Source organism: Vigna angularis, chromosome 5, assembly GCF_016808095.1.
Source record: "Vigna angularis cultivar LongXiaoDou No.4 chromosome 5, ASM1680809v1, whole genome shotgun sequence".
Lineage (NCBI taxonomy): Eukaryota > Viridiplantae > Streptophyta > Magnoliopsida > Fabales > Fabaceae > Vigna > Vigna angularis.
Window position 1 is genome coordinate 8,418,603 of NC_068974.1, and position 144,179 is coordinate 8,562,781.

The 144,179-nt window shown below is 34.9% G+C and overlaps 4 protein-coding genes across 9 annotated transcripts; 1 reads left to right on the forward strand and 3 right to left on the reverse strand.

The window, feature by feature from the left end:
- The first annotated feature begins 9,762 nt into the window (after window positions 1-9,762).
- LOC108339861 (uncharacterized) lies at window positions 9,763-16,683 on the forward strand. The gene is made up of 7 exons (XM_017577080.2): window positions 9,763-10,110; window positions 11,334-11,417; window positions 13,874-14,014; window positions 14,600-14,665; window positions 14,880-15,047; window positions 15,876-16,208; window positions 16,346-16,683. Exons 1-7 carry the CDS (start codon window positions 9,781-9,783, stop codon window positions 16,457-16,459), a joined length of 1,236 nt encoding a protein of 411 aa, XP_017432569.2. The 5' UTR covers window positions 9,763-9,780; the 3' UTR covers window positions 16,460-16,683.
- Window positions 16,684-25,580: 8,897 nt separating this feature from the next.
- LOC108338891 (histone H4) lies at window positions 25,581-26,147 on the reverse strand. The gene has a single exon (XM_017575956.2). The coding sequence runs from the start codon at window positions 26,055-26,057 to the stop codon at window positions 25,746-25,748; it is 312 nt and encodes a 103-aa protein (XP_017431445.1). The 5' UTR covers window positions 26,058-26,147; the 3' UTR covers window positions 25,581-25,745.
- Window positions 26,148-32,827: 6,680 nt separating this feature from the next.
- Window positions 32,828-64,550, reverse strand: LOC108339166 (uncharacterized). Of its 5 annotated transcripts, none has more exons than XM_052877809.1 (21): window positions 64,392-64,550; window positions 63,718-63,863; window positions 62,159-62,215; window positions 56,516-56,543; window positions 56,295-56,417; window positions 45,269-45,380; window positions 44,954-44,991; window positions 44,759-44,812; window positions 44,615-44,683; window positions 44,364-44,480; window positions 44,167-44,235; window positions 38,573-38,652; window positions 38,167-38,295; window positions 37,601-37,868; window positions 37,156-37,245; window positions 36,904-37,071; window positions 36,538-36,665; window positions 36,339-36,471; window positions 35,760-35,884; window positions 35,486-35,656; window positions 32,828-33,137 (listed from the first exon to the last, which is right to left on the reverse strand). In XM_052877809.1, exons 2-21 carry the CDS (start codon window positions 63,810-63,812, stop codon window positions 33,098-33,100), a joined length of 2,094 nt encoding a protein of 697 aa, XP_052733769.1. In that variant the 5' UTR covers window positions 63,813-63,863; window positions 64,392-64,550; the 3' UTR covers window positions 32,828-33,097. The 5 variants fall into 5 exon arrangements, 4 of the variants coding, with proteins under 4 accessions (XP_052733769.1, XP_052733768.1, XP_052733770.1 ...); XM_052877808.1 differs by having other exon boundaries at window positions 37,156-37,248; XM_052877810.1 differs by lacking the exon at window positions 64,392-64,550 and adding an exon at window positions 63,473-63,519 and having other exon boundaries at window positions 37,156-37,248; window positions 63,718-63,852.
- Window positions 64,551-109,957: 45,407 nt separating this feature from the next.
- Window positions 109,958-121,970, reverse strand: LOC108340324 (universal stress protein PHOS34). 2 transcript variants are annotated; one of them, XR_001833205.2, is made up of 3 exons: window positions 121,096-121,970; window positions 110,524-110,568; window positions 109,958-110,278 (listed from the first exon to the last, which is right to left on the reverse strand). XR_001833205.2 is itself a non-coding variant. In XM_017577617.2 (3 exons), the coding sequence occupies exons 1-2, from the start codon at window positions 121,846-121,848 to the stop codon at window positions 110,561-110,563; spliced, it is 735 nt and encodes a 244-aa protein (XP_017433106.1). In that variant the 5' UTR covers window positions 121,849-121,968; the 3' UTR covers window positions 109,958-110,278; window positions 110,524-110,560. The 2 variants fall into 2 exon arrangements, 1 of the variants encoding a protein (XP_017433106.1); XM_017577617.2 differs by having other exon boundaries at window positions 121,122-121,968.
- Window positions 121,971-144,179: the final 22,209 nt, after the last annotated feature.

The window sequence follows — 144,179 nt, forward strand, 5'->3', positions numbered from 1 at the left end:
CCCACTGTCTAAAAGTCAGCCTAATCCAACAATGAACGACTTCACAATGATGAAAATACTATGCGGGTTTTATGTTATGCGGGAATTACTTCTTCTCCTCCTTTCTCTGTCACTTGGTTTTTCTCTTTCTTTAAATGACTCTAATGTGCCCTACTAATTTGACCTATCTCCACTAGAACAAAGTGAGACATAATGGTCCATATTATTTGACCTATTTTCCACATAGGAAGGAAGCTCAATAACCCAACACTTACAACATATATTTGCATGGAAACCCCCAAGCATCATAACTTTGTTCTCCCTTAGCATCAAACCCTTTGTTGGGATAACCCAACAAATCATACATAATACATTCATAATGAAAACTTATCACAAATATTACATAAACCCTATGCCCATTCATACACAAACTCTTACCCAACAATAACCACAGATAATCATAATCATATACACATGTATGAAAACAAGGATTAGTAATCAAGATAACAAGAACACATATAACATACAACCATAAACAAACAAAGGTAAGATTCTTCATACCTTGGTCAATCATAAGGCTTTATCTACAATCCTAAAACACCACAAATCTTCCTTTACACTAAGAGTTTCCGGTCACTCTCTCCTTTTCTTCCCAAACATCAATCTCCTCTCTTCCTTTGTTTTCTCTCTTCAATTTAAAGTTTTTTACGGTTTCTAAACACCAAACCACCCCTTAATTAATTTCTGCACCAATTAAATAAAGGTAAAAGGTCCTCTTGTCCTTAGTCAAAAATATAAAAATAAAGAAATAACATGATATGATCATAGATGGGGCAAGAATGTACAGTTTTAAGAGTGACAAGAAGCATAAAAAGAAATAACATAGGTTTTCTTAGGCTTGTATTTTGCCTATTCTAGTTTCTAGTTTCTTTCTCTTTGTTTGGTTGTAAAGACGCTTATATATTCTTCTTTTCTTTAAGGTGTAAGCAATGTGGGGCTTTACATAGCTTAGACTTAAAAGAAAAAAGAATAAATAAGTCTATTCTCCTTTAACTTGGTTGTAGTGCAAGTTAGCTCGTGTATAGTTTTAGTTTTGATCTTTAGACTAGTTAGGTAGCTTATATATCCTTAAAAAGTTAAAGAATTAAGAAGTATGGGACTTAAAACAACCTTGGGAGCTGTTGTCCAGACTTGAAGGCCTTCAAGTCCCGTATCCTTTAGTTTTCTCCATCTACTTCATCTTCTAGTGCTATATGAGCAACCTAAGGTCTCCTTTGTACATGCACCTTGAACACCTTCAAATTTGAATATAAAGAGTGTTTTGCATTTAATTGCATTACTTCTTTGACATAGAATTTTGTTTCTTAGTCTAATTTTGGGTCTTATCTTGTGAAGAACAAGTGGCGATCCTCCTTGGCATTTATCTTGGATCCTTTCAAGTGGCATGCCTTCCAATTCATAAGTTTCCTCTCCTTTCTCTCTTACATTTGTAGTCTTTTAATTCCATTTCTTAATTGTTCTTGTTTAGTTCTTAGGCTTATTTCTATCTAAGCATGTTGTTCCATATCATATGGTATCTAGAGCCTTAGGTTTAATCAATTTAGGAATGCATGTTAGCTAAAAAAAGCCTTTGTTTTCATTCTGCTGGCGCTCAGCACCATTTCCAACGCGCACGTTGATTGTAGTCCAGCAATGTTTGTGCATAACTTGCACATTTCAAGTCCTATTTAAGTAAAAAAAAAAATTGTAGTTTTGTTTACATGTTAGGAACAATATCCCGTCCTTATTTCACTTTAATTCCATCGTTTCCTATGTTCAATTGGTGATACTTCATTCCATACTCCACTATTTGCTTGTTGTTTGGGTTATTCCTAATCTATTTGTTGTATTTGCTTGTTGTTTTGTGTGTTTGTTGGCTGGAGTTTGGCTTCTGGATGTTATTCCTCATCAAGAACACCTTAAGAGTGATGTAAATACTTCAATTAAGTGCCTAGAAGTGGTCCAAAAGCTACTATCCAGATGCTACAAACATAACCTTCCAACACAAGTAACAAGCACCTCTTGGAAGTCTTCAACAAGTAGGCTTCTAATTCTTTTTGTTTGCCTTTCCAGCTATTATTTTTTCTCTTGGTTGGTCTGTCTAGAGTCCTTATTGACTGTTTAACCTTTGATTTGAGTCATATGTGATTCCTCTTTAGGAGTTTTCTAGCAATTTTATCTTGAACTGCACTTTCTAGAGTCCTTTGCATCATTGCTCTTGTATGATGAATTGAGATGGATCAAACAAGGATTTAAGTGTGTATGCTTTGCTTATATGTTCTGCACTAGTAGAGGTCTTAAAAAAACATAAAATTAGTTTTGTTCAAACACACATAATCAAATTTTGAGTGCTTTGCCAAAACATATAGCTTCAGCAATTTGCAAAAAAAAAGAAGTAAAATCACCAATCTATTTTGTGCTTGCTGTTTTGAATGTGGCTAAGGCACTCTTCCAATTGTGTGTGTGTGTGTGTGTTTTAACATCTTAATTTGAGCCTCTATTATCATCATTTTATAGAATATATTAGTTTGAAGCATGCCAAATTATTTCTACTCAATATTAGATCTTTCTCTTCATGTATGCATAGAATTTTTGGTGTGATTGCCTCTTGTTTGTGTGTAATCTTTTGCTGCAGTGTTTTTTCATATTTGCCTTTGTTTTGATTACTTCGTTTTCCTTGTTGTTTTGTCTCTTGTAGTCCTCTAGTTTACTACCATTTTTCTGTGCCAATTTTTCTTGCTTTCCTAGGTTTCTTTTACATCATTTGTCTAGTAGTTTTCACTTGATTTTTTGGCCTCTTGAAGTGTGTGTCTCTTAGCTTGTGTCCTTGTATTTGTTGAGGTTGATTATACATCCTTTCACTTGTATTTTCCACTAATTAAGTGCTCTGAATTGTGACTTTGAGACATCCTTCTATCTTGAGTGAAGATTGCAAGTGAGTTGGAGTGGTCCTTTCTTTCTTCTAGCCAAAACCGTGAACAAACACTAAGGAGAGTGTTGTTGTTTTTTATGTGTTTTAGCTATTTTTCTAACCTTTTTGTTTGTGAGTTTTGCTTCTATTTTGTGTAGTAAATATGTCTACAAGTTCAATTTTTCCCCAAGGTAGATAACACTCATGGAAGCACATCTAGCAAATTGGACATGAAGAAAGCCTTCAAGCAAATCCAAAAGCAACTTGATGTTCTCAGCAACAATATGGATAAGGCGTTCAAGTTGAAGGGACAACAAGAAGAGCACAAGGTTTCTTCTCATACGCTTAAACCGTCCAAGAAGCACCATGAGGATCGTCCTAGTGGAAATCCAATGATGCCGCTTCCCAAGCTCAAATTGTCTTCCTTTCAAGGAGAAGAAGATCCCTCCATTTGTTTAGATTGGAGAGCTAAAGTAGATAAAAAAATTTCTTTGTATAATGTAGATGAAGCATTTCATGTAAAGTTAGCTTGTTTAGCTTTAGAAGGATATGCTAAACAATGGCTAAATCGGAGAAACTTGACCACCATGGGCTTACCAGCGAGCACATGGGAACTTTTTAAGCATATTATAATCTATCGCTTCGTACCTCCTCACTACGTTAGGGAACTCTTGGTTAAGCTCCAACGACTTAAGCAAGGTACACGAAGTGTGGAGGAATATGCACGGGAGCTTGAAGTGCTGATGCATCGTACTAACACCATTAAAAATGAACACAAAAATAACAAGGTTTATTAGTGGACTTAATAGAAACATTCAAGATCTAATTGAATTCCATAATGATGAGAATTTGGATGTAGTGGTTCATCGGGCCATGAAAGTAGAGAAGCAACTCTTGCAAAAAGAAGATTTTCGTAACAAATTTTCAAACTCTTCATGAGATGCTTTCTACAAATCCTCATTATCAAAGGATAAAGCCAAGGATGTTTCTAAGGAGCCTACTAATAAATTTTGTCCTCATTATTCTTCTAACCATCCTTCTTCCCAACCTAAATCCCCTTATAGACCAAGTCATATTAAATGTTTTAAATTCTTAGGACATGGTCATATAGTTTCTGCCTGCCTCAACAAAAAGGCAACATGCATTGAGGGTGAGGGTGAAGCAATAGTCACTAATGAGTCTACCTCTTCCTCATCCCAAATTTATAGCTCTTCTTCCTCATTAAGTGAAGAAAAAGATAAGGTTATGCTTAATTATTTAAATGAAGTTCTTCAAGATTGAAAAGAGGAGAGAGTAAAAGAAGAGAGGAAAGAAAGAGAAGAGAGGGCAAAAGCAAAAAATGAGAGGAAAGAAATAGAGGAAAGAGCAAAGAAAGAAAAAGAAGAACTTGTGAAAGAAAAGGAGAAGGCAAAAGTGTTGGTACCAGCAATCGGTATCGTTGAGTCGCGCAGCGGAATAAAATAGCATAAAGCGTGTTCGGTCAATTTAAAAAATGGTTCCTTTAATTTTCTTATAAAATTTTTAACAAACAGTTGATGTACAAAAAATGTAAAGAGTATAGTGAGTATAAAAATCACAAATGATTTTTATCCTAGTTCGAATAAAAAGATTCTACGTCCAGTCGTTAATCACTATGAATAGTGATTAACCTTTTTCACTAAAAATTAGTTTTACAGTTTGTACAAATCACAAGATAATGAATGGAGATTAAGAAACGAGAACACCTTTCGTTCGACAAACGAACTGAACAAATCTTCCTTCGACAAACAAACCGGAAGCAACTTCCTTCGACAAACGAACCAGAAGCAAGAACACTCAGCCAACTTGAAGAGAACAACTCCGACCTTTGACACACAAAGCGCGAGCTTCTCCTTTTCACAAGACTTGACAATGAGCACGAACTAGCACTTGAGAACTTCCTCAGACTGCATTGTATTCTCAAAATCACATAGATTCCCTTTTTACTCATAGAGAGCTTCCCTTAAGCACACAACTCTAATACTCTTAAAATGAAAAGTTGTTTTTTAAGAGTTGTGGAAAATACTATTTTTAAGCCCAGGTTCGTGCAGAGTCAAAAACTAAATTGACATCTCCTAACTACCAATGATAATCGATTATTGTAAGTGATAATCGATTATCTCCGAGACTTGGAACAGTTAGGATATTAACTCTTCAACTGGTCGACTCTAGTTCTTCACCTCCTTCCACTGTTCGGTTTTGAGCCCTCACAACCTTCTGTCGTTTGGCTCTATTCCTCACTGCCTTCCATCGCTCAACTCGACCCCCCTTATCACCTTCTGTCGTTCAGCTTGGTTCCTCACATCTTTCCATCGTTCGGTGCTTAATACTCGGTCTCGGTCATACCTCACTTGGTCTAAGTCATACCTTTCTTGGTCTCGGTCATGCCCTCCACCGCTCGGTCTGAACTGCTCGGTCTCGGTCATGCTCTCCACCGCTCGGTCCTCTTTCTTCTCTCTCACAACTTTCCACCGCTCGGCTCAATTCTCGTATTTCCACTCGTTCGGTCTTTAACTGTGTTCGGCCTTCATTTGTTAGAAAGCATTCGTCCTTTTAACTGCTACACGTTTTTCGGTTTTCCTCGCAAACCAACATACAAGAATGCTTTTAAACTTAATACAACAAGGGTCTTCATATTCACTATGTAACATCATCAAAATCATTATCTTTAAGTCACCAATGCTCCTCATTGGTAACAAAAAGTCTTAGATACAAAGGAAGTGTTATTGAAGGCACCTTCCACTCCCATCATTATAAAGGATTCCAGCTATTGGAGGGGAGTTTTACAATCCTTCCACTTTTCTCCCATTATTAAGCTTTCTTCCTTTCCTAAACTCTTTTATGAAAATATCCCACCTCTCTCATCCCTTATTTCCACTTCTTCACACACCATTCCAAACCACATCTTGAGTTAATGTTTTCTTTTTTACCCTTAACTCAAGACAAAGTAAACATTTTTCTAAAGAAGGATTCCTAGTTTTCATCAAGCAAATAAATCCAATTTCAAATAAGCCTTCTTATAATATTTCTTTTCTATATACGTTGTTTGGAAAACATTAATTCATTCACAATATGTCTTATGCTTTTTGCAGGTTAACATTTGATCTAGGAGTTCCTTTAGTTTATAAAAGAAATAAGTCATTAATCTCACTTTTTTGCAGGTTTTTTTCAAGATTCGAGGTTGAATCCTCTCCAACCTTGGGTGATTATATGATCATAGATGGGGCAAGAATGAAGAGTTTTAAGAGTGACAAGAAGTATAAAAAGAAATAGCATAAGTTTTCTTATGCTTGTATTTTGCATATTCTAGTTTCTAGTTTCTTTAAGGTGTAACCAATGTGGGGACTTCACATAGCTTAGACTTAAAAGAAAGAAGAATAAATAAGTCTCTTCTCCTTTCAGTTGCTTGTAGTGCAAGTTAGCTCATGTATAGTTTTAGTTTTGATCTTTACACTAGTTAGGTAGCTTATATACCCTTAAGAAGTTAAAGAATTAAGAAATATGGGACTTAAAACAACCTTGGGAGCTGTTGTCCAGACTTGAAGACCTTCAAGTCCCGTATCTTTTAGTTTTCTCCATCTACTTAATCTTCTAGTGTTATATGAGCAACCTGAGGTCTCCTTTGTACATGCACCTTGAACACCTTCAAATTTGAATATAAAGAGTGTTTTGCCTTCAATTGCATTACTTCTTTGAGATAAAATTCTTTCTCTTAGTTTAATTTTGGATCTTATCTTGTGAAGAACAAGTGGCGATCCTCCTTGGCATTTATCTTGGATCCTTTCAACTGGCATGCCTTCCAATTTGTAGGTTTTCTCTCATTTCTCTCTTACATTTGTAGTCTTTTAGTTCCATTTCTTAATTGTTCCTGTTTAGTTCTTAGGCTTATTTCTATCTAGGCATGTTATTCCATATCATAACTTAACAATCATGTTCTAACAAAAATATACACTCAAAAACACTAATTTCCAAAAAAAACCCAAAGTCTCAAAACTATTTTATTTTAAAATCCTTATTTTTCTGGATCTTACACTTTCTCATTCTTTTACTTTCTAATGTGTCAATTTTCGTAGTTCCACTCAAACAAAATAATCAATTCACATTATAATTTTATACATACTAGGATAAATTTTTTACTATTAATTTCACTATTATGAACTGATAATATTATTATTGAATATTTGTATTTTAACATTTGAACGCTTTATTATATATATTATTAATATTTTTCTTTATACTATGATAAGTCTACCTTTTTGAAATAAACAATAATTACCTTAAAAAATTTCCAAGAAATATTATTTTGACTATTATGATAAGATAGATCATTTTTCAAGTACCATTTTAAATTTTATTTATACATAATTACATTTTAACATTTTAATTTTTATTTATGTATAATTAGTATCTTTATTCATACTATTATACACTAGTACAATAAAGGGAAACGACACGGTTATTTTCGGTTATACGCAGTGGTTCATGAATCGAGGTATATACAGGCGAGGTAAAAAGGGTATTCTTTTTGCCTCGGTTCAGAACCGAGGTAGTATGTGGGGGTATTTTACCTTGGTTGGTTTCGAACAAAGGCGGTAGATGCCTTTTTTTTTCTTCAGAAAATGGGTTTTTTTTGCCTCACTTGGTTTTGAATAGAGGCGGTAGATGTTTTTTTTTAAAAAAAATGGGATCTTTTGCTTATTCAAAATCAATTCTTTTTCATCTCCAATGGACAATGGAGGCGGCAACGAAACAGATGAAGGCGGCAATGAACGACCGAAGGCAGCGACAGACAGTTTAAAGCGGTGACGAACAACCAGTGGTTGTGGCGAACGGTAGGTGGCGACAACGAACAACGTTCGCACAAGAGAAATAGGGGGAGCAAGGTTCGTGCGAGAGCAATGGAGGCCACAAACCAAGAGCTTCGCTTGAGAGAGCGAATGGCTACGCGAGATAGAAGAAGGAACATTAGGTTAAAATTTCTTACGACGACGGCTAGTGGTGGAGGCAGCGGTGACGCCTAGTGGTGGAGGCAGTGGTGGTGGCTAGTGGTGGAGGCAGCGGCGGTAGAGCGGCAAGGAAAACCTATTCGCGTGAGATGGGAAGTTATTGTTCGCGCTGCTCTTAAACGGAAGAAGAAGAGTGAAAATGTGTGTGTTGTGTTATGGTTCTGGAATATAACTATCGAAGAGGCTATTACCTCAGTTATAAAAAAAAACCGATGCGTAAACCTTCCAGAAAAAATTTAAAATAAAATTGTAAATGGAAAATTTAAAAATACTAACTATAGGCCTCGGTTCGTAGTTAAACCGAGGCATAAAGGGCCTATGATATCAGTTAAAATGGAACCGAGGCAGTAGAAGTTGAAAAATAGGATATGAAACGTTCAAAATCAGAGGTTGTCATTTTTTGGCAGGACATACTGCTTCGGTTGGTCAGAGAACCAAGGCAATAGGCCTATTTCAAAAAAGTTGTCAGAGTTTTTCGCCTCGATTGGTCAGAGAACCGAGACAGTAGGCCTATTTCAAAAAAGTTGTTAGAGTTTTTTCGCCTCGGTTGGTTAGAGAACCGAGGTAGTAGACCTATTTCAAAAAAACTGTCAGAGTTTTTCGCCTCAGTTGGTTAGAGAACTGATGTAGTAGGCCTATTTCAAAAAAATTGTCAGAGTTTTTCGCCTTGGTTGGTCAGAGAACCGAGACAGTAGGCCTATTTCAGAAAGACAGTCAGAGTTTTTCGCTTCGGGTTGTCAGAGAACAGAGGCAGTAGGCCTATTTCAAAAAAGTTGTTAGGTAAAATGTCTGATTTGCATGAGATCAGCAGGATTTTTTGCCTCGGTTGGTCAGAGAATCGAGACAATATACACCTTTAGGCATCGGTTCACACTGAAACGAGATATATAGTGTCACCAAAATTACGAAATTACCACCGTGTTTCTATTCGTTTCGGTTTTTTTGAAACCGAAGCCTAATTTAAAAAGCTCTTTATTTACTATGGATAATAATATTTCTACTCCTTTTTATGACCGTAAACACTTGTTTATGAAAAAGTAACTTAAACATTTTATTTGATTTCAAATTAAATTTAGACCATAGCATTTAACGTGTATTTGTTTTAAGGTGCCACACTGTACACACGCTAATATAAGGATTGATTTGAGGTTGTGTGAGCTCACTCTTTCGGTGGTTGGGAAATGATTTGTGAGCTATGATTTAAGTGAGAAACATTCACTCATATATAAGATTTTTTAGGAAATACTATTCAGATTATGCACAAAGTCAAAAATAACCTTATTTGGATGCATTTATTTGACATAAAAAATGAGGGACTAGATTCTGGGTGTAGTGGAAGGCGATGAATGCATTCTGGGTGTAAAGAAAATAATACTTGCACAGCCTTACAAAACTTACAGCCATTTTACTATCTATTTTAAAATAAAATAAAACAAATCTAATCAAAATATTATTATTTAAATGACTAAATGAATTTTAAGTTGGTAAATAATTTAAGTTGTCAATTATAAGTTGTTAAATGGGTATATTTTGTTTGGGGATGTGAAACATAACATCACCATAGTATTTAAAAATATGTAATTAATTTTTTTTCCTTAAATTCCCTTTTAATTTTAATTTTATCTTCCCAATTTTAACTTTTTTATTTATAAATACAAATTTTAGTTTAGTTTTAATATCATTTCCATTATTTACATTTAAAATTTAAAATTATATAATTTGTTTTCAAGGGAAATAGGCACATAAATACCAATTTGAAATAAAAGTAAAATGAATTAGTCCAAGTAATAGGCGCGTATATTTAGTGCTACTGATATCTGCAATTTGATGCACTCTTTTAACAGGCGTGAAGGTTTCATTTGGGACAAGGAAATGGCAGCATGGCATTTCCTCAAACAGTTAACATGCATAGTCGGTGCTCATTCTCCCACCCTTTCCCGCCGCCTCATACACTACTCATCCGTCGTTCCCTTTCTCTCCATCCATCACAAAAATGTTGGGTACCAATGCCTTCCCCATTTCCGTGTCAATTTTCGTGCCGCAGTTACGAATGCGAAGTTTTCCGCAGCTTCTTCTTCCCCAACTACATGGGACACGTCGTTGACTCCACCGGCTCCTTATACTTCCGTTCTGATTCACTGCCCCAAAGACAGTGCAGTAAGCTTCTTTCTCAGTTTAGCTTGTTCCTTTTCTCTTTCAACACTGTAAGTCATTGTTTGTATAACATCAGTGGAATAATAAAATATTTTTTTGAGTTAAAAATAATTTTAGAAACTCTGCTGTACTGGTTTCTTTAAAAGTTAATTTTTAATTTATGTCTAAGCTAATTTTAGTTTAGATTTAAAGGATCGATTTAGTCCTTAAACATGTAAACTTGTAACTATTTAGTCAGTGAGAACCACAAATCTGAGTATTAGTCTTTTAACGTGTACAAAGTATGAATTGATTCGTAACCTTTAAAACTTAGGCAAATTGATCCTTAAAATATATGATGTGCCGAAGTAGTTCTTGAACATTGCAGAAAAAAAAAAAAAGAGATGGACATAAAGAGATGACTGTGAGATTATATACAAATAAGATACTTTTATTGATAAGTCTTTTAAAGTGATATTAAAAATAAATCTGTAAGAACTTGATTTAAAACTGACAATATCTTACTAGTATGGAGATCTATATGTATATATTGAACCTTTCTGCCCTATTTTCGCATGTTATACATTCAAGGACAAGATAGGATATTAGTTTTATTAAGATTAAATTGTCACCGATTTACACATCATGGACCTAATGACCATTTACGAACTTATGATTGTAATTTGTTTTAATTATCCTTTTTATTTTCTCTATGCTAGAGTCTTTACGAAGATTTTTATTAAATAAGACTTAATCAAGTATCGTTCAACTACATGTCCACTTTATTTATATTTAGAAAATAGATTCAATATATTAAATAGAGAAAATTTGGAATCTTTTGACAATAAAGATATAATATAAGATTAAATAAAAAGGTATGATGTAGATATTCCTGATTATAAAGGATTTGCGTTTTATTTCTATAATTATAACTCTCTCTTTCGAGTTGGATAGTATAAAAGTTGTATGTGCTCAAGAATTGAGGCAAACGATATAGGATTTCCCAACAATTCTGTACGTTGATAAGCTGATAAGATTTATTTATTTTTACTGAATCCCACAAAATTGATATATGAATGACTAATTTGGATTGGACTAGGAAGCTGCAATGTATTTGTGGTCTATGAGGAAGGAAGTGTCCACTAGACTTCAATAACATATTTAGGTTCATTTTGAACATACTTTTGCATAAATTTTCTCTTATCTTGCAAATATGGTTGACCACCCTTCCACTTTGTGCTATCAAGGATATGCTTTCTGAAGCCCTTTTAAGCTTTGGTGCAAGTTCGGTTAGCATGGATCAAGATGATGTCTCTCAAAGTACGGATGAGGTAAACTTGCTCATTTTTTGTTATAGTTAGTTTCTTATTGTAATTTTCTTTCCTTTTAATTTTTGTTGGGTGCTTTAGTGGTATTAAATTTGTTTGTTTTATTTGTTTCAATTCCAACTTAATTGTAGTTATGTTTATGATTGTGTTAGGAATCTCACATTAAGTATAATAAGCTACTTGTGTTAGAATAACTGCACCTATGTATCATAATTAAGCCTACTTAAAGGTAGTGTGCTAGTCTTTATGTGTAGTATCTTAAAGGTAGTGTGCTAGTCTTTATGTGTAGTATCTATAGTAGTCCTTAGGTCTGCATCTAGGTATATAGGGCATATCCTTAATCTTCCATGTACTTTTGTATCAGAACTTTATTATAAATAGATGAAAGTGAGAGGGATCAATTAAGTCTTCTGTCTAGTCTCCTTTGTCGACACCTATAGTTGTTATCCACAATTGTTCGATGTCGCTTGTCGTTGTCCATCATTGTTCGACACTGTTTTGCCACTATGTGCAACTGTGCAGTTCCAGCACCATCAACCTCTATTATTAGTCACTATTAGGTCTCAATTTAATTATTTAGATAGACCCTATTTTCGATGACTTTTCTCAAATAGATCTCTTACTTTTTTTTTGTCTCAATTGGGTCCTTATTTTTAAAAAATTTAAGCAATTAGGTCCTTGCTGTTAGTTCCGTACTAACACCATTAAAGAGTGTGTCACGTGTCAGTTCGTGATTTTTTTGAATTTTTTAAACATTTTTAATTATTTTTATTTTTATGTTTTTTATGTTTTTTTTGAAAAATAAAAAATTTGTCACGTGTCAAGCTGACATTTTGTCACGTGGCAATGACAATGTGATGTGGCACTAACAGTGTCACTATCAGGCCACATGTCATTGTATTTATCTCAATTTGGTCTTTTTATTTTTATTTTGTTTTAATTTAGTTCCTATATTTTTATTTTGTCTTAATTTAGTTCTAATTTTTTTAAAAATTAAACAATTTTGTTCATTTTCAAATTCAAACAAAATTTATTTTGTATATAAATCTTTACAAAAAAATTTATACAAATTGATATTTTTTTATTAGAAAAATAAAAAAATTACGAACTAACATATGTCACATTTTTATTTATGTGGTATTAACGAAAATAACTTAATTGTATTAAAGGTCTCAAAACAAAAACTAAATTGAGACAAATAAAAATAAAGAAACTCATTTAGAATTTTTCTGTAAAATTAAACCACAAATGAAATCTTTTAACCTAAATAATATGAATGAACAAACTATAAAAATAGTTTCAATACTTCCTCATCAATTCATAAAAAGTTTTTGGAGTTAAACATTAAGATTTGGAATACATCATCACTAACAATTCACTTGACAGAAACAAATTTAAAGACAAGAATTTGGAAAACGTATGTACCATTATTTCATTTAGTTAAATTTTCTAAAATTATTCGTGTGTAAGTGCAATAACCTACATGCCGATATTTCATTTAGTTTAATTTAATCTTTTAATCATTTAATGCATAGACCAAATTGAAACAAAATAAAAACACAGGGACCAAATTGGAACAAAATAAAAATATAGGGACCAAATTGAGACAAATGCAATGACATGTGGCACTGTCAATGCCACGTCATATTATCAGTGTCAGGTCACTATCATTGTCACGTGATACAATGTCAGCTTGACACAAATTTTTTATTAAAAAAAAAATAAAAAATAAAAAATAAAAATAAAAGTAATTAAAAAAATATTTAAAAAATTTTAAAAAACCACGAGCTTACATGCGACACCTCTTTAAGGATGTTAGTATGGAACTAACAGCAAAAACCTAATTGTTACAATTTTTAAAAAATAAAGATCCAATTGAGACAAAAAAAAAAATAGACCTATTTAATAAAAGTTACCGAAAATAGGGACTATCTGACTAATTAAACCTTAGGTTTCTCTAAAGTATACTTTGTACTTGTGTCATTAAATACACAATTTACAAAAATAGAAAACTCTTTAATCATTACTTCAATGACAATGTCATCAATAATATACACCATTGAATAAATGCATCTTGCCGCCAATCGGTGATATAAGACCAACAGCCAATTGGTAATATAAGACCAAGGGGTCAATCTCACTCTTAATTGTGCCAAATTTCTAAACTGCAGTGCTAAATTTGAAAAGTCAGGCTTTGGAGATTGTTTGAGACTATTCATAGATTTGCAAAGATTGCGTACATGTCTTGGGAGACTTCCCTTGAGCTACAAATCTATGAGATTGTTCCATGTAGACCTTTTCCAAAAGATTTCCATACAGAAAAAATATCTTGGTTATACACTAGGTTGTTTATCACTTGCTAAGAAATTAAATCTCCAACCGTAATCTTTCTAAAAATTATAAATTCCATTTTGACACTAAGCTGTTGCTCACTTGTATTGATGAAATATTTCCTGCAGATTTGCATTAGTTCAATATTTCCTGAAGTTGAGGATATAAATATCAGCATTTTACATGCAGCTGGTTCTATTGGCTTGAAGGAGATACCTAGATATGAAGTTAAAATTTATGAGGAGGATGACTGGATGAGGAGATCTCAGGTCAATCTTTTCTTCTTTTACTCTCTTGTTTTATATAGTCATTGTTTTTCTTGTCGTGCTACTGAAGAGATCAAAACTAATGCATGTGCAAATTCCATTAAAGATGAAATATATATTTATTGCGTTAATTCCACATCTCTGTTGTCTCCTTCTTAGTAATTCTTCTCCTATAGGATGAGGTAAGCTGCCTTCTTCATAAAAGGATGTCTTTGTTTGTTTTTCACTCTGAAAAGTGTTGAAGAAATTTGTCTCCATTTTTTGGTGTTTTCTCAAACAATTATTTGTAGCCATGGCTTACTAAGGGAAAAATCATATAAGTATCCTGTGTAAACCAGAAACTGGCTTTCCTTGAAAAGTTTTAATCTGTGAGAAGGAAAGGAACTATGATATAAAGACCTTTTGCTAATTGCTGAATACTAATTATTTGTTTTTTCTCACACCAGCACTATACTGTTTTCTAACCTTAACATTCTTATGTACGGCATGCTGTAAAAAGGGAAATCGTTGATATTGCTGAAAATTGTCAAATCTATATTTATTATTGAAAATGACTTGGCAAATTCACCTATCTATGGTTATATACAGGAATCACTTCATCCAGTTCAAATTACTCAATGGCTATGGGTGGTGCCTCAGTGGTGTACTCCACCAGTATGACTATCTTAACCTTTCTCTATCTAGTACTCATTATAAACTTAGTATGATTGCTGATATTGCGTTTGGTCTCTCTTAATCTGTTTGTTTTGGTAACTTCTGTCAATATCCTTGTTATATTTTTTGCCTCTGTAAGTTAAATGTTCTGAGAGATAGTGAAGCTGAAAATTGAAAAGGAATTTTCTGATAATGAATCCTAGATTTTGCACAGGATGTTCAAGCAACAAATATAATTGTCAACCCTGGACTAGCTTTTGGAACAGGGGAACACGCCACTACCAAACTCTGTCTATTACTCTTACACGGTTGTATTAAAGGAGGGGAGCACATTCTGGACTATGGTACGGGAACTGGAATTCTTGCTATTGCAGCTCTTAAGGTAGTCAATTGTTAAACTATACTTAAGAATCAAACTATAATGAAAAGAACTATTATGGAAAACATGCTGAGGGTCACACCATAATCATTTGTCCATTGCAACTGTACTTTTCTCCGTTTTTTTTTTCTTTTCCTTTCACTTGGGCTGTAGTTGTTGACTGCTGCTTCTGTGCGAAACCTTAAACTACACAGGACCAGTATTAACAAATTGCGAGTTTTCAGACTATTGGTTGTTTTCTCGTATTTTCATCATAATAAAATGTTTAGACTGTAAATTTTTAGAAACTGCTATATGGCAAATGGCAGGAAGTTACTTAACTTTAAATCCATATAGCATATATGTTAAGATCAGATATGAATACAGGGACACTATGAGCCTAAATATATGAATTGATTTGGCTTGTGAATGATCTTCCATATTCTCTCAACGAATAATATCGTTTTATACTGCGGAAACTTCTTGACGTACAAATTGGGTATCGTCTTAACTGGAAGTAATATTTGTTTCATAAAATGAGAAATAAAAATGCAATTCTGTATTGCTAAAAGTTATGTGCATCCAGTTATCCACGTATTTTGAGTAAGAAAATATGCTTTGATATGTTTCCCATTCTTCCTTTTTAATAACAATACCACCACATCTTTGTCTAGAACTTGTTCGATATATAGTTCCTTGTGCATCGATTATCCAACATCTTCATGTAGTTTTTTCTTTTTCAGATTTAGAAAATACTGCCAAAATCTGTGTAGCAGCTTTTTTATATTGTTTACGTTTTATACATTATAGTTGACTCTTCAATTCCAACTTTGACATCCTATGGTTTACCAGTTTGGAGCTGCCTTCGCTGTTGGAGTTGATGTAGATTCAGAAGCAATTGCATCAGCATCTCAAAACGCTTCTCTGAACAACATCAGACCAGACAAAATGCAACTGCACCTGATTACTAACAAAACCTCTTCATCTTGCAAAGATGACTCGACATTTGGAGTTATGGAGAGGGAAAATACTTACGAGATACAAACAATCACTACTTACTGTGCTAAGTTTGATGTGGTTATTGCAAATATACTCTTAAATCCTTTAATGGATCTTGCCGATCAAATTACCTCTTATGCGAAGCCTGGAGCCGTTGTTGGTCTCTCGGGTGTCTTATCTGAGCAGGTAATTTAATTAAAGCATATCTAATTTTTTATTCAAAATGCTTCATTGTGTTTTTTGTTACTTGGGGTTACTATTTGGGGATATTCCTTCTTAATTCCGTTATGCGCCTGAGGTCCTTGCCCTTGTGTTTTATACAGGTTCAGTACATCATAGAAAGATATTCGCCATTCTTAGAAGACATAAAAGTGTCCAAAATGGATGACTGGGCCTGCGTAAGTGGTAGGAAAAGAATATATATGAATGTGAGATGACTCATTAAGTGAACAATTAGGAGGTTTAGTAGTTCCCAGGCAATCCCTTGTGCAGCTTAATGTCACTGTGTAAAAGTTATCATTGTCATATTTGGTTGTTGTAATTCACTTGCCAAGCAGAAAATTAAAGTGAAGAGGCACTCCAAAGCATAATTCCCTGCCCTAATTCATGATACCCTTCCTTAGCTTATAAATTTATGATTTTCTTGAGCTTATATTTTTTATATCTTTTGAGATTGTACGTAATAGCCTTCTTCTTTTCTCTTCCTACACTAATTTCTTGTACGTAATACACTACGTAATAGCATTATACTGACACTTATTCATTATAATAACTCCTTGATTGTTTGAAAATAATGTATCGTTTCCTGAGGTTGTTGTAAAAGTTAAAAAAGGAGGTATCACATCCACTATGAGGCCATGCATAGGGGATTCCTTCTCATGTGTCATGTGACTTTTTTTTGTGGTTCTTTATTGATCAGAAAACAACAAAAGTGATAAGAAAAAACATATTTGTAGATGAGTTATTCTACACGCATTCACAATATTACAGATCAAATATAAAAAAATAGACGTTAAAATCAAAAAAGATATTCACGGAATGTTCTTCATTTAAAGAAAAGTCTAAAAAGATCGTACAACTTACTTCAAGCAAAGGACTAAAAAGATATGTCTACATTTACAAAGTTAACTTACCCAACGACTGCTGTGAAAAGAAGAAAGAGAAAACACAAGTATCAAGGCTATAAACTTATAAACTTAGTCTAACAAATAAATATTCATGAAGCCTATAAATAGAAAATCTCTCAAGAAGAAAATCAAGAGATAGCTGATAACGGTTGAAAAACCGTTATTTTTATACTTAATTTTGATATTAAGAACACCCTTTTTAACTTAGAAGCTTGCTTGAACTCATGTTTTTGCTTTAGTTTTGTGAATAAGAGAGTTGAAGGTGAATGTAATGGTTTTGTGCTAGATTCCCTTGATTTTGTAGGCTAATTGAATGATTTGAAAGAAGAGTTAAAGTATCGAATGGTTGGAATGCAGAAAAGTCAACCAGAGTGCAGAAAAGTTGCGCTGAGCGGAAAAGGGGCGTTGAGCGCCATTTTTAGTGCCAATTTCTTTTGTTTCGCGCCTAAGCGCCACTGCTGAGCATCATTTAAGTGTCGCACCTACTGCGGAGCGTCATTTTGGCGCTGAGCGCCGGCGACGCGTGTTTTGGGCCAGTTTTCTGCTATTGTTATGATCTGTTTTGGGCCTGGACCCGTTTTCTATTATTTTTCTGCCCTATTTAAAGACCTAGACGTCTTAGGGTTTGTATCTTTTGATGACTTAAGCACAGAAACACACTTTTCACCCCTTGGGGGGTAGATTTGGGGATGGTGACAACTCTCCTCTTCTCTTTATAGGGTTTTTCTATCTCTTCCATTCTTTCATTCCATTATTCATCTAGTTCTTCCATGACAATGGGGAACTAAACCTTATTTGTTGTTGGGATGTAACCTCTTAAACTCTCATGTATTGAATTAATTCTTGATCATATATGCTTTACTTCATTAATTGTTAGGGTTTTTCCTCTACACTCTATGCATGCTTTGTTTAACTCATTCAATTGCATGATCATTGATTTGTCGATATGGACACATACGAGGAAATCTAAAACTGGGGAAATTCTCCCGGAAGCAATATTACCTAGACACAGGAATAGGAGGATCGGTTGCCTTTAAGCTTCTGTGCGAATGTAATGCATGATTAATTGCTAGGGAGACAAGACATTGTGAACTAGTAATTAGGAGTAGGCTTTCTTCACCAAGACATCGGGTTTAAGGTAAATTAGAAAGTGACATTAACATTAATGAAGAAGATGACTTCATATATGCATGAGAGTAAATTAGGTGAAATCTAAACCCAACAACAATATCACCAACTTCATCCATTCATTCTTGTGTTTAGCCTCAATTGATCAAATTGCATTCATGTTTATTTTATTGCATTTGCATTCAAAAACTCCAAAATTTGTTCTTTAGAGTCTTAATTAGTTGAGTAATCACATAATTGCTTAGTGTCGTGAGTCTCTTGGGAAACGATACTTGGTCTTACCATTTATTATTACTTGATACGATTCGATACACTTGCCGAGAGATCTTAACAAGTTTTTGACTCCGTTTTCGGGGATTAAAAATTTGTTTATCAATATCTTAAGAGAATATTCTTAAGAAAGAAGAGCTTACAATGATATATTCATCCTGAAAAGAAGAAAAGAAAGAGTTCGAGAAAAAGAATACATCTAAGCTAAAGAAAATAGAAGAGAAGAGAAAAAGAGAAAAAGATACTCTCAAGCTTCATTTTCATATTGCTTACTATTGTAAGAGATTAAGAGAGAAACATCTATGAGTGTTTAGACTGCTTTTGTTGATGGGGGAGCTATGTGAAAGCTAAACCCAAACCCTTGTGTGTTTTTGATGATGAAAACAACATAAATGTTTCAATAAGTTACTTGCACAACAACAAAAACGTTTTAATATGCATACTTATTGTGTGTGCTTGAACTGTTGGTTTGCATACTTATTGTGGTTATACATGAGTTGTGGTATGCACATTCATGTTTGCACAAAGCATATCTAAATGAAGTAATCGATTACAGTGTTTATGTAATCAGTTAGATTCATCAAATACCAATGCATGTTTAATTGTGGCAAACTACAAGTTTTAACCGATTACACACTAGTGCAGAAATGGCCTTTAACGTCACCCCTTAGATGTCGGATCACACAATATCCAATGTAAAAAATTGATCGGTGGCATTTTGGTAAATAAGTTGGCCTTGGCGACGTTGGTTCATGGGGGGTCCGACGTCTAGACGTCGGTTACAGGTGCATAACTGACGTATATACTTTAAACCACATCAGTTCGTACAATTAGACGCCAAAAAGGGAGTGCCAGAATGTGAAAAGTCATCTTTTTCGCCATTTAGACGTCGGATCCCGCCACACCGACATCTAGATAGTCATTGAGACGTCGGTCCCCCTTACATCCGACGCCTAAATGGCCTGACAAGGTAGGTGAAAAGTTGTTTTGACGTCAGCTCCACTTACATCCAACGTCTATATACACTGAGAATATTAATTTTTAAATCGAATGGACGTCATATTATTGAGGCCCCCGACGTCTAGTCGAGAATAGATGTCGGGCACTAGGGGCACCGACGTCTTGATTCCTGTTAAATTAGAAATCGTGAACCCATGGTTACGCGCACTTCATCATCTTCCTCCTCGCCTTTTCTCTCTGCGACATTGCATTTCCAGGTGCGTTTTAGCCCTTTTGAACCGTTTAAACTTACTTTTACTCCGATTAAATTAGTCTTTGATGGATTATCTTCCATTTGAACCGATTAAAATGAGTTTTCGTTGTGTTTTGCTGTAGTTTTTCTCGTGTCTTTGGGTAACGTAGTAGCACCTTCTCCCTTTGCTAGTTTTCTCGTAAGAAAAGCTTGCGTCTTTTGGATCTCTTATAGCATTTCAACCCAAAACCGAACCTGGGTCCTTGTCTAGTTCTCATGTCACCGTATTCATTGGCGGTTGGAATGGAACTAGGCAAGGATCCAGATTCGGTCTCGGTTGAAATGCCATAAGAGATCCAAAAGACGCAAGCTTTTCTTATGAGGAAACAAGGAAGAAGGTGCTACTATGCTACCTAAAGACACGAGTTGCAGTAGACGTTAGTTAATGCCATGTCTGACGTTTATAGTGCCCTTAGACGTCGGTTTTGGTGTAATTCGACGTCTTTATAGATGTCGGACTCTATAGGTCCGACGTCCCATTAACGTCACCCATAAAGACGTTGGATCGGGGTCTGACGTTAAAAGCACAAAATAACAGACGTCTAAATCCCTTTCTGCACTAGTAACATTATATGTTTAATTGATTAAAACTCATGCCTTTACTTACACCTGTTTGATGAGTGCAGTGATGTGTTTTAAATGAAAATGTTTTCAAAATTTCTTAAGTGTTATACTTAACCCGATTACACAGTTTTCTTAATCGGTTAAATCTTGTGCACACTGAAAATTGTTTTCATGTTAAGTCTTAATTACCATAACGGTCATATTTTGAATTGTTTTGACTTACCATAATTGTGCAATCAATTACATTAAATACGTAATCTGTTAAATTTGTTTTAGTGTAATTCTAGTATAGTAATGTTAATTGCTTAACTGATTACATTAATATTGTAATCGATTAATATGCGTCAGACTTGAGAAAACTATATATTGACGCATAACACTCTACATTGGTAACTTTTGAACATTTGATCTTTAATATTTGACAAAGTGAGTTGAGATAAGATTTTACAGTGTGCTCATTCTCCAAGAATCAAGAGACGTTAGTTTGGTAGATTTAAAGGATTCTTGAAGGAATTGTTGTGTGCTTTCTTTGGCTGATCATCATCCACACTCTTAGGCGTTCTAAAGCAGATCAGTATTGTTTTTGCAATTTATGGATTGTGGTTTCCCTGTTGTCGATGGCCAGGCAGAGAACATGAGGTTCTAGTTTCTTTGAGAAGTGTCTCAAAGGGTCTCTACAAAAATAGGATTGTTCTTTCTATGTTGTATTCTTCTATATTAGATTTAGAGTTGGAGAAGAGATTACATTGAGAGAGGGTCTCTGTAATTCTTGATGTATAACTCAATCTTTATAGTGAAGTGACTTTCAATCTCAGGTTGATTGAAAGGGAATGGATGTAGGCATTGAGGCCGAACCACTATAAAAATCTTGGTGTTTGTCTTTCTATCCCTTATCTCTTTTATTGCATTACAATATTTATTTTTTTGTGTTTCAAGAAAGTTCAAAAGATTTTCAAAGATTTTAAAAAGAACATATTTTTTAATACGAACCAATTCACCTTCCTCCCCCTCTTGGTCAAGAAATAAGGCCTATCCATTTTTACAATTGACATCAGAGCTGGTTTCTCGAAAATTACTCAAAAACTAATCAATTAGATATTCTGTGTAATCAATTATTTTTAAGACAAGAACATCTCGAAAATCTATTCAAGAAGGAGAAAGAAGCACCAACACTCTGAAATCATAAGAAAAAGACCTAAGCATGATGGTCAAATCGAATGCTGCTGAAACATGTGTAAAACAAGGAGAAAAGCAATCAATGTGGTAACTGGACAATGGGTGCTCCAGACGCATGACAGGTGATCCAACCACATTCATCAGCCTATCTCACAAGACAAGCGACCACATCACATATGGAGACAACAATAAGGGTAAAATTGTTGAAATTGGTAAAATTCAAACACCATCCTCATAGGTGATTTAAAATGTTTTGCTTGTTGAAGGCCTAAAACATAATCTTCTTAGTATAAGTCAACTCTGTGATAAAGGGTTAAAAGTTACTTTTGAGCCTAACCATTGTTTTATCTGCAATGATTCAACAAATGAACTCCTACTAATTGAATAAAGGTGTAACAATATCTATATGATTGATTTTAGGAAAACATCCTTTAAATTTGTTATCTGCTTATTGTCTAAAGATGATGATGCTTGGTTGTGGCATAAGAGGCTGGCTCATATTCATATGGCACAATTAAATAAACTTGTCTCTAGGAATCTTGTAATTGGTCTACCAAATATAAAATATGTTTCTGACAAGCTTTGTGATGTTTGTCAAAAGGGAAAACAAACAAAAACATCTTTTAAAACCAAGAGAGAAATGTCTACCACTAGACCTCTTGAGTTGCTTCATATGGATTTGTTTGGTCCCTCAAGAATCAAAAGCATTGGTGGAAATCTTTATGGTTTGGTAATTGTAGATGACTTTTCTAGATATACTTGGACTTTTTTCTCGCTGTCAAAAGTGATACTTTCAGGTTATTCAAGAATTTTGCATCTACGATACAAAATGAAAAAGACCTCAAGATCAAATCAATCAGGAGTGATCATGGCAGGGAATTTCAGAATGAAAATTTTGACAACTACTATGCTGAAATGGGGATATCTCACAACTTCTCTGCTCCTAGAACTCCCTAGTAAAATGGCGTAGTAAAGAGAAAGAATAAAGCCCTGGAGGAGCTTGCACGGACCATGCTAAATGAGAGAGATATGCCTAAATACTTCTGGGTAGATGCAGTCAGTATATCTTATTACGTGCTCAACTGAACAATCATTAGACAAATGTTGAATCTTACACCTTATGAGTTGTTTAAAGGAAGAAAACCCAACATTACACATTTGAGAATCTTTGGTAGCAAGTGCTTTGTGCTCAATAACGGTAAAGATAGTCTTGGTAAATTTGATTCAAAAGTCGACGAGGCTATTTTCATTGGTTATTCACTTTCTCGCAAAGCCTATAGAGTATATAATAAAAGAACCTTATGTGTTGAAGAACAAGAAAGTGACTCTCCAGGGGAAGAACAAGAAAGTGAAGAGATTCAAGAGAATCAAAGTGCAGAGGTCATTGAGAATTCTCCCAGAACTAAGCCAGTGAAGGAATGGAAAACTCCCAAAAACATGTCCACTAACAATATCATTGGTGACATATCTAGGGGTGTGTCTATTAGAACACAGCTCAATCAATTTTGCATGAATGTAACTTTTGTGTCACAGGTTAAGCCCAAGAACATAGATGATGCACTGACATAAGAGAATTGGTTCATGGCAATGCAAGATGAGTTGAATCAATTCAAGAGAAATAATGTTTGGGAACTTGTTCCAAGGGAAAAGACTCAACAAGTCATTGGAACTAAATGAGTTTTTCACAACAAGAGGGATGACTCTGAAGAAATTATTAAGAACAAAGCTAGATTGGTTGCTAAAGGCTACTACTAGGAGGAAGAAATTGATTATGATTAGACATACGCTCTTGTGGCTAGATTGGAAGCAATCCGAATTCTCCTAGCTATTGCATCAATGATGAAGTTCAAGTTATACCAGATGGATGTGAAGATTTCTGAATGGTTATATCAAGAAAGAAGTGTTTGTTGAATAGTCCCCTGGCTTCCAAGACTTTGAGTTTCCCGATCATGTGTTCAAGCTGTGAAAAGCATTGTATGGACTGAAGCAGACACCAAGATCCTGGTATGAGAGGTTGAGTTAATTCGTAATCATGAAAGGTTTCCTAAGGGGTAAAGTTGACTCAACTTTTTTCATTAAAAAGTCTGGAAAAGATCAATTATATATATATATATATATATATATATATATATATATATATATATATATATATATATATATTGATGACATTATATTTGGTTCTACTAATCCACTTCTATCAAAAAATGTACAGAGAGATAATTGGTTCCTTACTATATCTTATTGTTAGTCGTCCTGACATCATGTATAGTGTTTGCCTATGTACTAGGTTTCAATCTAATCCAAAAGAATCACACCTTATTACTGTAAAAAAAAATTAAAATACCTAAAAAGAACTAGAAATCTTAGATTATGGTACCTTAGTCATGCGAATCTATTCTTAGAAGGATACAATGATTTAGATTTTGATGGTTGCAAACTAGATAAGAAAAGGACTAGTGACATATGTCATCTTCTAAGTTGTTCACTAAATTAAAAAAACAAAAAACTTATGAAATTGAAGACACACAACTTGAAAGGATCCAAGCTAAATGTAAAGAAGATCGTTACTTGTTCTTTACAAGACCCAAAAATCAAACTAAGAGATAGATTCTATCTTAAAAGTCAAACTAAAAAATACAATTTAATGCTCTTGTTTTCATTAATAAAAAGTGTATGTTACAAAAAAAAGTCTTAGGTTGCTTACATAGATATAAAAAGAGGAAGTAATTTGAATAAACTAAAAGATATATAACTTAAAAACCTTAAACCTGAAATATAACTTCAGATATATAAGCTACATCATCTTAAATTTAAATATATATATATATATATATATATATATATATATATATATATATATATATATATATAAAAGCTACTTAACTAACTTAAAGATTAAAATTAAAATTATTATTAACTCTTAATCAACTTTTAAATACTTTGAACTTATTGATTTCAATTAATCCTTATTCATGCAATAATAACCCTAACTATATTTATTCTAGAGGATTCTCATAACTTTGGAGACAAATTAATCACTTTAGGACACTTTATATTAAGAAAAAAATACATAAAAACATGAAAATATCACAAATTTTGATCAAAATTAAAAACACCTTATAATTGAAAGGAAAACTAAGGAGAGAAAGAATAAAAATAACTACCAAGTGAAAAACTTTAATTTATACAACTATAAATTAAGTAAATTTGAAATTCAAAATTTATTAAAAAGTATTAAAAGTATTTAGTTGATAATATTTCAAAAGAAAATAAGTCAATATTAATTTTATATTATTACTTATTACATATTATCTATTATAACTAAAAAGAATTGTTTTTAATAACGGTTACATAACCATTTTTGCTATAAAAATTCTACAATTATAATTAAGAAAATTTATACTCACTTTACTCCTTAGATTATATAATTATAATTACCTTTTATAAATACACTTTCTAAATTTAATAACATTTTTTATTTTAATAATAATTAAAAATATTAACTTTTATTTATTACCATAAATAAAAATAGACATGTAATTTTACTAATCATAATATAAATTGAATAAAATAACGATAGGTTAATTGAAAAAAAAATTAACATCCAAATACACTTAAGCCAAACCTATATAAAAGAATTAAGGATAAATCTCTACCATATTGATACATATCTTCCCACCTATATAAAAAAAATCTCTTTCCAATTGCTACATGCCTTTCAAGATAAATCCCTTCAGGATACACATCTCTATTTCAAAAGGGAGAAATCATTCCAAATAACTTCAATAGTGAAGTTCTTATTCCATTACTTATATCACAAATTCCCCGTCACAACCGCCAGAATGAAGTTCTTATTCTTCTATTTCCATCTCAATTAACAGAACAGACTACACAAACCCACATACATCACTAACATTTTCTCTAATTCAAACTCTCAAAGCAATAAATTTATCATTATTTTTTACTCTAATTAACTTCTTCAAATTTTTACCAGATATAAAATTTAGTAAAAATAGAAATACAAAAAGCATTAATAAGAAATGATCCCAACAAAGTTGCTACTACATTCAATTAGTATTCTTCAGTTTTTTCTCTTTAAACATTTTCATTTTAAAGAGAAATGAATAAGTATGTGAACATTCAAAGATGAGTGATTCTCATGTTACAAGAACATTTCAAAGAAAAGGAAATCACGAAAGCATTTGATCAGCCGCCAAAACCATAAAGGGTCCTTCCCTGTCTCTTCAGGGCATACACCACGTCCATGGCCGTAACAGTCTTCCTCCTAGCATGCTCAGTGTAGGTCACAGCATCGCGAATTACGTTCTCCAAGAAAATCTTCAGCACTCCCCTCGTCTCCTCATAAATCAATCCACTGATTCTCTTCACACCACCTCTTCTCGCCAATCGCCTAATTGCCGGTTTCGTTATGCCCTGAATGTTATCGCGAAGCACTTTCCTGTGCCTCTTCGCACCTCCCTTGCCCAATCCCTTTCCTCCCTTGCCACGACCAGACATTTTCGCTTAGAATCAAACTACAGAGAACAAATGCAAAAGGATTTGAAAATTTAGGGTTTTCTTTTGCTTTTAGACTTCGAATGGTCTTTCAAAGGAGATATACGGGTATTTATTGAAGGTGCTTCCAAGTTTTGCATTTTGATCTCCGTCGTTGGCTGGAGAATTGATCGACGGTTCATCTATGCGATCCGTGTACTGCAAATTGGACAATTGTGACACGTTGATGGAAAGGTTTCAACGGCCAGATCTTCAGTTTTAGCGTATGTGCAGATTGGGAATCATAAAAGCAGATGTCAGTATAAATTATTTGTTATTTTAATAAACTCGTAAAATTAATAGCCAATCTTTATAAAAAGATACAAAACCATTGAAAATTTACTTGTTATTCCTCAATTGACAAATAAAAATTCCATGAATACTTTATCAAATAAAATTTATTATGATATTTTTAATAGATATTGTGAACAATATATAAATATCAATATTTAATTATTTATTTGTTGATGATCAGGTAAGAAATATTGGTAGATATTCATTACATGCTAATATGTAATTACGTAAACGTATATAAATGTTTTTTCCGTTCACATTTTCATTACTAATTTTTCCTTTAGATTTTTTAATTATTTTAATCTAATTAATATATTTTTCATAAGAAATACTATTTTCTATTTTTATCTTTTTAATTTTGAATTCAAATAATTATTCATAATAAAAAATTATTTACACAATAAAAAAATATAAATATTATTTATTTTTTAATCATTCTTACAAAAATTGTTTTGTAATTTATTAATAATTTTTATTTAAATAATTAAAAATTATTTTATCTATACTATAGAGAGGATACACATATTTGGTGTACACTTTTACTTTTCCTATTTTATCCTTAATAATATAATTTTTAACTTACTACGTATTTATTCTTTTTCAAGTTATCTTTCATTTCTTCTTTCTCTTTTAAATTTCATTCTTCATTATTATTCACGTGTAAGTAAAAAATATGGGGAAAACATTCATAAATAGAGAATGACATAAATTCAAAACTTAAATTAAAAATGAAATTGAACTTAAATGTAATTTACGGAAAAATTTAAAACTATATGAGCAAAATCGTCTAACAATCCTTATTTTGAAGTTTAACAATAATGTCTAATGAAATAACGTCTACTAAAAAGGAACCGTTTAGCATAACACTAAATGTCATACATGTTTATCAAATCCTAAACTCATGTTACTACAAACAGACTTCGCATAAACGCTATATAGTACACGTATCAAGCTAAACGCTAATGAATGTCTAATGTTTAAATGCATGTACGAATATTATTTTCTTGTCTATTGTGTTGTTTTCTCTCTATTTGTACAAATCATAAAGGACAAAGCTTTGAGGAGCTAGTAGGGATTCTAAAGGTTCATGAATTAAAGCTACAACAAGACAATATGCTGAGAAAAAAAAATGTCCTTAAAGCTCAAAGACCGTCGAGAAGAACTCCCACAAAAGCCTTCAAGGGAGAAGAACCATTAGAGGAATCCAATGATGGAGATGATTCCAATGAAGAAGAAGAAGAAGAACTTGAAATCACAGGGAAATACCAGAAAGGGAAGGTAGGGGATTTGAATAGTGTTTCTAAACTCTTTTCACAAAACAACGCTTAATAACTATTGCAGGGGTTAAACGGTCTGCAATAGCTATTTGACGTTTATATTTTTTAAGTAAGCATTTATGAAAACATTTTAAGCAGATAAAGCAATAACACATGTATTTTATACTGGTTTATTCAATCCTAAGCTACGTTCAGTCTTCCTCAAGAACTATTTAGAGGTTCCACTAATTTTATCCAAGATTACAACCGAGTACAAACCACTTTTGATATACACCGAGTATTCTAACCATGTCTGATCCCCCTAGTCTGTAACATCCCAATTTTTTTCTACACTTAGAGTAACAAATGGTAAAGGATTTTGCTAAAACCATAATGTAATTAAAATTTCCTTTCAATATAGCAATTACAACTTTAAATATTAATAATTCAAATCCAACACAAAAAATAAATATTTCAATACAAATCTTTAATCCCTTTCAAAAAGTAAATAAAACTTTAAATAAACTCCAATTGCAACTCCTCCTTTCTCGACAATTACGTTGCTTCAACATCATCTTCATACCTATCTAAGCTCTCATATAACACATATTATACAATCATCGCTACAGACATAAACAAAACAAACAAATGTATGTGTGAGCTAACAAAATCAACCTTAAAACACCAATACAACACCTATATATCAGATGTTAAGTCTTTATCACAATCTTATCACATCAAATAGTATCAACACATACTAAGACTATGACAATCAATACATTGACCACCCATACCATATAATGAACCGTGATTAACCTATTAGTTTCACACAACATTTCCATTAAAGGCAACGCGTGCCAATACCAACCATCCCCATATACATATGTCTTCTTCCACAACATTTCCATTAAAGGCAACTCGTGCCGATACCAATCATCCCCATATATGTATGTCTTCTTCCATACTTTCCCACACCCTATTTACCAAATTAGAACACTTCGAGTGGTCCTCCACCGTAGCTTCGGACCTATCTCCCATGTTCTTCAAGCTGCTCACATTTAGCTTTATACTCAACATGAGTCGGACCCTACGGGCGAGATATCCCTCCCTTTCTACCCCCTTGCAAGAGGAAAGGGTATCACTCGAATCTCTAATCCCTTCTACCGCCCATCATGGACTAAGAGACCTATCTCTTCCACCGCCTTTTAAAGACGAAGAGATCCACCTTTCTACCTTCTCGTTAGAGGATATGTGACTACCTTACTACACCTTAAATGAGAAAAGATATGACCTTCCCCCACTAGTACAAAAATAGTGTATAACGTTATGCGCTCAACATCCAACCACTGAATAACCAACGTTAAAAATGAGCGGTGACATTTTTGTAAATAAATGCAATTATTAAACGTCGTTTAGAATTGTAATTCGACATAAAAAGGATATAAAACGTCAAATGACTTTTAAATTCGACGCCAAAAGGTTAGTGAATTAAATAAAAATTTGAGCGAGAGATTGAAAATTCATTCACTTTATCTTATCGCGCGATACCCTCTTCTCTTCTCAAACTTTTCTCGAACAAAGTTTGACAAGCATCACATGTAATTTTTCTTTCATTTGATACAAATGCATGTTAATTAACTACTTTATGTATGATTTTTGTTTGTTTTAACCGATTATTTTTGTGCTCTTGTCCTTCATAGGCGCATTTTGTTTTCTCTCTCATTGTGACTAAACTTTATTCCGACGAATCCACCTTTTGAAGGTTAGTTTTCGTTTTCGTTTTGAAGAACTTATTTGTTGAACTTGTTTGTTGTTGTTTTTGTTGAACTTGTTTGTTGTTGTTGTTTAGTTGAACTTGTTTGTTGTTCTTGTTTGATTGAACTTGTTTGTTGTTGGTTATTATTGTTTGTTGTTGATACTACACTACACATTCATAGTTCATGCTTTATAAAATACCAAAAAATGAAATTTGTTGTTTTTATCTTTTTAGGTCTCGTAGAGTTGTAAAAAAGGATCACAATTAATTAAAGAAAACAAAAAAATTTGATTAACGTTGAATATTGACAAAATTCGACGTTAATTTAACGTTGAATTTTTTAAATTCGACGTAAATTTAACGTTGAATTTTTTAAATTCGACGTAAATTTAACGTCTCCTGATATGACATCATTTGTGAATTCGCCGTTAAAAGCCCAAAATATTCAACATTGTACGCGATTTTTGTACTTGTGCCCCCATTAGCGAAGTATAGCTAGAAGACATACTAAGACATAATCATTACCACACCACATGGTTGGTTCACCCCCGTAGTCCTCTCGCCAAGCTAAATAATGATCATGAAAATCCAATACCCCACTTCTCGTAACCTATCCTCTTCCCTTGCCTCGCAAGACTCCCTATTGGGCAACCATACTAGATCACTTCCTACTCTTGACAATTCAAGAGTAGCCCTCTGAGTATCTCACAACTCAAAGTTGGCTCACTCACAAGTATTTACCCTTTAACCAGTTCCAAAATCACTCTAAGAGAGTACTCCCATGTTACCCAATGATGTCTCTAAGCCAAAACAATTCGTTTAATGCTAAGATAGTCATACACCATCAAGAGACACATTCCAAGAAACACACGACTATACACACATCCATATCACCCATTATAATAGATACACGATTTTAATAGTAAATTTTTTTAATTTGTCACATCAATCAAATTCTACACTAATTCTCACAAACTTTACTTCGAAATCCACTCTCACTTACCTCCAAAATCCACTCAAATAAACAACAAAAAATTTACCTTCAAATCCTCTCAAATCCATTCAATCACTCTCCCCCAAATCCATTCAAGTGAACAAAACCTAAGTAATGAATCCTTTTCGAAGAAGCCTATATAAAGAGGATTATATGAAGAGACGATAATCAAGAATTATTCATTGTATTCTCTTACATTGTTTTCTTCAAGCTTACATCGTCTAACACTTGTTCTTTGAAAAAGAAAAGTTCTTTACAAGTTTTCAAAATATCTTTATGTAATTTCATATCCCCTCTACGAGAGTTATCTTTCTGATCTTGTATCTTGAAAAACACTTTGTTGTTTTCATATTCAGAAGTAAATTCAAATACTTGTAAGTTTAACTAAGTGGAGTTAAATAGTCTAGTCATTTAGACTAGTATATACCAAGAGTGGTGATACTCATCTTAACCAATTGGATTAGTTGGAATACCATGAGTGGTTAAACTCGAGTGTAATCTTTTGAGATTAATGGAACTCCTTAAAAGTGTTTAAGGAAGAACTGGACGTAGCTCAAATTGGGAGCGAACCAGTATAAAAACAAGCTTGTCTTCTGCTTTCGTTTTGAAAGGTTTTTTCTAAACACAATTAACACTATTTAAGTGTTTAACACTTATTACAAACCGTTTAACCCGTACAACAGAGTTTAAACACTTACTTGCAAAAAGTTTTAAAAAGCTTATTCAAACCTTCCTCTTCTAGAGTTTTTCCTGCACATAAACAACTTGCACTTGAATAACAACATTTATAAATGTTTGAATTCCATACTTCTGGAATGGTAACTAGTGATTGAGATTTTTTGGAACAAAACTTTATTAATCCTTGTCAGAAACATGTGGGTTAAATTTGTTAAAAAAAAAAGTGATTAAGTAGGTTATAAACTTGGTTAAATAAAGAAAACCACTTGGACTTGAATAACAATGTTTATAAACATTTGATATCCATATTTCAAGAATACGACCTTATTAATCTATACATAGATTTAACCAGAATCATCTAGACTAAATTAGTTTTAACAATGTTTACAAAGTTTTCAAGTCCTTATTGCTTGAATGATTTTCAATTGAAAGATTTATGAATAAGATTTTATTCCAAATAAAATTATGCTAGACATGCCATTACACGAAAATTTTATTAAAAACAATAAAAAAAATACATTAAATCCATAATAAAATTATATTGCACCTTATAGATAAATAATATCTATTATAAAAAAAGTAAAAAAAACTAAATAAATAAATGGATGAAAACCATTTAAATTGTTTGCTATAATTTTCTTCATGAAAAACATTTCAAGCTTTGAACTCCATATGCCTAGAATAAACAACCCTCTCACATTCCAACTTTAGTATTTTTAGAAGTCTTTTGATGGTTTAGTATTAACTCTTCTTGGTTTATCTTTACTGAGTTTCTTAATACATGCATACATTTGCTATGAAAACACTAGGTCAAATAAACTAAAAAGAAGTGGCTAAATATGTAACAAAACTTAGTTAAATCATCATATAACATTGGACAACCACTTTGACTTCAATAACAATGTTTATATAGCTTGCAGATCCTTGTTGCTTGAATGGTTTTCAATGATTGAGTTTCACAAATAAAACTTTATTAATCCATAGATAGATTTGACTCAAAATTGTTGGATTAAATTGATTAAAAAGAGAGTTAAATATGTTATAAACTTAGTTAAATGATCATATTATATTACAACCCCCTAGAATTTAATACATGCATATGTTTGCCCTAAAACACCCGAGTTAAATAAGCTGAAAAAAGTGGTTAAATATATTGTAAATTTGATCAAATATTCATTTAACATTGAACAACCACTTGAACTTCAATAATATTTATAAAGTTTAAATTCCCTGTTACTAGAATGATTTCCAATGATTGAGACTTTTGAGAACAAGACTTTATTACTGCGTACATAGATTTAGCCACAAACACTTGAATTAAATTAAATAAAAAAATCATTAAATATGTTATAAGCTTGATGAATGGTAATATAACTTTAAACAACAACTTCAACCACAATGTTTATATAATTTTGAATTGTGTTGTTTGAATGGTTTTCAATGATGGAATGTTTCAGCAACAAGACTACTAATCAATAGATAAATTTAGCAAGAAACTACTTAATTAAATTAGTTAAAGAAATGGTTAAACATATTACAAACTTGATTAATTAATCATATAATATTGGACAACCACTTAAACTTTAATAACAATGTTTATAAAGTTTTCAATTCTCTCAAATTTTGTCATTGTTTTTAGTCTTCCCATCAACTATTATCCTCAATCTCTCAAAAACCATAAACCACAACTTTAGCCTATGTACACATTATCAGTCGACTAAGTCTCATTTCACTACCTTTTGCCAAAAAAAACAGGTTAAAAATAAACACCAAATATAAATTCAGAAGTAGATGGTCATATGTTGGATCAGCCTCTCAAAATGCAAGGATACAACAGTTAGTAGATCGAAACATTGTATGATGGTACAATTTTGTCGTAAGTAGGAACACACCCTTAGTTATACAACGTGTCACTATTACTATGAGAAAAACTATGAAGTAAACAAGAAGAAAAAAAATATATGTACATTTAATTAGAATAACGTAGAAAGAAAAGCTTCACACAAAAATTAACTTATAACTCCGTTCAAGATGCATTTAGATCCCGTGAGGCTTGGCCTTGCCATCTGTAAAACAAAAACCATATTATTCATAAGCACATTTCATGTCATAGAAGATGTCCAAGTCTTTAATTTGGATGACAAAAATATTCATATCCACATATATTTTGATGATAAAAGTTGCAGTAAATATTTAACAAATTTCCTAAACAGACATCCATTACCCACATACATAGATGTATCTTTACCATGGTATCCACACCCAGAAGTATTTAGTACCCATCAAATTAGATAAACGTTAGTATATTCAAATAATTAAATTAATATTTTAATTAAAAGTTTATATTAGGTGGTCAATGTGAAATTGTAAAAGAGAAATATATAAACTACAATTTGGAAATTTGTTTTACTTCATGTACTTGTTTTCTTGTGTTTTAACAAATTTTATTTAAATTTGTTTTTGAAATCAAATAAACTAATTTGTATTTAAATATATGTTTTGAACTTTTCTTTTGATGATTAAAATGTTCAACAAATGCCCTTGGATATTTGTGGATATCTATGGTTTTGTGTAACACCATCGATAGTTGTCATAGCAGAAACATGATGGTTCTTAACATACAAGACAGGTAGCTAATACCCACTTCCAACAACACTCATTCATTGTCATCCTTAGTCCTAGTGAGGAGGTCTAGTGTGATTGGTTTAACATGATTCATTAGTTATCATAAACTCCTTAAGCTAGATAAAAGCAAAAACTATAAGGGCTTTTTTCTCCAGGACCCTTGCACCAATACTAACATCAAAAAGATTAAAAAATCGTATTTGCTGCACCACTGATAGGATATAAGGTGTATGATAGGATGAAACAAATTAAAAAATTAGTTGTTAGTTGGGTTGTTAGGTTGAATGAGACTTTCTTTATATAGTGGGGGGGGGGTCTTTGTAGGCAGGTTTTTTGGTTGTTTAGAGAATTGTTGACAGGATCATTACCATCCTGTGTGAAGGGAACTTTGGAGGCATTCTGGCTATTCTAGGTGCCTAGAATCAATAATATCAGATCTTCTCAGTGAGCTTTAGTGTTTTACAGTAGTTTTCTTGGGTTCCTTTACCTAGAAACCTAACAACCACACTGCCTTTTTCACCACTGCGACCAATTACACCTTCATTCTGCATCGCCATTTAACTTTTTGAGAGTAGGAAGAAGAGAAATTTGGTCTAGAGAGCTCAATTGGTAATGCATTTTATACATTTTGAAAAGCTTGTTTTGAAAATCTTGTACAGATCTAATGTTCTAGAAAGTTTATTCCAAAAACTTGTTCTAGAAAACTTGTTGCAGAAGGAAGGTATCATAAACATTCTGAAAAGCCTTTTCCAAAAATTTGGAATAGATATGTTTTTAGTTCCCAGACCTCGACACAAAATTGGAATTTATTCGTTCCTATCCCAAACTTTAATACATTTTGGTTTCCAAACTTCAAAAATTAAAGGATATATACCTTTTAACCTAACTATATTTTTTTGGGCTTGTTAAATAGTGTTTTAAGCTGAAGAACATGTCAAAACAGTGTAAACAACTTAAACACTATACTAAAATGTGTTTGGCATGTCAAAAAATTTAATGCAATTGGATTGGTAGGACTACATTTATTCATTTTTAAAGTTTAGAGACCAAACTGTATCAAAGTTTGAGACATGGACAAATTCCAATTTTATTTAAAGTTTAAGGACTACAAACATATTTAATCCAAAAAATTTTGTTCTAGAAAGCTCCTTCTAGAATGTATTTCATGTGTTCCAAAGAGCATGTTCCAAAGGATTTTGAAAGTTCTGAAAGATTTCCAAAATAGATAATTCGAAAGTGACGTTTAAGAAAGGTAAAATGGTCATTTTAAAAATTATGAGGGTGTATGAAGAAAGCCAACTACTAGTCCCAAATGCAAGTAAAAGGGTTCCAACAAAAGAAATATGCCTTAAATACATTTAATCCCTAAAATATACATGCTGTTATAATAATATTTAATATTGAATTTGTCTCTTCGAAAATATTTGACACTAAAAGCAAATAATTTATATATTATAAGGATAACAAAATGAATACTTTAGAGGAGTCAAAATAAAATAACAAGGACCAAAAACAAAATATGACCATATATCAAGATCTACAAACATATTTAGGCCAATAAATATTAATTAAACTGAGAGGAGTCTATTGTCACTCTCATGTATATCTATTGTTTCTTCTAATAAATAACTATTATATAAAATATCCTTTTTTATTAATCAAGAATATAGATTCAAGAAAATATAGAGAAATTATGTAAATGGAGGTGACAATAGACACATGAAAGTTTCAACTCGAGAACTCCTTTCAAATATAAAATAAATCACTATAAATGATAGCTTCCACAAACCTTGAGAGAAGAAATCTTGCGAGGGGACTTAAATTGCTATTTGAATGAATTTCCCTGTTTTGTTTCTTCTTGAGATCTGTCTCTGCATTTCGGGCTTCTTCAGCTGAGTTAGTCGTACTAAGTAATCGGCCAGCCAGTTCTTGCAGGTCCTTCAATGATAATTCCTTTGAACTGCACAAATTGTTCTTCTAGGGGTTATGAATTATGATTGATAAGAAAGAGACATTTAATTTTCCTTTAGAATGCTGCAATGATGATGTAGTAGAATGCAAACCTTGCCAACCGCTGAAGCAAGTTTTTGACAAGAGCATCACAGGATTGGGGCTTTGTCCTCTCCATGTTTAAAAGAGCATTGATAACAATTTGCGCAATTGGCCCTTCTGGATCCTCAGCAATGGCCTACATGGTAACAAAAATGCTATAACAAAATTCATAATAACTAATCAAATCTATTCTAAGTATAATTAAATTGTAAAGATAATTCATTATGGCCAAACCCAGAGATGTTGCTGGCTATTTCATTGCCTTTTCATTTTAATTTTCCTTCTCTTTTCAGATTGCACTACTGTCTATAAGAGTACAAAACTGTTAGTATAGTAATCATTACCATCTTTTTTCACAAAAAGTCAATGGCACATTATAAAATCTTGCGTCATTTCCACAGAAATTAGTGACTCAGTATTTCCAAGGTTTGCAACTAAAAATAAGAATATCAAATACAATTCTAATTCAGAAACCTTGTATCTTTTCCAATTTCAATCAGCATAATGCAAGCAGGTTCATGTGGCATAAACTAAATTCTAACAGGAGAAAGTCATAATTCTGTTAGAATAAATCCCTTGCGTGCATTCACCTCTTTCAATGAAGGAATAAGCAAAACAGATAACGGCGCAGAGGATGAGATTATTTTCGCACTTTCTTCATCATCAATATCATACTGTGATCTTGAAATCCCCTTTTGTGCATCAATGTATTCACGAGATGGTCTGAAAAATTACTGATTTTATATAAACAATGTTTACAAAACACCAGCAATATGGCAATGGAAGTACCTGGAAGAATCAGAGCTGGTTGACATTTGATCTCTCCTGCTTTCTTGTACATCATTGTTGAGTTTCCCCAGTGCAAATCTATCTCGGACATTCATTTTCCTCAATCCACCTTGGATAGCAGCCTTTGCCTAGAAAGAAAAATAGGCAAGAAAAACAACAAATAATTAAACAAAATTACTTTAAATGGGGTTTATGAAACCAATAGACCGTAAATGTAAATGGGTAACGTATAAAATATGTAAACTAGTACTAAATATAATACAGTTTCCAGAAATATACACTACATACAAAGGAAAAAAAACAGATTATCTTGCCACAATTAACATTGAAGTGAAATTCAGAGCTTAGATAAAAAAATAATAGAACCTCAGCCAGATTTGTAGCACTATCTTCAAATGAGGCATTAGAATTTCTGTTATTAAGTCCCAATCGGGACCTTGGTGTCTGTGGAGAATCAGAATCATCGTGCTGATTACGCAAAACCACAGTTCCGCTAGTAGAAACGTCTTCAAAAGAAGCATAGCTGCTGCTAGACTGTGACAATAAAATTTTCAACAAGATTGAAGAGGAATAATAACTAGCCATTTGAAAAATAAAAAATATCAGTGAGAAACATACACGGGAATTTTGGTCACGAAACAGTGATGACTGTGGTGCTTTTGGAGACCGAACAACAACAGTTCCCAATCCATTCCCAAACAACTCATCCTGCTAAACGGCAAGTTCAATATATCAAAATATGTTCAGGTATAAAAGGAAGTTCAGTCAAGTTCATGGGATTTTTGCCATACTTGATGATTGTTAACACTCTTTAAATCCTTACACTGCTCTAAACACTTTAATTTCTGTTTATATGTCTACTATAAGTGAAGGGAAATGGAGAAAGAATTTTTTATCAGCTTCAGCTCAAGATAGTTAAAACTGCAGTGGTTACAACTCACAGCTAAGCATTTTTCATATTTTTAAAAGTTTCTGAAACAAATCAAACGATGCTCACATTCCTTGTGTGTAGATATTTCATTTTATTTGAAAAGGGAAGACCAACATAGTGAGAGTCAATTACATCTTCAAGATGATCATCCAGATGTTCATCATGGTAGGGAATTCCTGAATCTTTTCCAAAAGAAGCCTCTAGCAACTCATTTTTATTGCCAGATCCCACCTGATAGCCACTCTCTGGACTTTTGTTTTGGGTAAGCTGATGATTTGAAACTTCAGTTTTCTTATCTCTAAATTGAGGTGGTCGGGACACACTACGAAAGGTTCCAGTACCCTGAGATCCACTAATGCTGAAGTCCCACCCAGAACTTTTCAGGGTTTTACCTTGGCCACTGCATAGTAGTCAAAGTTAGGAATAAAAAATTGAAAAGAGAAAAAGAAATATATTAAATAGTATGAAAGAACAGGAAATAGGAAAGAAATTTCTCCTGCAAGGGTTTCCCTTCATAAAGGATTTCTCCTTCCTGAAAGAGCCAATTCTCAATTTACAATAATACAAATCTGCATCTCTCCTATCACTCTCCCCCCATTTATATCTAACTAACCCCTTGAACCAACTAACTAATACAATGTCCATTAGAGAATTCACCGTGCAAAACAAAAAGAAGTAACTAAACAATTCTAACCTACCTAGGCTGATTAGTCTCATCACCCCTTAAATCTTTTGCAGCCTTAACAGTATCATATGCCTCCCCCATCCCCCTTGGGGCATTTCTAGGTGGTGCCTCATCTTCCTTTATTTGGAACTTTGGACGCTCCCTGTCATGAAAACACAAAGCATCGTGACAATCATCAGCTGGAAAATAATTGGATTTTGCTTATTTTCTGGTCATGCAAAGTGTTCAAAGAGCATCAGAAAAAAGGGTTTCAATAGTCAGTTCAAAGAGTTCATATTGTGAATTCAAATAAAACTTACTAACAATGAAAAAATAAAAAGGAAAAATAAGAAAAGAGGAGAAAAACTACATAGACAAAAGGGAAAAACAGTAGAACAAAGAACACAAGATATACCAGGGTTGCAAGTAATAATTCATACCTTATTCTCTCCAATAGCTTAGGACTCTTCCTGGCATTCCGAATGAAACGATGTCTGAGAAGCTCTTTAGCACTAGGTCTCTGGAATTAAAGTCATTAAATGGGAGAAAAGTTAGGGAAGATACGGACAAATAGAACCAGAATTATCTATTCTGATATAGGTTCAGAGTACAAAGTGACCAACTATGGAAAAGTCCTATATATATTGAACCACGTTGAAGGAAATAACTTTGAATAGGAAAAATCCAGACAAATAAATACAATTTCCAACCTGTTGTAAATAACATACTATCAAGATAAAAATATTCTCAAAACCACTATAGTAATTAGAAAAAAATATCTTCAAAATCTTCCTATTCATTTTAGCATAATTTATTTATTTATTTTAAAAGATTTGATTATTATTACAAATAGAAATGAAGAGAGTTTAACTGGTGTGAATGTTATCATTAAAATAAATATTTATTTTCTAGCACAGTTCAAGTTTGGATCAATGTTCCTGATCTTAGGAGCGTAGTTTCCAATGCTTTTCTAATAGTTGTTGATGTCATTGTTCGCCATCATTGTTGAATTTATAATGGCATACCCCCTAACCATGACCAAATACATTCAAGAAGAGTTGAAGCCATATGTGGAAGATGGGCCTAGACTCTCTCTTTTGGGCCATCTCAAGCCATCATGAAGATTCTAGTAGAGTAAGAATAATTTTGGACTTTGTATTGTGGGCTAAGTAGTCTAGGATTTATTTGGACTTTAAATTATGGGCCTAGTAGTGTAGAATTTTAATTTGGGCCTTGTATTTTGGGCCAAGTAGAGTAGGGTTTTGACCACCTAAGTCAACAAAGGGAAAAAAGCCCAATATTGACCAAGGTGGGCGTCCAAAGCTAGAGTTGACCAAGGGGTCAACATTTTTGGCCAAGCTTGGAGTACAAGGAGCTTATTTTCGTCCTAGACATGGGTCTCCATCCTATTATAGTTTTTTTCCACCTAGTTAGTGGCCACATGTCACTCTAGGAATGGAGAGTTTTTCCATAAGTAGTGGCCACATGTCACCCTCTCATCTGAGAAGATTTTTGCCATTTGTCTCCACCCTTTCGGAGAGGATTTCTCCTTGCTCTCCAAGCCAACCAAGGTGACTCTTTTAAGTTAAAAGATTCTAGTAGAGTAAGAATAATTTTGGGCCTTGTATTGTGGGCCAAGTAGTCTAAGATTTATTTGAACTTTGTGTTACGGGCATAGTAGTGTAGGATATTAATTTAGGCCTTGTATTTTGGGCCATGTAGAGTAGGGTTTTGACCAACTAAGTCAACAAAGGGCCAAAAGCCCAGTATTGACCAAGGTGGGTGTCCAAAGCTAGAGTTGACCAAGGGGTCAACATGTTTGGCCAAGCTTGGAGTACAAGGAGCTTATTTTTGTCCTAGACATGTGTCTTCATCCTATTGGAGAGTTTTTTCACCTAGTTAGTGGCCACATGTCACTCTAGGAATGGAGAGTTTTTCCATAGGTAGTGGCCACATGTCACCCTCTCATTTGAGAGGATTTTTGCCATTTGTCTCCACCCTTTTGGAGAGGATTTCTCCTTGCTCTCCAAGCCAACCATTGTGACTCTTTTAAGTTAAAAGATTCTAGTAGAGTAAGAACAATTTTGGGCTTTGTATTGTGGCCCAAGTAGTCTAAGATTTATTTGAACTTTGTGTTACGAGCCTAGTAGTGTAGGATTTTAATTTAGGCCTTGTATTTTGGGCCATGTAGAGTAGGGTTTTGACCAACTAAGTCAACAAAGGGCCAAAAGCCCAATATTGACCAAGGTGGGCGTCCAAAGCTAGAGTTGACCAAGGGATCAACATTTTTGGCCAAGCTTGGAGTACAAGGAGCTTATTTTCGTCCTAGACATGTGTCTCCATCCTATTGGAGAGTTTTTCCACCTAGTTAGTGGCCATATGTCACTCTAGGAATGGAGAGTTTTTCCATAGGTAGTGACCACATGTCTCCCTCTCATTTGAGAGGATTTTTGCCATTTGTCTGCACCCTTTTGCAGAGAATTTCTCCTTACTCTCTAAGCCAACCAAGGTGGCTCTTTTAAGTTAAAGTTTCTACCCATTTTGAGACATCTTAGCCTATAAATAGAGGTGTCTCTCTGTCAAAAACCATGATTGGTGTGATAAAAATTGGCATGGTGTATTTTAGGAAGGTTTATATCTGATGTGCTGTATTTTTGTAACAGTTTTGTGCTGCCTATATTAGGTTCATTTATAGCTGATTGATCCCGTAATCATAGGGATTTATTCCTTAGAATTAGCAATCCATATTTCCTAAAATATGCTGCAGACTTATGTATTTATATAGGGGTTAATAACCTCTTGAAATAATAAGAAAGAATTCTATTCCTTCTAAATTTGAGATGGTATCAGAGCTCCCGATCCTTGGGAGTCTCTTGACCGTGTTATTTATCCAAATCGCAGCCTTTATTGCTGCGCCACCGTCAAGCGTTCATTGCTTATCGTCTGCGGCAGTCTTCATTGTTGTGCGACCGTCAAGCCTTTGTTGCTTATCGTAACTGCATCAAGTTATGGCCGAAGCTGGGAACCCGGAAACTGAAAACAGATCCCTGGAAACTGGGGATAGATTCCAGACCACTGGAGAACTGCAGAATATCCATTCTGCGTATCGGTTAACTGGAAAAAACTACCTCAAATGGTCTCAAATCATTAGGACCATCCTGAAAGGAAAAGGAAAGATCAGTCACCTGACTGGTGATGCACCGAGTGGGAGTGATCCCAAATTCAAATCATGGGATGAAGAAGACTCCATGATCATGGCATGGTTGTGGAACTCAATGGTTCCAGAAATCAGTGATACCTACATGTTTCTAAAATCAGCAAGGGAGATCTGGGAGGCAATCGAACAAACTTACTCTAAAGCCAAGGATGCTGCTCAGATTTATGATGTAAAGGTGAAAACCGTGGCTGCCAAACAGGGAAGTAAGTCTGTTACAGAATATGCCAATCAACTTAAATCCTTATGGATGGAATTGGATCACTATCGGGTTATAAAAGCAAAGTGTTCAAAAGACTCAGCAATTCTAAAAGAGTATATTGAACAAGATAGGGTCTATGATTTTTTGGTGGGTTTAAATCCTGAATATGACCATGTCCGAATTCAAATCTTGGGAAAGGAGAAAGTCCCAGGACTTAATGAAGTGGTAGCCATTATCTGGAGTGAAGAAAGCAGGAGAGGGTTGATGCTGGAAACCTCAACCACCGAAAGCTTTGCAATGATAGCTGAAGGAGGAACAATCATGGTTGCCAACCAGAGGAAAAATTGGGAGAAAAGACATGAGGAGATTTGGTGTACCCATTGTAACAAGCCGCACCACACAAGGGAAAAGTGCAGGAAATTACATGTGTTAGATGTTAAGGTGTGTGTTTCTGTTAATTGGGCTTAGCCCATTCTGTATTTAGGGTTTAACCCTTATCTTACATTATAAATAAACTACCCTATGTGTATGCTAAACACATAAGGGAGATTTCTCCTAATCTTCTTCACTATGTGTATGGACAGCCATTTCACTATACTGACAGACTAAAAAAGTCTGAGGTTTGTCACGGACCAGAGATTGCTGACAGAGGAACAATTCAAATGGGCCTGCAAGCTCATTGGTTTTGACTTTGATATTCAGTTCAGGGTTGGCAAGGAAAACCAGGTGGGTGATGCTTTATCCTGCAGATATACTGTTTTATGGCTGTCTCAAGGTTTCAGCCAGAGGAATGGGGATCTTGGGAGGAAGAAAGACAGCAGGATGCAAAACTAGTTTCCCTAATCCAAGAGTTACTGCTGAATCCTAAAGCTCATGAGGGTTATGAACTAAGGAAAGGCAGATTGTTCTACAAGGGCAAATTAGTGCTACCCAAAGCTTCTTGCAGCATTCCTGGCATAATTAAGGAGATGCATGAGTCTCCTTCATGAGGACATAGTGGATATTTTCAAACTTATAAGAGGATAGTCGGGGTCCTCTAATCGGAAGGCATGAAAAGGGATATTAAAGAGGTGGTCCTACAATGTGAGGTGCATCAAAGGAATAAGCCTGAAACTCTAGCTCCTGCAGGCCTATTACAGCCATTGCCTATTCCTAGTCAAGTCTGGTCCGACATTTCTATGGATTTTAGTGGTGGACTGTCTAAGGTACAAGGCAAAAACACAATCCTTCTGGTGGTGGATAGGCTCACTAAATATGTCCATTTCTTGGCCCTGCCTCACCCTTTCACAACAACGAAAGTAGCTCACTTATTCATTAAAGAAATAGTGAAACTCCATGGATTTCCCTACTATAGTCTCCCATAGAGACCATGTCTTCTTAAGTAATTTCTGGTGGGAGTTGTTTAAATAGGCTAGAATAAAGCTTAAGTTTAGCACAGCCTACCACTTCCAATTGGATGGCCAAACAAAGGTGGTAAATCGGTGTTTAGAGACCTATCTACGCTGCATGATAGGAATGCAATCCAGGAAATGGTGCAGTTGTTACCCTGGGCTGAATTTTGGTTTAATACCAACTATAGGGCCTCTGCAAAGACGTCCCCTTTCAAGGCCCTCTATGGCCGTGACCCTGCTTTGCTATTAAAGGGCACAACTATTCCATCTAAGGTGCAAAGTATGAATCAGCTACAATAAAAACAGGATGACTTGTTGAGGGAATTAAAAGGAAACATATGCAAAGCCCAAGAACAAAATCGGGTACAGGCAAGTAAGCATAGTAGAGAGGTGGAGTTTCAAATAGGTGACTGGGTATATCTTAAATTGCAACCTTATCGCTTGACGGCGACTGTTGTAGTGGCAGGGGTGACAAAAAAATTTGTCAAAAGAACTTCAGACTTTAGATACCATATTGAATGTAGTGAAAAACTAGGTATAAGATTAATTTTCTTGTGTAGAAAATACACATTGTATTGTGTTTATAAAAAAGAAAATATGGACTATGCTCAAAATACAAATAATGATATGATAGGTAAGAAATAATAACAGAAAAGATAAAAGATAAGATATCTAATACAAACTAAAGCCTATAACAAAACCAAATCATTAACAATATAAAAAAAATGAAACATGTTGAATATAATAAAACTAGGTATAAAATTAATCTTCCTCATGTAGAAAATGCACATAGGGTAATATAATTATAATAATAGAATGTGGGCTAAGCCCAAACACAAATGAATATATAAAAATAACATAATTAACATAGGAACTATGTTTCCCTAATTAACAATATATCTAACAAAACAATGTGGTTAAGCATATTGTTCTAATTAGAAGAAATATCTATAAAATAATCTTAATTAGAAAAAATATCTCTAGAATCTTCTTAATTAGAGAACATATTTGTAGGATTTTCTAGATTATTTTTCAGTATATTGTTTCCTTATTTTCCTTTTTTTTAGAAGATTAGATTGCTACAAATAGAGGTAAGGAGAATGTAATTGATATGAATGAAAATAATAAAGTTATTCTCTTTTTTAAGTCATACGTATATACTAGTCTAGCGTACAAGCAAAACAGGGAAAGATTGAAAATGAGAGCAAGTAAAACATAGACACTTGCCTCAGCAGGAACCTTTTTCAAGCACAATGACACAAATTCTTTCATATAGCGAGAAAAGTGTTCATCTAGCTGCACAAAAATATCATTAAATGTTAACTCTAAATCGGAGAAAATCATCTCCATTAGGAAAACATTGTGAACTAAAAATACTTAGCAACTTGAAAGACCAATTAATTTGATATAACAAAGCACAGAACTTGTGGTGGATTCTCTCGCGGTATGATGAAAAGCACTCTCATTGGATGAAGATCTGCAAGTGGAGGCTCCCCTTTTGCCATCTCTATTGCAGTAATCCCCAAAGACCAGATATCTGCCTGTATAAACAAGATCCAGAGTGATGTTTCTTCTGGGATAAAGACAAAAACGGAACAGAAAAGAGAATAAAAAGAACTATGATAGGATGGACTCCAAAAATACATTAAATTATTTTTGTAGTAACTGAGGTAACCTTTTCATTATATCCTTCTGAATTTTGAATAACCTCGGGTGCCATCCAAAATGGTGTTCCTACAAAAGTCTGCAGTTATCAAACAATTAGCATATCCAATCAAAAAATTTCACTGAACAACATTAACATTAATTAAATGTTTACCTTTCTCCTTGATATGGTTCTTGTTAACTGTGCAGAAACACCAAAATCGGCAACCTGTAACAAAGCCACAAAAGCACATAGAAATTCATATTCAAATGCATGTTAGCCCACACCTCTAATTATTTTATCTTTCATTCATTAAGTCATTCTGTCTTAAAAGAACTTGTAAATTATAGCCTCCAGAATAAGACATACCTTTACATCACCATTCTCAGTTAATAAAATGTTTGCAGCTGCAAAATTGACATCAAATTCTTCGAATTATAGGGCTAATAAAAAAAAGTGAAGTTCAAGATTATAAAATTTTCAAATATGGAAGAGGGAAAGTAGCTTCAAAGTACAGCATAAACAAGGGAAAGATTCACTCTTGATATTGACATCAAATTCTTTGAATTATAGGGCTAATAAAACACAGTGAAGTCGAAGATTATAAAATTTTCAAATATGGAAGAGGGAAAGTAGCTTCAAAGTACAGTATAAACAAGGGAAAGAGTCAGTGTTGATTGATACCTTTAATGTCTCTATGAATTTTTCCTTCAGTATGTAGGTAATCAATTGCATGAAGTAAATCACGTAGAATGCAAGCAATTGACATTTCATCAAGTGGGGGACCTGATTGCAGCTGCAAAAGAACCATATAGCAGTTTGGCAATTAGCATGAAAAATATACAAAGAATAAAATGAAAAAAACGTTGGGATTAGAGAGTTTAAGAAGAGAGGGAAAATCAAATAAATAAAAACTTTGAATAATATTCTGAGATTGACGTGGAATGTATCAATGCAATCCCAAATACCTAACGGTCCTCTTATAGTTATGATTAAATCCAGTACTATTAGAGATATAGTTTTCTCTGACCATGAAATATCTAGTTTCTTAAGATTATGATGTTAGTTTGTTACATCTAACATTTGTCGCTTAGTAGTTAGTTGGGTAAAAACTGAGCAGCTCTCAGTTAGTGATGATCCTCTGCTCCTGTATACATATACTCATTGCACCCGAGTTTCACGGTCTTTTGTACATTTTATCTTAAGTCATTTTTTTTTTCTGTTATGTGATAAGGTATCAAGCGCGTGTTAATCCTCCCATCCTTTCCCATGGCTTCCGCATGGCAGAATCTTTCTCTGCCTCCTCCACTAGTTATTCCAATACAAGCTACATTGTACAATCATTCTCGGTTAAGACCTGAACAATCTAATATTGTTTAGTAGCATTAGATGACCTTCCGTGTGACATTCTTATATATATGTTAAAAAGGACGAAATAAAATCCTTGCCCAATAACAAAACCTTCTAAATGTCGTCAACATTTAGACAATCCAACGTTTATAGTGTTGATGATAAAGGAATCAATCAAACATGATTGGCTTGTTTCCATTCATAAATCAATCTTTAATGGTAATCACATGACTAGATCTAATTCAATCACTACAATACTGCGACCAATTTTTATTGATGATATCTAAATGATTATTTGCAATGACTATATACCTAAAATATAGAAAGAATTTATACCAATCAAATGAGAACGCTTACCACACAAATGCCAAAAAGGATTATAAATATATTATGATATTATGCATTGCACATTGTTTCCAATTTTATATGGTATCGGTACTGATAGGCCTTGGTTAGTTTACAAAAGGAGAGAAAGAATTAAAGAACCTAACTGTCTTAACAGTTAGGAGGGGGGCCGGAAAGAATTGTATAAATAACCTCTGTTTAGCAGAGGTGGGGTCTTTTTGGAAGTTATTGTACAAACAGGTTCTTTGAACCTTGTGAGGGAGGTTATGCTCCCAGACTATTCTTTGTATAGGCTATCTCTTGAGAAATAACAGAATTCTTTCATTCGTCTCTGCATTCTGTGTGTGTGAGAGTGTTTTGGCTAGGTTTCATACTTAGGAACCTATCAATTTGGTCCGACCTGCCGGATCTGAGGTGAGGTGCATGAGAATTCAATGGAGGGAAGAGTTGTCAGAAGGTTCAATGTGATGGAGGGCCGGTTGGAGACGATAGAGATTGCGGTTGATGAGATTAAGGCGGAAACAGGGGCGTTGCGACAAGATACTATCGCAATACGCCAAGAATTGAAGGAGAACACGAGGATACTGGGGGAAAGAAGTCGACATCAAGACGACCATCAATCGGAGGATAGCCAGGCGTTGGTCAATAAGAATGGAAAGAAACAAGGGGAGGACGAAGGTGGGAGAGGGAGTAGTCGTCCCGAGAGCACGCTCAATTGGAGAAAAAGGGTGGAACTACCCACTTTTGAAGGACCGGATCCCCTCAACTGGATCAATAGAGCAGACAGATTTTTTGTACATCGTTAGCAAAGATATCTTGAGCTTTTCTCCAAAAGGAGGAACACGTTTTGTAAGGTCTTAAAATTTCTAAGACTTCTGGTTCAACAGATTGCCATAGGACAGCACATAGTTGGAAATCAAGTTTCTGCCATTAAGATTTTTCTTCTTCAGGAACGGTGGAAACATCTTGTTCAAGATGGTCATGGTGTCCTTGACCAAGAAACCATAACTCCACAGAAGAAGACCAAGATAGATAATTTTTCCAATTGAGTTTTGCAGAAGTAATGGTTGGAGTAGCAGAGAGAGACGGTGTTCCAAGACCAGCCATCGTAAAACCAAACCAGAAGAGAGGAAAACACCTAAACAGACCAAAGATTGTGGGAAGAAACCCTAAACGGAGCAAACCTCAACGGAACAGAAAATCAATGACCACAATAGACTCAGGAGACGGAGGCGAAACGACCGGCGGTGGCGCGGTGAAGTTCCGACACGGCAGAGGCGACGCGTGAAGCCCACGCGCCCGAGAGAGACCGCACAGAAACGGCGCATGACGGCGCGTCAAGAAGAATATGCGGCGGCGACCACCGGGGATGGGTCGCGCTCTTTGAGGCGCACCGAACCCCTAACTTCGCCGGAGAAAAGGCTGCAACGGCGGCGGCGACGGCGACAGCAGCGACGGACGGCGACGGACGGAGCGGCGACGGACGGCAGAAGGAACGACAGTCGGTGGCTGCAAACCCTAACCTGCTCTGGATACCATGTTAAATTTGGGGAGAGAAAATATAGAGATAGAAGTATTATTCCATTGTGTTGTTTTCCTATTACACCAAATGCTCTATATAAGGAGTAAATAGACCAGCACACAACATCCCAAGACTAACAGTACAATAACACAATACAACCTATTTCAACAGATGCATTGTCCAGAAGAATGGAGGACCAGGGGAAAGGGGAAAAGGAATTAAGGGTAGTGGCTAGACCCTATTGGCAGGATTTTGGGGATATTTTAAAGGAGGTGGAGGAGGATGGTTACTTAAGGAAGGTGGTGGAGGATATTAAGAAGAACCCAGGGCACACTCACCTTTCACTATGGAGAATGAACGGCTGCATTATAAGGGTAGGTTGGTGCTATCAGCTCAATCATCCTAGATTCCAAAACTGCTAGCCGAGTTTCATCTGACCCAAACTGGGGGGCATTCCGGAGTGTACAGGACCTACAAAAGGGTGGCTCAGTCTCTTTATTGGGTGGGAATGAAGAAGGTTGTTACAGACTATGTGGCGGGTTGTTTGGTGTGTCAACAGCACAAGTACCTTGCATCTTCCCCTCAAGAACTGCTGCAACCTTTACCTATTCCTAATGCTGTGTGGGAAGAAGTCAGCATGGACTTCATAGTCAAGTTGCCACGTTCGAATGGGTTTGATGCAGTGCTGGTGGTGGTGGATCGCCTTAGTAAGTATGGCCATTTCGTACCCTTGAAGCACCCTTATTTAGCTCGCACGATAACTGAAGTATTCATTAAAGAAGTGGTCAGGTTGCTATACCAGCTTCTATTGTGAGTGACAAGGATCCCCTGTTTTTGAGTAATTTTTGGAAAGAGTTGTTTAAGAGGCAAGGGACTCAACTGCAGATGAGCACAGCTTACCACCCAGAGTCCGATGGCCAAACGGAGGTGCTGAACCGTGGTATTAGAGGGGTATTTGCTGTGTTTTTGCTCGGAGCAACCTAAGGGATGGAGTTTTGTTTTGCCTTGGGCGGAATACTAGTACAATACCAGTTTTCAGAGAGCTGCGAAGTGTACACCTTTCGAGGTAGTCTATGGGAGATCACCTCCATCTTTGCATAGGTTTATTCCAGGCGAAACAGCAGTATAGGCTGTGGCACAGGAGTTATAGACCCGAGATGTGGCTTTGAAGCAATTGAAGTTCCACTTAGTGCAAGCTCAAGAGTTGATGGTAAAGCAGGCTAATAAAAAGCAAAGGGTAGCAGATATTGAGGTGGGAGACTGGGTGTATCTCAAAATCAGGCCGCATAGGCAGACATCCATGCCATCGAGGCTGCATCCGAAATTGGCAGCAAGATACTATGGGCCTTTCCTAGCTGAGCAGAAGGTAGGACAGGTGGCTTACAGGCTTCAGCTACACGAAACAGCTCGCATACATCCTGTTTTCCATGCATCATAGCGGAAGAAAGCAGTGGGGGCTAGGAGTGTGGAGAAAGAATTACCTGCAGATGTACAGGGGGAAGGGCCGTTTTTTTGGCCTATTAAAGTCTTGGATAGGAGGCAAATAAGGCGAGGAGACGAGGAAGTGCCACAAGTGTTGATTGAATGGCAAGAAGGGGGTCATGATGGAGCAACATGGGAAGATTCCATTACCATACGTGATCAATACCCGGAATTCAACCTTGAGGACAAGGTTGAACATGAGGCGGTGGGTAATGATAGGCCCTGATTAGTTTACAAAAGGAGAGAAAGAATTAAAGAACCTCACTATCTAAACAGTTAGGAGGGGGGCGGGAAAGAATTGTATAAATAACCTCTGTTTAGCAGAGGTGGGGTCTTTTTGGCAGTTATTGTACAAACAGGTTCTTTGAACCTTGTGAGTGGGGTTATGCTCCCAGACTATTCTTTGTACAGGCTATCTCTTGAGAAATAACAGAATTCTTTCATTCGTCTCTGCATTCTGTGTGTGTGAGAGTGTTTTGGCTAGGTTTCATACTTAGGAACCTATCAGGTACAAAGAGGAAATACCTTCCATAAGATATACAAGTATGTTTAATCAAGTAATTCTGAACAAGACTGAATTACAATATCAGAATAACAACGATATCATCAATGGAAGATTGCTCAATAAACGGTCAAACTGAGCAACTACAAACACATAATGAAGAGAAACAACATCATCATCTTCTATCTTTCTTAAGCTTCTTTTAGTCATACACTTTGTATCTTAGTATTTGTTTTAAAGAGAGTGAAAACTTGTTATACTGGTCTAACCTTTTATAGGACGTAGTGTCCAGTGATCTCAGATGTTGTCTCATAATAGGGAATTCAAAGTCATCAATAGTAAGGTTGTCTCATGAGTCATGTTATGTCGTCTAGTGAACAAGCAGTCTATTGTACATGTTATATTATGCTAGTTAATTGTTGTTGTGTACTTCTTACCCTATACATGTATTCATTGTACAATACACAATACAGTATTTGTTAGGTTCCTAGGTAGAGGAACCCAAGAAAACTACTGTAAAACACCAAAGCTCAATGAAAAGATCTGGTATTATTGATTCTATGCACCCAGAATAGCCAGAATGCCTCCAAGGGACAAAGTTCCCTTCACACAGGATGGTAATGATCCTGTTAACAATTCTCTAAACATCCAAAAACATCCCCCTGCCTACAAAAAACCCCCACTATATAAAGAAAGTCTCACTCAACCTAACAACCCAACTAACAACTAACAACTAAACTTTTAATCTGTTTCCTCCTATCATACACATTATATCCTATCAGTATTTAATTATAATGGTTATTAAGATAATAAATTAGACGCTTGGTCATTTTTATTATGCTTTTGTGCATTCTTTGTTCTAGATCTCAAGTTGGCATGATTAGCAATCAATATAACATTATTTCTTTGGTTATTCTTTGAGCTCATTTCAGCTCTAGGCACACAACAAAGTAGTATTGAGCAAGTTTTCAGTCAGTCATTCCACATTAGTGATAAGGTCTTGCAAGAAGATGTATGACATCCAAGATCAAGAAGTTCAATGGGAAGAACAGTTTCAACCTTTGGAGAATTAAGATAAGAGCCTTGTTCAAGGAGCAAGCCGTGTGGGCATTGCTTTCTAGAAGCATATCACAGATCAATAGATAGGTTCCAGAGCGGAAGAAGGAAAAGGCTTATTCGATGATGTTTGTCGTTGTCAGAGGATACTTATGAGGTTGCAAAGGAGAACATCTCATAATCATTGTGACTACGTTAGAAAAGGTATTCATGCTAAAGTCCATTTGCAAAAGACTTGAAAGTTGATCCAAAAGATGTATGTGGATATTGCAAGTAGCCAAGGCATTACAGGGATTGTTCAACATTGGAGAATAGGATCAGGTGACAGCTATGGTACAGGAGGTGGAGTCACGTAAAGTTGAAAATAGGACTGATTTTATTATTCAATCATAAAACATACATTCTCATATCCTCTATTTGTAATAATCTAATTTTCCTAAAAAGGGAAATAGGGAAACTAGGAAAACAAAATAAAATAGAAAATTATATATCTATTTTCTCTAATTAGGAAGATTCTAAAGATATCTTCTCTAATTAGAACACTCCTCCTCAAGTTGGTAAATGAATATCAATCATTCCCAACTTGCCTACAAGATCTTGAAATCTACGGGGAGGAAGCCCTTTTGTAAAATTATTTGTTATTTGAAGTTCTGTAGGAATAAGAGTTGTAATCACAAAGCCTCTGTCAAGATTATCTTTGATGAAATGTCTATCAATCTCAATGTGTTTGGTTTTATCATGCTGTACTGGATTATGGGTTATGATCATGGCAGACTTGTTGTCACAGTGAAGTTGCACCGAGTTCTCCACTTTGACTTTAAGATCATCCAAAATGATTTTCATCCATAATCCTTCACACATTCCTTGAGCAAGAGCTCGAAATTCAGCTTCTGCACTAGAACGGGATACTTTATCTTGCTTTTTGCTTCTCCATGTTACCAGACTATCTCCAAGAAATGCACAATACCTAAAAATAGATTTACTGTCAGTAATAGAACATGCATAGTCAGCATCAATATATATCTTTATAGTTAATGTGTCTTTCCTTTTGAATAATAGCCCCTTTCCTGAACTTGACTTCAAGTATTGGAGAATTTTGTCAACTGCTTGCATGTGTCTCTCTCTTGGATCATGGATAAATTGGCTCACTACACTAACTGCATAAGCAATGTCTGATCTTGTGTGGGATAGATAAATCAATTTTCCTACCAATCTCTGATATTGAGCCTTCTCTACAGGAGCACTTTCTTCACTTCCAATTTTGTGATTCTGTTCTATAGTAACTGTTGAGGTTCTACATCCTAGCTTTTCTATTTCTTTGAGAAAATCAAGTACATATTTCCTTTGGGAGATGAAAATTCCATTCTTAGAGTAGGCAACCTCTATTCCAAGAAAATATTTGAGTTTTCCTAGGTCTTTCATTTCAAATTGAGCTGCCAATTTATCTTTTAATGCCAATTTGTTTGTTTCATCATCTCCTGCAATAATCATATCATCCACATAGACAAGCAATAGAGTGAGTTTACCTGTAGAAGAGTGTTTTATGAATAAAGTATGATCTCATTGGCTTTGTCGGTATCCTAAGGAAACCATTGCTTTTGTAAATCTTCCGAACCATGCTCCAGGGGATTGCTTAAGACCATACAATGCTTTCTTCAGGAGGCATACCTTGTTTCTTTCATTTTTCACTTCAAAACCTAGGGGAATCTCCATGTACACTTCCTCCTCTAGATTTCCATGAAGAAAGGGATTCTTCACATCCAGCTGCTGTAAGTCCCATCCAAAATGGGCAGCCAAAGCGAGAACAACTCAAACTGTATTCATCTTTGCCACTGGGATCTAATTTACCACGGTTAGGATGATGAGAATGAACAAAAACAATACATCCAAAGACTTGACTAGGTAGACTCGTTATTAGGGAAGAAGAAGGAACAAAAGACAATAGAGACTGTATAGGACTAATGCCATTTAAGATACGAGTGGGTAACCTGTTGATGAGATATGTGGCAGTTAACTCAGCTTCTCCCCAGTAATTTTTTGGAACAGACATTTGAAAAAGAAGAGCTCTAGTTACTTCAAGAAGATGACGATTCTTTCTTTCTGCAACCCCATTTTGTTGAGGGGTGTTAACAGAGGTTAGTTCATGAACAATACCATTATGAGACAAAAAATTGAGAAATTCATGATTCACATACTCAATTCCATTATTAGACCTAACTCTTTTGATATTTTTTCCAAATTGATTTTGGACAAGACGGAAAAAATTAACAAAACTTTGAAAAACTTCGGATTTATTTTTCATAAGGTATGTCCGCGTGACACGGGTGGTAATGAACCATTTTGCTCTGGAAATAGAATCTATGACAGGACCCCAAACATCAAAGTGAATTAAATCAAATGGAGAAATACTCTTTTTATTACTAATAGGATAAGATGCACGATGGTGTTTTGACAATTGACAAATATCACAATTAAAAGACTCAATAGACTCCTTGGTAAACAAATGGGGAAACAAGGACTTGATAAGACTAAATGAAGGATGCCCAATCCTTTGATGATGTAGCCATATTTGGGAATTTGCCTATGTCTAAGATGTAGGTTGTTGACTCATGATTTTTGTGTTGCTTTGGTCATCAAACTCTAAAAATTACAACCCACTCTGCTCTTTAGAAGTTAAAATCATCTTCCCCGTGGCAAGGTCCTCAAAAACACAATAAGTTGGAAAAAATGTTACTGAACAATTTAAATCCTTTGTGAGTTTTTGCACAGAGATAAGACTATTAGCTAATTGAGAGACATGTAAAACATCCTTCAACACAATAGATGAGTCCAATTTATACCCTGACCATTCGTAACTGTAATAAGTTGTTCTTTATTGCTTTTACCATATGAGTAGAAAGACTCACTAAAAGGTGTCATATGATCAGTTGCACCCGAATCAAGGATCCAAATACCTTGAGACACATGACCAACAGTATTGAGACAAATCTTACCTTTTATGGACAGAGTACATGATCCAGAGGGTTTACACATTGATTAAACCATTGCTTCCAAGCGCTCGAGTTTCTCCTTATAAGCTTTCATATCAAGATCTGGTGGTGGTGGAGGATTAGACTGTGAAGGACTAGATTGATTGGTGGCTTCTAGTTCTGAGGTAGTATGATTTACCCATCTTTGAGTAGACCCTTTGTTGTTTCCCATGCGCTCGAGAACATTCTTTCTTCCATGGAGTTTGAAGCATGTTTCCTTGGTATGTCCAGATCTTTAACAGTATGAACAATAGTCCCCATGAGTTCCTTTTTCAAACGACTTTCCGCCAGCATTTGCTCCCTTATGGACTCCCTTTCCAGTTGTCTTGTAGAGCCTATGTTAGAGATCCCCCCATTGAGCATGACAGTTCTCCGAGTTTCTTCTCCTCTTACTATAAAAAAAACTTCTGATAGAGATGGTAATTTTTCTCTTCCAAAAATCGGTACCCCGATTGGATCGTACTCCTGATTCAAGCCTTGGAGAAATTTAAAAATTCTTCCCTTTTCAATGAATTCAGCAAGTGCGGCATCATCTGTTTTACACATCTTTATCGTATGGCTCTGATCGAATTCCATCCAAAAACCATTCAGGATTCCGTGATATTCTGATACAGAAAGAGACCCCTGTTTTGTATTAAATATCCTGTTTTCAATGTCATAGTAAGCAGCAAGATCCTTTTTTAATGAAAAAGTCCTCCATAAATCATCCCAAATTTCCTTTGCAGAAGAATGAAACATATAATTTCTACTTATCTCAGGAGTCATGGATTGCCACATCCAAGTCATAATTAATGAATCTTCATTGTCCCAAATTGAAAAATGAGTGTCGTCTGGTCTTGGTCCTCCTCCATCTATGTGATGAAGTTTGAACGACTCTTGAGAACCCTTCAAATAAATTGACTCCATTGTAAGAAATTCTGACCATCCAACTGATAGGTACTTCCTATATTTGGTAGGTCATTAGGTACCCCCAAAGGAATAAATTTTACTTCAGACATCCCGTAGAACTCAACCAGGAGTCTCCAGTGACCTTTTCCGAGACGACAACGACATGTGGGTCACACCGAGAAAAGGAGCAAAACTTCAAACTCATATCTACTCAAATATAGGCCAAACGGGTCGTCACCGACCCCAGGAACAGACTGAGGAGGCTTCGACGACCCTGTCTGTGGCGGCGGCAGCGACTGGGTCTCGCCGGAGGTGGGCGCGTGGGCTACACACGCCGGCGACGGTGGAGGCGCGTGACGGCTCCTCTCACAGAGCAACTCCCGGTGTTGTGGTCGCCGATGTTGGGCGCACCTTTCTGCCCTATCAACGACCCCAACCGGCGACGGCGACAGCGACGATGGTCAGACAGCGGCGACGGCACGACTGTGCAGCGGAACGGAGCCCCAAGAATGGGAGCTTTGACACCAAGTTGAAAATAGGACTGATTTTACTATTCAATCATAGAAAATACATTCTCATATCCTCTACTTGTAATAATCTAATTCTCCTAAAAAGGAAAATAGGGAAACTAGGAAAACAAAATAAAATAGAAAATTATATATCTATTTTCTCTAATTAGGAAGACTCTAAAGATATCTTCTCTAATTACAACACGTAATAATAATCAAGTATTGATCATTGCCTCAAGACAACAATTGTCTAAAAGGTGGGTCCTGGTCCTGGATTTTGGGTGCTACTTTCACAAGAGTCCTTAAGAAACTAGTTTACCAGTTTGAAAAGTTGGAAGGTGGTAACACTTTGATGGACATTTATGCTTCATAAGGCATTTGTTTGTTCTTAGGGCAACAATTAGATTTTGATCATACATGACGAGATGGAATCATTGCAGAAGAACGAGAAGTGGAAGGTGGTCAAGGCATGAGCATTGTTGTGTTTACATGTCTCAACCTCCGAAAATCAAAGCCAAAGATGGTTCCTTGGTTTGCAAGCTTCACAAAGCCATTTACAATCTCAAACAAGCTCGGTAGCCATAGTTAGAGAGACTGAAGACCACCTTACTTTAGTATCAATCTATTGTCATCAAAATTGAATAGTTTATTTACCAATTTATGTGGATGACATTATAATATCTAGAAGTTGCAAACAAAGAGCGGGAAGGTACAGTGTCGCTCCACACATATATGGAACATATGAAAAGGAGAGAACCGTGAAATTAGCCCGAATCGAAGACCTAATTTTACACAAGTTTGAAGTTACTCCAAAACATTAGCCCATTTGTCGGTTGTAGGAACGTACACTAGTGAAAATTAGGAGTTGACTCACAATAACCATGTTAATATGTAAATATGAATATATGCAACCACATTTTACACTCAGCAATAGTGCTTTGGGAATGCAACACATGAAAATATTCAAAAATAAGCAAAAACATGCAGGGGATGTTCAATTAGAAGCATGTCACTAGAAGTAACCTACTAGATCAGCAACAGAGCCTCCAGCCATGTATTCCATTATTATCCAAAGTTTGGTTTGATTAAGAAAGGAACCATAATACTCAGTAATGTACGCAGATCGACATTGTGACAGAACAGAAATTTCCTGAAAAAAAAATGGAAATTATTGAACAAATAGCATTAAATATTTGGTAAGAGATGCACATTGTAAAGTAGTAGTAATATGTAAGATTCTACGAGTACCTTCTGAATGTCTTCTATTTCATCCTCTCTACACAGAGTGAAAAAGAAAATGAAAATGTTATAAAGTCACACTAGGCAATAATTGCATCAGAATCTTGAGATCAACAAGGAAATGCAATGTAGACAAGAATCATATTTTCTACTCAGAGACAAAATCTAAGTTTACATAACAAATATGACAAGTCAACTTGGTTCACTACCATGTGTTCTACTTCCCCACAAAATGTAAGCAATTTTTTTTCAATTGTCATAGGTGTGTTTGTATTCCATAGGATGATTTGATCAAGATAACGAAGTCCTCAACTAAAGAAAAAAAGAATTCTCAAAAAGATAGGTTAAAAGGTATAGATGAGAAAACAATAGAGAAGAAAATCTACCTAGTAACCAAAATAGTTTGAAAAGAAACAAAGGTAGTAATACCTAGCATAACTTATACTAGGTTAGAATAGGAATAAGGTGAGCTAACACCTTAGGCAAGAATTCAAGTCCCACATCTATAAATAGGGTTTGATGCTAATAACCAAGACCTTACAAAAAGAAACCCATATGAGCATGTAAAAAAACACCTTTGAGTGGAATATACAACATTAGAGTATTTTCTTAGCCTACCTTGTAACAAAAATAGTTTGAAAAGAGACAAAGGTTACTAATAACAAGAATAATTTACACTGGGTTAGAATATGAATAAGGTGAGCTAACACCTTAGGTAGGAATTCAAGTCCCACATCTATAAATAGGGTTCAATGCTAATAGCCAAGACCTTATAAGAAAGAAACTCATCTGAGCATGTAAAGAAACACCTTTGAATGGAATATACACTAGAAAGTTTTATTAGCCTTTTGTGTGTTCTTGTGTGAATGAGTTATATTAGTGTTGTTTTCCTAAGTGATCTCTCATCCTCTTTGCTTTTCTTAGAGCATCCAAAAGAGTGTGCCAAGAGCTCAATCGTCTTTCCCCCTCTTCTTGGGTGGTGTACATGGTCAAAGGTAAGATCGTTCTTCCCCATTCATATAGACTTGATATTAGGGGGGAAGAAGAAACAAAAGACAATCGAGACTCTAAAGGACTAGTGTCATTTAAGATACGGGTGGGTAACTTGTTAATGAAAATATGTGGTAGTTAACACAACATCTGTCCAGTAATTTTTTGGAAGAGACATTTAAAAAAGAAGAGCTCTAGTTACTTCAAGAAGAAATGATTCCTTCTTTCTGCAACCCCGTTTTGTTGAGGGGTGTTTACACATGTTAGTTCATGAACAATACCATTATGAGACAAAAAATTGAGAAATTCATGATTCACATGTTCAATACCATTATCAGACCTAATTCTTTTGGATATTTTTTCCAAATTGATTTTGGACAAGACAAAAAAAATTAACAAAGATTTGGAAAGTTCCTGATTTATTTTTCATAAGATATGTTCATGTTACACAGGTACAACCGTCAATAAAGGTAACAAACCATTTGGCTCCGGAAATAGATTCTACGACAAGTCCCCAAATGTTAGAGTGAACTAAATCAAATGGAGAATTACTCTTTTTATTTCTAAAAGGATAAGATACACGATGGTGTCTTGACAACTGACTAATATCACAATTAAAAGACTCAACAGACTCCTTGGTAAACAAATGACGAAATAAGGACTTGATAATATTGAATGAAGGATGCCCCAGCCTTTTATGATGTAGTCATATTTGGGAATTTGCCCACGTCTCAAATTAGCTTGTTGACTCATGATTTTTGTTTTCCTTTGGACATCAGACTCCAATAGATACAACCCACTCAGCTACTTAGTAGTTAAAATCGTCTTCCCATGGCAAGGTCCCAAAACACAAGTTGAGAAAAATGTTACTTAACAATTTAAATCCTTTGTGAGTTTTTGCACAGAGATAAGACTATTAACTAATTGTGGAACATGTAAAACACCCTTTAATATAATACATGATTCCAAAATTATATTCCCAGAGCCACATGTAGGCCACATATAGGTATACCCTGACCATTCGCAACTATAATAAGTTGTTCTCTATTTCTTTTACCATATGAGTTGAAGGACACATGAAAATGTGTCATATAATCAATTGCTCCTGAATTAAGAATCCAAATACCTTGAGACATAGGACCAATAGTATTCAGACAAATCTTACCTTTCATAGACAGAGTAATGATCCAGAGGGCTTACTCATTGATTCAACCATTGCTTTCAAGTACTCGAGTTTCTCGTTATAAGCTTTCATACTAAGATTTGGTGGTAGTGAAGCACTAGATTGATTGGTGGATTCTTGTTCTATGGTAGTATGATTTACCCATCTTTGAGTAGACCCTTTGTTGTTTCCCATACGCTCGAGAACATTATTCCTTCCATGGAATTTAAAGCATGTATCCTTGGTATGTCCTAGTCTTCCCACAATTACCTTTTTCAAACGACTTTCCTCCGGCATTTGTTCCCTTGTGGACTCCCTTTCCAGTTGTCATGGCAAAGCCTATGTTGGAGATCCCCCATCAAGCATGACAACTCTTCGAGTTTCTTCCCCTCTTACCATAAAAAATACTTGTGGTAGGGATGGTAATTTTTCTCTTCCTAAGATTTGACCCAGATTGGGTCATACTCATGATTCAGGCCATGGAAAAATTTAAAGATTCTTCCTCTTTCTACGACTTCAACATGTGCGGGAGCATCTGTTTTACACATCTTTATTGTTTGTGATCTAGTCTTGAACGTCCGTTGAGAATCCTTTGAATGTACTGGCTCCATTATAAGAAATTTCGACCATCCAACTGATAGGCATCCACCACATTTGGAAGATCATTAGGACCCAAAGGAATAATTTTTACCTTAGACATCCCTTGGAAAACAATCTGGTGTCCCCGATGACCTATCCGAGACGACGATGTGTGAGCTACACCGGGAAAAAGGAGCAAAACTCCAAACTCATATCTACTCAAATTTCGGCCAAATGAGACATCACTAAGCTGTGAACAGTCTCAGGAGGCTCTGACGACCCTTTCTGTGGTGGTGGTGGCGAGTGGGTCTCGTCGGACCTAAGTGCGTGGGCTACACGCGCCGACGATGCTGGTAGACTGATTTATTTATCTCACACTAGACCTGATGTTGCATTTGCCATGAATCTAGTTAGCCAGTTCATGCACCAACCAAAGGAGGTTCACTTACAAGCTACACTAAGAATTGTACACTATTTGAAAGGAACCCCAGGAAAAAGGAATTTTATTTGAATGAAATCGGAATGTAAGCCTGGAAGCATATACAGATGCAAAGTATGCAGGGTCAATTGTGGATAGGAGGTCAACTACGGGATATTGCACTTTCCTTGGAGGGAATCTTGTGACTTGGAAGAGTAAAAAGCAAAGTGTGGTAGCCAGATCCAGTGCTGAAGCAGAGTTCAGGGCAATGGCACAAGAGATATGTGAACTACTTTGGCTAAAGAACATCTTGGAAGACTTAGGAATAAAATTTAATGAACCAATGAGACTTTATTGTGATAACAAATCTGCTATTAGCAAAGCTCATAATCCAGTGCAGCATGATAGAACTAAACATATTGAGGTTGACAGACATTTTATCAAAGAAAAATTAGACAGTGGTCTGATCTGCACTCCATATGTCTCCTCATAAGACAACCTTACAGATATTCTAGCGAAGGGGCTAAACAGCAACAACTTTGAGAGTATTGTTTCCAAGCTAGGAATGAAAAATACTTATTCAACAGCTTGAGGGGGAGTGATAGAATCTGTTTTATTTCTATCAGAATCTTCGGTTTTATTAGTTATATGTTTTCCTTATTTAATAGATTATAATTATTGTGAATAATGGGGATATCTCTGAATCATAGGGATATGATTGTCTAGGAGCTATTATTATGCTTTCTAAAATAGCTTCCTAGCCTTGTATATATGGATTGTATTCTCGGCATAATAAAAATATAAGATTCTACCCTAGATTATGAGAGTCATTTTAAGTTTCAAATTCATCCATGTTGTCTGGAGTCATGTCTAGTCCTTTTGATGTCTTTACTTCCTAGTTGAACTTTAAAAAATCACAAAAGAATAGTGTTTTTGAAACTGCATCATATATGTGCCTTTCAGTGCTTTTATTTTGTATATTTGAGTTCATACTTGTTGTTAGATCATCAACAAGTTCTTAGAGTTAGGTTTCTTGTGTCATTTTTGAGTTTGATGTGTTGATTCTAGTAGGATTTTCTTCTATTTGGTGTATTGTGAACTTTTGAATTTCCAAGAGAGTTTTCAAATCTAATTTTGTGGTGTGTAGCAGTGTTTTCATGTGCTAAAAAAATCAAGACAAAAAAAGAGACAAAAGGTACAAAAGAAAAAGCAAACAAAAGTACAAAAAAGCAAAAAGTAAAAAAGTAAAAAGCAAGAGCATATGCATGTACTACTACCACTAACTTTTCATGTGCACTCTCATGTTGATATGCAGCTGTTTTTTACGTGTATGTGCAGCTGTCCAATAGCCTTGTCACCTTTCAAGTGATGCTAAAAGTGTGTCCATTGGGCACCACTTGCTCATAACTTGCTAAAGACAAGAAGCACCATTTTCTACTCTAGTAATTTTGTATTTTGTTCATCTATTCTAATGCTTTTCTTTAGGTCTTTCTTTTGTTGTGCTAACTTTCCTTCTTGATCATTTATTTTCTTGTTTGTCTCCTTGTTAATTTCAGTTTTGTCTTGTAAAGTCCCTTTTGAGATAGCCTTTGTTCATTTAGACCTTTTATTGCTTTCTCCTTGGACTCCATTCGGCTTTGTGGTGTAATTTCTTTTTGTGTGGTGTAATTTCCAATTTCTGATTTCTGTTTCAAGTTTCAATATCAGTTTCCAGTTTTTATTTTTGGGTTTTAGTTAGTCGTTTACCGTTAATTCAGTTTTTAGTTTCTGATTTCTAGTTTTTGCTTTAATGGTTCAATTCGTGATTGACTCTTGTTAGATGTCTATTTAATTTCTATTTTTTAGGGTTTCATCCAAAGCTGTCAATCTTTGTTAATCCAGTTTTTGTTAATTCTGATATTCATTCTTTAAACAAAAAATTCCTGTCTCACAATCTTAATTTGTTTAGAGAAGAAAATTATGCAATAGACATATCTTGAGAGTGTCTTTGGGGATTTGACCTAAGTTAATATCTATACTTCATTTTAGGGAGAACTTAGTTGTATTGAAAGATCATTGCAACATGAGCTCTGTCAATGGGCTGCCACAGAAAACTCACATTGCCATGTGGCGGCAAGGTATAACTTTGCCCTCGATTTCCGCCATGACACCACCATAACTGAGTTTATATAACACTGACGGAGACCAGATAAAGTATGTGAAAAGGGGCCATAGACAAAATTGAGTGAAATTAAATGAAGTAGATATATATGGGTTCAGCTTTCAAGATTTCTTACTTCAATTACAAAGAATATGTTGAAACAAGGAAAAAGTATTATTTTTCCAGTGCCGTATTTGATTTTTATTTCATAATTCTAATAAGCGAACAATTTGAGATAATTTGCTGGAAGATGTTTTAAGGTAACTTTAGAGGCCTGTTGTTATAATCAGTTCAGGTTTCAAATAAATACAACCAGTCCCGCAGTTCTTTGAATTTGAACATTCTAGAAAATAATATACTTACGATTCTTCCAAATCAATCATTTTGATAGCAACTTCCTTGTTTAGCTCCTTGTCAAACCTAGGAAAAGAGAAAGACCAACAAAATGAGAAATGAACTCTTTATCCACACATTGGCTTTAGGTTTTGTTAATAAAAGTTACTGGAGAGCACTAAGGCAGTAATAATTTACAGATAATAATTTGTATGTGTACTACTTTAGCTTTCCTATAGACATAACTTATCACTTCAACTTATACAAATATACCTTTTATTGCTACATCCTTCAAAATGACATTTATAACAATTTTCCAAATATACCTTCCAATTAGTCATACGCTGCTTTTAAGTAGAAAATGTTCGAATTAGACTCGTCCTTAGAAAAAAGTAAACTCAATTAATACTGCATGTAACACCCTACCTCAATTTTCTTTTCATAACATTCTATTTAAATAACTTACCAAAAAATAGAATATGGGCTTTGGTGACCAAATAGTGTTGGTCACCTTATTTGCAATCAACCTAATCTAATATTGCCCTACACTGTTAAAACACGATTAAAAGATGCAAGGACAGGATGCTTTAATAGTTAGTATCAGTGCCTGATGTGTAAAGTGCACAGTCTCTCTTAACTCTTTATTTCCTCTCTATATCCTCTCTGTTCTGTTATTCTTCTCTACCCCCTTCTTTCTTTCTCTTTATTTTTCTGAATTTTTGTTTTTCTCTGAATCCCATCTAAATTGTATATCTGTACCACGAACATCCTTCCCTTACTTTTTTCCTTAAATATAGAATAGAACGCATTCAGCAATATTACACTCAATTTTAGTAGCAGCATCTGCAACTGAAAAAAAGAACCTTGGTTTAAGAAAAAAAACTATCTCTAAGTCAACATAGGAGAAAGATATGTTTCAATTTCCAAACTTTGAAATTGTTAAGATAGTGTTAGCTATAATATTATGTGTATTTGGGCTTAGCCCATATTGTTTTCATTTTTCTTCATTATAAATATATTACCCTATGTGTACTTTTTGCCCAAAGGAGAATTAACCTTATACTTAGTTTTCACTATTTTAACAGAAATAATAAGCCTACACAGTCATATGAAGACGTGAAGACAACCTCTACTGAGCAATGATCAGATCATTAGAATTATCTAACAACCAAATATTTAGCAGTTGAAAGAGATCTTGGGTAGTTTATGCATCATGCATGTCTAAATGTCAAGTCGTTCAATATTTATCCCTTGTTTTCCATTGTCTAAAGAATACAACTCTAGGACATTCATAAAATTCAAATATCAATAAGGAGTGATACAACAGTCATAGTAAGGTTTTACCTACTTAACTCTTTATCCATAATAAAGAGGGCCCTTTATCCATAACCCTAACATCAAATTACAGATGTCAACACAATACATTATGTTATCCTTCACTATCAAATGAGAAAGAAGTATAAAGCATAAGATTTGTATCAGCAGATAGCCTCACACTAATAAACGCTCCCTTGAGCTCAACATGAAAAGACAATTCAATTTCTAACGGCACATTACAATGAGCTCCAATATCAAAATCATACACCTACCCTTTATACACGTCGCCGAATGACCCTTGCCCAATAAGCTCCAATGAACCAAATCTTGCCCCTGCAGCCTCAACCAGACCCGCTATGTCAGCCATTTTCGGGAGCAACCCTTCAGAACCCTGACACACTGTCCCCTACATAAACATCTGAAACACCAAGATCACACCTTAGACACAAACCACATTCCAATAAGTCATAACCCCACAATCCAAACCAAATCCAAACAAACACCCCAACTATTGACCCTCAAAACCAACAGCAACAACAATTAATCAACAGCAACAAAAAGACCAACAACAGAAAATCGAAGCCAACCCCACCACCCCAAGTCAACCAAACTTCAAAGGGGAACCATAATGCCCAAAAATTGTAAACATTAAAAAGAAAAAACCAGCAATAGCAATCTGAAAAGCAACTCAATGAAGCGAAGCATTGCACTTGAACTCAAAGCAAAGCAAAAGAGAAAGATAGAGTGTGCGTGTGTGAGTATGTGTGAGATAGAGATAAAAGTTGTTAGGTGGAAGTGAGATGGTAAAGTGACCACACAGCAGAATTGAATGCGCGAGGACACTGAGCGAAAACGAAAGGAAAGCGAAACAATAACAAAAACAGTCACAGCATCAACCCTTTTGTGACAGTCCCACGAATCGTTGAGGGATTGGTACAGAACTCACCAAGAGCAAGAAGATTAGGGGTTCAAGGGACACACAAAGAGATGATTCTTTCGGAGAATTTCGAGTTGGGGATTTGGGTTAACTCGGAGCTCGATTGCTTCGTTGTTGTTCAACACATGAATCGAAGGACAAGTATGTTGTCTCAGTGCTGGTCTGTTTCATAATAGAATCTTCTTAACTTCTCTCACATTTATTTCTATAACTAACTCCAGTTGTAATTTAATTTAATATTTAATGATTTTTATCAATTTTAATTAACTAATATTTATCTATATAATTAAGTACTTTATTTTTTGTATAAATATAATTGTCCAGTGTTATGAACTATCCCATGTGACTATAACTCAATCATTCGAAGAAGATCGAACTCAAACATATATAATCAAATGAATTAATTAATTAATCACTTATGCGAATATGTTTGATTTTTACATATATGATATGCCTCTTATTGTAAAAATTTGAATAAGTAGAAAAAATTTCTCTTACCAAACTACTAAATATTTAATGGATATAAGTTTTTTTTAAATATGTATACTTTCAGTCAAAATAATTTAGTTTTAATATTTATATTAATTTAGTTTTAATATTTATATTATGATAGGTCATAAAAAATTAATGGTTATAATTTATTTGTTATAGCAAGTTTATGACAGGATTTTGGAGTGTAATAGAAAAATGAATTTTTTATGATTTCCATAACTATGACGTCATAATATTTATCATAAAAAATTTCGTGTATAGTAATAGTCGTTCTTATTATTAGTTATGGTTATTGTCGATAGGCAATTACAATATATTGACATAAATAAGGTTGATTTCATTCTTAGGAGATAAAATCACACCAAAACATTAAAGGGGTGAATAGTGTTTTAAACACTTTTTGCAAAACAACGTCTAATGAATTGTAAAAGATATATAATTTAAATAAGATATTTAAACGCTAGTTTTTATGAAATGCGTATATGGAAAACGTCGCAAAGATCCAAGCAATGAAGCACAAATTTTATACTAGTTCACTTAATCTTAAGCTACGTCTAGTTCTCTCTTAAGAACTCTTAAAAAAGATTACACAAGTTTTACCTTTTCAAGTCTACAACGATTATTAGCACTATTCTTGGTTCACCTAGTCAACACGACTAGTTTGAGCTAAACAACTCTTGGTATACAAGTATTTTAACCACTTCTGGTTCAACCTTAGACAATTATAGAGTTGACTTCATGTAGAGTTGGTAGCCTTTATAGGTGAGAAGTCAGACTCAAGTCTACTTTGCAAAAGTATAGTGCTTTGTCATAGCCTTTATCAAAACAGAGCTTGTATGATATGTCAGAGTAGAAGACTTCAAATGGAAACATTCCCAAAATGTTCTTTACATCTCTCAACGTCTTTTATCTTGTGTTCAGTGATTCTGATCAAGTCTTTGTACTTTTTGTGATCTGCACGAATATCAAGAACAAGGTATACAAGCATCCAAGTACTTTATCGTACATGCATTATAAATATTTTGAACGTTGATAAACGTTAAGATGTATAGCATGTTCATAACATTTTATTGTGTGTCATATCATTAATAAATGTATGGTTTGGTAAAGCATTCAACATATTATTATAAGATGTTGTAAAACTAAGAAGGAAAACTAAGAACCTTGAGAGCCTACTTGAAACTAGAGGTAACGGGTGTAACTTGGGAATATAATATGGTGTATGATGGGTAGGAGGTTAATGTTAAAATGATGTTGCATTCATTCTCTTTTTGTGTTAAGTTTCATGTGTTGATGGTATGGAGGATGGTTATCTATGTTCATTTTTCGGAACTTGTTAATGTTGCAAGGGTATACATGCTTTGGGTACTTTGGGATATTATATGCTTATGAATAATGTTATGGGTATGCCTAAACCATGTTGTATTGTGCGTTATATTGAAACCCTTATTGCCTTGCATGATTATAAACTATTGAAGGGCACTTATCTACACACTCTTTGACCAAGAGTGTGGGTAGGATGGGAGTGAGAGTTCTCTTTTATTGTTGGAAGAGAAAGGTATGGGCCATGAAAATGAGAATAAGTGATGGTTAGTGGTAATGCATAGGTTTCATTCAAGGAGGGGAGTATTGATAGTTTAAGTAAGTATAAATGAGAGGTTGAGGGCTTAGAAAGAGTCCGTGAAAGTAGGTTGTAAGGGGAAGTGTCTAATGTAATGAAACCCTCAATTGTTATTCTCACCACCCTCAAATCAGATTACAACACAAACAAGAGGGGAAACACTCACTCTCACCCAATACAAGCGATGAAAAGCCACAATCTCTAACTTGGCCTAACCCGCACATGTGCTACATAATGTAGAATAAAAAATAATCTGATCAAAACACACTCCTATAGTGCAAATATATTAGTACATGTGAAGTCCACTTGATCTTGAATGAATTCTTGATTGTTTGATCACCAATGAAGCATGAAATCCTCCAAGAATAGTTTTTGAGAAACCCTGTACTAAAAATTCAGAAATAAAGTTAGTATTTGCAATTTAAAATCGTTTTTCAAACAAGTCTCAAGTCTAGTTTATATAGAAAAACCAAATCCTGACGCAGATTAATCGATTACGTTATTAGCAAAATCTATTATTCTTTTCTTTCTGTTTTATTATATTATAACACGTGTATAATCGATTATTTCAACATTTATACCTATAATTGTCTCTTTTAACTAACCTAACATATTAAGTTATTTGTATAATGGATTAGACATTTCTTTCTGTTTTAATCGATTATGAAACTTATATAATCGATTATTTTACCACTTAGCCTATTTAGTCATCTATTTGTCTTTCTTAACAGATTATGTTATCTATATAATAGATTATGTTATCTATATAACAAATTATGTTATCTGTATAACAAATTATGCATTTCTCTTTGTTTTAATCGATTTTGTAACTTATGTAATCGTTTATAACATAATGATTTGCCCTTATTTAGCTTTCTAAGTGTTTTAACTTAATCTAATGGATTATATCACTTATATAATCAATTATTATTACCAGAAACTAGATTATCAATCTGTTTTAGGCTTGTTTCACTAATCATGAATGGATTAATACATCTAACACTAACATGTTAATGATTTAAACATTTGTTATGTCATTTTTTTGTGCAAGAATGGTTAAAACTGTTTCTAATCATATAAAGTCATTATCATCATAAAAAACTAATACATGTAGGGATTAAGCTCCCTTATCACCGATGGGAGTTAAGGGGTCTGTTGAAAAGTCAAAGTGAAAGGAAAGAATAAAAGTATGTGTGTGTGTGTGTTATGTTACGTAAAGTGAAGAAAAGAAAGAGAGTGATGTTTTGACTTTTGTTGAAAAAAAAAAGAAGAAAATGGGAAATGAGGATGCATGGGTGTGTGTACGTAATTGTGGATAAAGAGAGAGACAAAATAAAAAAATGTGTGTAATGGTGTGGGGCCGTGACCATTAAATGCAAGAGAGAAATGGAGAGAGAAGAGAGAAATGGAGTGGGAAGATGTGTGTAAAGTGGCGTAAGTGGTGTACGCAAAGGAGAGAAATTAGTAACTTTTAACTTAGTAAAGAGGAGAAAAGTAGTCTAGAAATACGTGGGTCCACGAGTTTTGTTGAGAGAAATGGATAAGTGGGTGTTTCTTTAAAAATTGGGAAATTGTTGTGTTCTTCTATGTAAATTGTCGTGAGGGGGAGTTTTTAGTGAGGAAATGAGTGTTTTATGTGGGGTCCGCGTGGGACATTTGATGGGGGGTGGTGGTGTAATAATAAAATGGGGGTGTGTTACTAATATTAGTCTACTTCTTTATGTTGGATGACAAATGCCTATTGTGTGTGAAATATGTATGATTTTGATGGTGTGGTTGTGTGACCAAGCATTTTATTATTTTCTTAGAATTTTATCAAATGTATGAATTTCTGTATTGCGATACGATAGAGAGTTTAGGTCTTATGTGGAGAAAGAGGTTCGAGTGTTTAATAACAATTGAAAATACCGTTATCTGTGATGTGATTTTGATACTAAATGCACCCTTTTCTACTTAATAACTTGCTTAAAATCATGTTTTTCTGTTAAGTTATGTGAATAAGAGAGTTGAGGTTGAACTTAAGGATTTTATGACTAAATTCCCTTGTTTTGGCAGGAAATGAGATAATATGGGAAATAGAGCTGAAGTGCCAAGGAGATGGAGCTGAGAAAGAGTTGAAAAAACACCAGAAAGTAGGAAGGCCCGAAGCTTGAGCGCCCTTTTTGGGGCGCTGAGCGCCAATTTCCTGAAGAACCACGCTTGCTTGCCCTCCAAGTGAAGCTGAGTGTTAGTTTTGGTATCGCAGCGCGCTCGAGCGCCCAAAGTGGGGCGCTGAGCGCTAGCGAGATGGGCCTGGGCTTCGCTTCTGTCTTGATTCCACTCTATTTAAAGGACCTAGACGCCCTAAGTTTTGTATCTTTGGCAGAGGAGGCATAACAATACACTCTTCCACTCTTTGAAGGCGAATTTGGATGCGGGAGCTTCCATCTTCAACTTTTAGGGTTTTTCTATTTCATTGTTCTCCATTGTACATCTAGTTTCACCATGACAATGGGGAACTAACTTCTATTTGTTGTTGGGGGATGATGTAACCTTGTGAACTCTCATGTATTTGAATTGATTCTTAATAATTTATGCTTCTTTCATTAACTGTTAGGGTAACTCTTCTGTGATCAATGCTCGCTTTGTTTAACTCATTCATAGTGTGACGTATGAATTGCATGAGTGCCGGGAGGTTCCTTACAATTCAGGTTCTTGTAGAATTATTCCCAAGAGCAGTATTTCTCAGGGATGGGGTATGAGTTTTGGTCGTCTTAAGCTCATGATCTTCAGAATTAATTATTAGGAATGCTAGGAATCGTATGAACTAGTAATTAAGGATAAGCTTTCTTCACCGAGGGATCGGGTTTTATGTAATTTAGTGAGTGACGTTGACTTTAATGAAAGAAGAAGAATTCTTATATACATGAGAGTAAACTTGGTGAAATCTAACCCCAACAACATATTCATCTCATAACACAAACCTCATCCGTTCATCGCTGTGCTACTCTTCAAGTGATCAAACTTGCATTCATATTTAATTTTCTGCATTTGCATTCTAAACCAATGATTTCGTTCCTTTTAAGTCTTAATTAATGGAGTTATCACACGACTGTCTAGTGTCGAGAGTCTCTTCAGACACGATACTTGGTCTTACCATTTTATATTACTTGTACCATTCGATACACTTGTCGAAGTCTCAATAGTGTCACCCTTCCTCCTGCAGGAGGAATGAGAGAGTTGAATGTCTCGCACAATGGCTTTGGCTTGTACTAAGTATAGTTCACCAGTGCGCTTAGTATCGGTATGTTTACTCGTTAGTCCTTAAGCAGTCGGGGAGATAGGTCTGAAGTTGCGATGGAAGACGACTCAAATCGCCCTGTTTTGCGAAACAGTTTTGGCACGACAAAATTCAGGGAAACAACATAAGCTTGTATGTATGATTTAAGTTATGAGTTGTGAGGATTGAAGAAACACCCCATTTCTGGTTACTCACCCTTTCTTGTTGTGGTTGTGGTTCCACCTACAATGATCATACTTGTACGGGAGTATATGGAGTCGTGGATAAGGCATGATTGGAGTAGCGCGACGAGAGAAACAAAAAATAGCTATTATTGGGAATTTCTTTATGTTTTAAAGTATTTTATCTTTTTGAATAACAAATTTCAAGACTTATAAGTATTGAATTTTATATTGTAAGATGTTTGAGCATTTGAGGTTTTTGTTTCTGCGACGTTATATAAACAAAAAAAAATTGGCATACTATAATTAACATGTGGCACTCCGTTAGGGGTGTTACATTTGGTATCAGAGCCTGGTTTTCAAAAAATTCTTTTGTGGCTTTTGGGGAGTGAGTTCGACTAGCTTGTTGTGTAATTCTAATGTTGGTGCGTTTATTTTTTTTTTCTTATCTTTTGTGTTATATAAATGATAAGGATGTCAAGACGGGCAAGAAATCCCTCTCCAATCGATGGTACTACAGAGTTGGCGCAGGCGTTGCAACAAATGGCTTAAGTTCTACAGGAACAACAGGTGTAGGCGCAACATATTGAGCAGGCACCCAGATCGAGAGTGGGTATGAATGACTTTTTGCGCCACAACCCTGTCAAGTTCAATGGCAAAGAAACTATAGATAAAGTTGATGAAGACATTTGCAACCTTAAGAAGATTTATGATGTTATCGAATGTACAAAGGGGCTGAAGCTGGTTTTTGCTACATGTATGTTGGCGGGAGAAGCGAGTACTGGTGGCGTGGAATGCAGAGAGGTATTCATGCACGAGAAGAGGTTGCCACTTGGGTAGACTTCAAAGTTAGATTCTTGTAGAGATACTTTCATGCCAGTGCTAAGAAGGAGCGAGAGTCACAATTTGTGGCTCTACAGTAGGGAAATATGTCTGTGCAAGCCTACAAGGAGAGATTCAAGTATCTAGCTCAATTTTATACTCAGAATGTGAGAGAGGAATGTAAGTGTAGAACATTCGAGCAAGGATTGTGTCACCATCTGCTGAAAACACTTGTTCACCTTAAGATTAACGATTTGCCAAAACTAGTGGAACAGGTGTTAACTCATTAGCAAGTGTACCAAATCGTATCAAGTAATAGAAAATGGTAAGACCAAGTATCGTATCACAGAAGACTCACGACACTAAACAATCGTGTAATTACTTAACTAATTAAGACTAAAATCTATTTTGTTGGTTTTTTATATGCAAATGCAAATGCAACAAAAGTAAATATGAACGCAAATTGATCAATTGAGGCTAAAACACAAATGAATGGATGGTATTGATGATATGAGATGAAGATGTTGTTGGGGTTTAGATTTCACCTTCTTTACTTTCATGCATATAAGAATTCATCTTCTTCATTAAAATGTTAATGTCACTTTCTAAATTACTTACAACCTGATCCCTCGGCGTAAAAAGTCTATCCTTAATTATTAAACCACAATCTTTTGCATCCCTAATAATCAATTCTGCATTAAAAACAGAAGCTTAAGACAAACAAACGTCATATCCCTATCCTTAGGAAATATTCCCTTTGGGTGAAATGCTTTAGATCATGATGGAAGCATGAAATGGCGAGAAATATAGAAGATATGGTTTAGAGAGGTGAAATAGCAAACCCTGAAATGGAGATTCGTGAAGATGAAGATGTGGTCTAGAGAGCGAAATTCATCGAGAGGCAAAGCGCGAAGAGAGGATGTGTTTCGTGTTGGATGAACCTCGAGAGAGAAGAAGCTCAAAAATTAGGAAAGCACGCATGGCAGCGAAATGAATATGTGGCTAGAGAGCTTATGTGTGCGCCTCATAGATGAAGGGGATTGGATACAAAGATACGCCGTGGAGGATCCCTAGGATTCTTTAGCCTTGACTTTCAAGGGGGAATTGATTATGGGTTTCAGAAATTCAATTCTCATTTATCTTAAAAGTGAAAATACAATGGTGGAGCTGGGTATTTATAGTTACCCCTGCTCCTTGCAAGCTAAAATGTCATACAAAGAAGATAAAAATATACAAGTAGTGGACACTAGGGAAGGTTTGCTGGAAAGTATGCCATCAAGAAGTGTTCAAACAATTAGGTTTGCCTAATAAACAAGTGCTTAACAAACAAAATCATTTATCTTAATCACTAGGACAAATTAAAAATAAGAGTAATTTTGATCACGAAAATATCGTCTGGTCCAAATGCATATTCTAAATACTATTCAAACTATATCATCCCATTAAGCAAAACACTTGCACACAACCTGAGTTAAACGATATAAAAATTTTGGTAGAGTGTTTATAGCCCACAACATTTGAACTAAATGACATATGTATGATCTAATATCCGAGCACTAACCTCACTTGAACAAAAAAACAAAGTTACACAAACATTCTCATAAGACTACCCTCTAATGTAGGCTTTAACGGTCAAATTTGAAGAAAATGGTGAGAAGAAGTTGGAACCTTAACTAAAGATGTAGATTGGCTAATGAGTCGGTAGAAAAGAGGTTGTATGGTTGCAAAGGCTGAGGAAAGGCAAAATACGAAAGAAGGAGATTCTGTGAAGAAAATGTGACTCACTGATGAAGACCTATTCACGCACGAATGAAGCTTGAGGAAGATGAATGTGAGAAATGAGAATGTTCTATGATGTGCAAGAGAGGAAAATTGAAGAATGATGTGGTAAGGCATGGGCTGACACGTGCACGAGGAGATGTGGTGGCAACTGATGGGCGTTGCTGAGGAAACAAAGCTTCAGCTGATGCGGAAGAATGAGTTTCATGTGGAGGAAAGAGAAAGCACAATGGAGAAATGGAAAAATAAAATATGGAGGTAGTGTGCTTGGAAGGTGGCTAGAGGAGGTCCTTGGACTCTCTAGCTTGACTTTCAAGAGAGAATTAATTTTGATTTCAGAAATCTAATTCTCATTATACTCAAAAGTGTCAATTATAAGAGAGGAGTTGGGTATTTATAATAACCCATGCTCCTTGCAAGCGAACCAACATATACAATAAAACGTAAATATACAATAAGAGGACACTAAGGAAGAGTTGTGAAGGAATATTCCATCATTCCCTCCCTCTTAAAAGAATATTTATCGTCAAATTTGGCAGTCGCCTTTATTGAAAAGAAGCTCCTCACAGTCTTATGAGCGGGCCATCTTTGAGTGGCCTTATTCCGTTATTCTTTGAGATCTACTTTTCTTCCTCCTGGATCAAATACAAATCTGCAATATGCATCAAATATATCTCCAATTAATATTGATCCAAGAAAGGAATTTTCTAAAATAATAACTTTAGAATAAGACTTCTTACATATTGCTTTTGTCTTGAGTTATTTGTTTCCACAAGGGTAACAATAACTCAAGATTTGAATTTGCATATTTTGAAAATGTTTGCATAGAATATGGAATGACAATTGGTTTGAAAGAGAAAGTTAAGTTCAAAAATTCAAAGGTAAGCTTAGAAAAGTTTAAGGATTGAAAACCTCCCCTTAAATGTTTGGGTCCATGGTCTTTGGGGGAGTAGGAGTTGCGATAAGTAGAAATTTTTCCTTTTCTTTCTTTTCCTTTTCTTGCCCTTCTCTCTTCTTTTCTTCTCTTTTCTTTTCTTCTTTTGTTCACTCCCTTTCTCTTCTCTCTTCTTCTTGTCTCGCTTTTTCTTTTCTCTCTCTCTTCTCTTCTTCTCTCCTTTCTTCCTCTTCTCTTATCTCTTTCTCTTTTCTTTCTTCCTTTTTTATTTCTTGCTCTCTTCTTTCTTCTTCTTCTTTTCTCTCTTACTCTCTATCTTAATCTCTTTTTCTTTTCGTTGAGCTCTTTAAGTCTTGTCCCAAATTCTATTTCTCTACGAAGGAAACCATGATCATTTAGACTCTTAAGGAATGTTTTTCCCTCTTTAATACTGTCTCTCATTAGTTCTAGGTTTCACTTAGTGGTTGGACACACAAACTTTCTTCTCATGCAAGCTTTTAGATCATGCCAATCTCTTATGGAAGACTTTCTACCTTTCCTAACATGATATTATCTTTCATCCCACCACTCACTTGCATGCTCTTCTAACTTAGAGAGATATATGCTAAGAACATAAGATTCACTCTCTCTATAAAATATTGGATTTATTTTATCATTTTCTTTTTCCCAAGTTAGGTATGTTAATGCACCTATGTCTTTACCAAAGAATGGAATTTTCCTAGCTTGAGTAAATATTTCATCAACATTATCTAACCTATACGAACTATAACACGACATCTTTGCTTTTAAAAGTTTTCTTAATCTAAAGGGTTAAGAGCTTCACAGTTAGACAATTCCCAGGTAAGAGAGGTGAGCTAAAGGCTGCTTGAATACCAAGTCTTGCCTTGCAAGAAATGTCTTAGATTACTAACTAATTACCCCTTAAACTAAAACTACCTTTAAAATCAATGGACATGACTCACAAACACAATCAATTAAAGACTAGAATCCTAATTATGCACATCTCATATGACAAAGATCACCCCGAAACACGTGAAACACAAAAATTCAAGCAATCAATATTAAGTTCTACTCTTATGGTGAGACTTGTAGCTTTGGCTAACAAGACACACTCAACAGTCTAGCTATGCCAAATTTAAATCAAACAATCAAGAAAAGTTGCTAAGAGTTGGAAGAGCACCAATGACTCTTCCAAAACACTTAGACTTTTTAATGGCCTTTTACAAATTAAAAATAAACCAAACAAATAGTTAACACAACAACCTATTACACATCAAATTGAACAAAGCAATTACAAAGGAAAATAGAACTATGCATTAAGAATCATGTGCCCAAATCTGGTCCATCATGCAAGAATCTCGTGCTTAACTTGTTGCTTCTGGAATCAATTCTTTTGGGTTCTCATGGTCAGTTTAATCCTTCAAACGCAAATGCACAAAGCTTCAATCAATATTTACTTAGCTAAAACAGATTGCACAATGAAGATATATATAGCAGTAAGAATTTCTCTTTCTTGGTTCAATGCAGATGAGACTGGTAGAATATCCTATTTGCTCTCAATGATTGTTCCAAAGTTGTTTCTGCACAATTAAATCATTCTAACACCAACAATTCACACATTGCAAGCAATTACAAACCATAACAAGAACAATTCAATCAAAATAGAAGCAATTTAAGCTAAAAGAAACTCCCTTCAGTTCAAAACTACAGAACGAGATGTTGCTACTAGTGGTTGCTCAAGCTATACTCATGCTCAAACTAAACTAATCCCAACTTCTATTGCACACCCTACACTGGTTCAGTTTTGCACACACAAAATCTTACCAACATCCAATAAGTATGCATAGAAATGGACATCAAACCAGATTCAAATATATATAATTCTAAGTTGAAACCAAACTGATTTAAACAACCATTCTAGCTAATTAAAATTTGATCAATTCAATGAAGGAATAATGACGTGATACAATCAGAAGTGATGCATATGTAGTTGAAACAAGTTAATTCAGAAATGAAAAAGCTCAAAACAAATTTAGAACAACATTTGCAAGTCAAAATGAAATGGGATTCATAGTCAGAATTAACAAAATGAATTGATTCAAAATTTTAAAACACAAGAATGCAGTAATAAGGATTATGGTAAAAACAGATTTCTCTCTTGATTGCACTCCAGCTTAAACAAACCCATTTTGGTGCAACATGCTCAACCCAATATATATCCTGCATAATGAATAATCAACAATGGTTAATTGAAAAACTGAATTATCTTTCTCAAAGTGCCAATGAATTAGGCTAAGTCAGCCTTGTTAGAAAAGAAGTGCCTTGTTTCTTTTACCAAGAGGAGGGGGGGGGGGGGGGGGGGGGGGGGGGGGGGGTTTATTGGTGATCAATAAAAATAATTGCTTTTTTAAATCTTTTCCTAAACTAAGAATGATCTTTAATCTTTCTTGAAATCCAAGCAATAAAGTGCATACAATGAAAGCAAAAGAGATAAGGAAAGAAATACAAACACAGGGTTTATACTAGTTCGGCCTCAATGCCTACATCCAGTGTCCTTTCAATCAACCTGAGATTGAAAGCCAATATCACTATAAAGATCTGAGTTTTAACACCAAGGCTTTACAGCGACCAATCTGTCAAAATGTAAACCACTTATCTAACTCACTAATCTAATATAGCCAATAACAAGCCCCTGTAGAAAAAACAATCCTCTTCTGCAGTCACCCCTTTGAGACACCTCTCAAAGTACAAAGAACTCCTCGCTTTTCTTCCTGGTCGCACGCACAAGGAACAACACAATCCAAGATTGCCAAAAATGAAATATGATCTGTCAAGAGTACACCTCAGTATTGCAGTAGTTGATCAGTAGTGAAAACCAAATCTGTTCTTCAAGAACCTTCAAGATAATCAACTTCTTTGTATCTTATTTCTTGGAGCGTCTCAGCACACCTGTAACTCTTTACTCAATTTACTAATATCAGATATGAAAGTTTAGAATGATCAAAAGGTCTTTAGCGTAGTGTGCAATGCATTAATTTATAGTTTTTCTCATAACAGACGCAATTCAATCGCTTACATAAGTAATGTAATCGGTTACATTATTTACAGTTGTAACAGAATTACAATTAAAATAGTTCTAATTGAATGCACATTTAACGTAATCGATTGCTAATAAATGCTAGTCAAAATATTTGAAAAATATGACCATTATCACTGTTATGACTTAGCTTGAAAACAATTTTCAAATAATAACAGACTTAATTGATTACATAAACAGTGTAATCGATTAAGCTATACACTTAAACAAATTTTGAAAACATTTTCACTTAAAAACTCATCACAACACATTTCAAAAAGATGTTTGCAAAGACACAAGTTTTAATTGATTATTCAGTTAATGTAATCGGTTAAAACTTGTTGTTTTGCCACAGTTTAAAACATAAGTTTTTTTATGAACTTAATTGATTACAACATCACTTTAATCGATTATTTCATACAGAGTGGCTTTGTGCTTGTGGTTTTATCACATTAAAATATTTAGTATGCATACAGAAGATATAAACACAATTAAGATCACAGTAGTATGCAGACCAATCAACATGTCATCATATGTATCAATCATAACGAAACATTTACATACCAACATATGTATCAATCACAAATACACATTTTTGTTGTGTCATGAAAACATATATGTGTTGTCATCATAAAAAACCAAACACATAAGGGATTGAGTTTAGTACTCATATTGCTCCCTCTATAAATAAGCCTAAAAAAACTCACAACACTCAGGTTCCTCTTTATAAACTTTACACACTCAAATTGGAAGGTTTAGAAGGGAGATTCCACTTGGCAGTTCAAGGTTAGAGAATTTGTCAAACCTCCACCACCTAAGATGCTCCCAAACACACAAACCTTCCTTTCATATCCAGAAACCCAAAGTGTAACAACTTCTCAAATAGGAAATGGCTAGGCTAAGGCAAAGTAATTGCTGATCAGAACAACCACAAAGTAATTGAATTGGTAGCACAAAGAGCAACTACTCTAGACAGACTCTAATTTAGATTATCAAACCAATTAAAAGCTTAATTAGGAACAACAGAACAAATTACACTTGTTATAGAGACAAACCTAGGACACCCAATAACGAAAAGCAAGAAACAAAGCTTTTGAATGAATGGTAGGCACATCAAACAGAACCTAAGTGAAGTTCTAGAGCATATGAACCAAACAATTATATGGTCAAACAATGAACTGTAGAATTTTAAACAAATGATCAAACTCAATTCAATGCACCTTTAGCTCGTGAAAAATTCATCCTAGTAAGTGTGAATACACCCATTACAACCAATCAAAGTCAGATTTCAGTAGTACTCAGGCTTTTTCTTAAAAAAAACATGTGTAGTTCCTATTTTCAACATTGCCTTTTTTTTATCAGCATATCAGATTCTACTATCAAAGTGCAATTTCATATTTTAATTTATAAACAATTGCATAAGGAAATTTTTAAGAAACAGGACAACAATTGACTCAAAGATATTAAAAATAGACTAAACTTAGTAATGAACTAATACTAAGCATGGAATGACACACTTAAAAACATTAAAACAGACTTCAAAGAAGAGCCAGTTCGGTGTAGCTGGCCAAAACACAATTTTGTTGATTAGCAATGTGCAACCAAGCTAGGCTAAACCCATCATTGCTCATTTGGTATGCAATTGCTACTTACAAGTCAAAACTTAAATTCAAATTCATTTGGTATGCAATCACTCACTTCAAGTACACCACAAATTAATCAATGCTTATAATGACAATACACAAATTCAAATCAACATTGACACATTCTTGGAAATCTGTCATCGAAGCTCATTCAACAATTTCATAGCTTCTTTTGATGTACAAAATTTACACCAAAGCACACTTCAATTTTGATTCACGAATTGAATGACAAGAAAAACAAAGCATAGATTAGAAGAAAACAATGCACATGACATAAAACATAACATAAATGATTTCAAAACTTAAAGTCTCAACAAATATTAGAATCATTGAATTAAAATGAGAATAAGACTCAACAACACAAAATCAAGGAACAGAACAACCAAGCTTATGGAAACTTAAACACAAGACAGTAAAAGAAAATATGGTGAACAACACGTACAATGAAAAAAACAATACTAAATCAAATGAAACAACTCTAATATTGAAGAAACTCAACACAAATTTAATCATAGACGCAAGACCAAGGACAGAGATACTTATCTTTTACGCATGTGGAACCTAAGCTCTAGTGCCACTTGATGGAGGAGAATCTGAGGAAGACGTTTGAACTAGCGACTCGAGCATGATTTGCACTTCCTTGGACCTTCCATAATAGATAACGCAACAGAAATTGAAAGGAAAGGTTTAGATCGAGAGCTAATTGGAAGAGAACTCAAAAAACCCTAGGAATGAAAGAATACTCCAAAATCATAGAAGATTTGACGCGAATAATCCTAAAACCCTAGGAGGACCGAGAGAAGCGAAATCGTACGGTGAAAGAACCCTAAAACACTAGGTTAACTGATTAAACAATTCAAAAGTGAGATTAAACGGTGGAAATGCTAGTTTGATCGGTGGAAACTAGTTTAAACAGTGAAAATGAGGCTTTAATCGGTTAAATTTGAAGAAAATGGTTATCAGAGGTTAGAACCCTAACTGAAGATGTAGATCGGCTAATGAATCGGTACAAAAGAGGTTCTATAGTCGTAAAGGCTGAGGGAAGGCAAAATATGAAAGAAGAAGGAGATTTTGTGAAGAAAATGTGACTCATTGATGAAGACCTATTCAAGCATGAATGAAGCTCGAGGAAGATTAATGTGTGAAATTATAGTGTTCTTTGATGCACGAGAGAGGAAAATTGAACAATGATGTGGTAAGGCACGGGCTTACGCGTGCATGAAAGATGTGGTGGCAGCTAATGCGCGTTGCTAAGGAGCTTCAACTGATAAATGGAGAAAAGTGAAAGCATAATGGAGAAATGGAACAATGAAATATGCAAGTAGTGTGCTTGGAAGGTGGCCATAGGAGGTCCTTGGACTCTCTAGTTTGACTTTTAAGGATGAATTAATTCTGATTTCAGAAATATCATTATCATTATGCTTAAAAGTGCCAATTACAAGAGGGGAGCTGAGTATTTATAATAACCCATGCTCCTTGCAAGCGAAGCAACGTGTACAATAAAACGTAAATATACAATAAGAGGACACTGAGGAAGATTTGTCAAGGAGTATTCCATCAGTTCCACTAGATTATTCAACAAGATTACAACTACTCGTAGGCTAGTGAACGAGCAACCATTGTTACCCTAGTCAATGAGTAACTACTCCTAGTTGCGCAATATTCTTCACCACTCTTGGCATCCCTAAACGCTCCTGATATCCACCTGATACACTCATCTAGTTGAGTTTCATCCACCCCTAGTTTCCACTAGATAATCTTGGTATTTGTTAAGACAAAATCGTATATAAGATGTTAGAGTGGTGCAACGGAATGTTTAGCGTGAAAAATAAACCAAGAGGGGGTGAATTGGTTTCTTATCGCAAATGTGTGCCTTTAATAATTTTCTCTTGATTTTCATTTCCTTAGCGAATAATTAAAACAATAATAAAGAGTAAGTAATAGAGAAAATTATAGAGAGAATTTTATGCTAGTTTAGATCACAAGGATCCTATGTCCAGTTGCTAATCCCAAACAGAGATTAACATTTCCACTATCACAAAACCAATAAACTATTACAATCACACAGAAACACAAGTTTAAGGGTCTAGAAAACACCTCTCTTGTTACCACAAGAGATGAAGTTCACTTCCTTTGAAGGCCACAAGGGATGAACACCTCCTCCAAATGCTTCACGAAGGATTAACACTTCCTTTGAATCTTCACAATCGATAACAAACTTCACTTAGCAACAACAACAACACTCAATCACACTCTTAATGAATGTTCTCGCTTTTTCCAACACCAAGTTCTCAAAGACAAAGCACAAGAGTTATAGAAATCCTAGATCACATTTTTCATAGTTTAAACAAACAGATGTGTATTAGAATGAGAGTCTAATACATCTTTATAAAGACCTCACTCGAGGACACCTCCAAAAATCTGTTGTCAACTTTTCCTCGCGTGATAATCGATTATCCACTTGGGGTAATCAATTATGCATATAATGAATGCACCACAACCAAAAACATGTCTTAAAACTCCAACGGCTAGTCGAGATAATCGATTATGATAAGTCAAAATCGATTATGGATAATCGATTATCATACTCTGGTAATCAGTTATTCTAGAGCCAAAATTGAGTTTTCAGCAACCTTTAAAAAGTTCTTTGTGATAATCGATTATCTTAAGTAGCTAATCGATTATTGTAGAGCTTTTTTACTCCAAAATGAATTTTAAAGCATAACTTACAAGGAATCGACAACATATAAAGCCCTATACATAAAACTACTCATTACTTAAACTTTAACATATTAAACAAGTCTTCATGAAGGTCTTCTTTCAAAGTGAGCACTTAAGACTTGATTTGGGCATCATCAAAACTTCTATACTTCATGATTTTGCTAACAATCTCACTCTTTTTTATGATTGATGAATCATTATTTTCTCTTATTCACTTAACTTTTTGTATCTAATTTAATTAGTGAATTATGTTTAACTGTCCATTATTTTCTCAATTTTTCCATTTAGGCTTAATTTGACCAGTAATTAATATTTTAATTATTTTAAATGTTTTGAGCTTAATTATTCCCATTATTATTTCAAGGAAAATTTAGAATTATATTTTGGGACTTCAAGAGGGCTGTCACGTCATCTACCATTTTCCACTTAAGCATTTTATTTTAATTTCATTTGTAATTTTGTTTCATTAGACTTTCAGGTCAGACTTGGACATTTTGGGCCCATTTAGTGAATTAGTGAGAGGCCGAATTTGTTGGGCAGACTTGGCTACCTAAGGTTTTGAACCCATGCAACTACATCTTAGGCTATGCTATTCCATTCTCCTTTGAACATCAACAGTGCAACTCTGTTCTTAGGTTTTTGTATTTTTCGTTTTCTTGTCTAAATTAAATTTCGTTTATTGTTCTTGCTCAATTCCAATTTCGTTTTCCAGTTCATTTGTTTTTCCTCTACTATTTCGTTCTTGCCTCTACTGTTATGTTTCTATTACATTTTCTATTCTTCTCTATTTTGCATTTGTTCTTAATGGAAGCTTAATGGTGTTGGGTTGGTAACTAAGGAGGTTGCAATGTTTTCCTTGAGATTATTGTACCATTTTGATTCTTCTATTCTTGCCTTGCATTGTATGTATTTTGTTTTGTGCTTGCAATTTAGTTCACGCTTAGTGGTCTAATTTGTGTTTAATCTTTTCTTAATTGATTAGAGCCACAATTTCTTAATCTGTGGTGGTGTAGAATTGATTAAATAGGTGCATTGCGTTTACTTAATTCACATTTTTGAAAATCGGATCAATATTCTCTTAGTTGGTTAATTCGTGTTGGATTAGGAGTGAGAGGAGTAGATAATTATTGCTAATCAGGGATTGGAAGCATTGCAAGTGAATTAGTGTCCAACATCTCTTTAATTCGTGTTTTAATTCATGTTTTGAATTGGTAAATCTGCTCACAACCCCCACTACGTGTTTGATCCTTTGATGGAACCAAAATTGGTCCTTGAGAGATGACCTAGGAGTCACTTCCTAGTATACTGCATTTAAATTGCAACATTCAATTTGAGTTGAGTGTGACCCCGACATCAAATTTGGCTTCGCTGTCGGGGACCAACATTGTGGCCAAGGTTCTGTTTTATGTCTGTTAATTATGTTGTGTTTTGTTAGTGTATTGTTTGTGTGTTTTGTGTTGTTGATGTTGAATTAAGTTCATCCATACTGGTTGCGTGTTAAACGAGTCAAAATTAGGAGAATTCGAGCTACTTGGCATGTTGCGGAATGTTGCGACGTGCGTGAATAGTGCATGCGCGATGAATAGTGTCGTGAATAGTACTCAATTTTCCTAATTAATTGGCAATTTTTGTTTTGATAGTTAGAGGTGTTATTTTTCTTTCGAATTTTGTATGAGCACTTCTTTTGGTCCATATTTTGATAGAAAAATCCCATAAGCACTTATGGTACTCCCAATTCTGAGATACAAAAATTTTTGAAACCAGAATTTGTGAAAACTTCAAACTGCCATAACTTTTGATCCTTTTATCAGAATTAGACATATCATATATCACATAACTCTTTCTATTTTATTTTTGAAGTTTTATTTCCCCATTTTTGAAAACTTTGTTTTAATGGTTAATATAGTTATCCTTTGAATTTTGATTTGAAATGTTTTGTGCTATCCTTTTATGATTTTAGGATGTTGCTCACAAATTTTCAGCTCATTTGGATAAGGTTTGAGTATACTTACAGTTGTACCCCCTATGTATGTTTGTGTTGACTTTGCATGATATGCGTTGACTTAGTGCATGATCAGAGGCAATCGTGGACCACTACTTCCCTTTGATCCTGAAATAGATAGGACCTTCCTTATATTAGTTTGGCATTCCAAGAATTTATCTTTAGAGTTAGTACCATTAGATAACATTAGTGTGAATAATTCTGAGCATTCTCCTTCTATGTCCACCACTCCCTATTTTGTGCATATTGCTTCTAATTCTGATTATGTTTCTTATCATATCGAGAACAATATGGCTCAACCTCCACCTCATCAAAAGACTCTTAAGGAGATGGTTGCCCCTGATTTCACTTACAAGAGCTTGTGCACACAGTATCCTGATGAGGATGTTCCATATGTTCTCAAAATTGAACTAATGCATTTGTTGCCCAAGTTTCATGGTCTTGCAAGTTAATGCCCACAAAAACAGTTGTAGGAATTCCATATTGTTTGTTCCACAATGAAACCTCCAGATGTCCCAGAAGATCACATTTTCTTGAAGGTATTTGCACATTCATTGGAGGGCGTTGCAAAGGATTCGTTGTATTATCTTGCGCCTAAGTCCATAGTTGGGATGATCTTAAAAGATTGTTTTTGGGAAAATTCTTCCTTGTATCTAGGACCACGACTATTAGGAAAGACATTAATGGAATTAGGTAGCCTAGTGGAGAAAGCTTGTATGAGTACTCGGAAAGATTCAAGAAGTTATGTGCAAGTTGTCCGCACCACCAGATTATTGAGAAACTCCTTCTTTAGTACTTTTATGAGGCTCTGAACAACATGGAGAGGAGTATGATTGATGCTACTAGTGATGGAGTGATAGGCTGTCGTTGAAGCTATCAAATTAATACTACTTTTCAAGGCAACTTCAGTATTGCCAAGTAGTATTCAATAAAGTAGATAGGGTTAAAGTACCCTGAGTCGTCTCCCAACGAACACGGAATTGCTTTCGAATATTTGATTCTTATGAATGCAATGCTCATGAATAAAAGTAATGGTTTAAGAATGTTTAAAGAACAAATAAAAAACTTAAAAACAGTTACGATGAAATAGGCTAATTCCACTGCTTTTCCAAGATAGATTCATCATCGGTTATTCACGGATAATTGTTCAATTGATTATTGTTTAAGTTTCAAATTAATTAAAGTACATTCTTAATTAATTTGAGGGTGATCATGCATTTAACCAAAGTTCTCAATCAAATGCAAAACCTTTCTAGATTATTCACAATAAATTCAACCAAAGTACATTCTCAATCAAATTTTATTGTGTTTAATCATGTCTATTCTTAAATCTCCTAACCAAATTAAAAGCTAATCAATCAAAGTAAATTCTCAATTGATTATAGTTGAAATTATTACTAATCAACCAAAGTACATTCTCAATTGATAGTAAAAACCATTTAATCATATGAAAGTTCCTAAATTAAATCAAAGTAAATTCTCAATTAAACCTAGAAACCCTAGAACTCATATAATCAATATGCATGTAGATTCAAACACATTATGATGCAAAAATCTTTGCTTTTAACAAGATAGAGAGATGAAAGACATAAAGAGAACAACTTAAATCAATAACCAAAGTAAACAATTACATTAACTGAACGTAACCTCAGAATCCGTCTTGGAATTACAGCAGAATAGTCCTAGATGCTTAGCTCTCCATGAATGGAGTTGAATACAAGATAAAAGAAAAGTGAAAGGAGTATGAGAGAATGAATTAAGTGAAGTCCTTGGGTCTCTTTATATAGGGCTTGATTGGGCTTGGACTATGAGTATTCAGTTGATAGAATCTTTTATCTTATATCTTCCAAATAACTAAAAGATTTAGATAATTATAACATTATTTTGAAGATATTTTCTGTTGATATTCCCAAATTAAATTAATTCAACAACTGAATTTTATCTTTTAGCTTTTCTGAATTTCCAAAATTGCACAAATACCCTGAAATTTCTTCTATCTACATTTTAGCCCCAACTGAATTTCCCAAAATTGCAACTGAACCCCTTAGTTGACCAGAATCAATTCAGTTTGACCAGTTTTTCGCAGTCAATGGGAGACTGACACGTGTCAGCTCCTTTCCCACCCAAAATTAGGGTTTCAGATTGGGGAAAGGGAGCTCCTGTGCCTCTTCCTGCGCCGCTGTTCGAGCTCGCCTTCTGTGAATCTGGTTTTTCTGGGTTTTCCTCCTTGCAGGTGCAAGTTACTAGAAGTGGCGGAGTCTGGAATTATGCGGCGGTGATGGAGGCGGTGCGAAGAAGACGGAACTCGCGAGAAGTTCACGAATTGCGATTGAGATGCGCAATTGGGTTCCGAGAAGGTGGCGCACTCGTGGTTCATGGTGGTGACGGCGAGACCGTGGTGAAGGTGAGACTGTGGCGGTGGCATAGTGGTACTGTAGTGGCATAGTGGCAAGGCGCGAGTTGCGTGGAGTGCGACGGTTGCTGTGCGACGGTGCGATTTCGCGAGGAAGAATTGGGTTTTGCTGTGTGGTTTTTCTGAGTGCAGGTGATGCGCGAGAAGCGTGGTCTGATGATGGTGATGTGCGTTGAAGGTTGCGATCTGCGGCGCTACGCTTCATGGTCTGGCGGTGCGGAATGGTGGTTGGGCAACGACGAGGAAGAAGAGACGCTCTCTGTCGCGATGAAGGAGGAGGAGTGCGTGGCGGCTTCACGGCGGCATGGAGATGGTGGCACGATTTGGTTCCGAGAAGGGAGAAGATGAACGGAGGTTGCGGCGTGGTGGTGACGTTGGGCTTCCGGTGAGAAAGGAGGGAGAAGAAGTTGGCCAACGATGAGGATGGTATGGCGGAAGCGGAACGACGGCTTACGGCATTGGCGGCTAGGGTTTCTGTGGAGAAGGTGGAAGATGATGCTCATGGGTTAGGGCTGATGTGGCGGCATGTGGTTGGCTAGATCTGTGTGGGGAGGATTTGGACACGTGGCATGATCTGGTGGAGTCTAACTTAGGAGGGGTATGGGTAGGTAAATTTAGGAGGTGTATTTAGAATAGGGTTACTGTTTGGCTTAGTATTGGGCCTGTTTAAGAGAAGAGGGGTGTATGTAGGGAAATTGGGAGGTGCAAGGGTAAAAGTTGCCTGTTTGGTCCATCTGTACATTATTTTCCAAATAAAATCTGATTTTGGGCCTTGAATTGTCATTTGGACCAATAGAACTTATAATTTCAGCTGCACAAATAAACGTAAGAACATCCAAGAATATTTTATGCGCTAAAACTCACTTTTTACGTCTCTTTAATTCCCAAACCCAACAATTCCAATCATCACAAAAAAAATTCACTTAAAATCAATCATTTAAGCACAATTATCCTATCAAAAATTTGAATTTTAAAGCATAAATGTGGGCATAAGTATGCACTCATCACAGCTCTTGGTAATATGACACTTACTAAGGCTAGGCATTTGATTGAGAAGATGGCCTCTGACTCCCAGCAATTTTGTGCGGAAATGACGCCATTGTTATTAGAGAAGAGGAGTACATGATGTAGCTGCTCATTCTTCCTCATCTATAGATAAGAAGCTGGAGAGTAAGAATGATGCTCTTGTGAATTTGGTGACCCAGCTTGTTAGCAATCAAAAACATGCATATGTTGCACGTCTATGTGGCATCTGCCCATCTAGTGATCATTATACAGATGCATGTCCATCCTTGCAGCAACCTATTGGCTCAGATGCTCCTCAATCCTATGATGCAAATATCTATAACAATAGGCAGCCACAACAACAACAAAATTGTGATATGTCTACTAACAAGTATAATCCAGGGTGGAGGATTCACCCAAATCTGAGATGGTCTAATACTCCATAGCAGCAACAAAAACCGCAACCATTTCATAATGATGTGCGCCCGAGTAGACCGTATGTGCCTCTACTAGTTCAGCAATATCAGAGACAACAATAGCAAGAAGACGTACCTGCACAAACAACTCCTTAACCTTTCACTTCTGAGCCTACATTGAAGGAGTTAGTAAGGTAGATGGCCATACAAAATATGCAATTCCAGCAAGAGACCAAAGCTTCCATACAAAGTTTGATAAATAAGATGGGGTAGATGGCTACTCAGCTCAATGAGGCATAATCTCAAAATTCTGATAAACTACCATCTCAGACTGTGTAGAATCCGAAAAATGTTAGTGTCATCACCTTGAGATCTGGGAAGAAAATTGTTATACCTATTGTCCCACCATCTGTACCTACACATGAGCTTGACAAAGAACAGGATGATCTTGTAACTTCTAAGAGAAAACTTCCTAAGCAAGACGAGCAGGCAGGTAGAAGTAGAAATTTTGAGGCAGGTGGACCTTCTTCTTCTTCCACCAAGACGTCTAACTTGCAGCAGCCTCTTATCCCTCTTCCGTTCCCTCCCAAAGTGATTCAAAGCAAAAAGATGGAAGATGTGGATAAGAAGATTTTGGAAACCTTCAGGAAAGTGGAGGTGAACATACCTCTACTTGATGCTATCAAATAGATTCCTAAATATGCAAAATTTCTGAAGGACTTATGCACTCATAAGAGGAAGATGAATGACAATGAGAGAATCAACATGGGCAAAAATGTATCTACATTATAGGTAAATTTGTTCCACACATTCTTGAGAAATGTAGGGACCCAGGTATGTTCTATATCCCTTGTATCATTGGAAATTGTAAATTTGAAAATGCCATGCTTGATTTGGGTGCTTTCATTAATGTTATGCCTCTGTCCATTTATAAATCTCTCTCTCTTGGACATCTGCAACCTACGGGTGTAGTGATACAGCTTGCTAATAGGAGTGTTGCCCAACCCACATGTTTCATAGAGGATGTCTTATTTCGGGTTGGTGAACTTATTTTCCCTGTTGGTTTTTATGTTCTTGAAATGGAGGAGGGATTCTCCCATGGATCTGCCTCAATCATTTTAGGCAGACCATTTTTGAAAATAGTCCGAACTAAAATTGATGTGTATGTTGGTACCTTAACCATGAAATTTGGTGACATTGTTGTGCATTTTAATATTCTTGATGCCATGAAGTATCCAACTGAGGACCATTCTGTGTCTCGTGCTGAAATACTTGATGATGTTATTGATGAGTATGCTATTGACTTTGATTCTTTGCATGATAAGAAACATTTTTTTCTGCCATCTCTATATACTTTTCTTGCATGCGTTGAGTTTGAATCTGAATATGTGATTGATATTGATGTTGAATCAGAACCTGATCTATGTTCTAAGATTACCTTTGATGTTCAGTTTGATACATTAGGTGTTGTACCTCTGGATGTAAATTCTTTAGAGTCATAATGCACTAACTCTTTTGTAGGAAGTATAGATAAATCTGACTTTTAGGCACCCACTCCAAAGTTGAAACCACTTCGAGAAAACTTCAAGTATGCTTACTTGGAGGATGATGAGAAATTTTCAGTGATCATTTCTACTCCCTTTATTTTGATCAAGAGGACAAATTGTTGCAGGTGGTTAGAAGGCATAAGAAAGCCATTGGTTGAACCTTGGCAGACATTCCTGGTATCAGTCCATCTACATGCATGCATAGAATTTTATTGGAGAATGAAGCTAAACCAGTGAGACAACCACATAGAAGGCAAAACCCGGTGATTTTGGATGTTGTGAAGAAGGAGGTGATCAAGCCTTCTTCAAGCTAGGATCGTCTATCGAATATCAGATAGTCAATGGGTGAGTCTGGTCCATGTGGTACACAAGAAGACATGCCTCACTATTGTTAAAAATGAGAGTTATGAGTTCATTCCTACCAGAGTGCAAAACAGTGGGAGAGTCTGCACTGACTATCAGAGGCGCAATCAAGCAACAAGGAAAGTCTCATTACTATTTTCTTGATGGTTTTTCTAGATATTTTCAAATACACATTGCACCTAAGGATCAAGAGAAAACCACATTCACCTGTCCCTTTGACACTTTTGCCTATAGGAGGATTGCCTTTGGCCTATGCAACGCTCTTGGGACATTCTAGCGGTGCATGCTTAGCATTTTTAGTGATTTTTTAAAAATTTCATAGAGGTGTTTATGCGTGATTTTACTATTTATGGATCCTCCTTTGACACATGCTTGGATAAAGTTTTACACTAATGCATTGAAACTAATCTTTTTCTTAATTTTGAAAAATGTAACTTCATGGTAGAATAGGGTATAGTTTTAGGGCATATCATTTTCCATAAGGGCATTGAAGTAGATCCCGCAAAAATATTTGTTATTTCGCAATTGCCTTACCCCTCTTTGCGTGCGAGAGGTGCGATCTTTTCTTGTCCATGTAGGTTTCTACAAGCGCTTTATCAAAGACTTCAGCAAAAAGGCCCTTCCATTATCCAATTTGCTGCAAAAGAATGTTGAATTTCAGTTTGATGACAGGTGTAAGCAAGCATTTGTCTGCTTAAAGGAAGCATTGACCACCACTTCTATCATTCAGGCACCAAACTGGATCACCCCATTTGAGTTGATGTGTGGCGCATCCAATTATGCACTGGGGCTGTCTTGTCTCAGAGGGTTGACAAGCTGCCTAGAGTGATATATTATGCTTCCAAGACTTTGAATGTTGTCCAAGCAAACTAAACCGCCACTAAGAAGGAGCTTCTGGCGATTGTTTTTGCTCTAGATAAATTTAGATCATATTTGCTTGGTTCACGTGTTATTGTATTTATTGACCATGCAGCTCTGAAGTTCTTTATTAGAATTAATGAACCTTGTTTCTCAACACCAAGAAGGGGTGAATTGATGTTTAATAAAGATGTGCACTTTCTAAATCTTTTTCGCAAATATGAATGATCTTGAAATCTTTCTTGTGCAATAAGCAAATATGTAAGCAATGAAACTGGAAATGTAAAGAGATAAGGAGAGAAAAACAAACACAGTTTTTATCCTGGTTCGGCCTCAATGCCTACATCCAGTCACCCTCTCAATCAACCTTAGATTGAAGAGTATTTCACTATAATGATCAGAGTATTACAACCAAGGCTTTACAAAGCACACTCAAATGTAAACACCTCATAAACTCTCAATCAAATATAGAAAACACCTGCAAACACAGAACCCCTTGTCCCTGTTGCAGAAACCCTTTGAGAATCCTCTCTCAAAGTCAAGAGTTGCTCACTCTTCTTCCTGACACGCACGTCTAAGGAAACGGCAAATCAAGGATTGCAAAACCTTCTCCCGATCAAACCAGATACACCTTTAGTTGTGCTAATGTGATTAGTCAATTACTGTCCAGTCAATTTTCCTCTCAAGAATTCCTCAAGATTTTTCAAATTCTTCGCGTTCTTGATTCTTGGAGCGTTTGTTCAACCTATAACACTTTACTCACAGAGAATATCAGATATGACAATGCTCAATTGATCAAAAGTTATAGATAATCAAACAATACGTCAATATATAGTTTTCATCAATTCTGACACAAAAAATTGATTATTATACTTATGTAATCGGTTACATTAAACAGATGTAACAAGATTACAACAAACTCAGTTATTAATTGAATGCTCAATTAATGTAATCGATTTACATTAAATGTTGGTCAAACATATTTAAAAATATGACCGTTAAAGCAGTTATGACTAGCATGAAATCAGTTTTCAAAACTTAACAGACTTAATTGAGTACACAACACATGTAATCGATTAAGCTTAACACTTAAACATATTTTGAAAACTTTTTCTTCCCAAAAACTCATCACATCACATTTGGAAATGCTATATGCAAACACACGAGTTTTAATTGATTTAACAACTAATGTAATCGATTCAAACTAGCTGTTTTGCCACAGTTCAAAAACCAAGCTGTCTGATGACCTTAATTGATTACTACAACACTATAATCGATTATGTCATGCATATATGCTTTTGTGCTTGTGGTTTTCAATACACATAAACATACAATGTGCATACACAAATATAATCACATCATAATCATAATAGTATGCATAAATCACACAATATGTCCAACATATGCATTTGTCACAGTATATGCATTTATCATAGTAAGCATGTACAAATTCACATACGTATAACGCAACACATAAACACTTTTTTGTTGTGACATTACAACATTCATGTGTTGTTGCTATTAATGTGTTGTCATCATCAAAAACATTATAACAAAGATTTGATTCAACTATCACATTGCTCCCCCTATCAACATTCTTGTTGAAGAAGGTTGAGTCAAAGCCTAGACTAATTCAGTGGATGCTCTTGCTCTAGGAGTTTGATTTGCAAATCCATGACAGGAGTGAAGCACAAAATTTAGTAGCAGGCCATCTCAGTAGAATTGAGAGAGTTGAGGATAATGCAGATGTGTTGCCTATCCAGGATGATTTTCGTAATGAAAATTTGTTAACTGTTTCTGTTTCTTACCCTACCCCTTGGTTTGCAAACATTGCAAATTTTTTAGTTGCTTCTGTTTTTCTTCCCTTAGCATCTCCAGCTCAAATTTCTAAAATTAAGAGTGACGCTAAGTATTATATATGGGACGATTCCTATCTTTGGAAGTTGTGTAGTGACTAGGTAACCAAGAGATGCATACCAGATCATGAGATCGACTCGGTCCTGTAGTTTTGTCATTCTTCCGCAACAAGTGGCCATCTAGGCATATAGAAGGCAACGCGTAGGGTACTCGACTATGGGTTCTACTGGCCCACCATCTTCAAAGATGCGTGCAAGATTTATAGCACCTGTGAGCCATGTTAGAGAGCAGGAATATCACTTTCTTGGAAGCAACAAATGCCTCAATAGCCCATGTTGTTCTATGAGGTGTTCGATGTATGTGGTGTTGATTTCATGGGTCCCTTCCCTATCTCCTTTGGTTTCACCTATATTCTTTTAGTTGTTGATTATGTTTAAAAATGAGTGGAAGCAAGAGCCACTAGAACTAATGATGCTCAAGTTGTTGCCGATTTTGTTAGATCTCACCTCTTATGCAGGTTTGAAGTACCCAGAGCTATTGTTAGTGATTAAGGAACCCATTTTTGTAACAAGTCCATGTAGGCCTTGCTCGAGAAATATGGGGTTGTACACCAAAGTCTCTACACCAAACCACCCCAAAACTAATGGGCAGACTGAGATCTCAAACAGGGAGATAAGGAGGATCTTAGAGAAGATTGTCTAGTCCAATAGAAAAGATTGGAGTAACAGGTTGGATGATACTCTTTGGGCGCATAGGACTACATACAAAGAACCTATAAGGATGTCTCCTTATCAGGTTGTCTTTGGAAAGGCATGTCATTTACCTGTAGAGATGGAGCATCGAGCATACTAGGCTGTGAAGACCTGTAACTTGTCCATGGATCAAGCTGGTGAGGAGAGAAAGTTGCAACTGAATAAACTTGATGAGATTCGCCTGGAAGCCTATAAGAACTCTATTTTCTACAAGGAGAAGACCAAGAAGTTCCATGACAACTCGATAATTAGAAAGGACTTCGTGGTTATATAAAAATAGGAATTCTAGACTTTGTGGAAAGTTACGATCAAAGTGGATTGGACCTTTTGTTGTTACTAATGTTTATCCTTATGGTGCAGTTGAAATAAAAAGTGAATCCACAGACAAAAGCTTCAAGGTCAATGGGCATCGACTGAAGCCTCTCCTCAACAATCCTTCCTTGTTGAATGTAGTTGTCGAGGAGACGTCTTTGCTCGATCCTGTTTCTCTTCTCCCTTGACTCGGGGATTTTTTTTCTCCTTCTTCATTTTTATTGCACTTGTCCATATCTTTTGTATATGAAACATTAGGTGCCCTTATGTGGTTTAAGTGTGGTCTATTGGGGGAGATTATTTTTTGTTTTGGTTTTTTTATTTCCATGTTGTTTTTGTTATTTTAAGCTTGTGTGTGCTGTATAGTTTTGCATGTTTCTCTTGATTTTTTGGATTTTGTTTAGGTTGTAGACTCTTACTTCACTCTTGGATAGGAGTTGATTGATACTGTATGGTTTGAAAGCCTTGATTTTCTTTGCTTGGAAAAATGATTATGAGGTTTGACAGGTTGATTTAATTGTGACAGAAATGCCATATGTGAGGATATGAGCCACTTTATGTTATTTCTTGTGTGTGATATATCTCTTGATTGCTTGCACATGTTCCTTAGCTTGACTCTTTTTGATGATTCTTGATTGATATACATGTTTGGAAGTGATAAAAGAATTTTTGTTCTTGAACCTCTAGCTAAATAAGCCTACCTTGATCTAATAATTTGATAACCCCTTTGAGTCTATGTTATTCCCTCTTCTTTGTTTTGAAGCTCATATGTAACACCCGTAGTTTTGATATCTTAAAAGTGTGACAAAATTTGTACTAAAAAAAGATCGAGGATAAATTGAAAAATTCATCAAAAGAAATCTTATTACATTTTAAATAACGTGTATCAAATACAAAAAAAAATGTTCAAAGATGGATTAGTGGCCTACCAACAATGAAATTTGAGAATTTTAATGAAATTTACGTTAATATATCTTCAAACATAATTATCCAAATCTCAATTGCATAACTAGTTGTTTATTACAATTTGTACATTACTCCAATAATTTATAGAGCATCAAAATAAAATTCCCTTCACATCACCCTTCTCTCGTCCATTAGTTGTTCCAAAAATCATATGCATTTCTATCTGAACTCTCGTATAACATAAATTATACTATTATCACACATACACATATAGATATACAAAATACAAACAGGTGAGTTAACGTTTCTATTGTAAGATATGTAGCTTTGTTTCAAATGAAGGCTTACTTAAGATAGAAATGTGCGGATTAAAAAAATAAAAATAAAAATAGAAAGAGAAATGAGACTAATTAATTGTCCCATTTTATGTGAAATATCTATTATGTTTTATTTAAAGAGAAAAACATGTACAGAAAAGAGAAAAGTCGCACATACAATGGACAACAAAAGGAAAACTCATCCTACCAACTTAATTATATTTTAATACAATTTAGCACCTACATGCCAAGACCGTAATAACATTTTTAAATTCCTTTTAAGAATTTCAGAAGAATACTAATTTTAATCTGGACGGTGAATGATAGTTAGCCTTGATAAAAAAATATAATCTTCAGTGTAACATCCCGATTATATAATAACCAATATTATATAATAAAGACGTCAATATTCAAATATAGAGAACAGTCAGAATTTGACGTGTAATTTAAGTGCGAAATTATAGTCATCCAAATAAAAGGAGTGAAAATTTAAACTTAAACAGTTGAAAGGATTGATCACTACGAGTGTTCAATCAGGAAATTCTAAGAAAACTACTCCACAACATCAGCAACCTCCAGCTCTTGCTCCAAGGGGATCTCCTCGACAACATCTGCTCCCATCCAAGTGGATGATCATCGCCAACGAAACATACCCGACACACAACACAAACAATGCAAGGGTGAGCCAGATATAAAAAGCATGTTATACATATATCACAGTTAATTTGTGTCATCATACATAGATACATATAAAGGAACAATTAAAACATGCTCGTTAAACCACAAGCCACACATCTTTACACTCGCATAGTCTGCTGGCACTCCCCAACACTATGCAAGGTAAATACACACGACTCATCTTTACACTCGCATAGTCTGCTGGCACTCCCCAACACTATGCAAGGTAAATACACACGACTCATCTTTACACTCGCATAGTCTGCTGGCACTCCCCAACACTATGAAATGTAAAGACACACGACTCATATTTACACTCGCATAGTCTGCTGGCACTCCCCAACACTATGCAAGGTAAATACACACGACTCATCTTTACACTCGCATAGTCTGCTGGCACTCCCCAACACTATGAAATGTAAAGACACACGACTCATATTTACACTCGCATAGTCTGCTGGCACTCCCCAACACTATGCAAGGTAAATACACACACAATTTGTAGAATACTATTTGGACAAGCATTATTCACCGAACACTGCTGGACGAACGCTACTGAACGAACGCTATTTTCCAAAAGGTCGGACACTATAAAACGAACGTTAATTACCAACCACTCCGAACACTCTTTGGCGGACGCTGTCAAATCTAACAGGATCAGATCGAACGCTAAGACCGAGCACCATACTGGATTGAACACCAGGCCGAACCCTCATTTGGACGGACGTCATCAGATCGCACAATGACAGGTCGAACGCTCAAAACCGAATATTGAACACCATTAGGCCGAACGCGAAAACCGAACGCCATATTCAATTAGACACTATTGGGCCGAATGCTATGATCGAGTTCTTAGGCCGAACGCTAAACTATAGAAAACCATATTAACCGAACACTCTTAGAACGAACACTGTGAGATCAAACATTTAGGCCGAACGCTGTTACCTAACACCTCGCTGGATTGAATACTATTACACGAACGTTACTATTGAGAACGAACGTTCTCTATGAACCATCCCTAACACAATAAACTTCCTCAAGGCCGAACGTTCACTATGGACGATCACGAACTGGGAAATAAACATCAGCAAAACCGAACGTTATCTATCATTAATACCGAACGCTTACGATCAAAGCCTGACAATACCTGGTCAAGGTCGAAGGCTAACTATCACTGATACACCCAGATCGAACGCTTACCAACTAAACCTCAGAATACGCGATCCAGGTCGAACGCTAATGATTACTAACAGATATCAAGACCGAACGCTCGAGATCCAAACTTAAGACTATCAAATGAAGACCGAACGCTCAACATTTCTACCCGAGAATACTAAGTTAAGAACGAACGTTCATACTCACTAATACACCATGGCCGATCGTGTAAGATTTCAAACTTAGAATATCCAATTACGGCCGAACGCTCACAATCACAAATACTCAAGACCGAACACTCAAGGTTGACCGAACGATCATAATCACTATCTGAGGATACCAAATAAAGACGAACGCTCGTAATCTTTATTACATCGAAGCCGAACGTTCAGATTCAATCCTAATAATACCAACTTAAGACTGAACGCTTACGAACAACAGTACACCAAAACCGATCACTCAAAATCATACATTATTAAACTAAACATCCTTAGAACGAACGTTTAAATATTAATCGAACACCTAAGAATTGGACGATCGTCCACAATCCTAACCGAATCGACACTTAACCGAACAGTAATAAATCATAGACTGACCGAACGGTACTAAATCCAGTTCTTAACCGAACGGTACTAAACATTCTAGACCGAACGGTAACAAATCGATACTACTAGGAAACTATTCAATCAAATATCAACCGAACGGTAGAAATTCATGGTTCAACCTATACTAACAACCGAGCGTTAATATCACTTAGTAGATGATTAAAACCGAACGCTAATGTCACTATTGCAAACCAAGGACGAACACTAATGCTTGCAAGCTTTAAATGATCGAACGTTCAAAACTGGCTGACCTTGTTCGAGCACTATCAGGACGAACGTTCCAATTTGGCAGATTCGGTCGAACGCTCAGAACAAGTACCGAACGTTCAGAAATTGGCCGACCACTATTTGGTTGAGCACCGTTTGGACGAGCGCGAGTTTCTGCAGAATTCTGCAGAATTGCACCAGGATTTCCAGAAAACCTAGAAACCCCATTTTTCATCCCCAAATTCCCAGATTTGCTTCAAAAAATTCAACAATCAAACGAAAGATCTAACTCCCCTTACCTCTTGAAGACTTCCTTGCAAACCTTGAATCAATCTCTGCACTGTGTTCCTCCTCTGCCGTTCCAGTCCTCTGCTACAGTGTCCAGCTCTCCCTCTCTTCTCCCAGATTTTGCAGCAACTCTTCCAATCTGCAGAACCCCCAAAAATCTCTTTGAATCTACGAACCCTTCCCTTTAAGAGGAAGAAACTCTGCACTCCTCAGCTTCTCCCCTCCCTTCTTAGTGCTGTGCCCACTTGGAAGAGCTGATGATGGAGGTTCCCTGGTGGTTGGAGCACTTCCAGGAGAAGAGACCCACCACTCAACTGCTGCCCACTTTTGCTGAATGGGAAGCCACTTCATTCTCAACGTGCAGCCGCCCACTTCCCCACTTAGAAATGTGCCCCCCTTCCCTACCACTTTTATTTAAAAAGGATGCTCGGTCCTTACATTCAGCATATACCACATGGCAGAAACCATTCAAACGCATCATAAGATATAATGGAAATACATATTTTGCTAGCCTAGATAAACAATGTGTACACTTATCAAACAAAACTTCGGACAACAAAATATGTTTGGAATAGAAGGAATAATACTCCACCAAATATAACACAAAAAATATTTCCTTAAAACCATCATGCTTAAATAAAATACATTAATTAAACTTGTATGATTTGAATTTACATAAACAATTATCAACAAAGAAAATTATCGTACTAAAGTAACTAAATTAGATATTTAACAAATTATTATTGTACAAGAGGATCAATAAAAGTTATTTTATTAGTTTTAAGATCTCTATACGTCAATTTGTCTTAAGTTTAAAAACACGTTTCAAGATGACATTATGTCTATTTTGACTTTTACTCAATGTTTTATTTGTAACTTTCTTTACAAAATTCCAAATAAGTTGATTCTTATTTTGTTGGATTCTAGACTTAAAAATCTTTCAAAATGATTAGTAACACGAAAAGTTTGGACCTCTGTGTTAATTGCAGTAATTTTTCTAAGATTAATGTTTTTCTAAGCTGTGTAAAAAAAATGTTTATACTACTAAAAATTAAGATCTCACGTTTGTGAGATTATTCACAGCCCAAAAGAATTAGTAAAATAAGTCATAATTTTCTTAATAAAGAAGCATGTCACGGTTTTACTCTCCATCAAATTTGGAAAATATAACAAAAATAAATTCTAGATTGTACTAAGGGACAAAGATTGATGGGAAATAAAGGTACACCCAAAAATGGACAGCTTGGAATCTCTTATGATATTTCTTTTCTATTAGCTTGCATACTAATATATTTCCTAAATAGCCTTGATGTGTACTTACAGATATTTAGAGATATGGTGAAATGAATAAAATAATTCACTTGAAAGCAAAGAAAGGTAACGTGGCTTTTTGAAGGCATGGTCTAATCAGACACCAAGGCTGGTTTATCCAAGGTACAAGGATGGGTTGAAGTAAACGAAACAATTAATATATAAGATAGGTTTGACTCAAGACATCATAGCATGGTAAGAACGGTTTCAAAAAAAAAGAAAAATTGTGCATCAAGGAGAACTAGAAGATGCTTCAGGTTAATTTAAAACAAATACATACTTTCATACAAGTTTTAGGCGTACAAATAAAAATAAGGAATATTAGATGTAATTCCTGAGAACATATTAAAAGAAAAGTTGTGCCAAAGTATTGGAAATGTACTTAATAAATAAAAAAAATAGCAACAGTTCCCAGACATTCAGTGTTATACATATTGACTGAGGTAGGACCATGACTAGATCAATTATTAAACAACAATAAAACTATAAACTTATTAACATTCTTGATTCAATTCGGACAGGACTATATCGTTCAATAAAACAACAATCAACAATTTATTTCTGGACCATGAGAGGCAACGACTTAACAATAATTAAATTTCTAAAAATCTCAAGCTTTTGAAAGTAGAATGTGGTCAGGTCTAGAAGATATAATTTTCATGTGAAACCAAAGCTAGTGTACATCTATTCCGTTAATTTGTATCATAACACTTTCAAGAAAACAGTTAAAACCATTCGTGCTGGCAACCCAACTTTACACTCTTTCGCAACTCAGGTTAACATGACTAAAGTTTTGTCATTCAGTCATCATCGTCTGGTTCATAACTTTTATAGACCGTGATATGCATCTCAACAGATTTGTTGGATTAATAGAAAAAAAGAGGCAACGAGAAAATGAAGAAGAAAGACGGTGGGGAATTCCTTAATTATGGAAAAGGATATTTTATTCAATATATCTCAGATACATTTATAATGATAAAATTGAAAGCATCCACGTAGCAATAGCAATTTTCAGAAACCACGTAGCAGTTTCCAGAAACGGTGGATAAGAACGAGACTTGCTCCTAAAGTGTAGCAACTAATAAATTAAAATAAATTGAAATAAATTAAGGCAGTTACAAAAAAAAACAAGTTTTAACACTCCTCCTTGTTTTTTGAACTGCAAATTCCAATCTTTTCTCTTAAGAATTCAAATTTGTTGATTGGAAGTGGCTTTGTAAACATGTCAGCCAATTGATCTTCAGATTTGCAGTAAACTAAGTTTACTTCTCCATTTTGCTGCATCTCCCTCAAAAAATAGAGCTTGATGTTGAAATGTTTAGTTTTTCCATGACACACGAGATTATTTGCAATTGCAATTGCTGCCTGATTGTCAATATAAACTTCAGTTTTATTCTTCTGCTGAATATGTAAATCACATAAAATCTTCTTCAGCCATAAAACTTGATTTACAGCTGCTGTTGCTGCTATGAATTCAGCCTCTGCAGTGGATTGTGCTACAATCTCTTGCTTCTTTGTACACCATGAGAAAAAACCTGACCCTAGGCTAAAACCATATCCTGAAGTACTTTTCATATCATCAATGGATCCAGCCTAATCACTATCAGAAAATCCATACAGCATGAATTCTTTACACTTCTTAAATTTAACACCATAATCAACAGTGCCTTTTATATATCTCAGTATTCTTTTTGCTGCTCTTAAATGCATTTCACTAGCACAATGCATAAACCGAGATAAGAGACTTACAGCAAATAGAATGTCTGGCCTTGTTGCAGTGAGATACATTAGACATCCAATCAAGCTCCTAAAGTATCTTTCATCAACTTTATCAATTCCATCTTCCTTTGTGAACTTTTCCCTTTGATTCATCGGTGTGCTAATTGCTTTGCACTCCTCCATTTGAAATTTCTTCAATATTTCTTTTGCATATTTTCTTTGGCAAATAAAGACTTCATCCTCACTTTGTTTGATCTCAAGTCCAAGAAAATAGGACATGAGACCAAGATCCGTCATTTCAAAGGCTTGCATCATTTCTTGCTTAAACTCCTTAACTAGCTTTGTGTCATCTCCTGTCACCAAAAGATCATCAACATAGAGAGAAACTATGAGAAGGTTATTTCCCTTATGTTTCACATAAAGAGTGGACTCAGATAAGCTTTTTTTGAAGCCTATGTTCAATAGGTGATCATTTATCCTACTGTACCAGGCCCTTGGTGCTTGTTTTAGGCCATATAGGGCCTTTTTAAGTAGATAAACTTTATCTTCTTCACCATGCTTAACAAATCACTCCGGTTGCTCCACATATATTTCTTCTTCTAGAACTCCATTTAAGAAGGCTGATTTGACATCTAATTGGAATATTTTCCAGCCCTTTTGCACAGCTACAGTTAACACCAATCTGATTGTATCTAATCTAGACACAGGAGCAAAAGTGTCAGAATAATCAACACCAAAAATTTGCGCATACCCTTTAACGACTAGTCTAGCCTTGTATTTGTTGATTGTGCAATCTGCATTAAGCTTTGTTTTGAAAACCCATTTGACTCCAATGACTTTTCTGTTTTTAGGCCTGTCAACTAGTTCCCACGTTTTGTTTTTCTGTATCATAGACATTTCCTCCTCCATTGCAATTTTCCATTTTGGGAGTTGTAGTGCTTCCTGACAACTAGGAGGTTCACAAATGGCTACATTACATCTTTGATAGATATCAGTCAATAGCCTTGTGCCCCTAATTGGAGGTTCATCTTTCAATTCATTCTACAACAACTCTGTGGTTTGCTCTCCAGGATGATCATCTTGTATATTGTGAAAGGATTCAGTTGTGCTTTGTGAATTCTTCCATTCCCATTGCTGCCCTTCATTGAAATGCACATCTCTAGTGATAGTCATCTTTCCGGTTTGAGGATGATAAACTTTGTAGGCTTTCGAAATTGTACTGTATCCCACAAAGATGCCCGGAATTGCCTTTTTGTCAAGTTTATCACGCTTAACCTGAGAAATATGTGCAAAACAAACACAACCAAATACTTTAAGAAAGGTTAGAGAAGGCTTATATTCATACTAGGCTTCAAATGGAGTTTTGTCTTTCAAGGCTTTAGTTGGAAGCCGGTTTTGCAAGTAAACTGCTGTATTAGCAGCTTCTGCCCAAAATGTTTTAGGTAGCTCCTTCTCATGTAACATGCATCTAGCCATCTCCATTATCGATCTGTTTCTCCTTTCACTAACCTCATTTTGTTGAGGAGTGTAAGGAGTTGTTAATTGATGCTCAATCCCAGCTTCTTCATAGAATTGATTGAATTTGGTTGATGTATATTCCTTCCCATTGTTTGACCTTATAAATTGAATCTTGTAGCCATTTTGAGTTTCTACCATTTTCTTGAATTTCATAAATACTCCAGCCACTTCATGCTTGAATTTCAAGAAAAATATCCAGCACATTCTTGTAAAATCATCTATGAATAGAACAAAGTAAAGACTACCTTGTAGTGATGGTGTTCTTTGGGGTCCTGCTACATCAGTGTGAATTAGTTGCAACTTTTGAGAGGCTCTCCAAGCTGATTTGGGAAATGTCTTCCTGTTTTGTTTACCAAATTGACAAGCATTACAATTTGGCAAATTATCAGAAAATATTGGTACACCTGTTGACATGTCATTCTTCTTTATTTTTAACATTCTTTCAAGGTGACAATGACCAAGTCTCTTATGCCAGAGTTCTGTAGGACTGAACTGAGTGTAATAGGCTGTCTGCTCCTCCTTTGTTGGATCAAATGAGAAGCTTTTACCTCTCATTTTAACTTTTAGAATTTCCCGGTCAGCAATGTCATAAATAAAAATTTCTGGAAACTGCTACTGCTACGTGGTTTCTAGAAACAGTGGATAAGAACGAGACTTGCTCCTAAAGTGTAGCAACTAATAAATTAAAATAAATTGAAATAAATTAAGGCAGTTACAAAAAAACAAGTTTTAACAAGATTCATAAGATAAAACAGAATGCAAGGCAAGCATACATCAACCATTACAAGTAGAGCAGTAGAAGGTATTTATAGATTAGCTTCCCTACCTCATTTTCCAGCAAAGAAAACTTTAACTCTTGGTGTTCTAAATTCCCCCCGCCTCCTCTCATGTTTGCTCTTCACTTTTATACAGGTTCAGTAAACTTCTCCAGCATGTTCTCCTCTCCTCCCCTTTATGTTTTTTTTCTTTTTTATAAAGAGAAAGTCAAGTTTTCTTTTTCTTTTTTTTTTATCTTGTTTCCAGCAGCCGTGGAATTTGGACGGTTCTATAAAGGAAGGAACCAATCTTCCTAAAATCAAGCTTAAATGTCTCCAAAGTTTCATTTCAAGGTCCTATGCAAGTTTTGTTTCGTTTGGTTTATACAAAGAAAGTCTTGATATAAAGTAAGTGGTGTCAAATGGAGGAAGACAACACACTGTATGTGGGGAAAGGAAGGAAATAATGCAAAGAGGACAAAACACTTTAAGGAGAAAAAATAAAAAGGAGTTACGGTTTTTCCTTAGCTAAAAAGAAAACAAGGATTTCTTGCATTGAAAATATCATATCCTGTATTGGATTGATTATTCTGACTTAAAAGTATATATACGTGCCTTGGTAATTATCAGACTAAATAAAATACTAGAATCACACTCTTAATATTTGAACACCAGATTATACTAGCATAATAATAATTTTTTGCTGATTGAACTCGAGAAGAATTAAAATGTTTATAATACTATTTTGGAATCTCACATCATACATTAGCCTGAAAAATCATTATTACCTTAACCTTAAAGAATTTTGAAACTTTGAAATTATTTTGAGAATAAGTGTGGTTTTCATTAGATTCTTATGAACTGACTAGTTGGTTTTCTTAGTTCTTATATTGCTTGTTTTTTAAATATGATATGTATATTGTCTTTTACAGTTTGTGTTCTAAAAAAAAGAGAAGAAAAAGAAAAAAAGATAAGACAAGAAAAGAAAAAGAAAAAAATTGAAGGGTGGAGTCAAAAATATAATTGAAATTAGAGGATTTTGGTGTGCTTTTAATGTATTTACACGTGTTCCCTATTATTCCTCTATTCCTTTGGTTTTTAGCTTCTCATCTAAATTTTATGCTCCCTTGTCCTTGGCTTCATTACAACCTTGAAAAAACCTTTTGATTTGAACATGTATATGTTTTAAGTATTGATATTAGAGGTTTGCCAAACTTGTTTGTTGTTTGCTTTCTTGAGTGAATTGAGTTAGCATTATTTACCCTAAACACTTGAGAGATACAATGACACAGTGCATCTTGTGAGGTATTGTTGCTTTTGATTCACCTTTTGAGTTGATTGATAATTTTGCCATGTCTTGAATTGCTTCGATGATTTCCATGAGTATATGATTTCTCTGACTCTTAGTGTGTTGAATGTTATCTACTCTTTTTCTTTTTCCAGGATTCATTGCGGATTGTGTAGATCTGTTTGTTTCCTTGTGTGTCTTTTTGTTTCTATTTCCTTATGTTGTGTCACTTTATTGATGTCTTTCGAATTGTTTTTGATCTGCGTCTTGATTTTACACAAGAGTGCAAAAGACTAAGTATGATCTATTTTGATGAATCATTATTTTGTCATATTCACTTAGTTTTCTGTACTATATTTAATTAGTGAATTGTGCTTAAATGTCTATTATTTGATCCGTTTTGCTATTTGGGTTTAATTTGACCAGTAATTCATATTTTAATTAATTTGAATTTTCTAAGCTTAATAATTTCCCATTATGATTTTCAGGGCAATTTTTGGACTATATTATGGGACTTAAAGAGAGCTGCTACGTCATTTACTATTGTTCACATCAGCATTTATTTTTATTTTCTTTTGTAATTTTGTTTTATTAATTTTGGACCAGACTTGGACTTTAGGCCCAATTTTAGAATTAGGGAGAAACCCATTTTAGGGTGGCAGATTTTCAGCTTAGGGCTTGGTACCTAGCAAAGACAGAATTTTGAATTACACAATCTCTCTTGTTTTATATTCTATATAGATGTGAACAACTGCTGGATTTTAGGTTTTTCGTTTTCTTTCATTTGTAGATCTAATTATGAATTCGTTTTCTAGTTCAAATAATTTTCGTTTTCATGATTTCAATTTGTTTCTTTGTTTTCCAATTCGTTTTAATGGAAGCTTAATTTTGTCGGGTTGGTAATTAGTGAGATTGCATTGTTTCCTTGAGATTACTGCTTCATATTGAGATTTTGCTCTTCTTTCCTTGCATCATATTTAATCGATTTTATTTGTTGCAAATTGGGTCTCGCTTAGTGGTTCAGTTTGTGTGTTTAAAGTTGTAGTTGCTTAATTTGTAGTGCGAAAATATTAAATATGGTTATTTTTAATCAGTGTTAAATGTACGTTTCTTACTTGTTCTGTTAATTTTAATTTGAATTATCTCTAACACCCTCCCCCACTACGTGTTTGATCATTTGACGGAATCCAATTTGGTCCTTGAAAGACGATCTAAGAGTCTCTTTCTAGTATACTGCACTTTAATTGCAAACATTTAATTTAATCGAGTACGACCTCAACATCAGACGACTATCAAGTGTGTAACCTTCCATAGTCTTACCCTAAAACAGTTTTAAAATTTCCTCATGCTCCTCCCAAAACTGCTCGAAAATCTTCCCCCAATTCCCTAAGAATATTCTACTTAAAAGTTGATCCAAAGTTTCCTCTCTAGGTCTATATAACCTCCATAAAATATCATCTCCTTCAATGATGAAAAATCTTAGTTTTTAATGCTAATAAAGGTGCCCACAACATTTCTAACTTGAACCGAAACGAGGAATTTAATCCTCTCTGTAGAACTAATGACCCTGACCTTAAGGATGTGCTCACCATTGATCCTAATAGTGACTAAAGACATTTATATAGATAAAAGGGTTTAAACGATTTTTCTTTCGTTTAAGGGGAAGCTCTTTCCACGAGCATCCACTGAGGAAACAAAAGGGAAAACATTCTCTTCCCTCAATAAAAGGAACGTGCAAGCCATGCAAAAGAAAAGGAGTGATAGGATACTCTCTCCTTCTATTGGCCAAACAAAGCTATAGGGTCCCACCTCTCCTCTCTTTCTAAAACACTAAACGAAATTGATAGAGGAAAATATAGGAAAACCAAAGTACAAAGGGCTCATGTTCAAAGATTTTAGAACTTGAATATTTAACTCTTCAATATCAAAATTCTTACCTAAATCAGATAATTGATTAACGATGTGTGTAAAACGATTACGCACATCGTGGATTGTTTTCCAGTGTTTCATTTGGAACATCTCATATTATTTGACTAAAGAGTTCTTTCGAGCACGCTTAACTTCATTTGTGCCTTCATGAGTTACTCTTAAAATTTCCCATATTTCCTGAACGCTCTTACAAACAAAAATCATGTAAAACTCATGAAGGGTTAAAGTAGATGAAATGATATTTATGGCCCTAACATCATATTGAGCCTTATTTTCCTCATCAAAAGTCCATTGGGCATAAGGCTTAGGTTCCTACACGTTATTAATAGTTATAGTAGGCACAAAAGGACCATTTTCAACAGCATTCCAAATACCAATATCAACAGACTATAAAAATATTTGCATTCTTATTTTCCAAAAAACATAATTTTTTGGAATGTCAATTGAAGCACCTTGTGCAAATGTTTGATATTGTCCAAACATTTTCGAATTTTTTATTTTAATAACTATCAAAGCAAGCTCTGATACCAATTGTCAAAGCAGTGAAGCAAAATGGTTAGTGTGTACAACAAACTAAGATGGGGTGAATTGGTTTCTGATCGCAAATAATACCTTTAATAATTTTCTCGTAAAATATAAATTCCTTAATAACAATTTAAACAAATAAAAGAGTAAGGAAGAGAGAAAATTGCATAGGTGAATTTTATACTGGTTCATATCACATAAATCCTACGTCCAGTTGTTAATCTCAAACAAATATTAACGCTTCACTATCACAAACCAATAAACTGCTACAATCATAAAGAAAATAACATAGTTTAAGGTTAGAACAGCTCTCTTGTTACCACAAGAGATGAAACCCACTTCCCTTGAAACCCACAGGGGATGACCACCTCCTCTGAATGTTTCAGGAAGGATGAGCACCTCCTTTGAATCTTAACAAAGGATGACAGGCTTTAACTTAGAACAACAATAGCACTCAATCATAACTCCCATGAAAGTTCTCATTCTATGCCAACATCAAGTTCTTAAAGCCATAAGCACAAGGGTTACACAAACCCTAGAACACTTATCACAACACACAACAGATAAGAATTTTGAATATAGCGTATTTTCGTATTTTAGAATGAGAGTCCAATCCAATTTATAGAGATCTCGCTCAAGGATACCTCCATAAATCCATTGTTAGCTAATTAACGTGTGACAATCAATTATCCACTTATGGTAATCGATTATGCATTTAATGAATGCACAACAATGAAAAACTTGCTTAAAAATGCTCATAATTGCTCGTGATAATCGATTATGTAATAATCGATTATCTTAAGTATAAAATGAAGTTTTCTTATTCAAAACGAATTTTAACGCAACCTAAGGCAAACAATACATAGAATCAAAGATAAACCACATCTTATACATAAATCTACTAAATTACAAAAGTTTTAACACAAGACAAGTCTTCATGAAGATCTTCTTGCAACAAAAGCACTTTGAAACTTGACTTTGAGACATCATCAAAACTTCTTCTCTTCAGCTTTATGCTAACATAAAAGTCAACGTGTAAGAGTATACATGCTTTTTGCAGTACTTTATCCAAAGTAGGTTGTACGATCTTCTCAGCACGACTTTTAACGGAGAGAACATTCTGTGAAGGTCTCCTTGTTTCTAACTTCCATTTCTGACTTGTTCATGATGGAGCAGGTGGATACTTGTAATAAGCATATGCACAAAGTAGAGTAGAAATGCATGTTGACATATATGTCCTTTTTCTCATAACTTTTGTTGTTTGAAATGTTGTACATTTAATGTTTTACATTACATGTTCAAAACAACTCAGTCAATTAAATAAGTACTTTTAACAAGATACCTAGTATGATTCATAAGGATTTCATCGTTGGATGAAAATAACATCTTGTATCAAGGTATCGTTTAGCCTTTACCAAACATTTACTTACTAACGCTTTGTTTAGTGATCTTCGTTTAATGTGCGAGCGCGTTTAGGAAAGTGTTTTTCAACATATTGTTTTTGGAGCATTGTTTACAACTTTACTGCATTTTCCAAAAACATTATGTAGCACATGTTTCATTGTTTGGAAAGATACAAAAATGCGTTTAGCAAGGATATCGTTTAATGATGCGTCTACTGTCCATGATAGCGCGTTGTCTAAAACATCATTTTATTGTGTGTTTGCTGAATTATTATACATTGACCTTTTCATAGTAAAACATCATTTAATAGTGCGTATACTATTAATAGGATCGTTTGGTCCTAACACGTATATTGAAACTTTTTCTTTGTTCACTCAGATGTTGTATTGCATGTTTTATACAATGTCTTTCATTCAACGATATTATGTTTGCCGGCTTTATACTTTGTCAATTGCTCATTTCGTTTATTGCTGTTTGTTAAACTTCAAAACATGAAAGTGTTAGATGGTCTTGTCTTATAGAGGATCTTGTTTTAATAATCTCCCCCTTTTATGATGTTTAACAAATAAACATCTAAACGATATAGTTTTAAAATCAAAGTAAGGAATTTTTAATCAAAATCTTTTGAAAGGCTTTAAGTGTTATGTTTAAAGAATATACCAGTTGATATTTATATTATGATTAATAGAGTGATTAGTATGCATGGAGGTTAGTTTTCAACAGGTGATAAAAAACGTACATAAATTTCAGCAATTAATTAAGGCATACATTATCAGATACTCAAGCATATATCAAGCACATTGTTACATTAATATGAATGTGTATAACATATGCATAAAGACTCTTAAGAACTCTACTTGATTATATGTTGTCTAATGTATTCTCTTTGAGTACATGCTCCTAAACATGTTGATGTCTATCTCTTCTCTCCCTTATTTGATAAACATCAAGAAGGTGAAGGCACAAAGAGAGCATCATCGCTCAAGTAGATAGGTGAAGGGAAGACTTCATCAAAGGGAAAACAGAAGGCTTAGAGGAATAGGGTTGGATGTGGACAAGGAAAGGATGAGGAAAACAAGAAGAGTTCGACGAAGTAGTGGGGAGAAGAAAAGGTCTTAGATGGAGGTTTGAGGAAAGAAGGTGGTAGTTATGATGAAGGTGGTGGAAGCAAGATAAGGCAAGGTCTGACGGTGAAAGGTAGTGGGTAGGTAAGAGAACCACTTGTTGATTAACTCAGTTGAGTTAAACACTAGCTAAGCAGCATATTAAGAAGATATCAGGATTGTCTAGGGGTACCAGAAGTGGTAAAGAATACTGTACAATCAAGAGTAAGTGATCCTCAATTTTAGTTAATGAAACGGGGTTACCAAGATTGACTAGGAAAACCAACATAACAACTGTTACCACGATTGACTAGAGATACCACAAGTGGTGAAGAATACTAAACAATTAGGAGTGGGAAACTTAGTTCTAAACAATGTATCAAATTAATACCAAGACTGTCTAGTGAAAACCAGGAGTACTATCAATACTCAAATGTAACCTTATTGAAAATCTAGTAAAACCCTCTAAAAAGTTTTAAAGAAAAATTAAACGTAACTTAGTTAAATGAACTAGAATAAAACAACTGTACACATATTGTCTTAGCTTTACAAATTCCTTATTTATAAACGTTGTAGTCGCTCACAAAAGCCAATCATTTTTAAATGCTCCTGTTGTCCAACACCATTTTCTTTAAGAGCTATTCATCTTAAACGCTATAGCAAATTTGTTAAGCGCTTGAAAAACCTTGAGCTCTAAACATTTTAATTTAAACAACGTTTTATAAATCAAGTGTTTAACAACTTGTATAAATCGTCTAGCCACTACCAAAGTTATTAAGCGTTATTTGTGAAAAGTCTTCTAAAACATTATTCAAGCTCCTTCTAGTGTTTTCCCACAATTTCAACCACTTCCCCACACCACCAATAGAAGCCACAACGAAACCCTAGCAACCCATTTCGTGCCTCCTCCACACGAAGCTCCATTATGAGTTTGAATCTATAAGTCAAAAAGCGAAAGATCACAAATTGCAAATGGAACCTAGCATCTTTACCACCTCAAATCAAATCAACCTCAATGAGGCACCATGAAACTCTCACATCAATCACCTGTAAACACAAGCCCTAAATCACGAACCAAAAAACCATAATCACAAAATTTACCTTCAAGCATGGAAAGCCAAATCGTGAACCAAAAAACCCTAATTGCCATGGATGACCACATTAAAAGAAATGGACCATGTCATTCACTGATGACTCACAGAACATTGTGTAATAATTTAGACACCGTTAAAAAAAAGAACCAAGTTGAACAAAAATTAAAACAACTTTAAACATTCAAAAAAATTGAAAACACTTTAAACAAAATTAATTGATGAAAATAAAAACCAAAATAAGTATCAAACCTAAAAAATTCTATTAAAAACCATATTAAATTTATAATAAGGTCTTATATGCTTCGTGTTGGACATAGTGTTTAGAAGTATCTTCTAAATTTCTCTTTTTCTCCCTCTCGTTAATTGTATCTAATATATCTCAAGCTACTATAAATATCTCTCTATTTTTTCTGAAGAACCTCGTTTGAAAATGAAAATATAATGACCGTAGTTACAATTTCAGCAAATTATTAATACTAAGGTTTCTACAATTTATCATTTTTCTAACTAAAAAATAATTCCAATTAAATGTCAACGCACAAAATGACTGATTTTCAATTTTGAAAATAAGGTGTATTTTATACTAGCAAAAGTTAATGGTTGATTGATCAACCACGTCTAAACTCTAATTCACCAATTCTAATTTATTTCTTTAATGTTATACATTCAGAATAATAAAATTCAATTCGTTATCAACATTATTTTACCTCAATTCATATGTCTAACAAGTTGACATGCCCAAAATAAAAGAGTCATGGTTCCATCAACATAGCTCCATCAACATAGCTCTATAAAATTATCTAAACAAGTGGTCACATAACGATAATCCGATTTCCCACAGCATACAGAATGGGAAAATAACTCCAAAAGCAGTCACAGGCAAACTTGTACATCTACGTGAAAGTATATACCAATTCGGAACAAAAAACATTATTCCAAAGTCTAAAGGATCCCAGATCAAGCCATACAAAATCACCCATAATCTTTCCACAGGAAATGCTCAAAGTACAACCTGACAGGAAGAGAAAGAGAGCACTCTACAACCATTTCCACCTATATCCCTTCGGATCAGAACCATTCTGTAATCCAGTGAAAAACAATATCACAAGGGCGGAATTAAGATCCATGATATTTATGGAGATAGTCCATATGAAAGTTAAACAAAAAACAGTATCAAAAATTGTTAACAACAAGCACTTCGAGCCTAAACAAAATGAACAAACGAAAGAATAATGGGCTTGACCTCATCGCATGACAATTTTAAAACAAAATTCTTTTACATCAAAATGCACAAAGTTCGGACAAAAAGAAGCCAAGCGCATACCTTCAGAGACACGGATGAAGTGATGAGTTGTCTCCGACTAATCCTCTGCCCAAAGCAACAAACAAATATGAAGTTAATTTTCAATTTCACAAACAGCATAAATCAATTGCAAGTCAATGAAGAAAACCAAATATCGACAATCAAACATAGTGAAATCAAGTGCAGATGTGACTATTTTAAATAAGTGGAACATACAAATCATGATGATCTATTAGAAGAACTCAAAATAACCAAAGCATATTTAAAATGATATTTTGATAGAAATAAATCAACTGAATCAACATTCAACCCCAGAAATACATTAAATATTCATATTAATAGAAACTACCCAGTTTTCATCCTGAGTTTTCATCCTTTACATAAAAGCCCCCTAACTACTTTTTATTAATAATTTTCTTCTATAGCATACATTTCACTTCCTATCAGTGTCTTTGTGCCTATCATAAACACATCCACACCATTAGAATAGTTTATCAACAATCAGACTCACATCTTGAAACACTATCCACACTGATGCTGGAACCATGGCAAGGAAGCAACTCACTCCTAACTTCTAACAAGGACTAAAACAATCCGCTCAATGATTCAAAAGAGAAACCCCCTCAATCCTCAAGTTATCATCTAAAACCTATGAAGCACGTACGTGCGTAGACACAGAATACAGAATACGACTAAATGGAAAAACTGTAAAACAAAGACACGAGAATATAAATTAAAATATACTAATTATATACTAATTATTATACTTTAAGTATATGATTAGTATAAAAAATGTTATTTTTAAGATTTATTTTTTAAATAAAAATTAATTTATCTTTTTATAATATTTATTATTAACAAGACTTTAATTTATCATTTACAAAATAGATTATAAAAATTATATTTTACATTTATGATTTAAAAATAAAATAAAAACATATAATTCAAATAAAAAACAGATAATATAACAATAATTATACAACAAATTATATTTAAATTTAAATTAAAAAGAAAGAATAAGTAAAATAATAAAATATATTTTAAATTTAAATTAAAATAATAATTTCAGTGAAAAGGGGCATTTTAAAAAGTGTTCTACCAAGCATTTTAGAAAGGCTTTATCTTTTCGAGAAGCCTCTGCCCCATTGTAGAAACGTTTGCACATGCCTCTTTCTTCTTCCTTCGTTCTTGTTCCTTTCACAGTTCTTTGTGCTTGCTTTTTCTTCTTTATTTCATTGCGTTTTTCACATGCCCAGCACTATTACACGTTTCTGATTTCCTTTTCTTTTTTCAATTAAATTTTATTCTCGTGTCCTAATGTATCTTCTCCGGCATGTCTCGTCGTGTCAAAGAACAGGACTGCATCATCTTCGGCGTGTCCAAGAGCATGGCCGTGTCTAGCCCAAAAAATTTATCCAATACATTGTCGTGCACTCTTTGTTGCGTGTCTGTATCCTGACATTCTTTCGACACAAAAACGCCACTTTTTTGGCATGTGGGAGCTTCGTAGTCTAAAACTCCATCAACCAAAATCCAACCCATTTCTTTGCATTACAACATGATAGAACTCACAATATCCCCTCCAATCCCAAGTGGACCAACCAAAAACACAACCTGATAGCCTATTACAACCCTAATCAAGATGCACTTGCCATCAGTTTATCCAACTAGATCACCAAGATATCACATCAATCCATAACATCACAATAATAACATTAACTATATTCCAAAATTCTAAACACATGGCCATACATCGCAAACAAAAAGAATACTATCGCAAACCAATGAGAGAATCCAAAACAATGACGTTGCCACATAACTCATGGTCACAAACCTCTTCTAAAACCTAGCTAATTCCAATAAGCAATGTTTACACCATGAATATAGCAAGGTTTAAATGTCAAAGTTTGGCGTTTCATTTTATTAGGTCTTCAAGATTGCAACTATGACCGACATTTGTCCACATTTTCAGACAATATCAAGAAAATGGTTTTGGAATAACACTCCAACGTATACTACATTATTGATTAAAAATTATTGAAAACCTCAAAACTTTATTAAAAGCTAAAAATCAATCACCGCAAAGACATGTTAAACAAGAGGTGCAAGGACTTACCAAAATTTGTTTGTTCTAATAAAATTAATCTAACAATAAAAACAGAGCATGTTTGCTAATGTTCTAGCAAAAGCTAAATGAGCTCAATGCCAAAAGCATTAACAAATGGTAATGGAACTGTTTTCTAATTTGAATTTTTAAAATAAAGTAATCTATTGAAATAAAATATATATTGCATTCTATCATATGGCATCATGTCCTTAAATGAAAGGTCCTTAAATGAAAGGCAGTGAAAAGAAAGATGGAGATAGAGATGTTAGTCAAAGGCTAACAACTCAGTGATTTCATTCACTTCACTAACTCTAATTTCTCCCATATTCCATATATCTTCAACTCATCCACAATGTTAACTCAAACAAATCCTCGTTTCGCTCTCCCTTACCACTCTTCTTCTTGTCTCCTACCACTCCCTCTCTCTATCTCCAACAAACCCTCTCCAAATGTATCTTCCTTAAGCAACCCGATGACATTGCTACCTATTCGTATCACGCCCACTTCCTTAATCACTACAACAATAACTAAGACAAAATCAACTACAACACTCTCTATCTCCAACAAACCCTCTCCAAATGTATCTTCCTTAAGCAACCCGATGACATTGCTACCTATTCGTATCACGCCCACTTCCTTAATCCCAAACACTACAACAATAACTAAGACAAAATCAACTACAACAACTTCTCTGAACTCCTCACCCGAGAAGGCATTCAATGGGCCTCTTTGAAGGTATTGGAAGTCTACTAGAGATAAGACCAACTCATAATACATAAATGGGTGCAAACGTGACCTTATAAGCCAGTTTTGTAGGGTTGAATTAGATTTAAAATTCACTTTTTAACATAGAATCAAAGCCATGAGTTTAGAGTCTATCCTAGAAAAATTTGATGTTTGTTCTATTGTTCCACTCACAAACAAAACATTATTAGACCATCCATTATTTCACGCATAAGATGTATATACCTCAACGTGAGGAAAAGTGTTGGAAGTCCTGCATCGACTAAAGATAAGACCAATTTATAATATATAACTGAGTGCAAACCTCACCTTATAAGTTGATTTTGTAGGATTGAGTTAGACTTAAAGTTCACCTCTTAACATAAGGTGTACAACTTCATAATTATTGAGAAAAACCACTTTGTCTTGGTCGAGGTCTATGTCCCTTGATGTGGCCACTACTAGGACCTCGTGCCTAAGTACGCCACCACTGCTACCAAGCTCAAAGCTAACAACATTGTTCTGGCCATGGTTGAACCACCACAAAAAATGAATTGGCACATTTATTAGTCATACCTAGTTCTGCACCTAGATGTCTAGTGCAATCTTTTACTATTTCATGTACTCTTATATTTTCATTATAAATATAAGATAGTGAGAGGGATCTCTTAAGCCCTCTAGAAATATATTTGTTTGTTTCAATCTCAAGTTGGTATCAGAGAGGGTCAATCACGCTCTAATTTGTATCTTGTATCCTTTGTCAACACTTGTCATTACTGTCCACAACTGTCTGGAACCGTTTGTTGTTGTTCGCCATTGTCTGACGTTGTTTTGCTACTATCTACCTCTATCTACAACTGCCCACTGTAGTTTGTAGCCATCCAGCACTATCAACCATTCTTCTATGCCGTTTCGTCGCCCACCGTCAAAATTTCGTCCAGCAACTATCAGATCCGGTTCATCTCTCCATGCGACGACAAACCATGCCAATGCCAGAGTCCAATTCACCTCCACACACCGCCTTCTACTCATCGAAACGCCACCGCACCACCTCCGCAGCTGTCGTCGGACCTTCCTCTCTCTGTTTTGCCCCTTAAAACTATACTTTGGTGAAGTCCAGAAGCTCCCCTTGAAGAAAACCCCTAGGGTTTTCTGGTTGCTTGTTGTTGCGATTTCCCCTCACCACCTTTCTTTTTCATAAATGGGTTTGGAAGTGTTCTTTCTATTGTAAAACATGAAATAAAATGAAATCTATATTTCTTCCTTTTAAATTTATTACAACATACTACATATTTATAGAGCTATGAACCTAATAGTTAGGATCTACCTAACGCTAGTTAGGCACCTCCTTAAGACAAGTTAGGCACCTCCTAAGATAAATAAATATTACATTTCATCATTTCCACACTTTCATTCCCCAGAAATCACTTCCCAAAAGATAAATGAAAAAAATTATCTATCGTGGTCTATTGTCGTTGAAATGTGATTCCTTGGCCAAGAACATTATGATCACCTAGAACAAGATGGAAGTCAGATGCCTGGTGAAAAAGATGAACAATGGAAACAAGCAAATTTTCAATTATGTGCCCTGTTGTGGCAATTCGTGGAACCTCGACTTCTGATATCTCTTTAGAGATTTCGAAACATGTCACTCTTTTTAGAAGAAAACTCAACATTTATGCTAGTGATATTCAGCATCTCTATGATACGGCAAACAAGCTTGCATGTCTCAAAATGGCAGAGCATGATATAGTTTCCTTTATGACTGAAGTCCAAGTAGCTGTCGAAAAGCTGAGAATGTTCTTAGCAGTCTAATATTCAGAGGACATCAAGAAGAAGCTTGACAAATATTACATGTTGATGATCCTTCGTGTTCTACATCCAAACTTTGATCATATCAAAGATCAACTTCTGACTAGTCATGAGATCCCATCCATGGAAACCTTGACCACACGCCTTCTTCGTGTCCCCGTGCCTCAATCTCAGGAAGCCTATGAACCAATGGAATCATCTATCATGGTTGCCACACAAGAAGAGGAGGACGTGGAGGCTGGATTCGTCCGCAGTGCCCATACTGTAAAGGGGTGGGTCACACCCAAGAAAACTGCTACTCCTTGCATGGATTTCCCTCAAAAACAACTAATATCTCTAAGGCTGAAACTACCTCTTCCAACTCCAAGTTCACTTAGAAAGAGTATCAAGAGTATCTACGGTTAAAGTCTAACAGCTTTACACAAACATCTCTATCTTCAAGTACATCCACAGCTTGCATTTCTCAATCCATTGAAGGTCCAAATTCATGGATAATTGACTCGGGTGCTTTTGATCACATCTCTCGTAATACCTCCTTGTTCTCAACCCTTTCCTCTAAAGAAAAACCTCATTTCATCACCTTTGCAAATGGCTCCAAAACTTGCTCAAAGGTTGTCGGTCAAGTCTCCCTCTCTAGATTTGAAATTTGTCCTTTTTGTCCTTAATTGTCCCTTGAATTTAATTTCCTTAAGCCAGTTAACCAAAATATTAAATTGTTTAATAACTTTCAATTCCAAATCTTTTGTTGTGCAGGAGCGTGGCTCGGGGAGACAAATTGATGAAGGATATGAAGCCGAGGATTATACCATTTTGGATCTCGTCCATTGGTATCATGTGTTGCTGCTCTTAGTCTTAAAATGTTACATGATCCATATGGTCATTCTCATTTGTCCAAATTGAAAAAGATGTATTCCAAACTTAGTGGTCTCCAAACCTTAGAATGTAAGTCATGTCAACTAGGAAAACATGTTAGATCTACCTTTCCTAAAAGATCTCAATCAATGTGTAATTCTAGTTTTTCTATTATCCATTATGATATCTGCGGACCTAGTTGTGTCTCCTCTCTTGGTTTTAGGTATTTTGTTACGTTTATTGATGAATATTCCAGATGTACTTGGGTTTGTCTAATGAAAGTTCGTTCTGAATTGTTACCCATTTTCAAATCTTTTTTAAATAAAATTAAGAACCAATTTGGTCAAGTAATCCAAATCTTAAGTGACAATGCCAAAGAATATTTTTCATCCTCTTTTTTTTGCAATCTTGAGTTCCCATAATATATTACATCACATACCCTTTTGGTTGGTGCTCATATTTCTGTTCATCACTAGGGGATGCCATCTTAACATGTTTTCCTATGAATAGGATGCCCTCCTCCTCTCTCAATCATAAAGTCCCTTTCTCCATTCTCTTTCCAAATGATCATCTCTTTCACACCTCTCCTCAAGGTTTTGGCTGTGTATGTTTTGGTCATGAGTCTCGAGAGCTAGACAAGTTTTTCGCTCGTGTTATCAAATGTGTCTTCTTTGACTATTCCCAAATTCAAAAAGGGTACCAATGTTATTCTCCTGAAACTAAAAAGTACTACATGTATGTCAATGTTACATTCTTTGAAAGACTCCTTACTTCTCTCCATTTGTTCAAGATGTCCATATCCTCCAATAGGTTCTTCCTATTCCAGGTCCTTCCTATTCCAGTGGTTGAGTCCAATATCTCTAATGTCTTTATCAATCTAAGTCTTGATCAAAGTCCTCCTGAACCCTCCTCTCCACATATTGATATCCTCTAACACAAGACCCCAATGGATAGTCCACTTCTCCCAAAATATGGTGAATCTCCTACTCCAGATTTTTCTCCAATGTCACTTCCTACTACGCCTCCTGGTGTAGATGATTCAAGTTGGCCCATTGCCCTAAGAAGGTACTTGTTTCACTCAAAACCCTGATCCCATTTATAATTTTCTTAGCTATCAAAATTGTTGCCCTCCTATTATTCTTTTTTATCTTCAGTGTCTTTTGTTGTTATATCCAAAAATGTGAAAGAAACACTTGATCATCCTGAATGGCGACAAGCCATGATTGCAAAAATGCATGTTCTTGACCACAATAATACTTAAGAGCTCGTGCCCCTTCCCCCGGGCAAAAAGGTTGTTAGTTGTCGATAGGTGTATGCAATTAAAGTTGGCCCTAATGGTGAACTTAATCAGCTTAAAGCCCAATTAGTTGCAAAAGGCTACACTCAGGTTTATGGCCTTGATTACTGTGACACTTTCTCTCCCATGGCCAAGATGACTATCATTTGTCACTTCTTTGCAAATGCATCGATTCGTCACTAGCCACTTCATAAATTGGATATCAAAAATGTCTTCCTCCACGGTGATCTTAAAGAAGAAGTTTATATGGAGCAACCTCCTGGGTTTGTTGCTCAAGGGGAGTCTAGTATGGTCTACAAATTACATTGATCTTTATATGGCCTCAAGCAATCACCACGTGCTTGGTTTGGAAAATTCAGCTTCATTGTTCAAAAATTTGGTCTAAAACGAACTGGAGTAAATCATTTGTATTTTACTGTCATAAATCTCTTGGAAAATGTGTTTACTTAATAGTATATGTTGATGATATAGTCATTACAAAAAACAATACTATTGGAATATCTCAACTGAAGAAGTACTTGTGTAGACATTTTCAAACCAAGGATCTTGAAAGCCTCAAATATTTCTTAGGCATTGAAGTAGTTGATTCAAAAGATGAAGTTGTAATCTCCCAAAGAAAGTATGCTCTTGATATTTTACAAGAAACAAGCATGATTGATTATAGACCGGTCGACAGTCCTATAGTCCCGAATCAAAAATTAACGACAGAAGGTGAGTTATTCTCCGATCTAGAGAGATATACGAGGCTGGTTGAAAAATTGATTTATCTCACTATTACAAGGAAACATTATTTCATGGAAAAGCAAAAAACTAAATGTAGTGGCTCGATCAACCATTGAAGCTAAATATAGGACAATGGCATCACTAACATGTGAACTTATATAGGTAAAGTAGTTCCTTCAAGAGTTTAGCTTCTATGACATCCAGACTATAAAGATGTATTGCGATAATTAAGTTGCTCTCCAAATTGCATCAAATTCAGTATTTCACGAGAGAATGAAACATATAAAAATTGATTGTCATTTTGTTCGTGAAAAGTTGATGACAAAAGAAATATGTACCGAATTTGTTGGATCAAATGACCAACTCGTAGATGTGTTGACCAAGTCTTTAAAGGGACCTCTGATTGAGTTTATTTGTTCCAACCTTGGTAAATACAATTTGTATGCTCCAGCTTGAGGGGGAGTGTTAGAATAATTGTATCTATGTATCATCATTTAGCCTAAACAGGGTGTAGTCTATTAGAATATTTATTAATCGTAGCTAGTTCTACACCCAGGTGTCTAGTGCAGTCCCTTACTATTCCATGTACTCTTGTATTTTCATTATAAATAAAAGATAGTGAGAGGGATCTCTTAGGCCCTCTAGAAATATATATTTTTGTTTCAATCTCAAGTATACAAAGTCCAAGGGTTCCCCATGGTTTTCTTTGTCCATGGCATTCACATTCTTACAAGTTGTTAGATGTAGCTCAATGTTGCTATCAATTAACAACCAATGATCTTTGTGTCGAACTTTACCCCCTTCGAGTTGGCCACAGGGCAATAACCTTTAACGCCCTACACAATTGTAATAGTAGGAGGCTCACCCATCATCCTTCTTTTGTTCCAAGACGAGGAGTGCAACGACTTAGCCCAAATCTACTTCAACTAAAGGCTTGGCTGATCTTAAGGAAGAAGAAATTAGACCTTGTAGAGTAGCAAATAGGAGAGGTAGCCTATAGACTCAAGCAATCAGTTCGGTTAAAACTCACCCCATACTCTATGTGAATCAATTGACTTCAATTAGACAAGATAGACCTAGAGAGGAATGTGCAAACTCACCCCATACTTTATGTGAGTCAATTCACTTCAATTAAACAAGATAGACCTAGAGAGGACTGTGCCAGCCCATGAGGGCACCACCACATGTTGTAGATTAACTTATTAAGAAAGAAAAAGAACGTATATATCATAGCCAAAGAACCAAGTAAAATCACTACATGTTTTCATCTTGGAATTTTTCTCTCAATTGGCATGGCACAGCTTTTTGAATTTCAATTGAAATTCACTATTTAACATCTTTGTTGCATTGCAATGAAGAGATGGTATAGTCACATGGATGAAGACAAAGAGATAGGACCTAATGTGACCCAACATAATCTTGTAAGTTTTCAAATGCTATTTGTTAACTAATATATTAGGTAATAAGTATGTATTTCAACACAATTAGTTTATGTTCAGAGTGTAATTTCTATGCATGGATAGTGTAAAACACCAACAATCAATCGAAATCATGATAGATACAACTTTCAAGGAATTGGTGTAAAAATTAACAAACTTATCATGTATGGTAGTTTGTAGCTAAATGACTATTCTAGCAAAAGCTAAAAATGCCTAATGCTGGAAGCACTCACTATTGGTAATGGAACTATGTTTTCTAATTTGATTTTCCTTGTCCCTATTGTGTAATCCCTCTATGTCGAGGGAGAACGCATCCTCTATCTTAACTGCCATGTTTCTTCATCTGTTTCTTCAAGGTAGTGTTGTTTGACTCGTAAGATTGCAATGTATTAATTGAACCTCATGTGTGCCCTATATTTGCATCACGTAGGGATGATTCAACAATAAACAGCATTGTTCTTGGAGTCAACTCTAGAAGTCAATATTAGCCAAACAATTGAAAACCACATATCATGGGGTTTCGCGCTATACTCAAAAGGAGACTAAGAACAAACGTTTCAATGTTCATACTACTCATGGGTAAGGTCAACCTAAGGACCGACATACATATGAAAAGTGTCAGTATTTCAACAACTGAAAAACACGTCACATACTAGATGAACCATACCTTTGGCTCAAGGTTTTTCCAAATGTAGAGCCTAAAAGCAAGAACTCATACTAGAGACGACATGGCCAAGAAGTCTTTACTTTAAACGCGACAACTCAAAAAAGTGTTGCATTGGCTGCAACAATCGAGAGGAAAAGAAAAAGCAATAACCCAAAATGCCCTTTTACAGGAGTGTTTATTGATGTGAAAGAGATGATGTTTGGGTAGGCATGTCATCTCCGTAGGCTTTACTCTTTGAAAAACTTGAGCTTGGGGTTGTGAACAGTCTAGTATGACACATTGTTTGGATGCCAAAATACCAACAATTTTGGTCTCTCTGCCTATCCTTAGGCCAACATGACCTACTGACGTGATCTATACTATACTATCGGAGGATGCCGAAATACTAACACTTTTGCTCTCTGTGTATCCTTAGACCAACATGACCTGAGTTGTATTTACCAACACTTTTGCCACTTTTGCTCTCTATGTCTATCCTTAGGATGACATGACCTATGAATAGTATTAACGGTGAAATGCCAGTCTATTCAGTCGTTTGGTGAATATCGCCCTCTGGAGTTGACTCCAAGTGCCGTGTCAACCATCCCTACGTGAAGAGAATCCTGAGACCCTTGGCAACCATCCCTTCCATCCCTACGTGAAAAGAATATAGGGCAGCAATCTTACGAGTCAAGCAACACTTCCATGAATAAAACCGATAAAACGGGTCAGTTAAGATAAGAGACAAGGGATACGTCAGTTAAGCTAAGAGATACGGGATTAAATAATAGGAACTGGGAGAAAGAAAGAAATCAGATTAGAAAACACAGCTCCATAAGACTATAGTGAATGCTTATGGCATTAGGCTCTTTCACTTTTTGCTACAACAGCCAACATATCCCAAAATTTCCAACAAATTTCAACCCTACCGCAGTAGTTAATTAATGTATTCAAAAGAAAAAACGTAGTTTGAAGCCGTGAAGACAAACTCAACTAATGAAGAAGCTGAAAGCCCCTAACCTTTCTTGTGGGACTGGATCACCGCCTCGCCCTCATCCACCTCCTTCACCGCCACAACCGCCTCAGCCGTCGCAGCAACATCATCAGGATAACGCACAACAACCACAGGACAAACACAGTGATGCACACAGTAATCACTCACACTCCCGAGCCTCCCATCGCTCCCGCGTCTCACAGCACCAAACCCGCGGCTCCCCATGATGACCGCGCTCAGCCCGAGCCTCTCCACCTCCAAACACAGTCTCTCCTTCATGTCGTGGTCCTTCACGATGTGGATCTTGTACGGAATCTGCACTTCCCTTAACGGTTTGGCGAGATCCGCGGCCTTTGACGCCGTGAACGCATCGAAGTCGTCCTCGAGCTTGCGCTTGGTGGTGTGATCGTTGTTATTGACGGCGTTGACGGCCTCCTCGTCAGAATTCGGGTCGGTGTTTATAGAGAGGTCGATAGAGCCCCAATCGGCGCCAAAAAGTACGTTCGTAGGGCTGACGTGGAGCAGGATCACGGCGTCACCGGGGCGGATGTAGTGCTGCACGGCCCAGCGCACCGCGTAGGCGCTCTCGTCGGAGAGGTCCACGGCCACGCCGATTTTGCGGCGCGCGCCAGCGGTGGGCGTGGGGGTAGCGGCCGCAGGGGAGGGGTGGCGGGGGGAAGAGGGATGGTGGATTTTGATTTGGGGCAGCTGCGGGTCGGAATCCAGTGCGGGAGGGTTCTGGTAAGGCTGCATTGTTTCAAGGTTCTGGAGACTTTTGCTTATGTTTAGCTTAGTGAGAGAGAAGAAATGAAAGAGAACAATTTGAAGGATGGTGTTTGTATTTTTTTTATTTTTATTTTTTTTGAGAGATTTGGAGTAACGGTTTGTGTTATAAATATATAGAACGGTCTACGAGTTGGGCTTCGGGTTAACAGGTTAAGCCTACGCAGTGGCCCACTCGTGAGTTACATCCAAGGCGTTTCTTTATATACTTTTATATTTTTAAATTTTCAATTTTATCTTTTATGTTTTAAATGGATAATGATACTTTAACACCAAAATTTGACAAACTTTTGACACAGGATATGTGTCGTAAGCCAATTGGTCCATGTGTACAATGTTTAAAAAAATTCAAAATGAGACGGAAAATGAAGTGTTGGAGGGGTTTTGAAACGCGAGATTCATTTGGATGCATTTAAAAAAAAAGGTCATTTGAGTAAGAGCATTGTACAAAATTATTCTCCTTCCCACCCACCGACAAGCTTCGATCTACCCACAAGAGTCACTGGCGTTGATGGAGTTTGAAAGTCGTCGGAGTGTCACCATTGACCGGAACTGCATATGCACTGATGTTCCGCTGTTGGGAGCGTACTTACCCCGAAACCGCCATTGGAGGTGGTTTTTGAAGCTTTTTAATGTTCGTTTCGATAATGCATTCTTTGTGTTCGGTGGGTTTAAGTTTTCTAAAAAAAATTGGGCATTTAGGGTTTGTTTTGTTATTTGGTTGTTTCTCGTGGTATGGTTAATTATAGTTTGAATGTTTGTTGAACATTTTCGCGTTTATGTTGTTTTTGGGTGCAAAGTTTGAATTTTTTTTGTATTAGTGATTATAGTTGGGTTATTTTGACTTAGGTTTTCTATTATATTTCGTTTGACTTAGGAAAAACACACATTTATTTTCACCAAGGATGCTCTACCATGAGCAAAAGATACATCCTAAGTCAAAGAATGAACTTCAAAACCAACAAATGTAGGTTCAGTATAGTACTGGTACCATAATTCAAATAAGTGGGGAGTTTAGTTATGACTTCTGCACATGAAGGTAGACTTTGTTTTGAATACATGTTTCCTATTAAAAAAAATTAATGCTCATGTCCACACACATTTATTTTCACCAAGGATGCTCTACCATGAACAAAACATACATCCTAAGTCAAAGAATGAACTTCAAAAAAAAGAAATGTAGGTTTAGTATAGCACTAGTACCATAGTTCAAATAAGTGGGGAGTTTAGTTATGACTTTTACACATGAAGGTAGACTTTGTTCTAAATACATGTTTCCTATTAAAAAATTTAATAATCATGTCCACACACCTTTGTTGTGAAAATTGATGAATAAATGTTGGATTGATGGTGGATTTTCGTTCTACCATGTTGATATACATGTATATGAAGTTTTTCATGGATTGGATTGTGAAATGGGATGGAAAATAAGAGAGTTTCAACTTACTTTTTATCAAATACGAAAATTGTGTGTTTTGGTTGGTTGATGAATTTTGGATGGATGAATTGATGGATTGTATGGAAATCTTTAGTAAGATGGAAAAATGGTGAGTTAACCATCAAGATTTTCATGTTGTAACAAGTTTATGTGTGGAAAATGATAAATCCAAAGATGTATTTCGATGAGTAAAATTGATGAATAAAAAGTCAAATATGTCCAAAAACTCCTAAAAACTAATTTACAATTTAATTTAAATGAAAATGCTAAAGTGGCAAGTGAAGAATGATGTGGCAACACTCTTGATGTTCCAAAATAATATTTCAAATAATTCCCTGCAATTAATAGTGGAAATAATTAGCCTCAGATGATTCAAATTAATTAAAATAAGAATTACTAGTCAAATTAAGCCCAAATATCAAAATTGAGGAAATATTGGACAATTAAGCACAATTCCCTAATCAAATGTAGCACAATTCCCTAATCAAATGTAGCACAAAAAGCTAAGTGAATAGTATAAAAATATTGATTCATCAACGTGTCCGGTGTCAAAAGTTTGTCAAATTTTGGTGTCTAAGTATCATTATCCTTAAATTAAACCATTCAAAATATAAAATAAAATATATTTTTTAAATTATAAAAATAATAAGTGATGAGTGAAAAAATGTTTAAAAGAATCTTGTAAACCAATAAGTGTGGGAAGCTATCAAGTATAAATATGTTTTACAAAGATAAACTTCAATAAGCATAGTCTAAAAAAGACATGCAAAAATATTATGATAAGTTCTCATGTACTAAAACTAACATATATATCCTAGATAAGAACAAAACACTAAACAACTAAACATTGTATATTTAATCAATGCTAATGAGAGAAAAAAAAATCTAACATAAAGATATCGTTTAATGAATATAAGCTCTAAAACAATGAGACGTGGTCTTAAACATCTTATCAATAGAAATGTCTTATAGAAGAAACAATCTAATGAAAAATGCATCAAATAAACAAATCTTAAGAATGCTTTTCACTCACAAGCGTCTAAAGGTTTTGAATCGTCTGTCAATATTTGAACATTGAATTAAACCAAATGCTTTCATTATTGACATGACATAAGATAAAATGTTTTCGAACAAGAAAAAGTACTTAACGTATATAAATGTTCAAAAACATTAAATGTCCATTAATGCATCTACTACAAAGTGCAATTTGCTTATATGCTTTGTCCTTGTTCATTATGTAGGTCAGAAAGATATAATGGATTAATCAAAACCAAAGCACACGTTGGATAAAGGCTTTGAGAGAACTACTGAACATTCTAGGAATGTTTCTATTGAATACTTTTGCTTTGACAAGCCATACAAGTTGTGCATCAATGAAAAACTTTGAGGGAGAATTGGACGTAGCTTAGTTGGAGTGAACTAGTATAAAAATACTCTTCATTCATTGTTTTATTTTACAAATCTTTTTTGGATAAGTTTCTTATAAAACCTAGCGTCTGCACAACTCTTCTAAAAGATATTTATAAATCATTTTCTAGATGCTAAATCAAGAAACACATTTCTTTGTGCTCACTACACTATTTTATTGAAAATATGTTTTCCACGAACTTTGCAAAACAACAACATCTAAGTAAACTCTATTGATCAACTTACTTTATAATACTTGTCAGATGCTACATTACAAAAATAGTTTTAAAACACCATTCAACCTTCTTCTAGTGTTTTCCTATGGTTTTAGAGTGATCTCTACAACATACCATTAATAAGCATTCAAAAGTATCAAATACAAGGGGTGGGGTGTTGAATTCATAGTGGATTCAAGCCCCATAAGCATCCATTAGCTCTGATTGATGATCATCCATAAGCCACGTGGTTGCACGTTTTTCTAGTGTATTACACATATACAATAAGCAAAGAAAACATGACTCTTCTAGAATTAACGCTAGCGTTGGGCGGAGGAATGATGTCGTTGGGTGAGCTGAAGCTAGTTGGGTGAAGCAAGGCTCGTTGTGTAAAGTAGTCTTGAGACTTTGGTGTTTTTGTTTGGTAATTAGTGTTCTTGTATGTACATCTTTGTTAGAATATAATTGTCAGGTTATTTCTTTGATTTTATTCATATTTTTTCCTAGGGACAAAAGAGTCTATTACCTTTTATTAATTAGGTGCAGAAATTAAAAAGGGGGTGGAGAAAGAGAATCATGCAAAATAATAAATTACATGAATTATTTAGAGGATTGGGTAGTTGTCATTTTAAAAGTTTGTTAAGAAAAGATAGGAGATATAATCTGGTGGGTTCGGAGATTAAAAGAGATATTATTATTGGAAAAGTCATTATTAGATATTGTTATATATTTTAAAAGATATCTTGAGATATTGTTAATTAAAAGATATCTTGAGATATTATTATATATAATTAGATATTATTCTTAGATAATAATAATAAAATATAATGCATTATTTAGAAACTTATCATAATCAATTAGAATAAAAATATTAAGATAGAATATATTAGGGACTTATCAGAATTAATTAAGTTAAAGATAAATTAATTTTTATCATATCTTTATCTTAGTTGGTTGTTATTACTCCTTATGGGTATTTATTATAAATAGAGTATCATATGTGTATATTCAACACAAGAAAAATTCATTCCACACATAGTTGTAACTATAATAGACACCTTATATTCATATAGAAACTTTGACCATTAAGAAAATGAGACATAAACTTTGAAGGTGAGAGAAAAAGAGAGAGAGTGAACGTAAGGTGCAACTACATTGAAGATCTCTGGGTATAGGTAAAGCCTTGGTATTGGCCAAGGTATGAAAAACTTACCTTTGTTTTATTGTATGATGAATGTGGGTATATTCTTAATTTTCCTGAGGGGTATAAGGAAGCTTACCTTTGTTTTCTTGTTTCGTTGTATGTTGTATGTTCTTGATTTTCTTGAATGATTGGGTTATGCATGAGAATGGGTTTTTGAAATTTGATATAATGAATATGTATGATGGTTGTTGGGTTTTGCCATGACAGTATGTATGATTGTCAAAATGGTTGAAGGTATATATGGGTAAGTGTTTAGTTGTACCAAAATGTGTGGTTGATTAATGAGCATGAGAGTGAAGGACGTGTCTACTTATTGTACCTAGTAAATCTTGAGACTATATACCGTAAGATATGGGATAACGACTCTCTTTGGCCTTGTGTGCGAAAAAGGGAGTGGTGTTCGAGTGTTGAACGTTCTTTGTATGGGGGAATGATGTTTTGCCTAATCCTTGTGTGATAGGGAAACATGTCCTTTAGCCGCGATGACGGGACATCTCGAGCAGGCTTGTGCGGGGAAGGTATAAGTGGCCTATATGGGGAAACTACAAGTGTGGTGAGATATGGTAAAAGAGTGTGACTGATTCTTGCATGATGGAGATCATGGTGTGGAGATTCTCATGGTGGTGATCATGATGGGGATATTCATGATGGTGTGTCCATGGTGGAGATATTCATGATGATGGTACTTATGATGGTGATGATGCTCAAGTTGATGTTAGGTGATTGTGACAGTTACTTTAGGGGTGTAGTTAGCATAATGAAGACGAGAGGATAGATCAATGGTCTAGATTTAGGATTGAGGATCGAGGATCGAGGATCGAGTATTCAAAGATGATTAAGTTGTTTATGTTTAGAGGATTATAAATCCTATTGTTAATATTTCTATCTATGAGGTGGTTTGATTATGGTTGATAAAATTTTTATGTATGTATTTTGTTTTATGGTTGTTTTTAATGGTAGCTTATCCTATATGTGTTTGTGATTGTGTTTGTGATGGATATTGTTGGCGATGATTGTATAATGTGTTATACGTGAGTAGATGATATTACAAATATTCCAGAGACATGATATATTTGTGAGATGATGTGGGAAAGATTTGAGTTTTCTTTAAAAGTTCTTTTGGTATAGACTTTTGAGACAATGTAATTGGAAGTTGTTTCTATTACTTGGTTATTTAAATTCCTTTTTAATAATGTAAATTGAATCTTGCTTTTGGAATTATGCAAATTTGATTTGTTTCCGCAAGTTTAAATATTAAGGTTTTTTAAAAATACGATTTTTTGCTATGAGAAAAGTTTAAAATTATCGATTTTTGTAATAACCTGTGACACCTTGAATTTGGGGTGTTACGGTGTGGGAAGTTGTCTAACTTGTCCTTGTTGAGAGACCACTTGTTGGGCGAGCTATTGAGGCTGTTGGGCAAAACTTGATGCTTCTCATGAGAAAATGTTGAGAAATGAAGGTGTAGCCTTTGTTGCTTCCAACCCTTCTTGGATCTTCTTGGCCATACTTCTCGTAGAAGGTCCTTTGGTTGGCCTATTTCATCATTTATTAACACTTTTCTTAATTTTTCTACTATTTTGTTCCTATTTTTCTACATTTTTTCCTTTTAGTTGGCCTACTAACATGAATCCAAAATGGTGGATTTGTTTTACAAATCTATCTAGGTTGAAATGATAATAAGAAAGAAAATTAGGAAATTGTTTAAAATGAAAACATAAATAGATAAGAAGGTGGAGTAGAAATTGATAGACATCACACTTTCAATTATGGAGGAGAAGACTAAGAGTTTACACATATAAGGATGAAGGACCTTTGATAAAAGTCAAGAATATTGAGACAAAACCAGAATAACTTGTAAAACATAATAGCTTTAATTGAATCCCAAGGTTTTTCCCCATCCTCTCTCAAGTCAATTAGCCCTTTGGAACTTTTGTACCATTATCTACTAATGTATAACACATTATATGATCGTCACTGATAATTCCTTTCACAAACACAAACACAAGCACATATGGAGTAAGCTACCGCTAAGACAATCATAACAAAAATATTCATATATACTAATTATATCCACTATAATCAATCACACAATAAGGTACAAACCTTCTGATTATATCAACGATAATTAAACACCCCATACACATAAGTAATTACAACAAGATTCCTAATCCTCAAAACATAACAAATCAAACATATCTTAATACTCAATAATCTATCCTCAATCATCGATTTTCACTAACATCACACAACTAAACTAACAGTCTATACTCATAGTAGAACCTACGCCAATTATAACACCTGATACCATTACTACCAACATAATATTTCCTTGATGCTCTATCATCACCATACTCATCAACAAATGTACCTCCATCATGATTAACCCTATCATGATCACCACCATGCGGGGAAATAATCAGTTACACTCTTGTACCCTAACTCACCAACTGTAGCCACTCCTACACTATAATTTTTAGCCTTCCCTATAGATATGTTTGAGTAATCCTACAATCCAGCTAAGGAGCATACCTTCCTGCCACATAAGGATAAGGAAACCACCATCATCTCAATGTGACGCACTATGTTAATGGTTGGAGGGCACTGAGGAATGAAGGTCGCCACACAGCGAAACACCAGGTCAACTCTTCCCCACCATGATGACGCCATCAATAGGGTCTCTTGCACTAGGTTGACATCAGAAGTCGAATCGTCGCGGAGGCGCCACCGCTACAACACGCATCACACCGCGAGAAGCATGTTTGCGCCATACCTGCAAAAAACCCCAACCAGAGCTGCGAAGGGGAAGAGAAAAAGGAAAACTCTCCTTCCTTACGACGTTGTCCAGAATGAGAAAAAGGGGAAAAATGGAAGAAGAGGGTCCTCTTGCGCGATAAAGGCCTTGCAATTCCACCGCTAGCCGCCATCAAAAGCGAGAACGCCAACTAAGTCGTGCCTCCGTAGCGCCGTCAATTCTCGCCACCATGAGGTCTCTATCTCTGCTCGTAGAACATCCTCAGCCCAAAATTGGGTGGTCCGCGAGAAGGAAAAAAGGAATGCAGCTTGAAGCTTCTGGTTCCTCGCGTTAAAGGGAAAAATGAAAAGACTGAATGAGCAAGTATCTTGTGTGACCCTAAAGCTAGGTTTTTTTATTCAAAAGGAACAAGGTATTTGGGTTCTTTGATACAAGCCTCCCTTATATTGTGGAATAAATAATAATTAAAAAAATACCTGGCTTAGTAAAAAAAGTTGATTTAGACTCTGTTTAGTGATTCAGTTTTTTTTAAAAAAAAAATTGATAATAAAACCCTAATTCTAAGCCACCCTGATTAAAAGAAACCCCAAATCCCCGATTTTGAATTTAGTTAGAATTAAATGGAAACCCTAACTTTTAATTTGTCCTGAGCATTAATAAAAGGAATACTAATTCCAATTAGTTTAAAGTTCAATTTCGTAAAAATCATACTTACATCAAGAGGATAAAAATATAATTTATTTATGCTTATAAAGTCTACTAAAAAAATCAAGAACCAACCAACATATGCATCATCCATGGTATAAGGCATTCAAATTAAATTAACAAATAAGTAAATGCAATAAGACATTCATCATACTCCTAAAGCAAATCCATAATATATCCACTTTCATCATACAATAAAACAATAAAACAAAGGTAAGCTTTATCATACCTTGGTCAATCCTAAGGTTTTATCTATACTTCCAAAACACCACCAATCTTCCTTTACAGTAAGGGTTTTTTGTTTCTCTTTCTCTTTTATCCCAAACGTTTATCTCCTATGTTTTTCCCTTTGATTTTGAGTTTCTAGGATTTCTAAACACCACTCGCCCCTTTGTCTATAGCGTAATATTTATAAATCAACTTAACTATATATTTAATATTTTATCTCTTATTATAATATATATTTTAAACCAACTCTATCTAAATCTTTAATTCCCTTATATCTCATGTTTTCTAGCCTTTTATTTTATTCAATTCAAACTCTTTTACTTCCTACACCCCCTTTTTTAATTTCTTGCACCTAATTAATAAAAGGTAAAAGACCCTTTTGCTCCTAGACAAAAATATAAATAAAATAAAAGAACTAAAGTAACAATTATGTTCTAAAAAAATGTACATTCAAGAACACTAATTTTCAAACCAAAAACTAAAGTCTCAAAACTACTTTACTTTTAAGACCCTTATTTTCCAAGATCTTACAACATGCCTAGACAGAAAGAAAACTAAGAACTAAACAAGCACAAACGTAAATTGAATTAAAAGAATAAAAATGAAACAGAGAAAGGAAGAGGAAACTTACGAATTAAAGACACACCACTTGAAAGGATCCAAGATAAGTGGAAGGAGGATCACCACTTGCTTTTGCGACAAGATAAGATCCAAAATCATATTAAGAGATTGATGTTATCTCAAAGAAGAAATGCAATTTAATGCAAATCGCTCTTATTTTCATCCAATGAAAAGTGTGTGTTACAAAGGAGACCTTAGGTTGCTTATATAAGTTTAGGAGAGGAAAAATGTTAAGTGATCTAACGGATGTGGGACTTGGAGGCCTAAAGTCTGAATATCTCACGCCGAAGGCTGTTTTAGGGCCCATATCACTCAATTTTTCATCATCCTAATGGTATATAAGCTACCTAACCTTCCTAAAGATCAAAACTAAAGTTGTACAAGAGATAACCTGTGTTACAAGCAACTAAGTGAAGACTTATTTATTCTTCTTTTCCTTTTAAGTCCAAACTATGTGAAGTCCCACATTGCTTGCACTTTAAAGGGAAAAAGGATATATAAGCTTCTTAAAAAAGATAAAGTAATAAAGAAAGAAATAATCTATACTATTAAAGGCTAGAATACAAGCCATGAAACTTACACCACTCTTTTTCAAAAAACGCAAAAAGGAGCCAAGAATTGAGATGATTTCCCTTAGTCATGCTTCTTATAATCCTTTTATTCTCTTCATCCTTTTCCCTATTTATGATCACATCAAGAAATCTTAAGGGGTTCCATTAATCTTATCAAAGATTACATAAGTTTAACCCACTCTACTCTTTTTCAACAACGGCATAAAGGAGCCAAGAAAGGAGATGATTTCCCTTAGTCACACTTCTTGTAATGGTTTTATTCTCTTCATTCTTTACCCTATCTATGATCACATAAAGAACTTTTAAGAGGATCCATTAATCTTATCAAAGATTACACGAGTTTAACCCACTCTTTGTTGCAAGTATTATTACAACACTCATAATTCCCCAAGCAGCACTACTACTCCGAGTCTAGCCTTTCCAAGATTTAACCCATACAATTGTTTAGTATGAGTTTTCCTACTCCTTGTTACAAGTATTCTTACACAATTCCTGGTCCCCTAGTCAACTCGATTAGTCTGAGTTTAGCCTCTCCACGATATGTTCCTAAACAACTAATTATCTGGTCCGAGTTTACCCACTCTTTGTTGTGGAGTATTATAACCACTTCTGGTGTACAAGATTACAATATGGAAATAACTCTCTTTAAGAAGATGATTAATCAATACAAAGCATTCCTAAATTCTTGTAATTGCTTTCTCTCTTCCTTTCTGGTTGAAGACGTAAGACGATATAGGCTTAGAACTAATCGTTGATTTTTATTCACTCTCTAGTTTTCTTTTTTCTCTTCTTGCATTTGTGTTAGATGTCGTGAGCACAAAGACAACCTTTAGAGTAGATTTTCAGCAAGGCTTTATTTTCTTCTTTTCTATTTTCTCCTCTGAAAGCTTCCATCGTTGTAGGCTTTGAGATGAAGTAGCAAGATAGATATACGATAATGGCTCTTTTTTCCACTATTGCTCATTACTCTTCTCATTCTCTTTTGCTAGAGCATGCTTCCATTTACTCGTTCAAACTTCATCATATTTCTTAAGTTAAAATGCATCAAACAATAAATGCACTAAGCTAAAGTAGATTAGGTGTTTTAATGATCATTCTTGAACATACTATTATCTTTACTTCTCTCTCTTCCTTTTTCCCTTATTCTCTCTTCTACATTTCTTACTAGCAACTCTCTCTTCTCTTTAGTTGATCTTTTTTATATAGGCTCTCTTAAGAAATGACCATTGGATGCTAAGTTGATTTTAGGAGAGCAGGTAGCCTTTAGGTGGGACGTTAAACTTTAATCTTTTCTATAGAGGTACAATGCTTTATCAGAGTTTGTGTTGAAGAGTAGCTTGTACGGCTTGTCAGAGCAGAAGTATTCAATAGAAACATTTCCATAATTTTCTTTGCTTTTTCTCAACGTCTTTATCCAACGTGTGCAAATATTCGGATTAATCCTTTGTATATTCCAATTCTGCAGAGATAACAAGGACAAAGTATATAAGCAAAGTAGCACTTTACAATACATGCATTAAATGGAATTAAATGTTTTGAATGTTTATAGACGTTAATTTATATGGTTTGTTCAAAACATCTTATCACATGTCTTGTCAGAAATCAATGCATTGTTCAAGTATAACGTTCAAGAAATGTTAGACGATGTATAACATACTACAAGTAGACGACATAAAGCTTTATACACTTATGGATGAAAAACTGTTTTAGATGTAAAGTTTAGAGCAATTTTGGTTGATAGGGGGAGCTTTAACACCTCGTTATATGTTGGTTTTGTATGATGAACAAAAGAGTGGTTTAATGGTTTATTTCACAACAAATGGCATAACAATTGTTTTATCTTTATCTTGTTTGTGCTTGATATATGAATTCATTAATGTTAAATGAATCATGCTTAAAACAGATCAATAAACATGGTATATAATCTGTTAGATTTAACCAGATCACTTAGTAAGCTTAATTGGGGCAAACTGTTTTGTAGTAATCGATTATACAAGATAAGTTAGATAATCTGTTTAAAATGGAAACCGGTTAGACAATTTGCTTAAGTGTCTAAATAATCGATTACATAAGTTTTCTAATCGATTAAATCAGTTTACATTGTCCTATTCTTTGCACTTATAGCTTGATCTGTTATAATGGTCAAATAAATCATTATTTGGCTTATGTGCTTAAATGATCGATTACATGCTCAAGATAATATGTTAAAATAGAAGCAAAATCTTAACAAATTACATAAAAATCCTAATCGATTATAATGCATCAGGATTTGAAAAATCCTTTATATATGTGTCTTGAGACTTGTTTCAAAACAAGAATTCGTTATCATTTTCAAATACTAATATTTTCATTGAGTTTTGCTTACAGGGGCTTTCAAGAAGTGTTCTTGGAGAATGAAAGCTTCTCAGGTTGATTACCCATCAAGATTCTATCAATAAAGTGTGCTAAAGTTGTTCTGATTTGATCTACACTATAGGAGTGTGACTTAGAGATCATGTTCTTCATAGACAATCTTTGTATTGTGTTCCTGTGCAGGGTGGCCAGGGGTTAAGGGTTGTGAGTGCTCTTGTATTGTAAGAGATTGATGATTGTTCATCTCTTGGGTTGCTATATTTATTTTGAGAGGTGAGAGGAGTGCATTGAGATGAGTATCTCTATATTTTTGTATACTCAATCAATTATAGTGGAATACCTTCAACTCAGGTTGTTGAAGGAGGACATGATCTAGGCTTGTGATAGTCGAACCAATATAGATTGTCTTTGTTGATCTTTCTTTACTCTTTCTCTTTTATTGATCCATTATCTTTTGTTTATTGATTTCAAGAAAGCAAAGAACTCATAAATATTTTCAAAAAGATCATTTTAAAATGGTTAATCCAATTGACCCCCCTCTTGGCTTGAGATATAAGGCTTGTCTCAAACCTTTGGAGAAGGTGCATCTACAAATAGACCACCACTATTTACAGGTGAAAATTATCCCTTTTGGAAGATCAAGATGAAAATCTTCTTGGAATCAGTTGAAAAAGGTGGGTGGGATGCCGTTATCAATGGCCCCTTTGAACCAACAAAGGTTAAGAATGGTAGGACAAAGGTTAAATACTTTTCTGAGTGGAATGCTGATGAAAACAAAAGGGCTCATTATGATGTTAGGGCCAAGATGAGGGAAGAAACTCCACACTTCAAGTGAGAGCTCTCCCAAACTCAGAATGGACGAAGCAGAATGGAGGAGTGAAGGATGTTTCTAGTGCACGTCAAGTGTTTGATGAATGGTTCACTGAAGGTTTGGTGAGTGTGTGAGGTTTCTCAAGCTCATAAGGCCTTCCAAAGGGGAAGGAAGCTAGAGGAAGAGGTGCGAAATTAACACTAGAAGTTGTGAACTCTGAGGAAATGACTGGAGAAAACTCAACAGCCACTAGTATAAAAATCGTGTACAACGTCGAATATTTTGGGCTTTTAACGACGAATTCGCAAATGACGTCATATCAGGAGACATTAAATTTATGTTGAATTTAACAAATTCGACGTTAAATTAACTTCGAATTTTGTTAATATACAACGTTAACTTAACATCGAATTTTGTCAATATTCGATGTTAATTAATTTTTTGGTTTTTTTTAATTAATTGTGATTATTTTTTATAACTCTACGAGACCTAAATAGCAAAAAAACAACAAATTTCAGTTTTTGATATTTTATAAAGCATGAACTATGAACGTGTAGTGTAGTATCAACAACAAACAATAATAACCAACAACAAACAAGTTCAATCAAATAACAACAACACACAAGTTCAACTAAACAACAACAACAAACAAGTTCAACAAAAAAACAACAAACAAGTTCAACAATAAGTTCTTCAAAATGAAAACAAAAACGAAAACTAACTTTCAAAAGGTATGTTCGTCGGAATAAAGTTTCGTCACAGTGAGAGAGAAAGCGGAATGCGCTTATGAAGGATAAGAGCACAAAAATAATCAGTTAAAACAAACAAAAATCATACATAAAGTAATTAATTAACATGCATTTGTATCAAACGAAAGAAAGATTACATGTGAAGATTGCCAAACTTCGTTCGAGAAAAGTTTGAGAAGAGAAGAGGGTATCGCGCGCTAAGATAAAGTGAATGAATTTTCAATCTCCCGCTCAAATTTTTATTGAATTCACTAACCTTTTAACGTCGAATTTAAAAGTCATTCGACGTTTTATATCCTTTTACATCGAATTACAATTCTAAACGACGTTTAATAATTTCATTTATTTACAAAAATACCACCGCTCATTTTTAACGTTGGTTATTCAGTGGTGGAACGTTGAACGCGTGACGTTATACGCTGTTTTTGTACTAGTGAGCATTTCATTATCTCATCAAAGTTGCTTTTTACATGGAGATGCACCTCTCTTTTATAGGTGAAGAGAGAGCTCTAAAGCTGATATATCAAGCTCTAAATAATGACAAAGGAAGTGTGTTGAAGACGCAATCTAAGCTTGGGCTGCAAGTCCAATGCCAAACACACTTAAAAACGTGTTTTAAATACAAAAAATCTGGTGCAAAATGGCTGAGCGCGGGCAACAGGTGGCTGAGCGAATTTCCATTCCGGAAGGCAAATCTCCATGTAATTTCCAATCCGGAAGGCAACTGTTCCAATCCGGGAAATGCTTAAATTCTTCTCTTCTTTGCCTCATTTGCTCTCTTTAGCTTGGCAAGCTTCCTTGGATGCATAGGGATGGTTTCCAACCTTTATTTGTGACCTAAAAAACATTAAAAATGTATTTAGTAAAGAGAATCCATCTAAGACTTAAATAAGGAAAGAGCTTTTGTTGAAAGTCTTTATTCACTTCCCTTTCTTAGTCTTAGTCTAAGTTTATACTTCTTTGGATGAGAAATCCCTAAAGGAGTTGTCATCACAAGAACATCCTTTCTTCTGCACTTACCATTGATGAATTTTATAAAATTTCTATGTGTGCACATATAAAGGAAATGTGGGATCTTGTGGAAGTTACTCCTGAAGGCACCGACGAAGTCAAGAGAGCAAGGAAGAATTCTATCATTCAAGAATATGAGATGTTTAGAATGAAGAGTGGTGAAACTATCTATGATGTACAAAAGAGCTTTACTCACATTGTAAACCATCTTCTTACTCTTAGCAAAACATTTGACAAAGAGGAAATAAACATCAAGATCTTGAAGAACTTGAATAGAAGGTTTCAGCCAAAGGTTACTGCCATATCTGAATTAAGAGACTTGACCACAATGAACATGACTACTCTCTTTGGAAAGTTAAGAGAACATGAGTTGGAACTTGGAAGAATGAAGGAGGAAGAAGAAGGAGAACAAAAACACAGCACTGCCCTCAAGACTACAAGCAAGACTACCTCAAGAAGACATCTTGAAGAAGATGATTCAGAAATAGAGAATTCATATCTTGAAGCAATGAATTTCATGGTAAAAAGGTTTTTCAAATTCATGAAATCAAGAAATAAATCCAGTTCTGATTTTGTTGGAAACACAAGATTAAATAGGAGAAAAGGCAAAGCTGCTACTGGCCCAACCTGTTATGAATTGGTAAAGTTAGGCACATCAAACCTGACTGTCTAGTTTTGAAAAAGAAGTAGAAGCTAGATGATAGAAGCAGTCAGGACAGCAGGAAACACAGGCAAAAAAAGGCTTACATAGCCTGTGAAGATAGTACATCAAGCTCTTCATTAAGTGACTCTCATGAAAGCCTTGAAGAGGAAAATCCTATGTTTGATAGCTAGCTCAATCTATTCTGAAAGTAGTGCAAACAACTTTGGAGATGAATTAATAGAGGACAGGTATTACCAATTACTTGAAGCATTTCAAGAATTACATAGTGAGGCATTGAAAATGAAATATGAAGTAAATAGGCTGAAAAGTAAGAAAAGAAACTTAGGTAAGAGAATTGAGAATCTTGTCAAAGAATGAGATAAGGTTCAAGACTGCATGAATTGTCCCACTCAGTTAGAGAGAATTAAATACTTAATTAGTATTTTATCCAAATTCACTCTAGGCAGCTCAAATCCTGAAGCTTTGTTAGGATCCCAAAGAAGTGTGCTTAATAAACAAGGGATAGGATATATAGGCAAAAGCAATAAAACAAATGCTAGAAAATTTACTGATCTTAGCAAACTATCATCTATATTCTGTTTCTACTGCAAAAACATTGGACATTTTTCAAAAGCATGCCATATAAGAATGTTGGTGTTCCTAAGGAAAATTCAATTGGATCCCAAAGGAACCAACACAAGCAACTAACACAAAAGGCCCCAAATTCATTTGGGTACCTGCAACCAAACCATTTAATTGTTTTGCAGGTAACTGAAGTATTTGGAAAGGCACTAACTCAAGGAAAGCACAAAGCTGAAATATAAATCTCATTTCAAGTGCTCATGGCCCCTTCAGATCATTAAATGTGGCAACTAGTTGTAATATTGATAAAACATGCATCATTCATGCTCTACATATTCATTTGGATGTGTGTGATTTATGTTGGTTGCTTGACATGAGAAAATTGTGTGAAAATTCAACTTTGCGTCTTTTAACCGATTACATTAGGAATCTAATCGATTAGACTATTCTTACTGCTTTCTCTATTTTGCTGAAACTGTGTTATGTAGTGGATTGTAATATGTTATGTTAATATGCTAATCGACTAAACCCGCTTCAGTATGGACCTTTCAATTTTCAAATGAGCTTCTCTGTGTTATTAATCAGTTAGGGTAAAACACAAATCAACTAAGTTGTTCTTGCACCTTTTTATCTCCATATCCTTAATCAACCCTAATTTTCTAAAAGGAAATCATCTAGAATCCTCAACCCCCATGGCATCCTCGTCCAAACGCTACAAGAGATCCGCTCAAAAGTTCAGGTCAGCAAGCCCCACAAGTTGGATCAGTAACGAAGACGCACAAAGGAACTTTGAGTGGTTTTAGCGCATTAGAAAGATCGTCTCGCACAAGTTTATGGGTATAAACTTCTTTAGGCAAGAAGGGTTCATTTTCAAGGATTGACTGAAATATCAGGGTCTTGTAAGGTTCGTAGAAATGTTAGGAGATTGGTACTCCGACCTGATAAAGGTTTTCTATGCGAATCTAAGAGTTGAAAATGGAATTTTCTGCTATAGAGTAAAGGGCGTGAACATCAAGCTAGATGAAGGAATCTAGTCAACCATTGCTGGCTTTAAGCCTGATGGACAAAAGTCCCACTTGGGTGTGCCTAATGTGAACAAGCTTGGAATATATAAATCTTGATTGAGAAATCCAGATGAACCCAGAGACTACACATCGTTTAAAGCAAGGAGATTGAGAAGGGATGACAAGTTGTGCGCTTTTGTTATTGCTTGGATTCTATTGCCCAAACGAGGTAACCAGGCTCAAATCACTACTAAATATGTATATCTAATTCATGCTCTCAAGGGAAGGTTACAAACTGATTGGACAACTGTTGTTTGTGATTTAGTAGATTGATGTATATGATGTGGTTTATACTTGATTTTATGTGTTGTTTGCTTAATGTTGCGTTAAAAAACGTTTTGATTTAGAAAACCTCAATTTATACGCAAGATAATCGATTACCACTTATGATAATCGATTATCAATAATCGATTATGACTTGCCATAATCGATTATCACGAGTAATTATGAGATTTTTCAAGCAAGTTTTTTACTGTTGTGCATTCATTAATGCATAATCGATTACCATATCTGGATAATCGATCATTACACGCTAAGCAACTGACAATGGATTTTTGGAGGTATCCTTCAGTGGGATCTCTATACTTTTGATTGGGACTCATTCTAAAATATAACATTCGAAATAAGAGTATTTTGGAAATTCTTATCTATAGTGTGCGATGATAAATGTTCTAGGGTTTGTGTAACTCTTGTGTTGTGGCTTTGAAAACTTGGCGTGTTGGCATAGAGCGAGAACTTTCACTAGGAGTGTGATTGAGGATGAAGATTACATAGATATTTTTTTATTACAATTGGAGACTTAATTTAGTATTAACTCTGGTTTTGGAAAATTTGGAATTTCAAGCCATATGGATTTTTGTTTGAACACTCTCTTTCTATTTTCAATTACTTGGTTTTTGAATATTGGTTACTTTTGGCTGACTAAATTCATGGTTGTTCATTGCTCAAGAATTGTGAATTATTTGAATGTGACAATTATTTTTTGAATGCTTCAGTGATTAAACTAAATCTTTGATTGAATAAATACATTGATTAACTTTGTTTTGAGTGTTGAATCTGATATATCACTTGGTGATTCACTCAATTGCTCATATCATTCATTGCTCATGCATATTGGTATACAACTGTTGCTCATATCATGATTATTGTATACTAACACCGTACAATGTTGAGAAAGTTGTTTGTGAAGGTTATAAAGTGATCACAACAGGTTCCATGATCATATACACTGTTTATAACCATATATGCAAATTTTAACAGATTAAACAAATGGCATAATTTATTAAATAATTGTACTGCAGTTCATAATCTATTACATTAATAATGTAATCGATTATGTTACTAAATCTGGTTTTATATGCTTGTAATTGCATGTTTGAATTGTTGGACAAGTTTTAAATGTTATTATATACATGTTTAGCATGAACTACATATCTTAGGTTGCATATAACACAAATTCATTTGGAAAACCATCATATAGTGTGAAATATGCATCACTATGAGTTTAATTATGAGTTTGTAACTCTGCTGTAGATTTGCTAACATATGTATCATATTTTCTACTGCATAGTAGCTGGTATCATGTTATCATTTATACATAATATTCATTGCTTCATCTACATGAGTATTGGGAAATGCATTTGATATCAAATGCTATATTAAGATGAAATCAGTATAATTGCTCTAATACATATCATATACCTTTGATATACTGTTTGAATTGGTTACATTGAGCTATGACATACTTTGATACCATTTATATATTGTGCATACACTATCATAGTGCTATATCTCTTTTTGATAGGGGAACATCATATTCTTAAATGGTTTGTAAGTAACTTTGATGTCTTTATCACATATGAATTCCATGTTACTTGTTCTAACATTTTTTGCTAATGTTTAAAGGGGGAGAGTTGTTGGAACAACTGGTACCGATTTTGCGCAGCGAAAATATTAAAACAGTGTTCAATACAAATTGTTAAAAGCAAAGAGCTTCTTTGGTCACTTTAAAAAATGTTCCTTTAATTTTCTCTTAAACGTTTTATCGAACAGTTGATGAGCAGAAAATATAAAGAGTGTAGGGAGTAGAAAAATCACACAAATGATTTTTATCCTGGTTCGAATCAAAAGATTCTACGTCCAGTCGTTAATCACTATGAATAGTGATTAACTTTTTTCACTAAAACAGTTTCACGGTTACAATGAAAGTGAATAGAAAATAACAATAACAAAAACACCTTCCTTCGACAAACGAACCGGAAGAGTGCAACAAGAACCTTCCTTCGACAAACGAACCGGAAGCGCTTCCTTCGACAAACGAACCGGAAGCAACAACTCTGCCAACTTGAAGAGAACCGCTTCGACCTTTGACACACAAAGCGTGAGCTTCTCCTTTTCACAAGACTTGACAAGAGCAGGAACTGACACTTGAGAACTTCCTCAGATTTCACTGTATTCTATAATTCGCAAAGTTATCTTCTAAAGTGTTTGGCAAGATTTATATAGGCTACTGGTCCGAAACTGAAATGACAGATTACAACTGTCAATGATAATCGATTATTGTAAGTGATAATCGATTATATGCGAGACATGAAACATTTTGGGTTTTTAACTCTTCAACCGATCGGCTCGAGTTCTTCATCTTCTGCCACTCGGTTTGGTTTGTCACAACCTCTTATCGTTCGGTCTTCAACTATGTTTAGTCTGAGCCCTTATCACCTTTTGTCGTTCGGCTTGGTTACTTATATCTTTCCAACGTTCGGTGCTAGCTGCTCGGTCTCAGTCATTCCTCGCATTGCTCGGTTCGAACTACTTGGTCTCAGTCAAGTCTTAAACCGTTCGGTCTTATATGCTCGGTCCTTCAATTGTTACGACCGTTCGGTCACAGTTATGCCTTTGCTCTCAACTTCAACGTCCACCCGCTCGGTCTCATTCATGCCCTACTTGATCTTGGTCATGCCTTCTACCATTCGATGTTTACCGCTCGGTTCAATTGTTACGACCGTTCAGTCTTAGATGCTCGGTCCTGGTGTCTTTTCTTATATAGAAGTGCTTTTAAACTTCATACAGCAAGAGTCTTCATATACTTCACTTTGTAGCATCATTAAAATCATTAACTTCAAGACACCAATGGTTCACATTGGTAACAATCTCCCCCTTTTTGATGATGATAAAAAATTCCTAGTTTAAAAGCATCTTTGTGTATCTGCATAGAATACAAACTTACAAACAGGTTAATAGTAACTGCCCTAGAAGTTTGTTCAGTTTGTTCTTCTCCCTCTCAAAATGTTCTCCCCCTCAACAAATAAAATTATGCAAGAAATGAGAACAAGAGAAACTTAATGTACCAAGAGAACCGTCCGGTTGAATTAAAAGAAGAAAAGCCCAATCACTGTTTACTTCTTAAAACCGTTCGGTAAATGACGTACTTTTCCCTGTGTTCATACCGTTCAGTATGCCTCTGTTACTGCTTGACGTCTATTTGATACTGTTCGATTACCTATGTTGTTGTTCGGTTACTATTCCAGACCCTAACAATCCTATCCTCCTATATCTTAACAAAATCAGTATTGATTTCAAGCCAGGATAATCGATTATATCCTTATGATAATCGATTAAAGACGCTCGAAGTACGAAAAACTTGAAAAAATCAGAAATCGTAATTCTAAGACATATATATGACCCCTAAAACTCTTTTAAAAACATCCTTTTGAGAATTGAGCTTGCAATGGTCTTTCAACTTTTTAGAATGATTTAAAAGTGGCTTTTCAATTGTTTATTTTACAAATCACACATGTACCAAGCTTTTGCTGCAATTTTGAACAAATATAGATGCAACATACAGACCTCAGAAGTAAACAATTTAAACCAGCAACTTGTTATCAACAAACGGCCTAAAAATTATTTGGTGAGTGAAAACACACAAAGCTGTTAAAACTAAAGATTCTTTACCATGAACATGTTTGAATCAATGAAATGAACTTGTGATCACAGCTGATTAATGCTAAACAACAGTGTTTCTAAGATTCACTTATCCAAATCCAATTCAAATAACTCTACCAATCAATTTTAGATATAAAGGGTCAAATAACTTTTGGACACCGAATTGGTCTCAAGGACAGTTTAGAGAACTTAAATAAGACATTGTGAAATGATTTCAAGATGTTCAGCAATGAACTAGTGGTAAACCAGAATTCGAAAGTGGAAAATTTACTCAGACAAGGAAATGTTGTTTCTGCAAAATACTTTTAAAAACCATTATGCTGTGATTTTCACATTTGCCAATCAAGCTTATGCGAAACATATCATAGCTCATATGGCATGCATATAAACAGATCTCCACAAAAACAACTTTGAAACATAAATGCCAATTCAATCATCAAATAACTTAATCATCTAAAAATGCCAATGGAAATCTATTAACCAGCTTATTCAAATGAATCTTTCATAGCTTTTAAAACTTGATATAGATTACACCAAGACTAACTTTAAAAGTACTCATGAAATTGAATACTAAACCAGTTGAACACAGATTCAATTTACAATTAAAAACCAAAGCACTGAGATAACAATGCACATGACTAAACATGACAAAAATAAAATTCAGCACATGAATGTCTCAAAAAGATGAATTTTACTGATTAAAAATGTGTAAACAAACAAGAACACACAATAGGATGAATGAACCAGTGATGGACATATCATTTGCTCAAACATAAATTAATATAACAGTAATTGAGTAATGGAAAATAAAAAACATAAGCAGACCAAAATGCAACAACACAATTTAAACAACACTTAGCTCAATCACATGGTGCTCGAACCAAGGCTTTAAAGACCACTTGATGGATTCACTTCCTGGTCTAGAGCATCAATTCCAAAGGCAGAATACCATGAAGCTCTTATCTCTTTTTGAGAACTTAACCTACAAAATCAACCAAGAGAGGTTTGGTCCCCACAATCTCATTTGGGTCCTTGGGGTTAGTACAGGCAAGCAAACATCATTTCACAACTTTAACCCATGCATATTTTCCATTTGGAATTCCAAAATGTTTAATGTTACATTTGTTTGAAGTATGTCTCTTTTTCATACAATAGAAGCAACAAATACCATGCGATTTGGTTTTTACAAGTGTTCCTTTTTCAACCCAAACTCTACGTGTTCTCCTATTTTGTGGTTTCTTATGTTGATGCATACTTTTGTTTCTAACATTGTTCTTTCTAAAATCATTTTGAACATGTAAGACAGACTTGGTTGCTTTAGAAAGTAAATTTTCAAGTATGTCAATGTCAACAAGTTTTTCATTTGCATTAGATTCAGACAATTTTGTTTCAAGATTACTAACTTTGTTACTTAATACTACTTCTTCATCTAATGCTTTCTCATATTTAATTTGTAACTCCTTATGTTCTTTCTTTAGTTTCTTGTGTGCAGCATCAAGTTTTTCAAATTCATTCATTAATTCAAAGAATGCTTTTTCAAAATCTAATTCATTATATTTAGAGCTAGAATCACTTACTTGGCTTCCAGCATCATTAGAGTCAGCCATTAAACATAAGTTTTCTTCCTCATCTGACTCACTTGAGCTTGAAGTACTAGAAGCATTTTCTTCCCAAGCAATGTAAGCCTTCTTCTTCTTGGGAAATTTCATTTCCTTACTTCTTTTGGTTTTAGGACATTCAGTTTTTACATGTCCTCTTTCTCCACATCCATAACACTTGATGCTTGATGGAGATTCTTGAGTTTCCTCTCTTTCTCCATGATGTTTATCCTTTCCTTTTACTCTCATGAATTTGGCAAATTTCTTTATCAAGAGGTTCGTGTTTTCCTCATCATCAGAGTCATCATCAGAGTCATCATCCTCGGTTCTTCTTGAACTCTTTCCATTTGAGATTTCAGACTTAAAAACTAAGGACTTCCTTTTACCTTGATCCTCCTCCGTTG

Bases quoted from the DNA above. Each gene is read 5' to 3' on its own strand.
- LOC108339861 (XM_017577080.2), top strand. From the start codon at position 9,781: ATGCACTCTTTTAACAGGCGTGAAGGTTTCATTTGGGACAAGGAAATG. The intron at 14,666-14,879 runs GTATGACTATCT...GATTTTGCACAG, and splicing joins CTCAGTGGTGTACTCCACCA to GATGTTCAAGCAACAAATAT. The intron at 15,048-15,875 runs GTAGTCAATTGT...ATGGTTTACCAG, and splicing joins TTGCTATTGCAGCTCTTAAG to TTTGGAGCTGCCTTCGCTGT.
- LOC108338891 (XM_017575956.2), bottom strand. From the start codon at position 26,057: ATGTCTGGTCGTGGCAAGGGAGGAAAGGGATTGGGCAAGGGAGGTGCG.
- LOC108339166 (XM_052877808.1), bottom strand. From the start codon at position 63,812: ATGGCTGACATAGCGGGTCTGGTTGAGGCTGCAGGGGCAAGATTTGGT. The intron at 37,249-37,600 runs GTAATTGACTCT...CTTGCCGTTTAG, and splicing joins TGGATGATCATCTTGAAGAT to CAGGATGAGTTGTTTGGGAA. The intron at 35,885-36,338 runs GTGAATGCACGC...GTTACCATGTAG, and splicing joins TTATTCCTTCATTGAAAGAG to GCCATTGCTGAGGATCCAGA.
- LOC108340324 (XM_017577617.2), bottom strand. From the start codon at position 121,848: ATGCAGCCTTACCAGAACCCTCCCGCACTGGATTCCGACCCGCAGCTG.